At 32.6% G+C, this 144,179-nt stretch overlaps 7 protein-coding genes across 10 annotated transcripts in view; 3 read left to right on the forward strand and 4 right to left on the reverse strand.

The window, feature by feature from the left end:
* Window positions 1–1,082: 1,082 nt before the first annotated feature.
* On the forward strand, window positions 1,083–9,503 carry LOC134279117 (uncharacterized). Its single transcript, XM_062761468.1, has 12 exons — window positions 1,083–1,092; window positions 2,046–2,254; window positions 2,479–2,627; window positions 3,671–3,807; window positions 3,897–4,018; window positions 4,367–4,387; window positions 6,906–7,041; window positions 7,627–7,712; window positions 7,840–7,989; window positions 8,119–8,215; window positions 8,483–8,536; window positions 8,618–9,503. Exons 1-12 carry the CDS (start codon window positions 1,083–1,085, stop codon window positions 9,496–9,498), a joined length of 2,052 nt encoding a protein of 683 aa, XP_062617452.1. The 3' UTR covers window positions 9,499–9,503.
* Window positions 9,504–9,904: 401 nt separating this feature from the next.
* LOC134279139 (protein lin-9 homolog) lies at window positions 9,905–18,137 on the reverse strand. 4 transcript variants are annotated; one of them, XM_062761502.1, is made up of 16 exons: window positions 18,098–18,135; window positions 16,231–16,266; window positions 15,500–15,525; window positions 15,076–15,177; window positions 14,680–14,807; window positions 14,272–14,397; window positions 13,808–13,965; window positions 13,105–13,238; window positions 12,870–12,992; window positions 12,440–12,541; window positions 12,221–12,301; window positions 11,898–12,008; window positions 11,550–11,645; window positions 11,262–11,345; window positions 10,950–11,044; window positions 9,905–10,695 (listed from the first exon to the last, which is right to left on the reverse strand). In XM_062761502.1, exons 1-16 carry the CDS (start codon window positions 18,114–18,116, stop codon window positions 10,593–10,595), a joined length of 1,524 nt encoding a protein of 507 aa, XP_062617486.1. In that variant the 5' UTR covers window positions 18,117–18,135; the 3' UTR covers window positions 9,905–10,592. The 4 variants fall into 4 exon arrangements, with proteins under 4 accessions (XP_062617486.1, XP_062617485.1, XP_062617484.1 ...); XM_062761501.1 differs by having other exon boundaries at window positions 11,898–12,011; XM_062761500.1 differs by having other exon boundaries at window positions 9,907–10,695; window positions 11,898–12,023.
* A 2,546-nt stretch (window positions 18,138–20,683) lies between these two features.
* Window positions 20,684–24,068, forward strand: LOC134279124 (M-phase inducer phosphatase-like). Its single transcript, XM_062761475.1, has 9 exons — window positions 20,684–20,731; window positions 20,823–20,987; window positions 21,289–21,351; window positions 21,519–21,668; window positions 22,840–22,995; window positions 23,107–23,205; window positions 23,443–23,564; window positions 23,672–23,789; window positions 23,912–24,068. Exons 1-9 carry the CDS (start codon window positions 20,705–20,707, stop codon window positions 24,044–24,046), a joined length of 1,035 nt encoding a protein of 344 aa, XP_062617459.1. The 5' UTR covers window positions 20,684–20,704; the 3' UTR covers window positions 24,047–24,068.
* Window positions 24,069–42,815: 18,747 nt separating this feature from the next.
* LOC134279118 (atrial natriuretic peptide receptor 1-like) lies at window positions 42,816–61,133 on the reverse strand. The gene is made up of 24 exons (XM_062761469.1): window positions 60,886–61,133; window positions 57,052–57,161; window positions 52,685–52,816; window positions 52,264–52,494; window positions 51,869–52,080; window positions 51,593–51,706; window positions 51,257–51,389; window positions 50,989–51,125; window positions 50,562–50,673; window positions 49,594–49,675; window positions 49,171–49,267; window positions 48,723–49,010; window positions 48,511–48,615; window positions 48,344–48,403; window positions 47,164–47,332; window positions 46,433–46,591; window positions 45,888–46,086; window positions 45,651–45,791; window positions 45,440–45,563; window positions 44,832–44,900; window positions 44,392–44,554; window positions 43,661–43,771; window positions 43,466–43,557; window positions 42,816–43,229 (listed from the first exon to the last, which is right to left on the reverse strand). The coding sequence occupies exons 1-24, from the start codon at window positions 61,131–61,133 to the stop codon at window positions 42,924–42,926; spliced, it is 3,594 nt and encodes a 1,197-aa protein (XP_062617453.1). The 3' UTR covers window positions 42,816–42,923.
* A 3,360-nt stretch (window positions 61,134–64,493) lies between these two features.
* On the reverse strand, window positions 64,494–97,928 carry LOC134279125 (uncharacterized). The gene is made up of 9 exons (XM_062761476.1): window positions 97,781–97,928; window positions 93,483–93,604; window positions 89,811–89,935; window positions 88,133–88,500; window positions 87,037–87,090; window positions 82,428–82,566; window positions 82,184–82,299; window positions 81,449–81,542; window positions 64,494–65,151 (listed from the first exon to the last, which is right to left on the reverse strand). Exons 1-9 carry the CDS (start codon window positions 97,871–97,873, stop codon window positions 64,916–64,918), a joined length of 1,347 nt encoding a protein of 448 aa, XP_062617460.1. The 5' UTR covers window positions 97,874–97,928; the 3' UTR covers window positions 64,494–64,915.
* Window positions 97,929–127,132: 29,204 nt separating this feature from the next.
* On the reverse strand, window positions 127,133–140,279 carry LOC134279126 (uncharacterized). The gene is made up of 17 exons (XM_062761477.1): window positions 140,249–140,279; window positions 139,821–139,865; window positions 139,592–139,630; window positions 136,073–136,195; window positions 135,541–135,840; window positions 135,220–135,312; window positions 134,071–134,136; window positions 133,461–133,754; window positions 132,969–133,259; window positions 132,588–132,872; window positions 132,211–132,459; window positions 132,037–132,087; window positions 130,518–130,802; window positions 130,010–130,279; window positions 129,436–129,720; window positions 129,193–129,334; window positions 127,133–127,672 (listed from the first exon to the last, which is right to left on the reverse strand). The coding sequence occupies exons 1-17, from the start codon at window positions 140,265–140,267 to the stop codon at window positions 127,531–127,533; spliced, it is 2,979 nt and encodes a 992-aa protein (XP_062617461.1). The 5' UTR covers window positions 140,268–140,279; the 3' UTR covers window positions 127,133–127,530.
* A 2,445-nt stretch (window positions 140,280–142,724) lies between these two features.
* Window positions 142,725–144,179, forward strand: part of LOC134279119 (uncharacterized) — a 10,562-nt gene continuing 9,107 nt past the window's right edge. Inside the window, exons 1-3 of the mRNA XM_062761470.1 lie at window positions 142,725–143,008; window positions 143,100–143,132; window positions 143,478–143,522. Of these exons, the coding sequence (XP_062617454.1) occupies window positions 142,756–143,008; window positions 143,100–143,132; window positions 143,478–143,522 (331 nt within the window). The 5' untranslated portion in view covers window positions 142,725–142,755. The remainder of the gene's footprint in view (window positions 143,009–143,099; window positions 143,133–143,477; window positions 143,523–144,179) is intronic.

Raw genomic sequence — 144,179 nt, forward strand, 5'->3', positions numbered from 1 at the left:
TCTAATGCGATATAAGGAAAAATCAGTAGAGGTATAAAAAAAGTACATATATCATTGCAGGAGTTAGCAAGATTCCAGTTCCCCTCGGCCAAGGCCATTTCCCTCTGCTTCGCCTCGGGAAAGATAGTCTTGGCCTTGGGAAACTGGAATCTTGCTAACTCTATCAATGATATACTTTAACTGTATATCACTTACTATCATCTTAACGCGTTTAGCAAGAAAACTGTTTCTTTGATCTAACTAAATCCCTCAAACTGGAAAGGATTCCTAGAACCAGCAAAGTGACGGCTAGGTTCCATACACGTTTGACATTGATCAATGTACAGCGATCGTTTACCTGTCGATTTTGTATAATCCCGATGGAATCCCTTTATCAAGTTTTTCATGTTAATTAATATCTTTATCCGCTTGAGATAAGGAAAATTAAATAACATGGAAAAACTGATTATTGCAGCGGCTGGAGTTTTTGCTATTTGACATAAAATAGCAACGTGACCTGATGGAATTGTAATCATGATGGATTAGCATTCCTTTATGAACTTAATATCCATTGTTTTCCCTATAAATTTTGAATAATTTTTATCGGAGACAAGGAAAAACTCTTCATAGCGATTATTGTGGATTCAGATATTCAGTCAAAATATGCACGTTCGCATCACAGGGTTATTAAGAAGAGTACATTAAAATTTCTGTTAAGGAGAGCAACAAACAGAACAGAGTGTACTTTTTTTCTTTGAAAACGTTTTAAAATTATATACAGCAAATACAGGGGATGCAGTGTGAGAGAATACTTTCTATACTTATAGCAGTAACGAATTCGATAGGTAAGTATATAGTCATCTGCAATTTCGTTAAAGAACCTAGATAAATGACTGAAACTAAACCATGCTAATTATGTTCTGAGCAGATTTACATGTAAAAGTATAAGCAACCCCGTCTACCCAAGGATACTTTGTGGTAAGTTTGGTTGAATTTTGCTCAGTGGTTTTTGAAAAGAAGTCGAAAGCGTGAAAATTTTGTACAGACAGCTAAAGGGACAATTATAGACAGACAGACAGACAGCTAGACGGACGTCGGACAGAATGTGCACAGGTGAGCTTAAAACTTATAATCAATACGTTTATATAATTTACAAAGAAGATGAGTGAACAAGGCGGGCAGAATGCCTATAGCGTCGGATATTAAGAAATATTCAATAAGTGAATTGAGTATTTAAATTAACTTCTCATTATTAAAATTCATGACATTATGAGAAAAAAACATTTTCTGAGGGAAAAAAATTTCGTAAAAAATTCTTTTATAAAATGGATTAAAATCATAACATGATATTCGAACCCCTAGCAATAGAAACCCGACGTTTGACTATCATACTACTTTGAGACTAACGCGCTAAGTGTGCTTTTAAGGTATAGTGGGTCCTCGCTCCATGTTTTTGTAAACCAAAAAAAATAAAAATGTATATTTAATTGCAAACTTTTAGGATTACCTTTCAAAAAAAATGGAGCGAAGACCCACTCATATTGAAATTTTTTTGTAAAGTATGAGAAAATTTCAGATCGTTTTTGTTCTTTTTAGTGTGTGTGTATGCTTTTTCATAGGTAAATATTTGCAGTATTTGTGAGATTTTTGTAAATTGTAGAGATTTTACATTAAGTATACTTTAATATTAGATGAACTATCAAATAAAATTTGGATATAATTGAGATTAACTTTTCCACTTCTTATCTGTCGCGCTATAGGCACTTCATCCGCCGTATCCCCCATCTTCTTACTAGTATTATGCCCCCCCCCCTTTCGAAGAAGCTTTTCTGCTGCCGGTCAGTCTGTCGGTCCACCATCAGTTTCCGCTCATTTTCTTTGCAGAGGTTGTACATATTGAAATGAAATTTAGTATACAGATTTATCAAAGGGATATTTAGGTCAAGGTCTGTTTTGGATACGATCGAGCCATTTTGGAAGAGTTATGTCCCTTGGACTTTGAAAATTCAAATTATTCTAGGGAGGGGGGCATAATGGTTTTACAAACATCTCTTTTCATTTAATAGATTTTTGCATTCCGCAAATTCTCTCTAGTGCGGAGGACGATGAAACCATTCTCTTGGTAAAACAGGCAGAGGACGGGACATCAATGGAGTCCTTCCTCTCAGACGACCATTATAGTGCTCCACTTAATACCAAAAATATCATCGGCCTGTTAAAGACAAACTACAAAAGCATGTTACTAAAGAAAGCTTACCAGAATCCTCCCGACACTGTAAGACATAGATCGGGATAAGTGTTATAATTCATACAGAAATTTTGAAATAAAAAAGCAAAAAAAAAATAAATAAATAAATAAATAGATAAAAAATAAATAAATAAATAAATAAACATTAAAATTGATCAATCCAACGTGATCAAATTTCTCCTTGTGATAATTGTAGCCTCATATTTGTTTACAATTACCGATAAAATGTTGTCTTTGACCATCTCTTGTAGATTACTTTGAGGTTTTTGAATCTGTATGGCGATGTGCTCTTCTGGATAAAGTTTGAAAATCCAACTATGCTGCCCGGATTTCGTTTTAGAAGCAACAATTTTACTTCTTCGCACAAAATTTTACATTTAAGTTACAAAATGCTTCATAGGTAAGAAAATGCGTGTTATGTTCATTTTGTCTTAATAGTAGTATTAATTTAATACTAACTTAACTAACTTAATACTTAAATTTACCTTTAACTTAAATTTAACTTTAATACTTAACTTATCTAAATACTAGAATTAATTTAATACTAATATGTAACTTAATTAGTTTGTTTGTTGTTGTTGTTTTTTGTGTGTGTGTGTGTGTGTGTGTTTTTTTTTTTTTTTTGTGGTTTTTTTTTTTTTTTTTGGTCGATACAATGATCTTGTCAGCAAATACAACCTATCATTAAGTCAAATGCTGACTGACGTTTTTTATACTAATTGTTATTCCATTATTTACACACTCAATTGTCTATGGTTAGTCTGTCTGTCAAAAAGGAGCACATGGCGGGTTTGACTGGTCACTCCTCAGGCAGGGGAAGCTTACTCCTCCATGGCACCGTATCCCATCTCTGGAGTTTCAGTGGTCCGTGTTTGCTCTGCTCCTGATTTGTAGTTTAATGGTATTTTGAGCTTGAATTCCGCTTTCAGTGTCTGTATATATTTCATCGATAGTTGCCCCCCTCCCCCCCAAAAAATTACCCTTTGCAATGCAATGTTTACCATCTTGCTTTATCCCTTTGTTGCTCAATGCAGTAATTTTAGCATTCTCAGCATACCAAAGGGTGATAGTTTTGTCTTCATAAAAATGGGCTTTGAATGTTTAGAAAGAAAATAAGACATTGACATTTTTAAGAATTCTAGCAAATGAATGAAGCCAAATCGGCAGGTTGGAAATATTGTGGCTTTTGCTTGAAAAAGGAGAATTAAAAATAAACCCTAATGGTTGGCCATGCGAACTTGGCGATTACCACTTACCCTATCAGCCATTGGCAATAAGTATTTAGCGATAGAGAATTTTGGTGAAAATTAAAGAATTTATTAATATTCCGTTAGGGCAAACGCATGCAATATATTCTGGTATATAACAATTATACATCTACTCGTATATTTATATATTAAGTCAGGGAAATCACCGAAATGGTTGTACTTAAAAATTTTGTAGCTCTTTTTATTGGCAACAAGTCGAGGACAGGCGTGGTACCTGGTTTACAATTTTTGAGGGATATGACTTTCAAAAAAGGACTTTTCCTAAGTTTTTGTTCTCTCAAAGCAGAACTACGCCGTACAAATTGGTGACAGGTGTGTATGCAATTTTTCATTGAAGTAAGCTTAATTAGATACATGTCGCGTATAGTTATCACATCAAATATGTATTTGCTTTTTTTCAGATCCCTTCGTCTATTCAGAATGCTACAACATAACAAAGAGCTTGCCATCACATGAAAATGTCTCTTTGCGAAACTGTCACTTAAAATGTAAAACCAAAAACGACATACATATGGCAATTGGGGTAATTATTTTATCACAGTGATGAGAATATGGAACATGTAGTAAATTCTATTTTGAACCATAAACATCAGAGGAAATAAAACATTTATTTAAAAAAAATTGCTATACTGAATTACGCGAACTGTTTTATTTGAAAGGCGATAGATCAAGAGATATCTCTAAAACTGGAAAAAATTATGTCAGTCAAGAGCTCTACAGGGCTTTTGTTACTTGTTTTAAAAAAATTAAAGCATCTCAATCCTGAATTGTAAACTAAATCTGCTTGAATATCTCACTTTCCTAAGTCTTTGTCAAAACATTTTCAGAACATGTGAAAAAAATAGTAGTACCGGTACCATTGTGTTTACAGGTACCATCATTGAATGATCAGGTAGTACAATTGGATTCACATCTAGAACTTGTATCACATGTAGCACCACTTTATTTATGGTATATGAATTTAGAATACCGTCTTTGAATTTAGCACCATTGTATTCATGTGTAGCACATTTACTTGTAGCACAAGTGCATTTACAAATAGCACCAATGTGTTAATATGTGACACCATTGTATTTACTCACCAGTATATGTGGCACCATATCTTATTTACATGTAGCACCATTGTATTTACATATAGCACCATTGATTCACATGTAGCACCATTGTATTTACATGTAGCACAATCTTATTTACATGAAGAACCATTGTATTTACGTGAAACACCATTATATTTATATGTAGCACCATTGTATTTACATGTAGCACAATCTTATTCACAGGTAGCACAATAATATTCACATGAAGCCTCACTGTATTTACATGTAGCACCATTGTATTGACATGTAGCACTATTGTATTAACATGTAGCACCATTGTATTTATTTGTTACATCATTGTATTTACATATAGCACCATTGTATTTACATGTAGCACCATTGTATTTACTTGTGTCATCATTGTATTTAGATGTGTCATCATTGTATTTGCATATACATGTAGCACCATTGTATTTACATGTAGCACCATTGTATTTACTTGTGTCATCATTGTATTTAGATGTGTCATCATTGTATTTGCATATAGCACTATCTTATTTACATGTAGCACCATTGTATTTACATGTAGCACCATTGTATTTACATGTAGCACCATCTTATTTACATGTAGCACCATTGTATTTACATGTAGCATCATTGTAATAGGTTTTACCATTGGAACTTACATGTAGATACAGCACTGTTGAATTCTCATGTACCACCATTGTATTTCTATATGTAGCATCATTGTTATTTTTCAAGACTGTATTACCATCTTCATACTTCAAATGCACCTTTTTATTTGCATTTATTTCATTATTATAATACATGTGTCATCATTGTATTAATATTTAGCACCATTGTATTTACATGTAGCACAATTGTATTCACATGTAGCACCATTGTATTTAGATGTTGCACCATTGTATTTACATGTGCCACTATTGTATTAAGTTGTAGCACCATTGTATTTACATGTTACACCTTTGTATTTACATGTAGGACCATTGTATTTACTTGTTACATCTTGTATTTACATGTAGGACTATTGTATTTACGTATAGCACAATCTTATTTACATGAAGATTCATTGTAATTACATGAAGCACCATTATATTTACATGTAGCACCATTATATTTACATGTAGCACCATTGTATTTACATGTAGGATCATTGTATTTATATGTGCCATGTGTAATTGTATTTACATGTAGTACAATTGTATTTACATGTAGCACCATTGTATTTACATGTGTAATCATTGTATTTACATGTGTCATCATTGTATTTACATGTAGCACTATTGTATTTAATTGTTATAATCATTGTATTTACATGTAGCACTATTGTATTTACATGTAGCGCCATTGTATTTACATGTAACACTATTGTATTTACATGTAGCACAATTGTATTTACATGTAGCACTATTGTATTTAATTGTTATAATCATTGTATTTACATGTAGCACTATTGTATTTACATGTAGCGCCATTGTATTTACATGTAACACTATTGTATTTACATGTAGCACCATTGTATTTACATGTAGCACTATTGTATTTATATGTAGCACCATTGTATTTACATGTAGCAGCATGTATTTATATGTAGCACCATTGTATTCATATGTACCACTATTGTATTTACATGTAGCACCATTGTATTTACATGTGTCATTATTGTATGTACATGTACCACTATTGTATTTACATGTAGCACCCTTGTATTTACTAGTGTCATCTTTGTATTTAATTGTGTCATCATTGTATTTACATGTAGCACTATTTTATTTAATTGTTATAATCATTGTATTTACATGTAGCACCATTGTATTTACATGTAGCACTATTGTATTTACATGTAGCACCAGTGTATTTACATGTAGCACTATTGTATTTACATGTAGCACTATTGTATTTACATGTAGTACCATTGTATTTACATGTAGCACCATTGTATCTACATGTAGCACTATTGTATTTACATGTAGCACCATTGTATTTACATGTAATACCATTGTAATTACATGTAGCACCATTGTTTTTACATGTAGCACCATTGAATTTACTTTTTACATCATTGTATGTACATGTACCACTATTGTATTTACATGCGTCATCATTGTATTTACTTGTTACATCATTGTATGTACATGTACCACTATTGTATTTACATGTAGTACCATTGTTTTTACTTGTTACATCATTGTATTTACATGTTGCACAATAGTTTTTACTTGCAACCCCACTGTATTTAAATGTACTACCATTACTTGCAGTATCACTGTATTTAATTAAATGTAGCTATATAGCACCTGTGTTTTACATGTTATGCGAGTATCATATATATATCATTTTCTTCCTTTCAAGATTAACACTATGTGTCACTGTGGACAGTTCCACAGATACAGATTGGTGCCCCGTGACCTTTGCCCCCTGTGTCCCGACTTCCCAGACCTAAGATGTCCCACCAAACAACACATCTTTGCTGGCTATTTGTTACAAGGTACTTACCCAGTAGTATTTTTATGCGCCCAGATTGATAGATCCGAGGCATATTTTGTTTTTGTCCTGTCTGTTTATCTGTTTGTTTGTTTGTCTGCAAACTTTAACCTTCACCATAACTTTTGAACGTTGAAAGAAAGAGACTTGATATTTGGTATGCATACTCCACTAATTAAGCTCTTACAATGACACATAGGTCAATGACCTTGTGAATTTGACTGTGACCTATATGCTAAAAATAGCTTTTTCGTACCTACGCCATAACTTTTGAATCATAAGAGATAGAGACTTCATATTTGGTATGCATACTCCACTAATCAAGTTCTTTCAAATGACACCAAGGTCAATGACCTTGTGACCTTGACTTTGACCTATATGCTAAAATAGCTTTTTTCAAACTTTGTTGCCGCAGGGCGCATAGTGTTTCACAAATACATATTGTTATTTTATCAAGTACTGAAGTAGTTTATAAAGTATAAGATTGAAGGTCAGAATACATTGTCCAAAAATCATATTCTCTTTTGGGAAGTGGGCTGCAGCATTTATAAATTTCCACAGGTGATTCAAATTTCTTTTTTTTTTTCAGAAACAGACATAGCAGCTAGCATTGCTCATAATTATACTTACCATCATCACATGATTACAATCAATCAAACAACTACATTTTTAACGGTAACTTTTCGGTTAATGATAAAATAAAACAAAATGTGCATTGCTACTGGTTTGAAACCATTTCCTCATATATAATCCTTTAATACTAATAAGATGTTTCAAGATTCTGTATTTTTATTTTTTGAAGGGAGCAGACTTAAAACCTGAGCTCAAAATTCCCATCCAGCCAATTTACATAATCCCAAAAATCATCATGATGACTCGAAGATGCAGCATAGCCAAATTAAAACTGGATTATAGCCCTTATTCAAATTGTGCAGACTTCAAGGAAATAATGGTATATAGAATATAATGAAAGTAATCCAAAGCAAATACAACACAAAAAGCAGAATTTAATTTATTTTATGAGATTTTTTTTGTTCTTAAATCAAAATAAGAATGAAAGTTCCTGTTCTTGTGTTAATAGGAATTCAGTAGCAATGCCATCCCGATATACTGTTTACGATTATCCAATACTTGTGTCAGACCTTTTACAGTGAATATATCCATTCCTTTTGTAACAGGTATGCTGATGTGGTACTTTATAGTTTAACTTCCTAGTAAATTGATTAATCATATTTGCAATTGGCCAAGAATTGTAAAAGAACTTTTATCTGTTTTATAGAAAAATTATTTTTTAAAAAATATATAAATTACTTTATTACCAGTTCATTTATAAATAAATTATCATTGAAATAACTTCATATATCTTTGTATATGTATATCTTCAACAAGAGAAAAATGTTGCTTTAAAGTTGTTTTAAGTAATATTTTTTTAATATTGTTTACAGGAAAATACATCAGTGCCCAAAGAATGGTCATCACTGGAAGATGGAACACAGCAAGTATGACATGTACTCAGACAAAAGTTTTAATTTAACTTATTTTGTGATTTACATGAGTTGTAAGGCTATCAATTCTTGTAGGTACAACAGAAGGGGTAACATCGAGTGATATTTCCTCTGGTTTGACTACAAAGGACACAACCCAAATAAAGTATAGCATGAAAAAACTCTTCACTACCAGTGCTACTAAAGTAGTCAACAGACCAACGACAAATACACTTTTGCTGTCAACAGTGGATCATCTTTTGACAAAAATAGCCACAAGATCTTCAACAATAAAGGACTTCACTTTGAAAAATTCTTCTCTTGTATTAAACATTAAAACATCATCAAAAACTGTCACCCACAATGCACCACTTCCTGCTAAAACTGTTTCCCATGATGCCTCAGAAGCTGGAGCCAGAACTCTCACTACATCAAATACTTTCCAATCCATTTCAGGGAAAAATTCTAGATTTACAAGGTCCTTTCCAATGAAAGCATTCTCTTTGACAAATACTACTTCTTCAACTGCTATGATTCAAAACAACAGCAAAGAATTGAAAACAGGTATTAAAAATCTGTCAACACATGGGAAACAAAACAGGTCAAATCAGGCAGAAAACATGAAAATCGAGACAGTTTGTGCTGAAAGAATGAAACACATGCCTTTTAATTGCAAACAATGCATCCCATATGTTAACAAATCTACACACGTGACAGAAAACATAAACAATTTATTACAAAAAATCAAGAAAAAATTATTATTACCCAAGAAAAATTTAACTTCCTATCGGAGACGACTTGGGAGTGCTGAGGACAATCGGCAGAGTGCTGTCAATATGGGCTGTGTAGGAATGGCTGTTATTGTGAGCTGTGTAGTGTGGATTATATCAACAGATGTTGTAAATATAGTGACTTTTATTGTATGGATGATAAAGAGACTTTGTGCAACAGATGCTGTTTTAGTACGACTTGAGTAACTGACTAAAGATTGTTTTAAACAATTACTAGAACATGTATTCCATTAAACAAATCTTTAAGATAAACTTCCATGTCTGTATGATGTGTTTCCAGTTATAATGAAGACAAAGAAACAAACAATGGATGTCATAAGACATATATTCTACAAGGCACAACAAAAAAGTGATTTTCTAAAAATTGTGCACAAGAATTAAACTTTTTTTAACAAAGGGCCAGAGCATATGTGACCCTCGATGACCTTTGTAATTTAGGTCAGGAAATGTCCAGACATACAAATCTTTACTGTTAAAACTGATACTCTCAGGTTTCTCAACATGTACATATACTTTCAGAACAGAATAAAGAAGAATAAACTAATTTTTACCTTCAATATAGTAGACATGGTAAAAGTCTTGGTACAAAAAAAAATTGAGAAATTGTTATGACATAATTATTTTATTAGTTTTGTGCAAAATTTCTGCTACTGTAAAATCACTTTTTAAGACTTAATTTTTGCATAATTATGTGAGAAAGTCAGCTCAATAACATTTCATTACTGTGAATATTTTAATTAGCATAAGATATACATGTACACTGTATTTACAGCAATAACCAAAATTCTTGAAAATTTTGTTAGTAAATACCTAAAACCTACCCCAAAAAGAAAAAGTTTTCATGAAAATTTTAGTGATCTACAGTAATAAATGGTTATACTGATCTGCCCTATTCAGTAATTTTAATAAAATAAAATTCATAGATATTTAAACATGATATAGTTAGTTAGTTGATATATCTATTGTACTACAATGTACTATACTATTTCATTATTCATATTGCACAATAACAAACATTTCCTTTGAGATCTACAATATTTTTCAGAATTTGACCACATGAACAAGAAATTTACATAGATACCTAGAGTAATATTAAAACAATACATAAATTTTACCATTACTCCAGACCTCTAATTTTTTTTCTGATAATAATCTGAACAAGAAGTAAACATGTCATAATCAATAGCACAGTCATATCTGTGGGTATACATAAAACCTTGCTAGTGTCCCAAGGATGTTACACTGTCTAAGCAGGAATTTGTCCTTGACCTTTGTACCGGTCAAACTTTATAAGTGGAAGAAGAGAAAGCGTGAAGGTTCCCCATCTGACTTAATCCACTCTGTATGTGGTTTATATGAATCTCCACATTGTTCTGGAAAGCACTAAAAATAAAGGGAAATTTGTTAAGAACTGCAAATGATAGGTTGTTTTGTTGCCACATTGTAGCCCTTCATTTCAATTAGAATCCCCTTTTGGTTTTGGAGAAGATGTCATTGTGAAAAGTTTATAAGAACATGACATTGAACAACGGACAAATTTCAATTGGAAAAGCTTTTGAGTTCAGGTGCGCAAAAAGTGTTTTCTTTAACTCTGACAAATTTAAATGTACAACTCTAACAGACTGACAGATACTTACTTGATACTGTTTCCATCCAACTTATCCTTGATTTCTTTTAAGGTATCTTGCAAACACTTGAATTCAAAGGAGTTAAATTCTTGCTCAGAAAATGTCTGTAATGATAAAATATTTATACAGTAAATGAAAATATTCTTCTTCTATTCACTCTGCAAAAATAATCATCAAAACTAATAAAATATTTTTAACATAAATAAACACTAAATCTGTGTAAATTGACCAACAAATGTTTAACTTACATGTAGCTTGATCAGTAATAAGATATTAACTATAGATTTTATATGCCTCAGTAATTTAGAAATTTTGACCTACCCGGACTTGCAGCATTAGAGATGTCAAACTGGAAATCAGATCCATAACTCTCTGGTTTTTGGAAGTTCTCTTGTGGAACATTCCCTGCAAAATTATATGAAAAAGAGTGAGTGAAATTTGAAATAATTAATACCATATAAAAGACCTAAAGCTAAATTACTATGGTGTATCTTTTTCCTTTTTTTTTTTAATAAAATGGATGTAACAATGTTACTGATTTTTATTACATGTGTTTGAAAGTGCATATTCTTTTCTGTTATGCACTAGTTTTAAAACTTTAAGTCTTACACTTATTCTGTTGACAATCTCTGCGGCTTCTTCATCACAGCCGGTTTTGATTTGTGAAGGTTCATCTAGTGGTGTCAAACCCATATCTGGGGCTAGCTATAAAGTAAAAAATTAAAATGACTTCTCCATTCAAAAATACTTTTATAAATACCATTTAAATAACATCAGACTGATTAACATTGACAAGAAATCAAAACTTGAACCAGACACTGTCATCCTTTAATCCATGTCTACAGCCTCAAGTGTCCTCCAACACAATGAGAGGATGAGTAAAGCTGAATCATGTCTCTTACTTTCAAATAATTACTAATCTACTATTATTGTTTACATGGGGGACCTATATTTTACCTCCTTGCAGTAACTCTGGACCACGTTTAGACACTCCCCTAGCTGTTTGTTGAGCTGTTCCAGTTCCAGGACTGTGGTGGCATACTTTCTCTGAAAGTCTGGAGTAATGGGCTGCTGGAATGATTTCTGATGATAAAACACAGAGCTAAATGTACTCAATCTTGACACGCCCTACAGATATAGCTTCCAACTTAATTAAGAAAGAAATTACAATATGGATTCTGCTTCTGGGTATAAAACTTAAGTTGTAGGTGTTTGGATAGCTAAGAAGGGGAGATAATTTAATAATAACAACATATCAATGTAAAAATTTTAACACTCACAGCTTTTTCTGCTTGTGTGTTTAAATCCTTCAGCTGATTGATCCAATCTTTCTTCAGTGAAAGGATTTTGGACAGTCTTGTCTATAAAATAAAATTCATGAGGTTTTTAATTTCATTTTTAATAGAGATAAATGTTCAAAGTTTGAATCACATTCCATGACATATATGGATTATTGCAATTGAAAAACTATTAGAGTTTTATCTAGAGATGAATCTTACCACTTGCACTAGGAACTTGATTGGGAATCCCCCATAGGTGCCTCCCTCCAGACTGAGTAATTTACCAGTGAACGTAGAACCACTCAGTAGAGGGTCATTATCCTGTCAAAAAGAAAATCATGACATAATTAATTTATACATTTTTTTAATGCAAATTGACTTGGGTTCAGAAACTTGTGTGACATAATTATGTTAAATCTGCATCTGGTGAACTTTCAATATCTTAGAAGCTTGAACAACCTTAGTTTTAATTGATTCATACGTTTTATGTAATTATTAAAATCCTAAAATGACTGAATTATTATACTCTGATTATCAACTACAAGAGTTACAACCCTGTGGACTTTCAAAAACTTCACAAAAATCTTTATTCAAAAACTTATTTGAGGCAATGAATTAAATAATTAAAGTCGGGAATTTTATAATTTACCAGTTCTGGGTTTGGAGATCCGAGACTGGGTACAAACTTTGGTGGTGAGAACATGGCTGGCTGCCGCGGGCGGTGTTTCTGTTGGAAGGCTGACAGAGGGATGGTCTCCTGAGGCTCCACGCTCTGTTACAGAAATATAAAACTTTATAACAATCCTTTCATTCTATAAACATAATGTCTAACAAGGCCTCATACATTAAAATCTGTATTTGTATTTATTATGGGTATTTCTTACCAGAACTTCATAGTCCGGGATGGAGTGAGTACCAATTCCTGGTCTATCAAATGTAATTCTGTAAGTGTTTGTCACTGTGTCTAAGGCATCTACTACACCAGTAAACAAGCCGTCCTGTGGCTTTCTAAGACGTGCTGTCAAATAATGAAAATGTTTGTACTCTTTACAAATTTCTTACACGTTCACACTACTGTAAATCACTTTTTATTCGCAAGAGCTTTATTTTCGCGTAATTACACGAAAGTGTGCTACAAGAAAATTTGGACTTTCAAACACTTCACGCGTATAATAGCATTCCTTTAGATTATATAGAGCAATAACCACTCTCGTGAAAATTTATTTTTTTAATCAAGAGTCAATGACTATCTGTTAGCGAAAATAAGGTTTGCAAAAATTTATGTCTACAAAGTATATAAATTTTGGATTTAAACTTTACTGAAAATTTACACAGGATCTGCAAATTTTGCAACAAGGTATAAAAATTAAAAAAATATATGAAATAACTCTCTCCAAGAAAATTTAAAACTACTTTCAGACTAAAACTTCTCTCTTAAAATTTTTTACTTTGAGTTTTTAATCATTCAACATAAATAATCAAGCAAAAATTGGTCATACAGTGTACTTGCTTTTGACAAGTGCAAGGAGAAAACGATCATACTTGCTTCTCCATAAAAACCAGTTTACTATTGCATGGTATAGTTACCTGTGACTTTAGTACCAATAACAAGGTGCATTGGTATTTCGTCTGGGAGATCTTTGAAGGTCTGGAGTTCCGACATCTTCCTCTGTTGAAGGAGTCTAATTTTGTTGCGTCTTATCTCGAGAGCTGCCCGCTCCTCCTCAAAGAATGCTGGCGAACACCTGTACAGGAATATAAGAGAATGAGAGCTTCAGATTGAATTCCATGGGGAGTAAATTCTTTGATCAAGTTAAGGTCAAATTTGATGAGCTTTCCAAGAAAGACCTACATTGTGTTATAAATCCAAAAGTTGAATAAACAAATCTAATTTGCTTTACCTTTATCAATGTTTATGAGCTGTGAATATAGTAAACAACATTTGTCAGATTTTATTAATACTTTTTATAGTTGCAGAGGGCACAAAACACAACTTAAAGGTTTAGCGCAATTTGGAATTTAGTCAAGTAGTTTAGGAAATATTTTGATACCTGCGAGGCTTGCCCATTAGACGGCGGATTTTGCACCACTCCACTCTACGAAGTTTTTTCATCTTTAGTTGTGGAAAGGACTCTTTCATACAGATGCAAAAATCATTCTCTATCAGGAAGAGTGGTCTGCAAAAAGAGTGAACAAATGTACAAAAAAGAATTAAAAGACTTGCCTAATACATGTATAAATCCAAATGACATTTACTCTCTCAGGGTTTAAAGTTAGAATTTTCAGCTCCATATTCAAAGATCTAATTTCCATACTTTCATACTCACATGTACAAGAAAATCATGTTTCATTAACTTTTATTAATTGCTAAAACAAGTCAGTAAAAAATTTATAGCAATTGGGTCTATAATTTATGTTATGGTATTTAATACTTACATTATAACTTCTTTTATACTTACATGTCTAAGTTCGAGTAGAACCATTCGTAACACACCCACTTATGAGCCTTGGGTAACTTCAGCAGATTTCTCAGTCTCACCCCAATGCCTTGAGCCATCCTTTTATCCTGAACAGTCAACCCAATGCCCTGAATCAAATTAAAACTTTATAAAATTCAACTGCTTACTTGAAAATATTTGCACTGCCACTTGCAAGAAAGCATACCTGTTTCCATTAACTGTTTTTCTTCATGCCATCTAATTTTGACACCATTTTGTTTCTTGTAGGTTTGCACTTCATTAGTTGTTTTTATCTTACAGTTTACACTTTCTATTTTTCACAGAAACTTACAGTTTACGTATATGCTTTTTAAATTATTTTTTTATTGCCTCTTACAAGATTTCCCTGACACTTACAGGTTTACGTTCCCTCTTTTTCTGGCTCCGTGGTCTGATAGAGAATGATGTGTCCTCGTCTGCATTGTAAAACTTGGTGTTCTTCTTCCTGATGCGTGTAGGCTAAAAAGGGGGGGGGGGGGAAATATTTACTCTTTTACAACAGTAATTATTAACATGAAAATAAATTAATCATAAATCTAAAAGCAGTGTAAATTTAAGACTGACACATGAGAATATACATTTTTATTCATAGACATCTCACATACATACTAAGGATTTACAAAAATGTAAAACATGGACTATTGTCAAAGCCGTTCATCTCTAGACTTAGCTTGCATAATGCTGTAAATTAATAATAATATTTTCCTTGTTCATGTTGTTGGTCTGTAACTTTTAATTAAGTATCAATGTCTATTAGAATCAAATCTGAAAGTAAACTCACATTTCTCTGTCTTGATGGGGACTTACCTATATAAAAAAACAACATTTCATTGAGTTAATATCAACATGTTTTATTGTTTATAAACAAGGCAAACTGAAATAATCTTATCATGCTTATGGAAGTTATATATATGTAACAAATTCAATTACATCTGCATCACACAGATAATTAACGGTACTTCATATAGTATTAGTAATGTCGATCAAAAGCTCTACAGAGCTTACATATGTATGTTACTTGTTTTAAAATCTGACTTTAAACAAGATTTTCTGATTCTGAGTAATATTAATTAATGTGTGTAACAAAATAACTGAACAGAATCATAAACATCATGAGGAAGGTAATAATAATAAAACCGAAATAAAGTTTTGAAAAACATCTAATTCTTCATCAAAAATATTAAAGCATGGTCTTCAAATTCAAAATAACATCGATCAATTCTCAGACTTAACCAATATTTCCATGCAAATACTGTTAACTTTGAGAACAAAAGCTTTCAAAGCACCAAATAATTTTTCATGCAAACTCTGCAAATTCGGAGATATATAATAATGATAATCCCAAAAGTTTATGATTTATAGCTATTTACTTATATTATGTCAGCACCCGAGTAAAATATGAGGCATGCGGATGGATTGGAAGCTAAATAACTGTATGCAATGATTTTGCAATCCCTGCAAGTAGTGTCAATGTTTGAGGCACCAGTGTCTATGTGCAGCTAAAAAACTTACCCTCGCTGAAACTAATTAAAGCTTCAGCTGACGAGCCTAGCAAATAGGAAATAGTGATGGTCATATTATTAGGGTTTTTTCCCTAAAAACTTAATACATGTAATCCAACACTACAATAATTAAAAATATCTTTGATTGAATACTTTATCAATCATGTTAATCAAACACTTTAAGTAAAATACATTCAATCATAATGCATTACACAACCATAAAAACCATATGTAGTAACTAATCAAGTAGTTGAAATTATGTAAATTTTATTGAAAATGATACAAATAGTTTAATATGATATGTTATATCAATTACATAATATGATATATACATGCAAAATTAACTAAATATATTTCATCATGTTTACACATACTGATACAGTAAATGGGATAATATACAGACTTCTTTTTATATACATAACAAGCTCTAACAACATAGCTACAGAACTGTATCGTTATGGTTTTATATATTTGTCTTTGACCATAACGCTGCAGATCCGGTAATGCAAAAAAAAGGTGCAATTTACAGCGCAATATTTTTTGCACACTTTTGGGGAGAATTTCTCCACTTTCTAGTTTCTAGCATTGGTCAATCAACTACCTTTCACTCCCTAATTCTAGGCACATTCTGTTGCCAATATGTATATTTTATTCACCTTCCAACCATTTATAGTTGTCTCTACAGGCAATAAACTTGCTTTAAGTGAATTTTCAGCATTCTAACAAATAATTTTAATCAAGCGAGTTTATCACTTGTAGAGATGACTGACCGATGCCGGAAAGTGGAGAAATTCTCTCCAAAAGTGCACAAAAAATAATGCGCTGTAAATTGCAACTTTTTTTGCATTACAGGATCTGTAGCGCTATGGTCAAAGATGAATATATAAAACCATATTACGCCACAGATCTGCAGCTACTAATGACATAGATAGAACGTTCTATCGTTAAAATGATATTGTCCTACGGACCCGGTTTTACGATAGAATTCGTCCCGTGTATTCGTAATGTAGCAAAAGAAACATGGGCGATAACTCGTACTCACTTTAACTCAGTACATTTACTACGAACAATCTAGAGAGTTCCGAATGTAAACATGGCAGGTAAACTTGGAGCAAGAGAAAAACGTTGAGAAAATTAATTGAATTTTCGTCTTTAGATGGATTATTTTCTTGGATCTAAGGCATAAGCAATCTCAAAAAGGTTTGTTTTGATTAATTTGGTAGTCATTTCCAGTGCAAATCCTTTTATATTCTTCAAAATCGTTTCGGAGCGGATCCGCTCTGATTTGCTACATTGCAAGTATATGGGACGTATTGTAACTGTGGTGAGGGCTTGTACCAAGACACAGATCATTCTAACTAGTTTTACTACTAATGACAATGCCTGGGCACAGAGAAAATTCAAACTAACTCTGCACATTGCTCGAAATGAATTCCTTTTCGCAGTAACTTCTAGACCAAATGTTACCTGCTAGCACATTTAGATAAGTGCACAATGCCAATAATGTTGGATATTAAAATATTCAGTTGGATTTCATGAGCTGTATATAATATTAAACATGTTAAAATGTAAATGAGAATAAAAAAAAAATAAATTCAATGAATTTTTTTTAAATGCTGCATTGTTAATGGTGATCTGTCAAATATATTTTCAGTTTATATCACTATTTTCAAAGAGATGAGATAGGCGTCCCCGATACATCATCAAACTTTAATCATTGAAATTAAACACAATATACATGATATATCAAAATATATTAAAAACATCAAATTTCACTTAAATCCTTTTATATAAAACCTGATCTTTTGTATTTTTAAATCATAATATGCTCTTTCTGACGTAAATCAACTTTAAAAATCTAAAAATCAAATTCTCACTTTCTAAATCATCCGCCATCTTTTGGCCTCGAAACGTGTAATATACAAACCAGAGACAGGCGGAAATAAAGAATCCGTAAAAGTATAACGGTTATTTCATAAGATAATTGATTTATTTCCCTTGATCAGATTGAAAGAAAAAAAGCTCCAGAAAGTTAGCTCCTTTAATAATTACATAAAAAAAAAAAATAGTCCATGGTTGTGATAATGACATCAATCATACACACGAGACTTTACATTTTATCAACATGTAAACGCACCTATGATATTATCATATTGTAAATTTTGAATTACTAGGGGGAGGTAAATGCAAAATTTACAACATGATAACTGTTGTAAATTTTGCATTTACCTCCCCCTAGTAAATTTAAAATTTACAACATGATAATATTGTGATCAGAAAGGTTACCCATATACCATGTTAGCGAAAATAAACTTTGCAAATAAAAAAGGTAAAAATAATCTCTTTGCCCAGGCATTACGAGTCATGAATTAGCTGCAGACCCGTAGCATTACGGTTTTATATGTTTGTCTTTGACCATAACGCTACAGATCCCGTAATGCAAAAAAAAGGTGCAATTGAATACGGCGCAATATTTTTTGCGCACTTTTGGGGAGAATTTCTCGACTTTCTAGCATTGTTCAATCAACTACCTTTCACTCCTTAATTCTAGGCACATTCTGTAGCCAATATGTAAATTTTATCCACCTCCTAACCATTTAAAGTTGTCTCTACAGGCAATAAACTCGCTTGGCGTGAATTTTCAGCAATGCATCAAATAATTTTAATCAAGTAACTTTTATCACTTGTGGAGACGACTATAAAGGTTGGGAGATGGATAAAATATATAGATAAGTTAAATAATGTGCCTAGAATTAGGGAGTGAAAGGTAATTGATTGACCGATGCTAGAAAGTGGAGAAATTCTCCCCAAAAGTGCGCAAAAAATATTGCGCCGTAAATTGCACCTTTTTTGCATGATGGTCCAAGACAAAATAATATAATAAAACCATAACGCTACAGATCTGCAGCTAGTCATGGATTAATTTGCGACGATGAAGGGTTACGTGCAGGTCCAGGGTTCTTTATTGAGAATACACATAAATTATCAGCGTCTTTAATGTATATATATATTTTACAAGTGTTATAGGAAATAGAACGGATAAAATGCTGTTGTAGGAGTTTACGATTTTATAACAATGAGTGAGAACTCCCGTCAATGTTGGTATACTGTAAAGTATAAAATAATAAATCTTGCTTATAAACACCCCCCCCCCACCCCCACCCCCAAGTGAAGGAAACATAACTCTTTATAAAAAGTCTGGCATTCAAGGTGCATTAATTTGTTTATTCGAATGCCTACCCCTCCCCCTCCAGAAACAATTGTTCAATGTTCAATCTTTTTTTTCTTATTGATTTAAAGTGTCTTGTGACATGGTATGTATGTATTGAAAAGTCTACCTTATAATAATGGTTGCCAGTGACGCAATAATTCATTAATGTCGATCTGTATCTATGCGTATTATTATATATGTATACATAATAAATACTGTTTTAATAAACTAGACATTGACTACACGACACAACGAAAACACGTCTGTTCATGATCACGTAACGTTAATCCGATTTCCTAGAAATCTTTACACGTTTAATTAAGAAATCGACAGAGCTATAGCTGATTAACAATACAATTATTATGTTGCCATAAGCTAACGGATATTGCTCAAGATATCAAAAAACAACTTGAACATTATACAGGGATTCGTTTTTATTTACAAGTACTCGACGCAAAAGAATTTTATAGGTACATGTACTCTGTCATTGATGGTGACAATTTGAAAATTACGGGAACTAAATTGTTAATTGCGAAAGGAATTTCATTAATTGTGATCTTTTCGTTTGGTTGAAAAGTAAGTAAATTTTTATCCCGAGGAAAATTAATCTTTCATGAGAAATTCAATTTTAGATTAAAATGCTTGATAAATATACGTAAGTTGTCTGATAAGAATTTGAATGATTTAGTTTGATAAGAATTTGCACAGAAATCCCTGTTTACAACGAGTAAATCCAGTTTTTGTGCTTTTTTTAATTTCATGTTATATCAATTATAATTAATTTTCCGTAAATAGGTAAAGATCTGTTTTCATCCGATAAAACACCAATTTTCCCACTCTGCTAGTGTCAAAACAGGACTAATTACGAGGCACTAGGATAAAAATTTCTCGTCTAGTTACCATAGACAATAATGGCTAGAGCATTCTGTTAGAAAAAGGTAATTATTACCTCTGGAAACGCACCATTCTCAGGTGTAATACTACCAGACAGGTAGCTAATGAATTAACGTGCGAAAATTATCCTTGATTAGCGGGACTCAGCATGACCAAGGTGATGAGTACCTGACACGCCTTTGAGTATGTGTAGGGTTATATATAAGTCAAATCTGGAAATATAGAATTATTATCAATTCACTATTCATCTAATGCTTGTATTCCTACATATATGAGAATAATGTACTGTAAATATTTGTAAAAAAAAAAAAAAAGTTTCAAACAACTGAAATAATTATCAATTGCTTTATTTAGTAGAGGTGCACTGATTACGAGGAGCATGGAATTTTCACAGAAATTAACAAACGTGAGTATTTTTTTTTTATAATTATCAAATAAATCACAGCGTTAATTCAGATTATGATTTTTTTTCTGAATTATCAATTTTAATTTTACAGTTGCCTCCCTTTGGCCAGCTCCACTTCGATGACAGTGACGACGATATGGACGTTGATATCGCCGACATTCTGACCCCCTCCAGGGCCCCGGGTCATATATCGCTCTTATCCCCAATGATGGACGAGGACTCTGGTCTAGGAATGGACACGGACGATTCAGACCAAGTAAAAATCCTTAAATTAAACAATCATTTATTTATTTAACTTAAATTAGAATTTAAAATTAAAAAAAGTCGCATGTTAAATTTGGACTTTCTGAAACAGGAACATATCAATTTGTTGGTAGATTTAAATGCGAAAATTCTCTCTTTATTCTTCTTAATTTGTTATTTAATTCAATCGAACAAACGGTCATTCATGTTAAAATTTATATAAAAATGATAATAATTCATTTTTATAAAGCTAAAACGTTAATAAATAAAATAAAATTGTGATCGAAAAATGAAATTTTACTTTTAATTTGCAGATTGAACTTGAATCTTCCTTCAATGGTTTGAAAAACACGCCGAAGTTTTCATTACAGCGTGACGCATACGTAAGCCCATTTTCGTTAAATTATCAAAATACCTCATAGAAATTAAGAGCCAAATTTATCAGAAATGAAAAATAGCTTTTTAATTTATTTTAATATTTTTAATTATTTATGAAATACTCAAATGAATTTTAAATCAAGCCATTTTCTTCCTTTTATAACAGGACCAAAATTCCGGAAGTAGACTTATCCCCAGACGTACTCTCTTTGGACAAAGTTCCTATAACAGAGAAGATGGCTCTTATTGTAAAACAAGAAGAGAGAAACAAATTATACACAGAGGAACAATATTAAAGAAGTCTTTGTCTTTTGAGGTAGGTATTATAGTATATTCTTTATAAATTATTAAGGCATTAAGGATCTCCAGTCCTTGGTCAGGAGGGATAACTTTTATAATTAATTTTTTATTTAAAAATTCGCAACAAGAAGTTTGAAATTTTCTTACAACAATTTTCATTTTATGCATCTTAATGCAAGGTTCTTTGAAGTCTAAACGAAGAGAGGGACGTGTAAAAAGAAAAATTGACATATGCTCCCTAAAAAAATCGTTCTCTCAATAAAAAAAACCAACAAGAAGAAAAATGTAACTACCACTCATATACACATTATATTTAAAAAAGTGTTTTGGAATACTGATTTCTCCATACGACAGCTCTTGGACATTGGTTAAAGTTTTACAAAAGTATGTGAAAATCAAACATCAAGGTCATGAGGAAAAAACATTGATCTCCAAAGAGAGTTCTTGCCATATTAAGGAAACACAAGTGATCAAAGTATGAGAAACCCTTACACCAACAGTTCTGAGGTCATGGTCAATGTTTTTAAAAGTAGAAAAAATTACATGTCAAGGTCATGAGGTATTGCTACCCAAAAGAAAGGTTTTCTCACAAGAAATACATCTATGAAATATGAAAGTCCTATGGTCTACTCTTCTTGAAAATCATCGAATTTGTGTCCATTTTATTCAAAGAAATAGAATGGACAGTAATCCCGTGGCTTGTGATGGGGACATCAAACATTCCGAAAGCAATTTTAAGGTCTATATTTTTAAAAAGCAGGTGATAATCAAACTTAAAGGTCAAAGCAATGAGATAAAAAATAATGGTTCCAAGGAATGTTTTGGCTCAAGGAATACACAAATGATAAATGAGATGAAAGTCCTAGCACTAACCATTCAGAAGTTATAACCGAAATGAAATTATTTCAAAGTACGTGAAACTCAAGGTCATGTGGTTAAAATGTTGGTGTAAACAGAAGGAACTTGACATTAGATATACGTATGTATATGTACATGTGAAAACTGAAACCCCTAGAGCCAACCGTTGAACGGTTATTGCGAAGATTTGCGATTTTGCAAAAAAGCAGACAGACAGAATAAAATATATATTTCTAATACGAGAGCATAGTAGTCTGAAACTGAATCGCAAAATTCAGATGATATTGATATAGCATGTGTTTTAAATGAAAAATGAAATCCTTTGGCAGGACTCTCCTCTCGTCAGAGCTGAGGAAACGGAAGTGAAGACTGCAGTTGCGCGGCTGACGGACGAGGAAAACCTTATAGGAGACGGAAGTCAGGAATGTTCTCTTCCCACCATCAGGGGCAAGCACAGTGATCTGAAAACCATTACCGGAGATACGGTATATACTTATACTGAAACCAACAAAACATAACCACAGATAATTTCTGTCCAAAAATTAATATAAATAGTGTTAATTAAAATAATTGTATGTCTTAATTATGTTTTAAAGGTGGTTGCATTGCTGAGCGGGCGTTATAATGACGTCATTTCCAGTTTCCGACTCATTGACTGCAGATATCCATATGAATACGAAGGCGGTCATGTAATGGTATGATTTAACTGTCATGTATTTCTGAAGTTACTTATAGCATAAAGAAAAACTATTCAAATTAAATTCAGACAGAGACTAAAGAATAGAAACAGCTCAATTAATTGTAAATATATAACAATGCACATAACTACGTATGTATTTTTTTTCTGCCTATGGAACTATTTTCTAATAAAAAAATCCATATATTTAACGTTTGTGCCAGCGTTTAATCAATAATAAATTTACTTTTTTTAGTCAGCTGACAATATCTACAAACAGACAGACATTTCCAATATCCTGGAGAATGCTACTTTGGATGATAAACGTCATATTCTTATATTTTACTGTGAATTTTCATCAGAGCGCGGACCAAAAATGTAAGCGTTTTTACAAAATTTATTTAAAAAAACCCGATAAATATAAATATCAAAATTATGTTTAAATGTTTTGATTATCTAAGGATAAATTTATGACGTAATTATAGGTACCGGAAGCTGCGCAGTGCAGACCGTGAGGTAAATAAGGATTATTATCCCCGACTGTTCTATCCGGAAATTTATCTGTTACACGAGGGCTACAAATCATTTTTCCAATATCATAAGGTGAGGAGCATTTTTTAATCTATTTTTAATCATAAGTATGCATTCTTATTTTTAAAAAAACCCACCCACCTCCCTGTGTTCCTTTCAAAAGGTCTTAATGTTATATTATATTTTTCTTTTAGAACTTTTGCACACCACAAGACTATAAACCAATGCTTCATAAAGACCACTCGAACGATCTACGTCATTTCCGGACCAAATCTAAGTCTTGGTCCGGTAGTGAGAGAAGAAGTGGACCACACAGACTCTTCTTTTAGAGAGTTGCTGGATCAAAAACACGAAAAACATTGAAACAACTGTACTTTGTCGTTAAAATATTGTACAAAAGGCTGTAAAGTTAATTACTAAGTAATTGCAATCTTTGTGTTAGCTGTGATATTGATTATTTATTGTACTTTCATTTAAGTATATATATTTTTCTTTTACCCAAACAGGTTTTACATACTGTAAGTATCTCTTGAGTATTTTTCTGAAGTTAATACATTGTATGAAAGATCTATTCATTTGATTGTTACATTTATGGTTCTATTATAGTAAGTGTTGTATTGAGAGAATATAGCATCTCGAATGCAAGACTTCTCTGTAATTTATTGTTTTTGTTCTGCGTAAGAATTTATTATGTTGTTAATCCTTGTTTTCATTTCCAGGTTTATATTGTATTTTTCATTTTTTGTTGTTAATTAGATATTTATTATAATAAATCGTAACCTAAAGAATGGAAACTCTACTGTTACTTTTCACTTATCTTTTTGCAATCAATATAAAGGGTACTGAGCACTGGTTTTATAACAAGATCAGAAAATTCAGAAAGGTCAGAAAATTCTATAATTTATGATGTTAATTGTTCATGATTGCTGCAGCGAACATTCAAATTTTACGTTGGTATGACTAAATCAGAAGTACACGCACATGGTAAACTGCAAACCTGTTTATGTATTCATGATGTATGCATCATCCAAGTCGTTTATTAATTTCTATATATATACGTACTGCCAAACTTACGGATATTTCTCAACTCAAACAGGTAATTTTAGTGAGCTGGTTTTTGAATTCATGGTTGAAGAAAACTAGTATGCCTCTAAATAACGCAGTCTTACCTATCCCAAACATTTAGGCTTCGTCATCTCTTGAAGCTTGGATTATAAATGATCTAAATCAGTTTCAAGACCAGAGTTGAACGACCAAAAAAGTAAAATATATATGATTCAAAACAGAGAGCTTTTGATGTACTCTAAAGAAATAAATGAATGAGATTATCCACAATAGAAAGTGAAAATGTGATTTTATTATATGTAACTAAACTACTATTACATCTAAGTCATTGAAACACTTTTAGAAAATGCTCACAATTTTCTCAATGACTTCATATACGATACGATACGATACACACTGCGTACATGTAAATGTACAAAGTCGAATCTAAAGATAATACCGATGTTTGATGATATAGTATCTACCGTCTAAGTAAATAAGCGTACGGAATAGTAAATTATTCATTCATAAAATTTTACAGCTTTCATTCATCCCTTATCTTCAGTTTCACACACATCCATTTTAAGATGACCGATAAAGATCAGATATAGTACTATAGTGCCTTATAGTATACGAAGATAATTTCATTCATAACCACCATTATCAATATCCTTTACTCGGGGCCTTTCCGACGAGTGGAAAAATTGTGCTGAGTTTGCTGGAAATACCTGAAAGGTCACACTGTGTCATATTCCAGCATTTGACAGGGATATGATAAAGATCGAAATATGGGCTTTACCGTTTCGATCTTGTTTACTTGAATAAATAAATAAATAAATAGACAAATAAATAGACAAATAAATAAATAGACAAATAAATAAATAAATAAATAAGAAAGTCAATGTTTTCTGCGATATATTATATTTTTCATTTAGTATGACGAAGTTTTGAAAATTTGACGTCACAAATATTCGAATGTAACCCAGAATCAAATTTCAGAGCTATTGAATTTTTTTTACTTATAATATTAGACATCTCTTCTGGCTTTAGACATACTGCACGGATAAAACCAGGTGTGAGGTCACCTCTACCCAATAATGGATGATGTTTAATTTTCAAAGTAAAAATTAAGAGACAATTTAGCATTCAACATTGAACAAGCCTTTATCTGTGTGTTTATGGTAATGCAACTAACTCAGTTTCGAATAGAACATAATTGCAGGTTTACACTTCATGAATGAAAGTGTAATTTAAAAACATTTTTCATATAGGAGGCAGTTACGTTTTGAATATTTTCACATTGTGTTTTTGCTGGCAAAATGCCTCTCAGCCCGGAGTGCCGAGTACAGGACTTAAATTTGCAGCCTTCCATTGATGTTGCTTGATAAAAATGAATTTCAAGAGAAGTTTCCTCTTATTATTGAGTATTTGTTTTAAAATCATCTTACAAAGTTTGGGGTGAAAACTATAAAATTTGGTACCCACAGACCCTGTTTTCAATCTTCAAAAGTACAGATATATAGAGAATAATACATACCCTTTTCCATATCACATCCTGTATCAGCCCGAGACACCAATATCAGCCGCCCGAGGGCTGATTATGGAAAAGGGTATGTATTATTCTCTATATATTGATATAGTATTACAGGTGTAGATAGTATACGAAGATGATCATTCATAACCACCATTTATCAATATCCTTTACTCGGGGTCTTTCCGACGAATGGAAAGATTGAGCTGAGTTTGCTGGAAATACCTGAAAGGTCACCGTATTAGACATTCCGCATTTAACATGGATATGATAAAGATCAAAATATGGGCTTTACCGTTTCCATCTTGTTTTCTTGAATAAATAAATAAATAAACAATAAGAAGGTCAATGTTTTCTACAATATATTATTATCTTTTATTGTTAAGTATGACAAAGTTTTGAAAATCTGACATCACAAATATTAAAATGTAATCCAGAGTAAAAAAAAATCAGAGATATTGAATTTTTTTTACTTATAATAGGCATCTCCTCTGGCTTTAGACATATTGCACAGTTAAAATCAGGTGTGGGGTCAACTCTACCTGATAACGAATGTGTTAGGTTAAGCTGAACATTTGGAGATATTGCATCAGACATTAAGCCAGTCTTATGGTAATGCAATTATAGAGCTGTTAACATCATGGACTTGTTAACAAGTTAGAATGAGATTGCAGGTTTACACTACATGAACGAAAGTTTAAGTTTTAAAAACAATTTTCATATTGTAGGCAGTTAAAAAAAATACGATAAAATTCCTTTTCTCCTTGTATCTGTTCTTGCAAGATCTCTCTTTGCCTAGAACAGCCCCGAGTGCCGAGTATAGGACTATAATTGCAGCCATCCATTTGCAAGCAATGTCGTCTCCATATATGTGAACAATTCTCGAGGTATTGAACAAAAAAAAAAAAACCCCATTGCTTTTGTTGTTATACGAGTATGAATGTTAGCATTCCATTATTTAAACTCATCATATCACTAAATCAGCAAGAACAGCATTTCTTTTTATATCTGAATTCAAAGCATTGTTGCCGAAATTATTTATATCTTGAAGTACATGTGAAAACAGAGTGTATTAAACGAACTGAAAAAATGTAAAATATATGGAGATTATGAACAGTATACATTCAAGCTCAGAAGTTCATTAAACAATACAAAATATTGGAGCAGGGCAAACAAGGACCTCCGAAACATCAGAGGCAGAAGGATAAAACGTACGCTCAACTAGGACCTGAGGTCCCCCGCAAATAGTTCGTCATTTTGCGGAGTAATAAAACATTCTAGGAACTCTTCAGGCATTAAAGGCACAAAAGTAAATTCATCGATATCAATACGAAGACCTCAGGTCACCTTATATTAATTGAATTTTATATGATAGACAATGTTCTTTGTCTTACTCCAAAATAATAATATTTATAACTTTATAAAGATTAACTTTCGAATATATATATTAACAGAAACGTGAAAGTAATAAAGGGTGACCAGAGGTAACCTCATACTTAATATTGTACATCAGTAGGGGGACCAGAGATCACCTTACATTGTACATCAGTAGGGGGACCAGAAGACACCATATATTATGTATCAGCAGGGGAACCAGAGGCCACCTTATATTTTACATCATTAGGGAGACCAGTGGTCACCTTATATTGTACATCATCAGAGGGATCATAGGACATCTTACATTTTAAATTAATTAGGGGTCCAAAGGTAATCTTTTATTGCACACAATAAGGGGGACCTTATATCGTACATCATTTGGGGGACCAAAGGTCACCCTATATTGTACATCAGTAGGGGGACTACAGGTCACCTAATATTGTACTGTACATCAGTAGAGGGACCAGAGGACACCTTATATTGTACATCAGTAGGGAGACCAGAGGGCTCTTTATATATATTGTACATCAGTAGAGGGACCAGAGGACACCTTATATTGTGCATCAGGACGGGAACCAGAGGTCACCCGATATTTTACGTTAGTCCGGGCACTAGTGGTCACCTAATATTGTACCGTACATCAGTAGAGAAACCAGAGGTCACCTTATATTGTACATTAGTAGTAGGACCAGAGGTCACTTTATATTTAAACATCAGAAGTATGACCAGAGGTCACCTTATATTGTGCGGGGACTAGTGGTCACCTTATATTGTACTGTACATCTGTAGCGGGACCAGAGGACACCTTATATTTAACACCAGAAGGGGGACTAGAGGTCACCTTATATTGTACATCAGCAGGGGGACCAGAGGTCACCTTATATTGTACATCAGAAGGGGGACCAGAGGTCACCTTATATTGTGCATCAGTAAGGGGACCAGAGGCTACCTTATATGGTTCATCAGTAAGGGGGACCAGAGGTCACCTTATATCTTACATCAGAAGGGAGGCCAGAGGCCACCTTATATTGTACATCAGTAGTAGGACCAGAGGCCACCTTATATTGTATATCAGTAGGGGGACCAGGGGTCATCTTACATGTGTATATTTAAAATCAGAAGGGGGATCAGAGGTCATCTTATATTGTACATCAGTAGGGGGACCAGACACCACTTTATATTGTACATCAGTAGTAGGACCAGAGGCCACCTTATATTGTATATCAGCAGGGGGACCAGGGGTCATCTTACATGTGTATATTTAAAATCAGAAGGGGGATCAGAGGTCATCTTATATTGTACATTAGCAGGGGGACCAGAGGTCACCTTATATTGTACATAAGTAGGGAGACCAGAGGTCACCTTATAATTAACATCAGTAGGATGACCAGAGGTCACCTTATATTGTACATCAGCAGGGGGACCAGAGGTCACCTTATATTGTACATCAGAAGGGGGACCAGAGGTCACCTTATATTGTGCATCAGTAAGGGGACCAGAGGCTACCTTATATGGTTCATCAGTAAGGGGGACCAGAGGTCACCTTATGACTTACATCAGAAGGGAGACCAGAGGCCACCTTATATTGTACATCAGTAGTAGGACCAGAGGCCACCTTATATTGTATATCAGCAGGGGGACCGGGTTCATCTTACATATATATTTGTATGTGTATATTTAAAATCAGAAGGGGGATCAGAGGTCTTCTTATATTGTACATCAGTAGGGGGACCAGACACCACTTTATATTGTACATCAAAAGGGAGACCAGAGGTCACCTTATATTTAACACCAGAAGGAGGACTAGAGGTCACCTTATATTGTACATCAGTAAGGGGATCAGAGGTCACTTTATATTGTACATCAGTAGGGGGACCAGAGGTCACCTTACATTTTACATTAGAAGGGGACCAGAGGACACCTTATATTGTACACCAGTAGGGGAACCAGAGGTCACCTCTTATTGTACATCAGTAGGGGACCAGTAAGGGGAATCATACATGAAGCTTTTTTCTTTTCTTTTGGTTTTCAAATGTCTTAAAAACATGAGTAACAAATAAATTATTCATAAATTATTAAAACAATAAAATACAGAATTTGATATGTAAAAGATTATATAAACCATAAATTTTTGAAAAAATACTACTTTTCGAATTGAGAAATGTCTTTTTTCAGAGCGGGGGATTGTCCTCGCCTTGTACGCCTCCATTCTTTGCTATGTGTCGTATAGTCAATCATACACCATCAGTGATTATTTGTTGAAATTTGGCAAACAGTACATTATTTGTTTAATTTTTGTTTGCAAATACGGTATCCATTTTTGATGCCCATGATATATCTTTTTTATCATTGAAATTCACCCGCTCAATTGTCTATAAAACAGACATTGATTGCACTAAATTTTTACATATTTTAGTGAGTATTTCTTTGGGATTCTTAACAAGTTTTACAGCAGCTTTGATGAGCGGTTTAATTTCACTCTAGTTTACTGATTCTTAACAATTCATTTTTAATGCAGTGTCTCGAATACCCTTGTTTTCCAGCTTCTCACCATTAAACTATGTGATGAAAAGTAGTCATATCAATTGTTATAAATTCATTAAAGATGCAATGATGTGAAAAATTCAAGCTTAGTATTGTATGTCATACAGTTCAGGACATTATTAATTGAACAGCCCTCGTAATTTGTACATCAGTAGGGAAACAAGAGGTCACATTATATTGTACATCATTAAAGCTAATGATAACACTATTTTGAACGACAATAAAAAAAACCGGAAGACTATTTTACATCAATAAGAAGACCAGAGGTCATCTTATATTGTAAGTCAAAAGGGAGACCAGAAGACACCTAATATTTTACATAAATATTGAGACCAAAGGAGTTCTTATTTGGTTACCTGAATCAACTCATGTGATCAGTTTTCTTTTCTGGCGTCGTGCGCTGTGCATTGTGCGTTAACATTCGAACATTTTCAGCTTTTCTCTGTAATCCCTCAACCATTTACAACCAATTTTGGAATAAAGCATCTATGGGTGAAGGGGAGATTTTTTAATCCGTGGTCCCTGCCCTCCACCCCCTAAGGCAAGAAGGTTGGGGCGAAACTACTACAATTGATGAAATCTTTAAAAATCTTCTTTACTCATTGGCATCAAGCCGTCAAACTGTTGGCATAATTAACATAAGCATTGACTGATCTACCAAAATTGTGAAATTCATTGTCCCAGGGTCAGGGGCCCTGGGATTAGGACAGGGTTATAAAAATTTATATTAATTTATGAAATGCATTTATTCTTTGAAAATATTTCCCTCTGCCCCTAGATATTAAACAAACTAACTACATGCAAAGTTGTGATGAGGAAGGGTATTATCTCCAAAGTTTTGAAATTCGTGACCCAAAGGTCAAGGGGTTCCGGTGTTACGTTGGGGCTATATAAACTGTAAAGTTTAAATTCATTAAAGAGGCTGGGGGTGGCAGCCATTTTCAGACTATTTTGATCTCCTTTAAAAGAAGAACTCCATATAAATATATACAAAAATGATCAAATTTTAAAACTAAAATGTATGAATATTTCCTTTGCCAAATGATAGTTGACAGCTTATAATACCGTATCTAAAATAATAAGTTAAATCTGATGATTATTTTGTGGTTAATTTGTTGACCTCCAGCCCCCTTAATTCTTTAAAAATTCTCCTCTCTGCTCCTGGATATTAATTAAACTAACTACATATAGTTATGATAAGCAAGGGAGCGTCTTCCAGAATTATAAATTTCAAGGCCCCTGGCTCATGGGTACCATGTAATTTGTAGACAATACTGTAATTGAATTATTGCTGAAATTTGTTCTTTGGTATAAACTATTTTTTTATGAACAATGGTACTTTTTTTCAAAATTGTGAAATATATGACCTCAGGATGAGGGTTTTTGTGGTCAATGAGCACTACTAATTATTGCTAATTATTACCGATTATTTGAAATGAAAGTTTTAAAGTTTTACAAGATGTTCAGATAATCTATAAGATCCATATGCCTCTTGTCGTGTTCTTAAGTAAACCTCTAGCATCTCGTTAATATGCAATTTTATGTGTAACCTCTGGTCCGCCCTTGTTTTCTTTTAAGGTGTCTGTTGGTTAAGACGGGTCTAAAATCGTTGATGCTTTTTCTATCTGCATTCATATAATTTTTTTATGTCTGATTTCTTTAAAAATGTACAACAAAGGGGACCACTGGTCTCCCTATTTATGTACAATACAAGGTGACCTCTGGTCCCCCTTGTGATGTAAAATATAGAGTGACCTAAGGTCCTCATAATGATCTACAACATAAGGTGACCTCTGACCCCCTATTGATGTATAAGGTGACCTCCATTTCCCCTTATGATGTACAATATAATCTGACGTCTGCTCTTGTACAGTATAAGGTGACCTATGGTCCCCTTTCTGTTGTACAATATAAAGATGTCCATTAGTCTCCATAATGAAATAACATATAAGGTGACCTTTGGTCAACTTATTGATGTACAATATTAGTTTACCTCTGGTCCACCTAGTAACGAACGTTAAAACTGAACTGAAGGCTCTGTCCCCCTACTGATGTGTATTATAAGGTGTCCTCTAGTCCCCCTACTGATGTACAATATACGGTGACCTCTGGTCCTCCTACTGATGTATAATACAGGGTTACCTCTTGTCCCCCTATTGATGTAAAGTGTTAAATTATGTGTCCTCAGGTCCCCTACTGATGTTCAATATAAGGTTACCACAGGTCCCCTACTGATGTACAATATAAGATGACCTCTGGTCCCCCTACTGAAGTCTCCTACTGATGTTAAATATAAGGTGTCCTCTAGGTCCCCTACTGATGTCCCCCTACTGATGTACAATATAAGGTGACCCTAGTCCCCCTACCAATGTACGATATATGGTGTCCTCTGGTCCCCCTACTGATGTACAATATAAGGTTACCTCTGGTCCACCTATTGATATACAATATAAGGTGACCTCTAGTTCCCCTACTGATGTCCCCTACTGATGTACAATATAAGGTGCCCTCTGGTCCCCCTATTGATCTAAAGTGTAATATTAAGTGTCCTCTGGTCCCCTACTGATGTTCAATATAAGATGACCCCTGGTCTCCCTACTGGTGTACAATATATGGTGACCCCTGGTTCCACAACTGATGTACAATATAAGGTGTCCTTTGGTCCCCCTACTGATGTACAATATAAAGTGACCCCTGGTCCCCTTTCTGATGTATAATATAAGGTGACCCCTTGTTGGTCCCCCTACTGATGTCCCCTACTTTTGTACAATATAAAGTGACCTCTGGTCCCCCTACTGTTGTACAATATAAGGTGAACCCTGATCCCCCTACTGATGTACAATAAAAGGTGTCCTCTTGTCTCCCATATGATGTATAATATAAGGTAACCTCTGGTCTTCCTACTGATGTACAATATAAGGTGTCCTCTGGTCCCCCTACTCATGTACAATATAAGGTGCCCTCTGGTCCCCCTACTGATGTACAATATAAGATGTCCTCTGGTCCCCCTACTGATGTACAATATAAGGTGTCCTCTGGTCCCCCTACTGATGTACAATATAAGGTGCCCTCTGGTCCCACTACTGATGTACATTATAAGGTGTCCTCTAGTCCCCCTACTGATGTACAATATAAGGTGACCTCTGGTCCTCCTTCTGATGTACAATACAGGATGACCTCTGGTCCCCCTATTGATGTAAAGTGTAATAATAAGTGTCCTCAGGTCCCCTACTGATGTTCAATATAAGGTGACCACAGGTCCCCTACTGATGTACAATATAAGATGACCTCTGGTCCCCCTAAGGTGTCCTCTAAGTCCCCTACTGATGTCCCCCTACTGATGTACAATATAAGGTGATCCCTGGTTCCCCTACTGATTTACAATATAAGGTATCATATGGTCCCCCTACTGATATACAATATAAGGTTACCTCTGGTCCCCCTACTGATGTACAAAATAAGGTGGCCTCTGGTCCCCCTACTGATGTACAATATAAGGTGATCCCTGGTCCCCCTACTGATGTACAATATAAGGTGACCTATGGTCGCCCTAGAGATGTACGATAAAAAGTGACCTCTGGTCTTATTAACTTTTTATTACCTCTGGTATTCGCATAAAGATTATGGAAACAAGCCGAAGTCTTATATTGTCCATCAATAAGGATTTCATAGTTCACAAATTGTAGTATATGAATGAGACAAAGGTAATCTTATGTTGTACATTATTACGATGGTATTGAAAGTTGTAAGTAGGCAATAATTTAAAATCATGGTATGTGTAGAATTATTTTTCAAATCCTCTCAAAAAAAGAATTGCGACCCTAATTTTTTGAAAGTGAAAAAGTGCATGGAATTGGAATTTGGAGGATTAGTCAACTTGCTTGCCTTCAAATACAGTATATACCTGATAAGGAAGACAAAAGAGACATTAAATAATTTATTACCAAATAATTATTCCATTATGTTAAAGGATTGGTGAAAAGTCCGAACGAAATGAAAAGGGGGTGCTAGGGGGCAAAATCTTCAACCCCCTTGCTTGTTAGAGATCTGCGAATGCAGAGACTGGACGTACGTCGTTTACTCTGAGTCGCTTACTATTAGTAAGGAGATCAGAGGTTAGGCACTGTGTTATATAGATACTATAACCTTACATGGAATAATAAAATCATAGGGGAGACCACAGGTCACCCAACATAATCCATAAATGTTAAACTCTAATATATCATATATCTTATAATATTGCAGTTAATGTTGCTCAGCAACCCCCCTCCCCATCTTTGTTTTCTAATACCCATCGCAGATGGTTATTCCCTTGACAAAAATAAATTTTCTGGTTTTTTTTACACTGAAAAGGCTTCACAGCATTACGATTTATTCTATTTTTACTTTACGTATGCAACGCACTACATTTTGTAGCGGAGTAAATAGACCCGATAGACGTGAACTGCGCGGGGGACCTAAGGTCCTAGTTCAGCGTACGTTTTATCCTTCTGCACATCAGAGGTGGGATCAGGTGCCATGGAGGAGAATTGAAAAATAAAAATGAAATTCAACGATTATATTTTCTCGATTATTACCGGTATTTTTTTCTTCGTTAAATTTTCTTTCTGTATATTTTCATTTCATGATTTTTCTTTATTTCAGTAACATTATTTAAGTGTTTATGTAACAAAATATAAAAGTTTGTTACACTATAACTTTTTAATTCAAATTTGGGTATACTTGAGTTTCCTTGGTCTGTCAATCCGTCACTTCAAACTCCTCGTATATTTCAAGAAATAACCAATTTATCTTATTTGGAATATGATCGGCAGCCTGTTAATGATCAGTGAAGTTTGGGAATTTTCCTTTTCACCAAGGACGCCAATTTTGAGCGAAACGTTTTATACAAAAATTTTGTTCCAAAACTAATCGTATAAATTAAAGGATAGAACACTTAATGGCAAACACTAGCATTAATATATCTGTAAGACGACAACAGTCAGCTTTAGTTATACCCCCCGCTTGAAAAGTGGGAGGGTATATAGTAATCGGTATTTCCGTCCGTCCGTCTGTCCGTCCGTCTGTACGTCCGTCCGTCTGTTACGCTTTGGGGTACCCATCTCTTATCCGCAACTCCTCTTATACCACTGAGTGAAATTTAATGAAACTTTCACAGAATCTTTATTACATATTGCCATTGTGCACCTCCTATTTTACTTTTTGATCCGACACATATTTTGGGTTTCCCGGCCACAACAAAACATGGACTTTTCCATTATAATCATATGGGAGGCGGGGGGTATCATTTAGTGAACTCACTGCTCACAGTACCTCTAGTTTATTATACCGCCGCTTGAAAAGTGGGAGGGTATACTGTAATCGGTATGTCTGTCCGTCCGTCTGTCTGTTACGCTTTGTAGTACCCATCTCTTATCCTCAACTCCTCTTATACCACTGAGTGAAATTTACTGAAACTTCCACAGAATCATTATTACATATTGCCATTGTGCACCTCCTATTTTACTTTTTGATCCGACACATATTTTGGGTTTCCCGGCCACAACAAAACATGGACTTTGCCATTATAACCATATGGGAGGCGATGGGTATCATTTAGTGAGCTCATTGCTCACAGTACCTCTAGTTTTTTGTTGAAAAAAACAATGTTGAATCTATATTAACTGACATATTGCCGTGCAAGTACACTGTAAGTAAAAAGATTTTACCACTTTATTTTGCATATTTCTATAAAATATGCTTATCATACAAGTATATCTGTAGGTGCAACATTTTGATTTATTTAATCAGTAAATTGATAAGTCAACTCAGATGTGACCTATTTGGCCGCATTTCAGAGGGACAGGAAAGCGAGAGGGTTTCATTTATCAGGTACAATAAATTCCCAAACTCTATATTTACACATTTAAATAAAGAAAATTCGTCACCGGACACTTATTATACAATTACATAGTATTGACTTTTGAACTGGTCAATATGGTCATTTTGGCTATTTGAAAATTTGAACATCTAACCTGAAATGTTGATTCAAATAGTGTAGTATGTAGAGTTTTAACTTTTCACATCAAAGTAAATTTTAAACGTCGATGTTAATTTTTGCAACACATTAATTAACATTTTAGCTAATAAGAGTGAATAAAGACTTGTACATGTATATGACGTAAATAAAGGAAAAAGAACATAATACAGTTTTTTTTTGTTTATTTAAAAGAATAGTAAAAAAAAATGATACAAAATTCATGGCACAATCTTTTGAGATGCATTATAAATATGAACTATGACAATGGTAAAAATGAAATATATATACACATGTATGTAAATTATATTACATATATATGACATATAAACATCTATCTTGCAGTAGAAATTAAGCAAAATATATGAATGATCATTATGCTATATCAGCTGCCATTTTGAGGTAGTTCCATGCAACACGTAGGCTAGGTTAACTTTACAAATGAGAACAGAATTTTGAGTTTTTATAGGAATTCAGATCCAGCAAAAGCTGGTTAATCTTTACATTAATATTTTGAGAATAAGTCTGAATATTTTTCATGCGTAAAGGAAGGGTTGAGTGTAGGGTATTTCTAGAGCAACCACCATTTGATCCAAGCGCAGACAAACTGTTTTTGATATAGGAAGTGACGTCCATTAGAACTTGGATGTTGTCAGTTTCAGCATGGTTGATTTTCGTCAAGCTTTGTAGTGCTTGTATATCATGTAGAACGCCACATAAACGCCGTTCTGTTTCATTCCATTTATAACGAATCTGTAAATAATTGTAATATGTTCGTCAATGGGCTGTGCATATATACTTAAGGGGGAAAATTTATAATAATGCTGAATACTGCAAATAAATTATGCTTACCGACTGATTAAAAATTTGAGGACTCTCACTCGGTGGTACAGCAACGTGTCTATTCTGTATTGATGAAAAAATAGTTATATTTAAGAGCAATCCGTCTAATAAAAGAATGTATAGAAAAATAACATAACTATTATAATGTTGTAATTTTGCATTTACTTGGTAAATTAAAAAAAATGATAAGAAGATGCTTTAGAATTAAACTTATAAGAGAATTACTTGAGTAGTTTTACTTACAGCAGGAAGTAAATTCTTCCCTCGACTTAGAAAAGTGATTAGCGTGTCCACTGTGCTGCAGTCATTGAAGGTGTAGTTCACAGATTTCACAAAATCTTTAAGAGTTCCTATGATTCGGTTCGTTTCCTTTGCAATATTAAAGTTCAGATATTGTTGATAAGATGGCGGAAGTGACGACAGCGGCGGACACTGGTTGTCTCCTCCATTCCAGGTTGAGGTTATTTGTAAATATTTCAGCTGTAGCTGGACGGTCTGAAATTTTCTACTCACTTCTTCCGCTTCCGTATCCTGTCCGTTCAAAAATCCTCTTAATCGAACACTCCTCATTATAGTTTGCAAACTGTCATCCATAGAACAAGTGATTGACTTTAAAGATGAACGTATCTGCTCATACTGTAAAAGACAATACCACTTTATAAATATTTATTTTATTTAATATTCTTATTTTTATTTACATTGTACACATACTAATACATGTATTTGTAAAATGTTTGACTACTTACACTGTTAAATATCATATTTTGCTTTTCCTCATTGTTCATCAGCTGTTCCGTGCCAGAAAATAGTTGTGAATTAGTCTGCAATGAAAACATATAAATAATTTCTTTTTATTGCCATATGTACACAATGAATTCGTATATTTCTTTTATATAACATTTCTAACTTACATATTCTTGCAGCGCAACTACAGCAAAGGAAATTGCCCTCTCAGATAATGTCATTACATTTTTTAAATTTGTCAAATCGTTTAATGAAAGTTTTTGATGTTGTGTCTGAAAATTTCTCCTAGACGCCTTAGTAGTTATGATTTCCAAAAGGTTGGCTGTCGACCCGTACTGTTGCTTTGGCAGGCTTGTCGATGCCTGGCATGGCATTATTCGTGCATAGTTGATGAAAACGCAGAATAATAATAAAAAGTGCGTATTCATCTTTTTTTGTATTGTTGGCCTCTAAGTGTCTTTCTTCATTTCAGATTGATGTTGAGGAAGCCCCTTTTATAGGTAGTTATTAGGTACTCAGAAACGAAAGAAGGGATGTCCCAACCTCCGCTCCCGTTACATGAAGAAATATTCCTATGTTACATGTTTGATGACTCTATCAGACAGAGTCCATTGTAAACCTGGGAAATTTAATGCTTAGTTACTATATTTAATATTTAGACCATTGGATGGAGAAGAAGTCGACATTTAACTTAATGGAGAGTCACAAAACGCACCAAATTACATCCACCAGGATTGTTTATTTTGGAGATGAACGCTGGCCCGAGAAGAAGACATTGGTCAAATTTTAGCCATTGATAAGAAATTATATATTTTATATCTTGATAATATATATCTTGACCTGTATATTTATTTTATAAGCTTTTTTTTTTATTTTTATCAATGTTCAAATGTAGACATTAGTATGATATCAACTATTGATAGTATCAAACACCCGTGGAGTACACAGGAAATAATTCCAGATTTAGCCGACAATATATTTATCGTGACTGCAAGATAGTGTACATACATATAAAATATCCGATATAACAAGAAAAATTCATCTCGAATACATGTTCTTTTAATAAAAATTATATGAAATTACACCTGGCCCCAGGATCATGAAACAGACTTAGACTTGAGTTAAATTTTCAATCGCCTGTAAAATGTTCATTGTGTATTAATTAATCTCAAAATTCGCAAATAACAACACTTTGGTCATCAATCAATATTGAAAAGTATTTTTATTTTGATCTGCTTGACCTCCACAACATTGAAGGATAGTACCAAAAAATGACTTAAGCGTAAGATGTTTCATGATTCCGCAGCCTGAAATACCAAATTAACCTTTCTACACATGCAGGACTATATTAAAATTTTATTTGATTTTTGAAGATTTTGAATGCTCTTTCCATGTAACCTAAGACCATAAGTAAGTATGATGAAGTTTGAAACTTAAGACACACAGTGTTTATTAGAATATTTCTATTTCTTCCCAAAGGATATGGATTTACAATCCTAATTCGAATAAGGCTTAAAAAGCCATAAGGAATAAAATTAATATCCCTAAATATATTTCAAAAATGAAAAAAATCTTTTCGTCCTTAATTTCATTCTTTGTTTGTTTACTTAGAAAATTAAAACTTCTTTCTTGCTAATAACTGTTGCTGTCTACCCGTTTACAAATATCTAGAGTTTTCTTTTCTTGCCGCGACTTCTGTTCTTGGCTTCACCGAAACTGAAACTGGTTAATATTTAATTAAACACCCATTTTAACTTTCAACTTCTCAAAAGAAAAAAAAAATATTTATTTGAAACGATGTGATAAGAGTTTTATAATCGTAAAAGACGATGATTCAATTTACTTCTGAAAGTATGGACCAAACCTACTTGCGCATCAAAGTGGGGACGCTCATCACTTAACCCCAGTCAGATATTATCTGATAATATAGGCATACACATGTATAAATAATTCAAGTGCATGGGTGGTTTATGCAAAGGAATAAAGTTGTACACAAAATTAGATATATTTTAATGTTATGTTAGATTTATTTTAATGTTAAAATGTTTGAAATCGTTTTCAGATACGTGTATGTACGAGTATCGTCAATTGTATCTTTTGAGACCAACTCATGATTATTTTTACCATTTCTTTTCATTCTAAGTTATATATTAAGATTTCTTCTGTGTTCAAATATATATAACTTTGTCTCATTTTGTACCCTTTTAAAAAGATAAATCTGTACAAATTTATGCACACATTTTGAACATTAATTTCAATTGCAAAGTCTCGGAAAGTTTGCTTTGTGACTATCATATGGAAGGCATCATTTATTTTCTGACATATATTTTAGGTTAACTGTTTGAAGACAAATCAAACCATATTCAAATATTTCAAATCGTGTTATTTCTTTTTTCAAAAATTCTTTTGCACTTATTTTTGTTGTTGACATTAAAACAAAAATTTAAATATGATTTTTAAAATTGTTTGTTGAAATTTGAAAAAAAAGCCTTTTTACAACAAATTATGCTCCACTTTATTTAACTATGGCACAAGGTAAAAAAAAAATTTGATAAACAATAATTTGTTATAAAGAAAAAAGCTCAATTTCAGTATAAAGTAAGTTTTAAAGGAAGAGTATGCGTCTTTGTATATTTTTCTTTTTTCCAAAATGAGACTTTTAAAAACCCTTTTCAGTTAATAAAAAGAATACCTGGTAATTTATTTTGCCACTTAAATCGGGAGTCTTATTTATAATATAAAAATAAAAACAAAACAAAAAAGAGAAGAAAAATGTTTTTTTTTTCATATTTGTACATTTAACTGCCCATTCCATGCATTAAAATTAACCAATAAAGTATCCTTTCATATGATTAAACAGTAAAAACTTAAACTTTGTCATTTTCATTGTTCAGAATAAAGTCCAAAATTTTTAAAATACATCTAAAACATCGCCTATTAAAGAATATGTCAAATATTGAATAATCAAATGTTATATTATCTTTCAAGCCTTGATATATGTATCAATAAGCTCTTAACCCCCTCCATGGCAAAGATTTTAAGCATTTTTAGACAAATTGATATTAAGATTTCAATTTATTTTTGGGGTATTTCTTGTAATTTTTGTAAATACCAATATATTCTGAAAGCAGGTATTGTGTTGTTTCTGAAAATGATTATAAAAATTTCATTTCAGTTGCCATGGCAATGAAATACACAATAATCATGCTGGAATTTTCATTTATTAAACAATGATTTTCATTCTAGTTTTTTTGCATAGTTAAATATATAAAAAAAATATTGTATTGTTGTGGACATTGAAAATTATGAAATGTTGTACATTTCTTTTTTTACAAACCAATTTTAAGTATTTTGCGGGGATTGGGTAGGGTTGGGATGTAAACACGTACCAGAATTTAGCATTTTTACATATAATGTGTTACCCCCCCCCCCCCCCCCCCCCCACATTGATTTCGAGAATGGCAAATCGCTCAAATAGTGATCAAAGTTTTACTCAAACTAGCAAAAAACTGGTATAACCAATTAAAATATTTTTATATATTATTTTTCCGTATTTATTTTCTCTTTCCAACGGTGCAAGATTTATTCTGATATGTCTATTTTTAACAAAGTTATGAATGTTTTTTCACACTATACTTGTTTTTCAAGTCAGAGGCGTAGAAATGCGTATATGCCATGTAAGGGGTTAAATGAAAAAAAACCATCTTATAATAATATTAAAAAAAAATATCAACTGATTTTAGAAAGTAAAAAGAGTGATAATAAATATATATGATTATTAAAAGTTATAAATTCAACCATATGGTACATTATAGAAACGTATTTCACATCAATAGCAGCTTATTAGAGCTTCATTGATCAAAATGGACATTAATTATCGATACGCTTGGGAACAAATCCAATGAAAGGCAACTAATAAGTAGACACGTATAATAAAATCAGTATAGGGTTATTCAAAATCAAGTGATCTATAATTAAAACATTAAGTTAAACGTAATTACGTTTACTCAAAATTCCGTATAGTACTAGTAGCTGTAAATAAACTTGATTCGATATTAAATCTGCAACCAAATTAATCTCATCTCAAATTAAAACAAGCAACATATCACGGGCCTCAGAGAGTGATCAGGTTAGTCAGGGTATCTGGCCTTTACTTAGCATCTCAAGAAACAGTCTGGACTCCATATAAAGCTCTCACCAAAACGGTAAAGGATCGTACGTGTAGGCTGTGGTTCATGAGGAGGCTATGTTCTCAGAAGAAATAAATCCATATCATCTTTGTTTTTAATACTTGTGAAATATTTTACTTGAAGTCTTGAATATTGCAAACTCTCTCTTGAAATCATTAGAATTCTTTATCTTTTAAAATAAGGTTTTGATCCATTTCATAAAAGTTGTAAACTTAGTATAAAGATCACTATGAAGATAAATATCTTCATAGTGATCTTTATACTAAGTTTACAACTGGAAACAAATCCATGGACAAATCGGAAATCCTCAGGTAAATATGGAAGTGGACTATAGCAAAAATTTCATTGTTGTAGGACTGCCATCACATTCTTTCGCCCACAAAAAGGTCATTGAAAAAAAATGAAAATCTACTCGACTAAATAAATGTCTTTTTAACATATTAAAGGGTATGCTTATTTTTTCCTTTATAATTTTGCTTGTATCTTTATCAAATTGAGAAAAAAAAACTATTTCTAATAAGAATCTGATTCTGAAATCTTAGGAAACAAGTGTACGATGATTCAACTGACTTCTGAAAGTATTAAGTAGATTTGTCTAGGCCTCTAAGTCTGAACACTTACTATTTAACCCCTCAGTCAGGTATAATCAGATAAATATACATTTATCAGTAATTCAAGTGCAGAGGTGTTTTATGTCAAGAAAATTTTCACACAGATTAAATTCTGATATGATAACACTTGAGGGCGTTTAAATAAATTTCAGTGCATTTTTTTTTTACAGAAACAAACATAATTTACAAAAATCCACGTTGCACAAGAAACAATATTAACATCAATTGCATACAAATATTAATTAATACGGCAATCATTAAACATATGTGCATAATAAATTATTGAAGAGCACTTAATAAAAAAGATCACGTTGATGTGAAATCCTCGGGTTCACTATCAAACAGCTCTAAAAGCCCAGAGTCACTGCTGCTTATGTCTGCAGCATTAGGTAGAGAAGGCATGTTCAGAAATGATACGTATTTTATAGATGGTTCATCCTCTCCCACCTCGTCGTCGTTTTCCGACACCCTAGAATTGCCCGGATCATTCACGCTATCAGTCTGTATGTTTAAGGCATTAAAATCCGACAGAGATACACCCCCAGAAGAAGATTCTGGAATTTCTGCTGCGATACGACCTTCTAACCAGTACGTGGTCATAGAACCTTTGCCCTGGAAAAACGTATACATACAGATATAACACAATTCACTTATATCTAAATATAAATTTTGGAAATCTTGGACTGTACAGAGAAAGTCGCGATTGCAAAATATCCAGTTGTAAATATTAAAACTTTCCTGGATGGAGAAACATAAAATTTATCGGTTAATTAATCTTTTCTGCGTTTCATCTAAAACGATATAAAGAGACCTATATTTGGGCATGCTACTGTTTGCATATTTATTACCTTTACTTCTAGTTTTCCTCGCTCCACTATCTTGTAACAGTTTTCTCGCTTTAATAAATCTGCTGTCGTTGAACTTATATGGATTTTTAGAGCTAGCAAAGTAAATAATTAAAAAAAAATCAAACAAAAATCCCAATCATTTTTTGAATAATTTTAAATTTCATTCAATCACTATTAATTTTACAGAGTCCTCACCCAGGCCATTAGATTCCATCCTGGAGGCCGTGTTGACTGTATCCCCAAACAGACAATACCGAGGCATGGTTAACCCCACCACCCCAGCACAAACAGAACCGGAGTGGAGACCTAAATAAATAATACAGCAAGTATTGATGTTGTACATGTACTGTATATTCCATTAAATTCATATTTAAATGTATGCTTATTTAATTTAAAACGGACAATGACAAATCTCTATAGTTTAAGATACATAAATGTAATCAAAGTTGGTGAAGAGTGTTGGCACTTGAAAGTAAAAATTAATGTATGTAGTGCATAAACAGAAAAATAATTTAAAATAGGAAGAAACTTACAAGTTGAGAAACAAATTTCTTTAATGATATTCAATTAGACCATATATGACTTAAATAACACATATCAGAACTTTCCGGTTAAATAAAAAAAGACATGCTAAACTGACATTTACAGTTAAGACAGAGGAAAGAAAATTATTTATTTGAGACTTTTCCATAGCATACAAGTAAAATGTATCTAGAAGACATTTAAACTTTGAGAAAATATTAATTAAGATGAAGTTCACTTCGTCTTTTAAATAAAAGAAGATTAAATATTGGTATCCAGATTACTTTTCCTAGTATTTTCTGAGTAAATATCGTAAAATTAAAGTTTTGAGTTTATTATTACGTCATCTAGAACTAGACCTAACAATGCTCAATTACTAGATATTGACTATAAAAGGAAAATACCAATTCTAATCTGCAGTTGCTCGGTTGGTTTATGTGGTATTTGGAAATGTTTGACCCCATCTAATAGCTCTAACGCCACTTTGGCCATTTCGTTGGCGTGATTATTTTCGTTCCGTTCTGGGAGACCGCTTACTATCATGTATGCATCACCTATGGTTTCTACCTAAAGTTTGATATTAAAATGATGTTATAAAAATTTTTATTTCATAGAACACGGGTTTTCAAGAAAGGAGAAATATGTTTTTCTTTTCTACAAATGCAAAATTTTTTAATTTTTCTGTATTCCTTCGGGTTTATGATAAGTCTCACAAATTAAAGAGGAATGTCTTTTCTGTAGATGGCAAATATATGGACAATTTTCCGAAGTTTGATAATTCATAAAATGTTATCTTGTTTTTGTATGTATTATATCCACAGGAAGCGGAAATAGGAATATTTACCTTGTAAACGTCATAATGTTCGATGATATCGTCAAAAAGTGTGTATAGAGAATTCAGCAAATCAACAACCTAGAAGTACATAGAAAGACCTTTCTATTCGTTATCAATAATGAATCAATCAGTTCCTGGAATCATCATTTCTTATTTATATGTTATGAATAACTAAATAACAACAATGGTTAACTTTATTAAATTATTGATTTTATCAGCACATACAGCAATATGTGTCTTTATATTTTGTATTGAAGAGAACATTTACGAGGATGACATGTAGAGAAAATGCATGTGGCTGGCATACAATTTTCATAAAGACTGACTTTGCAAAATTAAAATCAATGAGACACTTTTAATTTACAAAATCTACAGTTTGAATTTTAGAATATAAGCCTTCTTGACTGATGAATGACCTATTCATTTTTCATTTTGTATATTCAATTATAATTATTTAATAACCAGCTACACGGCGATATGGATTCAACGGCGCTCTTTGTACAAGAACAGCTGTTTAATCTTTCTTTTAAAAATCTCTCAGCCTTCATAGTTTTTAATTCATAATAGTCTACTCTGATCTAAGTTGCATATTTTGTTCACATAGATATTTGTGATACCTGCATTGGCGTACTACCTCCAGCCAAATTCGTAAAGCCGACAATGTCGGAAAAATAAATCGTCACGGACTCAAAATTTTCGGCGGCCACAGGTTTACCTAGTTTTAATTCCTCAGCCACTTTTCTACAACAGATATATAAAATCAGATATGAATGTTCTTTTGAAGTTTCATCCGATATTGAGCATATGATAATACAGTGCAGGGAATACCTTGGAAGCATACGGAAAAGAAGTGCATCTGTCTTTCTCTTTTCCTCCTGAAGCTGTTCGGTTCTCTCTGCTACAATCTCCTCCAACTGATTTGAATATTTCTCCATCATCACAACCATGTTTTCAATCACATTAGAATTTCTACCAAGGAAATGAACAACATTTACAGTACATGTACTTAAAATGTACGTACATATAAAGAAAACTTCAAAACAATTTTTAAAGAAAAATTTTTACTTGTAGGGGTTGATTTTGTTTAGTGTTTTCAGAATTGTTTTCACTGTTGGTCTCATCATTGGGTCCTCTATCCAGCAGCTTTGTATTAGCTTCTTTATGGCGTAGCTTTGTTTCGCTGTTTGGATGCCGTCCAATTCTTGAGGGAAAGATGGTCTAAAACGCTTGGCTTCGTTGTCATTCATTACTTTATTAATGATTTCTGAAACACGCCGATGTACTTGTTTGTATTACAGTAAAACTCGTTTAGTACGAACACGGATATTGCGAATTCACGGATATAGCGAAGTTATTTTGGATCCCCAACTATATGAATTTGATGAATTCCTTATACGGATATATAACGAATTACGGATATAGCGAAGTGATTTCATAGGTCCCTGTGACTTCGTTATAACCGAGTTTTACTGTAATTATATTATTCTTTAGAGCAATGTAGAACTCAAGTCAACCTTAAAGTAATTTAACTCATTTTTAAATGAATGGTCTGCCCTGTATAATACGATGATTTTTTTAGATTTTAGATTTATACAACAATAGACTACAACCTTCAGCAGTAAGATGGCTCTCCATGGAGTAAGGTTTGTCTCTACAGATGAGCTCCTTGGCAATAATGGCGAAGGCGTACACGTCACCGGCAGCAGATCCAAATCGTTTCCCAGTAGGAATGATCTTTCTCAGGAGTTCTGGGGCTGTCCACAGTAAAGCTAAAGGTAAATAATTCAGAATTATAAAAGTTAAATTTAGGAAAAGAAATTTATTGTTCGTTATATTCGTATTTCGTTTAAACCGTGTGCGGTAGTTCCAAAAGAAATTTTTAAAATAAAATCTTATTGATGTAGTTGCCATAATTGATTAAAATGTCAAATAAATCCTACTTTTAAATAAATACCAATATTTTAAGTGAATGTTCAATTTATTGCATTAAAATGTCAAGAAGTACACGGCTGCGGTATGACAGGTCGACAGGGGATGCTTACTCCTCAATGGCACCTGATGTTTTTAGAGGTCCGTGTTTGGTCTTCTGTGTTTTAATTGCTTTTGAGTTTGATTACCGTTTATCATCTCAGTATTTCACGCAGTCTTTTTTTTTTTTTTTTTACATTCATGACAGACAAAATTTCATGGTTTAGATTCATTACTTTACTTCAGAACTGAAGTAAAAGTTATCCCGGATTTAGAGGCCTTAGAATCCAAAACTTTAAATTAAAGACTCAGCTATCAGTATTTCTTGATTCCTGACCAAGTATGTCGGTAAATAAATTGATGAAACAGTAACCTGCGTATTTCCCATCGTCCTCTTCTTTTTCTCTGTCGATGTCTTCCCCTTGCAGATGACGAGGAGCGTAGTCTGTAAGTTTACACGCCCAGCGGTTGTCAATCAAACAGTTGGAACTCTTCATATTACCATGGAAACGTAGGTCGCTCTTATGAAGGTATGACAAGCCCTTATAATAAAATAATATTTATTCTTACTGTTGGATGGAAATTATCAAACCTTCTAATAATAAATTTCTCGGCAGACCTGATGAAGACATCCAAAGACAAGATTTTAATTCCTAATAAAAAAATTTATATGTTTGAAAGATACTTTTGTTAAATTGTTAGTTACAGCCTTTATATTGAGCATTTACTAATAAATGTGTGAAAATACGTGTATAAACACATTTATAGATATTAAATATCGATTTTATTAAAATGAAGAAAATATCAACGACGACTGCTAAGTACTAATAGTGAGTGACGGTGGTAAATTTACATTGTTTAAACAAATAATATTTGCAATGAACAAACAATCTGTATATCAAAATAATGGCATTACAAATGCATCAGCGTTCGTAAATACTAGTTGGATTAGAGATAAAGAATGGTGCAATGTAAAAGACCTATTTTATTCGAAAGTCAAGGTTTTCAAGAGTACATTTCACAAAAAAACATGAATATACTCTCAGAAATAAAATACAGAATTATTTGAACAACAAGACGATGTTTTATTTCCCCATATATTTCAGAAATAATTATTTCTCTTATGCGAGTCTTCACAAAAGTATTGAAACAAAATGTAGGCATCAAATAAACAGTACCATATAAAGTATTATTCTTAGTTTTGAGTTGTGTATTCTCTCATTTTAAATAAAGTACAATATTCTTAGAATTTTTATGAACAGGTTTGTGTATTCTCTTTTTACCCATCATTAAATGAAAGCTTATACATTAAAAAATGATTATTTTACAATTAAAGTACCTTGCATATATCAACAGCAATGGATATTTTAAACATTGTATCCAATTTATATGTCGTAAAAAAACACATGCTTTTGACCTCTCAGTCTGTTCACTTTGTTTTCAGCGCCTAGAGAATTCCATACGGGAGATCATATCAATGACATAAGTAAAGAAACCTGGGTATAAATACCCTTCAATGACCTTAAAAAATGATTATTTTACAATTAAAGTACCTTGCATATATCAACAGCAATAGATATTTTAAACATTGTATCCAATTTAATGATCACATCCTACAAAATAAATCAGCAATTAGAACGATTTGTACATGCAATGTCCTGTGATAATCTACTAGGAATCCAAAGAATAAAATATTACTTAACAGGGTTGATAAAACTACCTGAACGCTTCCTTTGGAACAGTACTCCCAAACAGCGCAAGGAATCTCCGAGTCAGTACATATACCCAGCATAGCGGCAATGTTTGCATGTTTGAATTCAATGACCTGATAATTGATAATTTTATTATTTGAAATCCTTAGATTATATAGATTACAATAAGGACAATAACAAGAGGGAAAACGGCAATGGGAATGACAATACACGAACAGACCTCTTTCATTTCTTTGAGGAACTTCACCCCGTCTGTTTTGAACTTCTTTTTCCTGAGAGACTTCAGTGCCACGAGTCGCCCTCTGTATCTGGCCACGGTGATTTTGGAGTTCTGTATGACGTTGTTGTCCATGGATAACGTGTCGGCGTTCGTGGTTCCTCCCGTGTATTCCGTCCCTTTCTCTGAGCGGCTGGTGATGCTCATCCGACGGTGGTGTGGTATAGACGCGGTTCCTACGCTGTTTTTCCTTACTGCCAAATCACTACTACTGTCATTTCGGGACAAGTTCTTTGAAAAAAAGTTTGAAAAACTCATTTTGAAGTCATCTTGCAATGAACATTCGGTCAAATAATAATGAAGGCTGATTCGGATTTTTTCTTTAAGTATTGTGATAAAAAGTAAAGTAAAATAGAATATATTTAATTAGGTGCTTATCATGAACGCTTACCATGAAAGACCGAACCTGCTTCCCTACAAAGAAGTCTAGGTCTTTGAAATGAATTTTCCAGACCACATTTTGAAGGTCTTTCTGTCTCTTCCATATCCTACAGAGAACACATTGACATGTATAATCTCGTTATGAATTGCTACTGGTACCATGGGAAATCAATTACAAAATATTTTATCATTTACATAACAATATTGAATGATTGCACCTAAGGAGACGTTTGTATCATTTGTTGATTTCCTTTATCGCAATTTTAATTGATGCACGCAGGAATGGTACTTGATGGCAAAATCTTCTACCATAGATAAAATAGTACCGATCACTAACTTTAGAGACAATTGTAAATTGGACAAGTTTGCTTACCTCGTCAGGTGAAAAAGCACGAGTAACACAGAAAACATTCCGTTCAGGTATTGTATTTACCTGTAGGCCAACAACATCATCATTGCTAGAACCATGGCTGCTAATGACACACCAATGTATACGGCGAGATCAGAGGACGATCCTGGAATATGTAAATACCCGTATTATACTGCCTTTCAGCCTCCTTTACAAGCACTTGAATTTTAACGGGACACGGCGTTAGAATCGATATTTTTTTCCAATATTGATCTCATCACATTTTCTAGTTGTGGTGGCAGACAATTAGAAATTGTTAGTTTTTAAGAAGTTGACAATGGGTAAAAAACTTCGCACAGGTACACAACTTCGACCTTTCTCCTCTCTTTTGTTTTGATGCGTTTTTGCAAATAAAATTCCGTCTCTAACTGATAAACATGAAATGCACGGTGTTTCGATTTGGAATCTTCGATTTAAGTGATGAAAAATTTATATGAGTTGATATCGATTGCTAATCGTAATTTTAAAACATTTCTATTTGGATGTACTTTGAAGTTCAATTTTGCCACAGGAACTTAAGCATCAAAAACATTTTACCGAATACTCATTTCCAGCGAGTTACTATAAAGATAGGTCCTAGGTTGTAAGATATTTCTCTATAGTCAGTAGGGAAATTATTTTTAAAAAAATCAATGATTCCTATTATTTATGAAAGAAAAAAAATTTAAAAAGTATTTTTAATCAAAAATAAGGCAACATGTATGGTGCAATTAAAAGAATAAAAAGTAGTTTTTCTATACATGCTGTAACACTATATGCATACAACTTGTAACTTGTTTTAAAAAATTCTTCAACAATTTAAAAGACATTACTCTTGATATATTTTAAGAACTGTTATGATGAAAACTATGAATTAATCGGTTGACATTGAATATGTAATTTTTAATTTTGTTGATGGCCGGCAGATTCAAAATGTACATGTCAGGATAAAGATACAGATTACTCAAACACTGGACTGTGAAATCAAACACGGAGAATTTGATTGGTCCTACCTGGAGGTACTGGGCATTTCTCATTGAAGAAACCACAAGTGGGCGTGTCCAACGGGATACGGTCATTACTGGTCGTCCCGTCTCCCCACCGGAAATAGGTGATGTCGCTATCCTGCGTTTATTGCAGATAGAAAATTTATAGCAAGCGCTGCTTTCAAATGCATGGATTTTAATTCATTATTGGTTAAACAAAGAAAATTCAATTCAGATGCATTAATTATGACGGTAAATTTTGATCAATAGTAAAAACATTACGGAAAGTATTGTATTTTTTTCATATCCATCGCAAGATATTTATTTTAGGCATTAAATTTGACAATATAGTGTAGAATTCCTTGATCTTTGATGTAAATATAGGTTCTATACACACACTTCTTTTATTGAAGGTTAGATAGGAAGAAATCGATAGAAAACTTTGAAGATATACCGGAAGAATAGAGCCATTAACAATTGTCATTCTGTAGTAGGCCACAGTAGTAAAATTCCCAGACTCCGAGAGATCGTAGACAGTTATTGAACCATAACGATCGGAATTACTTGACATCACCACATCTCCCGAAAGACCTAAACAGATAAGCCTTTTGGTAAAGTTTATTAAAAATGACCAAGTACAGTTTATTAAACGCTATTTTAAAATTTTCACATTACAATACATTTAAAAGAGTACTTTTTATTGCATATTATATACACTGTACCTTTGAGATTAAAGTTTTCTAGCGACTGTCTAATAGTGGAGCCATTCACTGTAGCTGGGTCGCCTCCATTGTTCCGCAATGCTAGGGCGTAGAGGTACACGGCATCGTAGAGAAATGGTGAGTAAATATCAGGCTTAAAATAGAAAAAAAAGTTAGAAAGAACAATGAATCTTCAATAAATAATGTAAATTATATGTCAGTAAAATTAATTTTTATTTTGGCTTGCCATGTTAAACCAAAAATTTATTTACAATAAAATGCACGAGATCTGTGAAATGAAATTTCATTCGTGTTCTTAAGAAACGCAAAAAAAAAAGTCATTCGTAATTTGGCTACCTGTGCCCAATCAGGCAAAGAAGGAAATGTCGATTTCAAGGACAGGTAAGCTGCATAGGCTTCAGCTGACCAGGTAGACGTTGAGTTTCCTGCCAACGCGTCACCAAAAGACAACTGAAATAAGCAACAATCTCGTGGCAAAAGTTTCAATATGCCTAAAAGGTTACACGTAGAAAACCGAGCTGCAATCTTACGTAAAGAAGAAGCAACAATCTCGTGGCAAAAGTTTCAATATGCCTAAAAGGTTACACGTAGAAAACCGAGCTGCAATCTTACGTAAAGAAGATTTTCAAATCCCTGGCGGGCCGCGTTGTCATTCGCGTCTCCATATTCCCATAATGCAGTGCTTTCTACATCCGCTAATTCTTCATTTGACAGCAAAGTAGTCTTGATAAACAGAAACTGATAGTCTCCGCTAGCCATTCCTTGAGCATGAGCCCGGATCATGTAAGTACGGAGCTCGGACTCAGGAACAATTAGGATGATAACTGAAAAAGGTAGAAAAAAAATGCATTAAAATCACAATTGAGGGAACAAAATAATTATTGAGGTTTCAAACAAAATCAATTAAGGCTATTTTTTAGTTTTATTTTCAATGGTTAATTGAATAAATATTATTTAAATATATATATCTCTCTCTTTAGTTCTCTCTCTGATTATATCAGACGTACTTCTTCCCTCGTACTTGATGGCAGAGTATATCTCGTCTATTGTCGAATCAGTAGCATTAAGATTTACGCGTGCGTAGTGATGAGCGAGGGAAAATCCGAACGAGGACCAGTATGGATTCTCGATTTCCGAGATGAACGCATTTGCGTATGCCTCACATTCGGAATCCACAGAAGATATGACAATCACCCGAACCCAGAAGAATCCGGATAAAAAGATAGTGAGGATGTTTCCTGTTTTTTAAATATAAAACTTCAAAAAACATCAAACAAATAAATGAATTCTATCTTAAAGTCTATATAAGGTTGCACTTGTTTTGTTGTTGTTGAGGATTTACATGTATCTCGGTACCATTTACAAGGCCTCAAGACCATAAATTGAGTTTATGTACTTAGCTGAATGCTAAATGTTGTAGATTTTTACCTATTGCTGAGAGAGGGGCGATGGATCTGACCAGTGTCTGTAGTTTACTCTTGTCGTCAAGGGTTTCTTCATTGGACAACCAACCAAAGACAGGAATATCTCTATAGGCCGCCAACTCAATCGGGATCATGGCTAAGTGATAAATGCTAAAAATTAGAATCAAAAGAAAGTCTGATGCACAAATTCATCATTGATAGAATACTACTGTGGCCAACTTCAAAAGGACAGGTAACTAGTACTTAATTTCCTAATTCCATATGTTTTCAGAATTTAAGATTTTTTCTTCATTTTTGATGCTGCTTCTCGACAAACTCTGACTTCTACAAGTATATGAATACATTTTCATTTTGTTTATTTGGCACTGTTAGGATAAAAAAAAAAATTTTGATATGAATGCAATTATAGCAAAATTTTCTTTGACTTTTCATCAAACATTGGAGTATACTTTACGTCAATTTCCATCATTTGATTGCAAAAATCTCACAAAGATCCAATGTATTTGTCTATGAAATAGTATACACATATTAAAGAGGATAAAAAGAATCATAGTATGAGGCAGATTTCGGTATGATTGTATCTTCGCTCCATTTTTAATTTTATTTGAAAGTGTACCTTTATATTTTCCGTAATTTTTTTTTTTCGATTTTAATAGAAATATATAATACATTACACAATTTCATATCTTTTCGAAAACACAACCAAGACTTGCGTAGCATTGCGGGTTAGCGTGTTAGTAATATGAAATAAAATGATACTAAGAATTTTTAATGCTTAGCGCTTGAACTATGTTACATAAATCCAAGTCTATGGACATTCTGTAAGCCTTGTTCATCCATCTCTTTTTTTTCTCTTTGACTTTAAAAGTGAGACTACGGCGCCGCTGGAGGGCCAGGTAAAAAAATATTTTTATTTGTTCGGACAAATTAGAAAATCGTTCGGACGAATTAGTTATTTGTTCGGACGAATTAGATATTTGTTCGGACAAATAAGTTATTTGTTCGGACAAATTAGATATTCGTTCGGACAAATTAGTTATTTGTTCGGACGAATTAGATATTCGTTCGGACAAATTAGAAATTCGTTCGGACGAATTAGTTATTTGTTCGGACGAATTAGATATTCGTTCGGACGAATTAGTTATTTGTTCGGACGAATTAGATATTTGTTCGGACAAATAAGTTATTTGTTCGGACAAATTAGATATTCGTTCGGACAAATTAGTTATTTGTTCGGACGAATTAGATATTCGTTCGGACAAATTAGAAATTCGTTCGGACGAATTAGTTATTTGTTCGGACGAATTAGATATTCGTTCGGACGAATTAATTATTTGTTCGGACGAATTAGATATTTGTTCGGACAAATAAGTTATTTGTTCGGACAAATTAGATATTCGTTCGGACAAATTAGTTATTTGTTCGGACGAATTAGATATTCGTTCGGACAAATTAGAAATTCGTTCGGACGAATTAGTTATTTGTTCGGACAAATTAGGAATTCGTTCGGACGAATTGGTTATTTGTTCGGACAAATTAGAAATTCGTTCGGACGAATTAATAATTCTTTCGGACAAATAAGTTATTTGTTCGGACAAATTAGAAATTCGTTCGGACGAATTAGTTATTTGTTCGGACGAATTAGATATTCGTTCGGACGAATTAGTTATTTGTTCGGACGAATTAGATATTCGTTCGGACAAATTAGAAATTCGTTCGGACGAATTAGAAATTTGTTCGGACAAATAAGTTATTTGTTCGGTTAATTTCGGACAAATAAGTTATAGAAATTCGTTCGGACGAATTAGTTATTTGTTCGGACGAATTAGATATTCGTTCGGACAAATTAGAAATTCGTTCGGACGAATTGGTTATTTGTTCGGACAAATTAGAGAAATTGTGAACAACTATCAGGACACCGCGAATAATGTGCAGTTTGCACCAAGACGTTTCATTTTATTTTGATTCTTTGCAAAATAACTTTAATGAACAACATTATCAATAAATATTTTGAAGATAAGTCGTTTTAATGTTGATCTCTTTCTTATGATTTTTATGTACATATTCACTACCGTGCAGTTATTAATCATGACATGTGAATGATTTTTGAAATACATTTCTGATACATATGTCGCCGATTTGTAGCTGAAATATTGCCGATTCGGCGTAAAACATTCAATCAATGAATCTGGTACATATGCGGTGTATAAAATGATTAAAAGGTTCTCATTGAGTTTTTAATTAAATATTCCTGTTTGTGAATTTAGAAAACTTCACAAAAATGAACCTGTTCGTATTGATCCCAGGTTGTTCATACGACTCGCGAGCCGGTGAATTACGAGGTCAACCGATCAATCTGGTATATTCCCTAGTCCATTGATTTTCACAGCATAATTATAGCCCCCTCCCGTTATTGCAGAGGTACATGTAGTCGAACAAACTATTTAATTTCACTTTCAGCATTTCTTAATTTTGTTTATACGCTTTTACAGTTGAGTACCAGTTCGAAGGTTTGATAGGCCAATGACTCACATAGAAAGGGAAATTATGAAAGCAACCCCTTTTACGGGGAAAATAAATCATGAATGAATGTCAAAATATTTTCTAGTAACACCCCCCCCCCGTCCTCTATTTCAAAAACGATCGATTGTCTTAATCATTGAGAACCTTAACTTGCATTAAATTATGATGAGTTTTTAAATTTTACTGCACTTTCTAGGAACGTACATGTATTAATCTATTCTTTATCCTTTTCCCGGAAAGGGGCGTGTGTTTAATTTGGTCAATATTATACCTGCATGTTTTAATTCATGCTCTTTTCTGATATTTAAATATAAAATAAAATTTATATAGATACTTAATAATAGTTTTTAACGATCTTAGAAAGAATCCATTGGAGATGGACTTATGGGATTCCCTCTTTTTGTTCCTTTATCACAAAATACTTAAATGTGGGAACAGTGGTATAGAAGCAAATCTACAAATGTCCTAGCTAGTAAGCCCCACCTTAAAAAAAATTAAAACCCTCGAATAAGAGGCTCGATATTTTGAGTCCGAAGTTTATTCAATATAATACAATGCAGCCACGTAGCATCGTTTTTGAAAGTGGGGGGGGGCCTGAGAAAAAAATAGCTACCTGAAAAGTTGACAAGCAAAAAAAAAAAAAGGGGGGAGGGTGGCTTAGGAAAAGTTGCCCAAAGTTGACAGTCCTATTATCTTTTTCAATGCCAATTTTTTCCCGTACCAATTGCCTGCAGTAGGAGTAAAACCTTAAGGAGTGGATCTCATCTTTTCAAAGAAGCGGTAACTGACCACTGGCACCGCAGTGTTAGTCAGGGAAGGGAGTGAAAAGATGTTTGATAAGAAGTAACTGACCCTTTGAATTTACTAGTGGGCTCTCAGAAAATATACTTTCAGAATGGCAGACTTTAGGCCTATAATATATACCGGTATAGATCCATTATTTCCGAATATTTACATTCAACATACCCGACTTTGATATCACATGTCTAGTTGCTACGTGTGTATGTCATGGTCCAAAGAGTTATTTATGTATTAAAAAAGGATGAATCCTCCTGAATAGATAAAGTGTATATCTCTCTTTACAGGATAATTTGTGCAAACATCTAATTTGCCCGAACGAATATCTAATTTGTCCGAACGAATTTCTAATTTGTCCGAACAAATATCTAATTTGTCCGAACAAATAACTTATTTGTCCGAACAAATTTCTAATTCGTCCGAACGAATTTCTAATTTGTCCGAACAAATATCTAATTTGTCCGAACAAATAACTTATTTGTCCGAACAAATTTCTAATTCGTCCGAACGAATTTCTAATTTGTCCGAACGAATATCTAATTCGTCCGAACAATTAACTTATTCGTCTGAACGAATATCTAATTCGTCCGAACAAATAACTAATTCGTCCGAACGAATTTCTAATTTGTCCGAACAAATTTCTAATTTGTCCGAACGAATATCTAATTCGTCCGAACAAATAACTAATTTGTCCGAACGAATTTCTAATTTGTCCGAACGAATATCTAATTCGTCCGAACAAATAACTAATTCGTCCGAACGAATTTCTAATTTGTCCGAACAAATAATATTTTTTTACCTGGCCCTCCAGCGGCGCCGTATGAGACAACTTCATATTTAATGCAAAACCCATATATTGAAATGAGTTGTCTCCGCTTTCCTTTTAAAATAAACCACTACGATGTATTCCAGCATTGAACTTTGGCAATCGATATCTTTTAGATTTGATTTAGCTCTCCGAGTTTAGCTACCGCTAACTATTTAATATCTTTATTTCATCCTGTTCATCTCCATTTCTTCGAAAATGAGATTCAGACAGACATGACTTACCTTTCGTACATGGTGGACCAAATATGACGTCCACTCTGTTATGAAACAAAAAATCTGTAAATTTCCCAATGCTCAGTTTACTGTCACAGCCAGAATCTATCCATATGATACTAGAAGAAAAAAAAATTATATTTATTTTTTTTTTCTTATTTCTACATGTTAAAAAAAGATCATAGTTTAGAAGAAAAAAAAGTTTAACTTGGTATTTAATAAAGATAAAACTGAGAATTTCTGAAAATTAAGAGTCAATATACAAAATTAGTATGAGGTCTCCCCTGTGTCCTAATTTTAAGTTCAATGAAGAATAAAGACCCAGTGGATTTATTTTCCAGGAACCAGTTCTACTACAGTGATGAAATTTATGTCAAATATTATAAAGCTTGCAATAATCAATTTTTCCAGTGAGAGGTTTAGAAGAATTTAATTAAGATACAATTGTCTGATGCCGGTGTTACTGAAGATCATTTTAAAAATATAATTTTTGTTGATTGCCAAAATGTAACAGGTTCGCAGAGACATGATTTCTTGTATTCATTTATACCTACTAATGGGAACATGGACATAAATGTAATTGGAATAAAGAGAGGTAATAACGAAATCAACGAAAATTAAACCACCACGAAATCTAATGATTCGACAGTAATTACAATCTAAGCAATTAATGGCGTAATAACACTAGAGTTGTAGTTTAATTTTGCTTTTATACGTCATTTTGACCTATTTGATTTTGCACTTAAGATTAATTTATCTTTAAGATTTTTACGTTTTTAATGAATAAATGAAACATAGGAAAAAGAACAAAAATAGGTAAATATTGATATGTTCAATAAGTGATTAAAATAGAACCACTTACAAAAAATAGACTGAACCTTAGATCTTTTAAAATATTCAAATGTTAGTACTCCTGGTTAACTTCAAAGAAGTATATTAAAACAAAGAAATATGTAATAAGTCGCACTTCTAAAACCTTCTTATCGTGATCATGTTCTTCATCCTGTAGTCCTGCTGAACAAATTATTACTGAAGACGTAAATGTAGTTAAGATTGAGGGGCAATATAAAAACCATGCGTTATTGCTATCTTTCGTCACAATATTTGTTACTGTATTTTATAAACTTATTTATAACAGTATATATATATATATATATATATATATATATAAGAATTAGATTGATTACATGATCGGGCGAAGTTACCATGTACTTGTCCTGGCATACTCTCAAAACTAGACAGTGATTCCTTATATTTCCATTTCTGAAATAAAACAAAACAGGTAATAACATCGTCTTCGTTTGCAAGGCTCATTCTATAAATTGTATTTTAGATCAGAGAAAAAAATTAGAAATGGAAATATATATATATATATATATATATATATATATATATATATATATATATATATATATATATATATATATATATATATGGATTCAATTCTACAAGTGATCATCCAACTTATACTCATAGTTCCCTCTCTAACGTAGGAAATTCTCCAAAATCCATATGTCAGTTTTGAATTTTTAATATGCCAAACAACCGAAATGAATTTGAATTACCATAGGTAAATTGAATTCCGAAAATTCATCAAAATTCTCACAAAGGTACATAGCGGGTCAGTAAATGTTCAACCAAGCCTCTTTCTTTACTCCTCACTAAGATAGTAACAATAAAGAAGAGAAACATCGAGAGTACTGTGCAACAAGAGAAGTGATGTAATTAAAATTTAGATACTTGAAAATTCTAAGGAACTTTTGGAAAATTTCAAATCAGAAGATTTTACCAAAATCAAGAGCTTAAAAACTGAAGACTTTTCAATTTTATACACAACCATTCCACACGATAAATTAAAGTCCTGACTTTTTGATATCATTGACAGCTACTTTTTCAGAGTAGTTTTTCATTTTTTTTAAATGACACTTGTAAATTCGCTTCACTCCATTGGACATTTGCAAAATTATTTTGTTAAACAAAATTCTGATTGTACACACAAGTACTCTTAAGTTGATATAATAAAATGATTGAGTTTCTGATTGACAATATCTAATTGCGCCCCGTTATTAGCAGACCTATTTTTTGTATTCACATGAAACAGAATTTGTCCAAAATCTTATTCGTGAAAAGAACAAAACAGTTGCTGTGGACTTCAACTCGACATTTTGATATATCGATGACGTATTGTCAATTAACAATAATTATTTCCATTTTTATGTCGATACGATATATCCCGGTGAGGTTGAATTAAAAGATACCTTAGAGTCAGTCCCATCTGTTTCTTAATTGGATATTTTACTTGAAAAAGACGTTAATGGTAATCTATCAACCAAGCTCTATGATAAATGTGATGACTCTAGCTTTTCAATCGTCAACTTCCCTTACTTATGCAGCAATAAACCTTGTCATCTGCATACGGGGTTTATATATCTCAGTTGATTCGATTCGCAAGAGCACTCTCTACATATGTACAAGTTTTAAAACGAAGTAAATTATTGACAAACAAGTTAATGAAATAAGAATATCAGCAGTCTCGTTTAAAGTCATCATTTCGTAAGTTCTATGGAGGATACGATGACCTTGTCAGCAAATACAATTTATCAGAGTCAAATGCTGACTGATGTTTTTCATACTAATTTTAGGCCATTCACTATACACTGATTGACGACGGGTTTTCCATTATTTCCCGCTCATAAAAGGGAGCACACGGTGGATGTGAGGATATTTGTTACTTTATTACTTTAAAGTTTGACCTACTGTTGAAAAAACTTTTATTTGTACATGAAATCTGACCAATTGGCGTTAGGAATTTCATATTCTTTAATATTTCTTTTAACAAGATATTTTCTCAGGATATCAACATCATGACTTGGTGTTTGAAGAAATTTTGTAAATCATAAACCTTGGTTGCTGCTCGAGTTTTTAGAATTCACATGAATATTATTCGTGTACGTATAATACCTTTCTTCGGGTACCAGTATTTTGATCTCACCTTGACCTTGAAGTCTACATCGAGCATCCATACAGGGAGATCAGTGTTAAAAAAAATTAAATGTCCAAAACTTGCAGAAATAATTCAATCAAAGTATTTTTAAAAATGCGGTTGAAATTCATCAGAAGCAAATTGCATGTATCACTGAAGACATAACTGGAAGATTACACCAGTGGCAAAGTATTACATGTATTTGTGAATCATCTTCCATAACTAATTTTGACAACAAAAAAAATCTTTACAAAGACAGTAGTTCAAGTGGATGTACTTTTTTTTCCTGCACTGTTAAGAAAATTAAGAGAATTGATTTCTGTTGCAAAAATATATGCACACGATTTTTTTAAAGAAATAAGCGAGCTTCTCTACCTCCCACAATCTATTTTAACGTATGATGGAATCCATACTCTGCGGGGGTGTCTCTTTGAGGCGAAGAAGAATATAAAGTGCATGCTGTAAGAATTAAGTTTATTTGATTGTTAAATAAATGTTTCAGTGTGATGTAGGAACTAAACAAAAACACAGACACGCCTTAAAAGAGCGACGAGTCTAAGGGAACCACTATTCTTGTTACCACTGTAAAACACGAAGATAACGTTAAAAACAATTTTATCTCATTAAGAACTAAAAGAAGAATTGCATAGAGAACACATGTTTTGTGCTTTTTAATCGACATTAAACCACAGGTTATTTAGATTTAATTAATTTAAACTATGACAGGAGATTTAATGGGGTCATGTGTACCCTATGTTTGAGTCTTATTTCTGAAGCTAGAGGCAGAGAAAAACACACACAATACATTTTTAAAGTACTTTGATAAAAAATAATTCTATTTGAAAAGACATGGTACTCACTCAAAGAGCCCTCTGGGTAATATCCCGGCATTGTAAATATTTTCCACGGCGTATGCTAGAGCTCCTACGGAGGTAGAGGCGTTTACGAAGATGACCGAGGAGGGCGGGGTGTCCCTGGGGGCCATCCACACTGTCTGAACATGTCCAGAACGAGTCAAGGGAGTAAAGGTTAAAACTAAAACCAAACAGGTATTTATCAACATTGTTTGGTATTTCTTAAAATTCCTTAAGTTTCTTTCACCTTCCATCTTTTATCACGGTTTTTCCCCATCCCAGTTTCAATTCTTTACAATCATATAGTTTTATGTCGGTCAACTTTTTTATGAAACATGTACAATGAACAAAATCGATTAAAGAGAAAACTTAACACAGGATATTATAATGAACACATTGCAAAGAAGTACAGCAAATTTGGGGCTTTGAGTATGACTCTCACTTTCATTTTATTTGTAATTAGATCTAATGAATAAACCAAACATGACGTTAAGATTTGTTCATTCAGTGTTTGTTTTAGTGAATGATGATCCACAGAGTCAATAAATACCATGACAAAATGTATCGCGTTAATGGTGCAAGTAAGACAATTGTCAAACGTGATGTATCGTACCCTTAACCTAAACAAATATCCGAGGTCCCGGACAGGTTTTAAATCTATGTAAATGAATCGGTTTCCTGTTCTGTCTCTTTTTGCATTTCAAGTCACATGGAAAACAATTTTCAAGCTAATATTGAAACATCATTAATTGTTTCAGTTTCAATTTTCCAATTATTTGATAACATAAAATGTTAAAACAATCCGTCAGAAACTAATTTAATCTATTATTCTGTGTTCAATAATTCAGAAGTGAAGAAAGAATAAGATAGCCCACACGATCAGTGTGTACTATAGTCCCAGTTGACAAAACAGGTTAACATATTCGTTTGTAAAGCTCATTATCTTAATTGTACATGTATTTTACAGGAACTTGGATTTTATTCTACAAGTGGTTATTCAACATACACCCACACCGCCTTTAAGGAGAATATCCTTAAAATCATTCATCATTAGTTTTGAATATTTTTCATATTTTGAACAAAGTGAGTTCGAAGTAACGTACCTATACTGAACTTCATAAAAATCCTTACGAACAGTTATATACATCAGGTTCCATTTAACAGCGATGAAGGGGAGGCATTAGGAGTATTGTACTAATATATATATATATTTGAGAAGTGAAGTTAATCAGAGAGAGACTTCCAAGGATCTTTTGGGAAAAATGAAATATCATAAAATTTGAGCAAAATTAAAATCATCAAAACTTACAACTTCTTAACTCTATAAATAAACAATTTTCCAAAATATTTAGAAATCAGATTTTGTGATACCAATGACATTAAATTTATTTACGGTTACAGTGGTCATTTTGCAAGTTAAAAAACCATTCGGAGTGACTGTTGATATGAAAAAGATGCTTGAGTTTCTGAATGACAATATCTACGTGGATTTTGGAGACTAGGTCCTCCAACAATCCATCGTGATTCTTATGAGTAATTACAGCACTCATTAGCAGACCTATTCACGTATATTCAAAATCTTAAATAAAAAAGAAGAAAAGACTTGCTGTGACCTTCAGGTCAACATTTAGATAAATCGACAACGTATTATCAATTAATCATAGCTACTTCCACGATAGTTCTCAATTAGCTTAAAATAAAAAAAGATATCACAATATAAAAATAAAAGATATCACAAAGTCTGACACATCTGTTACATATTTGGATATTTTACCAGAAAAAAGACGTAAATGGTAACATAACAACAAAGCTTTATGAAAACGTGATGAATTAATCTTTCCAATAGTTAACTACACTTACTTAAATAGTAATTAATATACCCTTATCACCTACATATGCGATTTCATTCTCTCGGTTATTCAATTCGCAGCAGCGTTTCTACATACGAATCAAGATGGGAAGCTATTGACAAACAATTTGATGAAACAAGAATTTAAACGGTTTTGTTTAAAGTCATCATTTTGCAAGTTTTATGGTCGATACAATGACCTTGTCAGCGAATACAATCTATGATTAACTCAAATGCTGACTGACAATTTTCATACTAAGTGTTAAGTCATTAATTACAAACTGAACAATCACAAGAGGGCCACAGCGGGTATGACTTGTCGGCAGGGGATGCTTACTCCTCCATGATGCCTGATCCCACCTTGGATGTTTAATAGAGATGTGTTTGACCCACCCTTGATTCGTACTGTTTAGCTTGAATACTGTTCGTTATCTCATAGATTTCATTAAATGTAATTTTTTTCTTTGTGGTATACTTTGTCTGACGATGTAATCCTCTCTTCTTTTATGTTTAAGACTGTATTGATCATTTACTAAACTCAGTCACTTCTTATACACCGATTTTCTTTCTTCATATTTCACTTACATTGATTCCGATTTGTTAAGATTCAATACAATAACAATCAAAACTGTTTTTAACCAAAAGAAAATCTTCACTTTTCTAATATTTACATTTCATAAAAGGCACATGCACAAGCATGGATATGCCGAGATAGAGTTGAATTGTAAAACAGGTATTATAATTGCTAGTAAGTAATTTTTATTTTCTTCATTTTCTCCACCTTCCAGCAGCGATAATTATGATATTATATTATCTTGGAATAACCGAGGTTCACAATGGCTTTCTTAATGTGAATATTTTTAATATTACACTAAACTGCATGCGATATATTTTTGAAATACAAGTTTTATGCAATTATTTGTAACATGAAACTCTGAGCCGATAAATTATGCGCATTGAACATAGTTTAGACTGTGTTACACGATGTTTATAAACACTTTGAGGGCACAGATTTCAACATCGAGAGGGTAAGTTCTATTATTATTTCACGACTTAGATTTAACTAATTAAGATCATAATGAAAGTATTTTCTTGAAAATTTAACCCAGTCCAATAAATTCTTTCACTCATATACAACACAGTTCTAAAACATGGAAGTAATTTTAATAGGAAACACGAAACACAATTTTTTCAGACTCTTTGATAATGACTGCCAGCAGTCGTAAGTTTGATATATAGGAAATGAAAAATAATCAATAAATAATAAATTCCAATGCTTAATAATCCGTGAACTTCAGTTATTAATTCATTTGCATCTATCCAAACAACCTATCATAATTGTTTTTTTTTTAAAATCACACTTTCAATCTTCCTATGACACAAATGTTCTAATGAAATGTTTTATTGTAAATGTGAGTTTTACATAGAAATGAATTTTGTTTTCAATGGCTATTTTCATGTTTTTTGTTTTGAAAACTATATTGAGATTCATTTTTAATTTTTCCAATTTATACCTTACAAACTGTTCATTCCGATGAGTGCTTGTAGAAAAATATTAATATCGCTTCTAATTACAGCATTGAAATCTCGTGATGCAGCCTAAAGTTCCATTAAAGGAATGAAACCCTATAGTTGCAAAATGAACATTATATCTATGGTTTAAAACTACATTTCTTAAGAATTGTAAGAATACAACAGACGATTAGTGATGAAAAGAAAATAATGCAACAAAAACTTCCATCAAAGACTTTCAAGTTGTACAAAATTTACTTTCACTGTAAAAATATCACAAATAATTTGGTGAGGTACGCATACTAAACATCACAAATAAATCAAGTCTCAGATACAAAAGGTTTGCATATAAACGAATTAACTGGAGTCTTAATAACACAGACATGAAAAATTTCCTTAGGGATATTGCAAAGCGACTCAGGGAAAGTGAAATAAATTTCCCTAACATAATTTAAACTCGCTCGTTATGTTCAACAAACACGGGTCTCATTCCACATCAGAACACCCTTGTGTCCATCGACCAATAATTGGTGAGATTTGGCTGTTCAACTCAATCCCCATGGCTAAATTATGGATTGTAACAGCAAAAGAACTTTCCGTAGCAATTTAACACGTAATGCCCCTCTCTCCTCTGGAATGACCACTGTTGACCTAACAAAAACCTACTCGTACACACTACACTTCATTTTCTACGTCTATTGATTTATCACTTTGTTTTTCCTCTATACTTCCGTTCAATTCGTTGTGCTTGATTGAATTTCCGTTCCAAAACTTGAAGCCCTGTAAATCCAGTGAGGGAATGGAAGGCCTCGGGGAGCGATCACGTGACTGGATATCACGTGACTGGTCACTCAAAAGTGGAGACATTGAGGTTTCTAACCTGACTTTGCCCTTTCGTTTGCCAAGTGTTGCTGAAAAAGTTATTGGAAACAATTATATTTTCATTCATATAAATGCATTTACATCGAACGTTCATCTTCTAAATACTTCTTGTTAGCTCAATCATTAGTGTGACAACTGTATGCAAATCCGCCATAAAAGAAGAGAAATGATGTAAATACAGGGCATAACTCAATCTGTTCAAAATAAACAACTGAACCTATTTAGCTCAAACTAGTAGTATTATTTTAAAAACTTTTAGACCCATATAGATCCACAGTAAAAAAAATTGTTTGACACAACCTTTTCCTAGCCAAGGGCTACGCAGAGAATAGTGCAGTAGTATATTTTAAACGTAAATTGTCAACTGAAAAGAGATTAGAGAATACTTATTGTAAACCAGTAATGCACAGTAATGCTATTTTACTCAAGGGCAATCAGAAGTTGGACGGTTATTCGCTATTCGCTATTCGCCATTCGAATGGCGAACCGCAGGCTGTCTGCCGTTCGCTATTCAAATTACCGTAAATGTCCTAATAATTTTTTTTTCAAAAAACCTTAATAACACATTATAATCCGTGTTTAAGAAGAAAAGCAAAGACATCACTTAAAGAAGAAGAGTGAGGACCCCAAACCAATGCAGCTAGCCTGACCAAAATGATGAATATTTAGCTAGCCCGGTCAAAATTGGAAAAAAAGTATGTACATAAGAGTAAATTACCCGGGGGCAGACTAACATCCTGGATCCCATATTTAGACTCATATCTTTTTACAAGGGAGGAATATGGGAGAGACCTTTCAAACCTCAAAACAAATTTATATTACAAGACCGGACACCTATTTAGCTAGCCCGATCAAAATTGGAAAAAACCCGTATAATGCTACAATAAGTAGAGGACATTGCCCGGGGGGCTGGATAACATCCTGGATCCCATATTTAGACCTTCATATTTTTACAGGGGAGGGGTATGGGAGGGACCCTTCCACTGTCAAAAGGAATTTATGTTACAAGACCGGGAACCTATTTGGCTAGCCTATTCAAAATTGGAAAAAAACGTATAATGCTATAATTATAAGAGTACATTGCCCGGGGGGGGGGGATAACATTGTGGATCCCATATTTAGATCTTCATATTTTTACAGGGGAAGGGTATGGGAGGGACCCTTTCACTTTCAAAAGAAATTTATGTTACAAGACCGGGAACCTATTTAGCTAGCCAGGTCAAAATTGGGAAAAAAACGTAAAATGCTTTAATAAGTAGAGGACATTGCCCGGGGGGCTGGATAACATCGTGGATCCCATATTTAGATCTTCATATATTTACAGGGGAGGGATATGGGAGGGACCCTTCCACTGTTAAAAGGAATTTATGTTACAAGACCGGGAACCCATTTAGCTAGCCCGGATGAAATTGGAAAAAAAAGCCTTATAATTCTATTATATGTATTTCTGAATAAGAGTACATTGCCCCGGGGGCTAGCTAACATCCAAGATCCCATATTTAGACCTTCATATTTTTACAGGGGAGGGGTATGGGAGGGACCCTTCCACTGTTAAAAGGAATTTATGTTACAAGACCGGGAACCCATTTAGTGATGGTACCATATTTACGTTCGAGAGATGTCCCTCCAGTTTTCAGCCCTACTTCATATAATACTTTACAAATAAATATCGGGTTCGATATTCAAATATTTCTACTACATGTTTACTTTCTATAAATAGCAGGCAAACCCCTTCTCATCCTTCTTTTCTTTTGGAAAAAACCCCTGGATTTTATACGAAACTATGTTGAGCTTTCACATGTGGTACTTGTTAATAAACAATTGCATCACATCTGTATTTATGGGGGTTATAATTTTTTCGTGTCCGCCTAGATGTCTAGCTGTCCCTCTGTTTATTTGTCCGCAAAAACTTTAACCTTGCCCATGGCTTTTGATTTAGTGGAGCTATGTCTTTCTCATTTCACATGTGTATTTATTGTGACAAGACCTTTCTTTGGATACCACCAAATTTGACCTTTTGACCTGCTAGTTTGACCCACTTTTACACAAAATTTCCAAACTTTTTCTTTGTCCAAATCTTTTTGAACAGTAGATACCAGGACATTTATACTTCACACATGTAATGTTTGTTGAAAGACCTTTCATTGGATACCAACAACCTTGACCCTTTGACCTTGACCTTGTAGATTTCCGTACTTGTGAAAAACTTTAACCTTGGTCATAACTTTTGAATGGTAAGGGATAGGGCTTTCATACGTCATATATGTAATCCTTGTGAGAAGACCCTTCATTGGTTACCAAGAACTTTGACCCTATGACCTTGACCTTTGAGATTGACCTACTTTTAAAAAAAAAGCAAACCTTGACCATAACTATTTAAGAGTTAGGGCTAGTGCTTTCATACTTTACACATTTGATTCTTATGACAAGACCTTTCATTTGATAATAAGAACTTTGAGCTTGACCTTGGAGTTTGATCTACTTTTTAAAAAAATTGAACGTTGGCCATAACTTCTGAATGGTTAGGGCTAGGGCTTTCGTGCTCAATATAAGTATTCTATGTGGCAAGACCTTTCATTTGATACGAGTTACATTGACTTTTTGACCTTGACCTCGGAGATTTTTGTACTTATTAAAAAAAACTTTAACATTTGGTTACTTTTATATTTCACTATTGTTTTCCAGTGAGAATACCCTACTTTTTGGTATTATTTAATTAAATTTGCATTTAAGAAAAGCTTAATCTTTGCTATGTTGCCATACGGGGGCATCAGTGTTTCACAAAAACATCTTGTTTTGAACTTGAACTTGTAGATTTCTGTCCTTGTGAAAAAACTTTTACCTTGGCCATAATTTTTTGAACGGTAAGGGACAGGGCTTTCATACTTCACATATATAGTCCTTGTGAGTAGTTCCTTTATTTGATACCAAGAACTTTGACCCTTTAACCTTGAAATTTGACCTACCTTTAAAAAGCAAACCTTGACCAAAACTTTAAAAGGATAAGGACTAGTGCATTTATACTTTACATATTTCATCCTTGTGACAAGACCTTTCTTTCTTTGGGTTCCACCAAATCTGAACCTTTGACCTTGGCCTTGGACCTACATTTCAAAATTGACAACCTTGACCCTAACCTTTGCAGTGGTAGGGCTAGGGCTTCCATACTTCACATATGTATTTTTTTGTGGCAAGTCCTTTCATTCGGTATCAATAACCATGAACTTTTGACCTTGACCTTGGAGATTCCAGTACTTATGGAAAAACTTCAATCCTGGCCATAACTTTTAAAACTTGTAGACCTACTTTTTAAACTCGGTAACCTTGTCCATAACTTTTGAAGGGTTAGAGCTAAGGCTTCCATGCTTCGCATATGTATTCTTCTTTGCAAGACCTTATAATGGATACTAATTGCCTTGACCTTGGAGATTTCCGTACTTATGGAAAACAAGAGGCCCATGGGCCACATCGCTCACCTGAGAAGCTTTGACCATTCTGTTCTTTACCAGATTTCCCCCGTGTTATACATAATGCATCCCCACCCTACCCCACTGATCATAATTTAGACATTTTGAAATCTACACTACCTAATGATCCTTCCATGGGCACATATGTTTCAGCTTTTTTGGCCCAGTGGTTCCTGAGAAGAAGATTTTCAAAGATTTTTCCTATATATTTCTATGTAAAACTTTGATTCCCTATAATGGCCCCGCCCTTCCCCCGGGGGTCATGATTCCTACAATTTAGAATTTACACTACCCCAGAATGCTTCCACATAAGCTTCACTTTTTCTGGCCCAGTGGTTCTTGAGAAGAAGATTTTCAAAGATTTTTCCTATATATATTCTAAGTAAAACTTTGATTCCCCATTGTGGCCCCGCCCTTCCCCTGGGGGTCATGATTTGAACAATTTAGAATCTACACTACCCCAGGATGCTTCCACATAAGTTTCAGCTTTACTGGCCCAGTGGTTCTTGAGAAGAAGATTTTTTAATGACCCAACCCTTTTTTTGTCTTTTCTTGATTATCTCCCCTTGCGAGGGGATATGTCCCTTCATTTTAACAATTTAAATTCCCCTTCACCCAAGAATGCTTTGTACCAAGTTTGGTCAAAATTGGCCCAGTGGTTCTTGAGAAGAAGTCGAAAATGTGAAAAGTTTACAGACGGACAGACAGACAGACGGACAGACGGACAGACAGACGGACGGACGACGGACAAAATGTGATCAGAAAAGCTCACTTGAGCCTTCGGCTCAGGTGAGCTAAAAACTTTTAACCTTGGCCTACTTTCATATTTCACAGTTGTATTTCAAATGAGAATACCCTACTTTGTATACAAATATATTAAATTTGCATGTAAGAAATGTTTGACCTTTGCTATGTTGCCATTTGGGGGCATCAGTGTTGCACAAACACATCCTTTTTTAAATTTGTTTCTCAACGAAAATGAAGACAAATTCTTCATTTTATAGTAGCAATATCTAAAATATAAGTTCATTTTTTTCAGTTGTAAAAATTTCATTATCAACTTTTGTTTGATATTATACAGATATAGATCCACAGATACAGTTGTGTATATCGACTTAAAAGAAAGGGGCAATACTCTTTTTGTGAAGTCGATATATCTATGGATTGATTGACTGAAAGGACTATGTTTGTCTTTTTTTAACTGAAATAAATAAAACAAAATGACTTGTATAAGCCATACGTTTCCTCTTTCTTCTATTTATCTTAAAAAGAAGTTTTGAGGTGCATATAGGAATTATCTAGGAGATATCTGTTCGTTTCGATTGCTGTCTGGTTGCCTGTGCATGATCCATGTCTTTCTTATGGTGAAACTTTATAATCTACTTTTTCCTACAAAAATTGCTAAAGATCCTATAAAAGTTGCCCATGACCTAAGGATGTGGCATGACCTTAACCAAAGGTCATTAGGACACGTTCAAGGTTACTCCTACAAGTAAGAGCCTCGGTTAACGTCCCTACTCTCCTTATATACCGTTACACGGCGCAAGTCAAAAGTATCTCGCCGTAAACCTCTAGCATGCTGAAGTAGTTCAAGGTCACTAAGAGAAAAATTTCATAATTTGTGTCCGGCCCATATCTTTCTTATGTATAAACTTTTTGAGTTGAACTTCCCATTTACGATTACTTATGAATTGAGGTTGTTATTTTCTTCCCCATGAAAAAATTTGAATTTACCACTGTCATGACCTTGACTCATACATGTAGTAATTTGTGCAAGTTCAAGATCACTAAAAGAAAAGTGCATGATTTATTTCTGGTCAATATCTTTCGTATGGATAAATTTGGTGGGTTTTTCTTTGATTCAAAGATTGCTTATGACCCTAGAGTTTGACTTGACCATTATTCAAGGTTATGTGTAAGTTCAAGGTCACTGGCAGAAGAAAAATGAATTCATATTCGATCAATATCTTTCAGAGTTGAGTTTCTATTTTATTTGGGCAAGTTCAAGGTCTTGTCCATATTTTCACTCGAAACAATTTAATTCCTTTATCAATCATAAATATCCATACGTAGCGCATGTTCAAATGTCAAAGTAAGGCATCAACTGTAAAAGTCAGTGTTTCTTGGAATTAAAAGCCTTTAACTCAATGTTTAAACAAATTGTGAACACCAATACTAGTTTTAGTAACTTGGCACTTTCTCTGAAAAAAACTATCGGAGGTATTGTCCCTTTTGAACAATTCTAGTTTAACACAATTTAAAGAAAACTAGAGGTACTGAGTGCAACGAGCTCACTGCCCCAGCCTCCCATATGATTATAATGACAAAGTCACTGTTTTGCTCTTGGAGCCCCGACAAGTGTCAGATAAAAAGTAAAATTTCAGGTGCACAATAAAATTATGTAATGCAGAATCTGTGAAAGTATCATTAAATATTATTCAGTGGTATAGGAGGAGATAATTGCGGATAGGAAAAGAGATGGGTACCTTCAATATTATGGAAAAAATGGCAGTGTCATTGTTTTGCTCTGGAAAACTCAAAATATATGTCCGATCACAAAAAGTAAAATAAAAGGTCACAATTACAGTATATATAAAAGATTCTGTGAAAGCCTCATTAAATTTCATTCAGTGGTAAAAGAGGAGTTGCGGATAAGAGATAGGTACCCCATAGCGTAACAGACGGACGGACAACCCGATTACTATATACCCTCCAGCTTTTCATGCGGGGTATATAATAATAAGCTGTTTACTTTAATTGAGTTTCATGTTTTACTTCACTGAGCTGAATTCTCGAGTGAGCCTGCTATTTACAGGTGTCATAACAGTATTTCACTAGAGTTTACGTCACATCATGGCTAACGCAAAATAATTCCTGAATCTCCCCTTCCGATTCTAGCATTTTGATACGAGATTAGAGCTGATTTTTTAATGGGATGAAAATCAACATGTAAACTTCCTATATTGACCAGATTTATTATAGGATTAAACGTTCTTTTTGAAAAATTTATCGATGTGTAAACTCTTGACATTTTACTCACAAACTAAATAAAAGTGCGAAGCACTTTTATGTTAAGTTTGTGAGTAAAATGTCAAGAGTTTACACATCGATAAATTTTTCAAAAAGAACGTTTAATTCTTATAATTCCAATATCGAATTTTTAAAAATATTTAAATTATTTCTCTTTGAGGCCTCCATACAATCCTTTATTTCTGGACGGCGTAGGAATACATTTTACCGTAAAGGAACGTAATCGAGATGAATTTCGATAGAGTTCAACTTAAATTGTCAAAACAATCGATAAATAAACTTATAACAACTAATCGAATGTTGTTTAAATCAACAAATATCGTAATTACGAGTTTACTTCAGAATAGTTCGTCTTTGACCATGGCCATGTTGACATAAACAACAACTCTCATAGCGAAAGTTGCAGACCGACGACGCCTTCAATTTGCACTTGTTTATTCAAATATTGAGGAACAATATAGAAAGTAAATATGAATTTGATGCTAATAGGGCAAGAGTTTGAGGTACGTTTCTTTTCCCTGTCAAAACGATACAGACTGAGCTTATTTTCTACGTATGAACGTTGAGACAGCGATTTTTAAAATTCACACTCGTGATCGGACAGTGACATAAACATTTTCACGGCGTCCATCAGTTAGGCAGTGTAGTATGTTGCCAGTTTTGTTTAAGCCCTAATTAAATTTAAAGTTTCTTGTATTCATTATTTAGCCAGAACAGACCCAGAAATAACTGCTTTCATTGTTTATGTTTATACGATAACCTAGTAGTGTCATCAAGAAAGTAGTTCTGATTGAAAGAATTTATCGATGTGTAAAAATTTTCTGGAACGTGTTCTCGTCCAATCAAAACACAGGAAATCAATACATAAAATGAAGATTGGAATTATTAAAATATAGGGCATGTTGATTTTTTTGTATACTTTATTTGAGAGCGGAGTGATTAGGCTTTAGACTTGATTTTCAGGCACCTGCTCGACTTCGACCGAAACAAACTTTCGTGATTTGCTGGATGGCTATGTACGGAAGCCCATTTATTACCTATAAAAATATTTCTGAAATTTGATATAACGAATTGTCGAATTTGTTATAAGGAATTTAATTCATTATAACAATTTCTTTGAATTTGTTATAACGATTTTAATCTGTTATAACAAATTAGTTGATTTCATTATAACGAATTCTTCAATTTGTTATAACGAATTAAATTCGTTAAAACGAATTCAAAAATTTGTTCTAACAAATTATATTCGTTTAGACAAATTCTTAAGTTTGTTATAACAAATTAAATTCGTTTAATCAAATTCAATAATCAGGGTCTATAGAAAAATATATATGAATTCGATATAATGATTTATCGAAATCGTTTTAACGAATTTAATTCGTTATAACAAACTATGGAATTCGTTTAAACGAATTCAATGCGTTATAAAAAGTTTTAGAATCTGTTATAACGAGTTGAATTCGTTTTATCAAATTTTTGACTTCGTTGTAACAAAATCAACAAATTTGTTTTAACAGATTAAATTCATTATAACAAATTCAAAGAAATTGTTATAACGAATAACTAATTCGACAATTCGTTATATCGGATTCAAAAATATTTTTGATAGGTCCTTAATGGGCTTCCGTAGCTATGTACTTTTTTGGTAATAAAATCTTTTTAAAGAATTGTTTTACAAGATCCGAAAAGGAAACTTCTCAAAAGTTTGTTTTAAATTAATTACATCTTCTCAAACTTGCGTAATTTTGGTAAGAATATATAGCAGAATTTAATACTGTTGTGCAACCTAAAGGAAGCCCACAAGTGGTAGATATATTCTACGTTTTGAGCCCGATGTTTATTCGTATAGTATAGTAGGGCTGAAAACTTGAGGGCTCTATCTTGGAAACTAGAGATGGTTCCATCAACAATATTTCACAGAAGTCGTAACTGAACCCTAGTACCCCACCCTCAAAATGTGAAACAGTACCAGGGGACTTCAATTTCCCCAACCCTAATGTTTATTCGTATAGTATTATATATAGTAGAGCTAAAAACATCACCATATTTTAACTGAAGTGGTAACTGATCCCTAGTACACATCTCAAAACTTCAAACAGTACTAGAGGACTACGATGTCTCCAAAAAGTTTCAGACCCAATAAACTTCTGTTAAAATTTTGAATTGCGAACTTCGTTCTAGAATACAGTAAACTTCCAAATTGCGAACTGCAAAGTGCAAACTGCGTTCTAAAATCTCATTGACGTATTTTTTCCAATTTTATCCGGGCAAGCTAATTCATAAAAAGGTTCCCGGTGTTGTAACATCAATTCTCTTTGATAGTCGAAAGGTCCCTCCCATATCACTCCCCTGTAAAAATATGAAGGTCTAAATATGGATCCAAGATGTTACCAGACCCCCGGGCAATGTACTCTTATTCAGAAATACATACAATAGAATTATACGGTTTTTTTCCAATTTTTTCCGGGCTAGCTAAATGGGTTCCAGGTCTTGTAACATAAATTCCCTTTAACAGTAGGAGGGTCCCTCCAATACCCCTCCCCTGTAAAAATATGAAGGTCTAAATATGGGATCTTGGATGTTAGCCAGACCCCCGGGCAATGTACTCTTATTCAGAAATACATATAATAGAATTATACGGTTTTTTTTTCAATTTTCTCTGGGCTAGCTAAATGGGTTCCAGGTCTTGTAACATAAATTTCCTTTGATAGTAGGAGGGTTCTTCCAATACCCCTCTACTGTAAAAATATGAAGGTCTAAATATGGGATCTTCGATGCTAGCCAGCCCCCCGGGCAATGTACTCTTATTCAGAAATACATATAATAGAATTATAGGTTTTTTTTCCAATTTTCTCCGGGCTAGCTAAATGGGGTCAAGGTCTTGTAACATAAATTCCCTTTAACAGTAGGAGGGTCCCTCCAATACCCCTCCCCTGTAAAAATATGAATGTCTAAATATGGGATCTTCGATGTTAGCCAGCCCCCCGGGCAATGTACTCTTATTCAGAAATACATATAATAGAATTATAGAGGTTTTTTTTCAAATTTTCTCCGGGCTAGCTAAATGGGTTCCAGGTCTTGTAACATAAATTCCCTTTGACAGTAGGAGGGTCCCTCCAATACCCCTCCCCTGTAAAAATATGAAGGTCTAAATTTGGGATCTTCGATGTTAGCCAGACCCCCGGGCAATGGACTCTTATTCAGAAATACATATAATAGAATTATACGGTTTTTTTTTCAATTTTCTCTGGGCTAGCTAAATGGGTTCCAGGTCTTGTAACATAAATTCCCTTTGAAAGTAAGAGGGTCCCTCCAATACCCCTCCACTGTAAAAATATGAAGGTCTAAATATTGGATCTTCGATGTTAGCCAGCCCCCCGGGCAATGTACTCTTATTCAGAAATACATATAATAGAATTATAGGTTTTTTTTTCCAATTTTCTCCGGGCTAGCTAAATAGGTTCCAGGTCTTGTAACATAAATTCCTTTTAACAGTGGAAGGGTCCCTCCCATACCCCTCCCCTGTTAAAATATGAAGGTCTAAATATGGGATCTTGGATGTTAGCTAGCCCCCGGGGCAATGTACTCTTATTCAGAAATACATATAATAGAATTATAAGGCTTTTTTTCCAATTTCATCCGGGCTAGCTAAATGGGTTCCCGGTCTTGTAACATAAATTCCTTTTAACAGTGGAAGGGTCCCTCCCATACCCCTCCCCTGTAAAAATATGAAGGTCTAAATATGGGATCTTGGATGTTAGCTAGCCCCCGGGGCAATGTACTCTTATTCAGAAATACATATAATAGAATTATAAGGCTTTTTTCCAATTTCATCCGGGCTAGCTAAATGGGTTCCCGGTCTTGTAACATAAATTCCTTTTAACAGTGGAAGGGTCCCTCCCATACCCCTCCCCTGTAAATATATGAAGATCTAAATATGGGATCCACGATGTTATCCAGCCCCCCGGGCAATGTCCTCTACTTATTAAAGCAATTTACGTTTTTTTTCCCAATTTTGACCGGGCTTGCTAAATAGGTTCCCGGTCTTGTAACATAAATTTCTTTTGAAAGTGAAAGGGTCCCTCCCATACCCTTCCCCTGTAAAAATATGAAGATCTAAATATGGGATCCACGATGTTATCCAGCCCCCCCCCTACCCCCCCCCCCCGGGCAATGTACTCTTATAATTATAGCATTATACGTTTTTTTTTCCAATTTTGAATAGGCTAGCCAAATAGGTTCCCGGTCTTGTAAAATAATTTCCTTTTGACAGTGGAAGGGTCCCTCCCATACCCCTCCCCTGTAAAAATATGAAGATCTAAATATGGGATCCAGGATTTTATCCAGCCCCCCGGGCAATGTACTCTTATAATTATAGTATTTTACGTTTTTTCCAATTTTGATCGGGCTAGCTAAATAGGTGTCCGGTCTTGTAATATAAATTTGTTTTGAGGTTTGAAAGGTCTCTCCCATATTCCTCCCTTGTAAAAATATATGAGTCTAAATATGGGATCCAGGATGTTAGTCTGCCCCCGGGTAATTTACTCTTATGTACATACTTTTTTTTCCAATTTTGACCGGGCTAGCTAAATATTCATCATTTTGGTCAGGCTAGCTGCATTGGTTTGGGGTCCTCACTCTTCTTCTTTAAGTGATGTCTTTGCTTTTCTTCTTAAACACGGATTATAATGTGTTATTAAGGTTTTTTGAAAAAAAAATTATTAGGACATTTACGGTAATTTGAATAGCGAACGGCAGACAGCCTGCGGTTCGCCATTCCAATGGCGAATAGCGAATAGCGAATAACCGTCCAACTTCTGATTGCCTTACTCAAGCTAAACTTCAAGCTAAGGACTATTTCGAAAATAGTTCAGTGAAAAAGTATATCACATGATGTATATGCTTGAACATCTATTATTTAAGGGGGTCAGTTTGCAGAATATGATGCCAAAGAATTTTGTTTTCTTTAGAAGTTTTTTCTAGTCTCTTATGTGTATTTTTGTCTAACGTCGTTTACTTAAATAAATGACATTATTTCGCTTTCAGTACTGCTGTTATTTTTTTCTGTTTGACTTTTCTATCGTCAACTTCCCTTACTTAAGCAACAATTTACCTTATCACCTGCATACGGAGTTCATATATATCAATTGATTCGATACGCAGGAGCTTGATCTACATATGAACAATTTCTAAAACGAGGTCACTTATTGACAAACCCAAGTTGATGAAACAAAAATTTCAGCAGTCTCGTTTAAAGTCATCATTTAAGTTCTATGGAGGATACAAAGACCTTGTCAGCAAATACAATTTATCATTGAGTCTAATGCTGACTGATGTTTATCATACTATTTGTTAGTCCATTAATTATACACTGAATTGACAACGGATTTTTTCGTTATTTCCCGATCATGACAAGGAGCATAAGGCGTGTGTGACCGGAGCGGTCGGCAGGGGATGCTTACTCCTCCATGGCACCTGATCCCACCTCTGATGTTTTGCTCTGCTCGTATTTTGTATTGTTTATTGGACTTTTGATCTTGAATACTGTTCGTTATCTCCATATGTTTAATTTTTTAATCCATCAAAAAACAAGCTCAGTTGACTTGACTTCGGACTTGTAACAATAACAAAGGAGCTTAGATATTATTATACAGATATCTTCTTACATTTATAATATGCTAATTTGACGATTGATAGCCCTGATAATTAAAAAAAATTAATTCTGTCTATCTAAAAAATCGTTAGTTCATTACTTTACCCCAATTTTCTTCTGATTTTTCCGGTTAAGTAATCATTATAAATAGCAAACGGCGGGTGTTAATGGTCGACAGGTGCTTATTCCTAACTGGCACCCGATACTACTTCTGTTTTCAGAGGTGTGTGTTGGCTTTGCTTGTATTTTGTATTGTTCAATTTTTTTTGAGAATGATCTTTGTTCTTTATCTTCAATTCATTTAAATGAATTAAAATAAAATAATTAAAAGTAACTCTGCATGATGTACGTTGATTTGATATACTGTAAAATCACATATTTTTGTGGGGTCAAATTTTCGTGGTTTGAGGAAAAACTCTTGGTTCGTGGGTATTTTATTTCGTGGATATAGAATTGCTGGGTAGTTATGTATGTCACATTTTACATTTCGTGGTGGACATGGATTTGTGGGTTTCTTCGTACCTCGAAAACAACAAAAATGAACCCCCCACGAAAATTTGTGATTTTACAGTATACCCTGAATTCGAGATAAAATATACCACAGAGTCTAACACGTCAATTTTATTATGTTCCCCAAACGAAGTTGGGGAACATATTGTTTTTACTCTGTTTCTTATTATTATTATTATTTATGCCTCCTATGAGAAATATCAGCCTGAAAGTGCAGTGAAAAACAACCAAACACAGATATGCAGTTTTGTCGAATATGTCATTTTATTCAATGACATATAGTAAAATGTATAACAAATCATTAAGGGGGATCATCTAATATTAAACAATACAGGTTACATGTACACAGGTGAAAGGTACAAGTGTGATCCCCCTGAGACTGACTAGAAATTTACATGTAGTGAACATATCAGAGTACATGTAAATATGCATAAAATATAACATAAATGAGTAAATCCTTGGAGGCGTCCAAACAATTGCGCCAAGACTGACTAGAAATTTACATGCAGTGAACATATCAGAGTACATGTAAATATGCATAAAATATAACATAAATGAGTAAATCCTTGGAGGCGTCCAAACAATTGCGCCGAGACTGACTAGAAATTTACATGCAGTGCACATATCAGAGTACATGTAAATATGCATAAAATATAACATAAATGAGTAAATCTTTGGGGGGCGTTCAAACAATTGCGCCAATCAAGAAACATATGACAAGTTAATTAGAAAAATACAAATCTGGACAAAAATGCAAAATAATATAAAACCAAAAACCCCAAAAAGGGGTGGGTGGTGGGTTTTTTTCTTCAATGCACTGCCAGGCTAACAAAAATGGCGCAACAAAATCAAGGATTTTGATTGGATAACTCTGTCAAGCAAAATAAGGTGCGATTTCGCAATGAAAGGTTCTATGATAATTGCGCTGCGATAAGGGCGCATATCCTGCAGACTGCGCAGGAATATGCAGAATTATCCTTAGGTGTAAAATATAATATATTTCTCATAGCGGCATAAATTGAATTATCTGTGATAATATTGTTTATTATTTTTCTTCTTCTTCTTCTTCCTGGGTACTTTTTTGTCCGGGAATGATCTCGTAAACTATACATCCGACTAAGGTGAAATGTTTTTAGGGTCAGTAGACATGTTATGTAGATTTGCGGAACGAAGGTCATTTTGCGCGCACGTGCTTGCAAGAGCGTGCACGTGCAACATGTGAAATGACCGATTTAATTGATATAGGCGTAACTTTTTAAATTTTTGATGAAATGTTTTGAAACTTATAATATGAGGATATATTAGAAGCATAGACAATATGACATAGTCAAAATATCAAGATCTCACGCGCATGCACGTGCGCTTTGCTCTGATTGGCTGAAACTAAAGTCTCAATATCTTTCTTATTTTTTGATGAAATCTTTTGAAATTTTGAAAATTGCCATGCATTAGGATATCCTACAACAAGATATATAGCAATTATCATGAAAACACGTGCATGCACGTGCGCTGCAATCTGATTGGCTTAAACTTTAAATAGCTATAACTCCCTTGATTTTCAACCAAACAGGATGGGATTTGGAACATATATAGATATACTAGACTACTACAAGAAAATATGGTCACCATGCACATGCATACACGTGCATGTACGTGCGCTGCAATCTGATTGGCTGAAACTTTAAACAGCTATAACTCCCTTGGTTTTCAACCAAAGGGGGTGAGATTTAGAACATAGATAGATGTAACGGACATCTACAAGACGATATGGTCACCATGCTCATGTATGCACGTGCGTGCACGTGAAATGAGCAAAATCAAAAACACACTTGAATGAGCGTATCTTTTTAATACTTTTGGATTAAATGCTTTAATATTTAGTATATAAAAATATATAGATTGTGTAGACAAGATGATATGGTCATTATGCACATGCATTCACATGCGCACGCAAAATTTGAATGAACTTTGTACACTTCTGGGTAAACGTTATTAAAGTCTCAAATGCATCGAGTTTGTCTTATTTAATGAAGCTTACAGGGAATATGGCACCAAAAGGGAGTTGGGGAGTGTTTGGGGAACATCTGTAACGGTCCCCGTTACAATTAGCACTAGTATTTAGATATATCAGTAGTAAAAGACGTAAAAGTTAATCTAATAACAAAACTTAATGATAAATGTGGTTAATATAATATTTTCATCATCAACTTCCCTCATTTATGTAGCATTATGTAGCATAATTATCATCTATATACGGCGTTCACGCCTCCCAGAGATTCGATTTGCACGAAAATAGTCAACGTTCGAATATTTTCTGAAACAAGGCAAGCTACTGATAAAAACTTTGATGAAAAAGGACATCAACACAACAGTCTTGTTTATAGTCGTCATCATTTCAGATGATGACTATCATTAAGATTTGTGCCCTGTCGGAACCCACGAAAATTTCAGAGATAAGATCAAGTGCCGAGGAAATGCACCCACCTCCTGTTGACCAGTCACACCTGTATTAATGGAGTAAATGTAACATTTCGTAGTCAAATTTATTATTACACACAAATACCTTACAATTGATTTGAAATAAGTTAGCCAAAAATATATGGCAAAGATATTGCTTACAAGGACGTTATGAAATTTACGAGATGCTGACCTTTCACAATGTTGTTAAAATCCTTCTAACACTAACGTATCAGTGATTAGCATCCCTCGCAATGGAATTGATTGTACTCAGTTCAAGCTCTTGAGAATCGAATATATTTGGAATGGGAGACATTAACACTATCAACATGAAAGCAAAATGTTACTACATAAAAAGGAAGGCTGATCATGGAAAGATGAAGTCATCCGTTAGTCATACAGATGTAATTGTCAGCTGGCCTTCACTTTCCATGGTCAATAAAAAATCCAAATATGAAACAGGTGTGACAAAGTAATTGGTCTTGTCTAAGGAAAAATGTTTAAAATACATGTATTTATAACATGTATATATTTAATATTACATTGACATATAATTATATCTTCACTAAATATTTTGTACCTATTTGACATATCATACTGGAGGTTTGAAAACATTACAACACACTTACCATTCTTTATTAAGAGAAATGATGTACCCTATTTGTGTCCCCTAGCTACCCTCAGTCATCCCACAAGACAGTGATACCGGTATGATTTTACTTATCTTCACTATGTAAGGAAGCTTTAATGTACAGATCACATATTTGGTTCATGTGAGTGCTTCTATTGAAGGGTTTGAAGACTGCACTCTATATTGACAATTTCTTATCGTCTGTGGAAAGTGAAGGTTTTTACTTTGGAAGTAATGTATTCTTAATATTAAAAGGGGTTGATTTGCACCAAATTGTTGGGTTGGTAAATTCATAGAAGTGATATGTGTTCTTTTTTCCTACATGTACAGAAAAAGATGTATGTTCAATGATCATCCAGGTGGCCTGGAGAGGTCAAAAGGTCAAAAGGAAAGAAATAATAAAATTTAGCTCAAATATTTCACAAGACCCTTTTTAAAACACTTCCATTGATAGGGTTCAAGTCGTATGTCACCACTTTAGGTTTTACTCGAGGAAAAGATATGAAATGTCTGAGAGAATCGATATTTTTTCTCCTCTGTTATTGTTCCTTAATTAAGGCTATAATTAACCTACTTACATTGATATTTCTGCTCTGCCTTTACACATTGATCAATTTTCCATTCATCCAGCCCTTCCGACAAACACAATCTCCGAAGTGCATTGCATTGATACTGTAATTACAAAAGACAATAGATGACATCAAGAATTCTCCACAGAAATCAAGGAAGTTTCTCTATCTTAAATGTTAAAAGAGGCCCAAAAGGTATTATCATAATGATATTCAAGAAGTGGTTCAAAGAAAACGTTGGATTAAGGGGCAAATGGTAGTTGTTTTCTGCATTTGAATTCAAATAACAAACAAAAAAGTATTTTATTCTAGGAATTCTAAGAAAAGAGTTATTACAGCTTGTTATCTCATTCAATGTGAAATATATATTTTACAAGATTCCTTTCTTATTGTTTTTTCTGTAAAACAGATGAGTTTATTGTTAGTTTAGTGTATTTAAAAAAATTGTTCTAGTCTAGTCTTAGGTTTCCATTAATATCTACTGTATGTGAAATATTTTTCTCGTCAGAGATGCACAAAACTTAGGCTGCATATAGTATATGGTTGTGTATCAACACATAGGGTGTGACCGTTCGAAAGGGACGCTCAGTCCCCCTAAACACCTGATCCCTCCTCTAAGTGACATTTCCGGGATGTGTTGAGCTCCGTTTACTTCGTTATTTCTGTTCTCGTAGTTTTTCTTCAATTCGATCCTGTTCGTTATCTTCAACTTTTCATATGTGATATTTTGATACAAAAGCAAACCTGAAATATCTGCGCTTTGACTTCCATGTCCCTTAAGTTCGTCTGTATTTTCTTTTTCCTTTTATAGACAAGTTTTAACCGAAAGTGTTCGTGGTCTTTTACTGCCACCACTAAACCTATTGTAGAATGAAAAAAAAATTAGCAGTGTAATAAGCAGCAATTCTATTTTTTATTTGCTGTAATCTATTCCATTGTAATCAAATCAGGCATCGAAGACATCTGAGGATGTAAACAGAATACATACTATCTACGACCCGTATTACTCTCCAAGGCAACAGAAATGCCAGGATGAAAACAAAATCTCTTGTGTTGTAGTCCGGTAACGCCACCAATAGAATTATGTCAGCCACAAAGGACGTGATGACTATGAACGCATCAAAGACCTGAAATGTCAACACACACAAGTATCACTTCACCATCTCATCTTCAAAGAAGTCACTCCACACTTCTGGCATTTGACATACGACAAACCAGACGACATGGGAAGTCAGAAAGAGTCTGACAACAATAATGACGTAAATGAAACTTAGTGGGATTTATTTCCAAATAAAGTTAAAAGAAGCATTTAGATTTTATGCATAATTGTCAAGTTGTGGGTACTTATGAGGTATTTCATTTACAACAGCCCTTTGGTCTCAGCGTTTTCATATTTTCGGAACATTTTATTTTCGTTGTTTAACATTAATTAATTTTTTGTCCCAAAATTTAATTGTTATCTTTTTTCAATATTATTCCAGTTTGTCATCAATGAGACAGATTTTAGAATATTGCTTCAAAAGAAAATCAGATGAAAGGAAAAAAAAAGAGCCATAACTTGTAAAAGTTCATTTCAAAATTATGTAAGTAACGTTTAAGTACCATAATTGATATATTGAGTAAACAAGAGGCCCATGGGCCACATCGCTCACTTGAGCACTGTAGCTAAGAAAAAGTAGAAATTGGTTGATTATTAAAAAGTTTAAATCCGAAAGTAATCCCATGACCAATCATGGATTTGCTATTCTTTAAAGAATTTTCCTATATATTTCTATGCAAAACCTTGTCGGCCATTGTGGTCCCGCCCTACCCCGGGGGTCATGATTTGAACAATTTGAATCTACACTACCTGAGGATGCTTCCATATAAATATGATGAATTATGGCTTTGCTATTCTTGAGAAGATTTTAAAAGAACTTTCCCATATATTTCTATGTAAAACTAGTGACGGCCATTTTGGACCCATCTTACCCCCAGGGGTCATGATTTGAACAAATTTGAATCTATACTACCTGAGGATGCTTCCATAAATATGATGAAATATGACTTTGCTATTCTTAAGAAGAAGATTTTATAAGAATTTTCCTATATATTTCTATGTAAAACTTTGGTTGGCTATTTTGGCCCCGCCCTACCCCCGGGGGTCACTATTTGAACAAACATGAATCTGCACTACCTGAGGATGCTTCCATATAAATATGATGAATTATGGCTTTGCTATTCTTGAAAAGATTTTAAAAGAATTTTCCCATATATTTCTATGTAAAACTATTGACGGCCATTTTGGACCCACCTTACCCCCAGGGGTCATGATTTGAACAAATTTGAATCTACGCTACCTGAGGATGCTTCCATATAAATATGATGAAATATTACTTTGCTATTCTTAAGAAGAAGATTTTATAAGAATTTTCCTATAAATTTCTATGTAAAACTTTGGTTGGCCATTTTGGCCCCGCCCTACCCCTGGGGGTCATGACTTTAACAAACTTGAATCTACACTACTTGAGGATGCTTCCATATAAAATGATGAATTATGACTTTGCTAATCTTGAGAAGAAGATTTTAAAAGAATTTTCTCATATATTTCTATGTAAAACTAGTGACGGCCATTTTGGACCCATCTTACCCCCAGGGGTCATGATTTGAACAAACTTGAATCTACACTACCTGAGGATGCTTCCATATAAATATGATGAAATATGACTTTGCTATTCTTAAGAAGAAGATTTTTAAAGAATTTTCCCATATATTTGTATGTAAAACTTTGGTTGGCCATTTTGGCCCCGCCCTACCCCCGGGGGTCACTATTTGAACAAACTTGAATCTACACTACCTGAGATTGCTTCCATATAAATATGATGAATTATGGAATTGTCTTTCTTTAGAAGAAGATTTATAAAGAATTTTCCCATATATTTCTATGTAAAACTTTGGTCGGCCATTTCGGCCCCGCCCTACCCCCGGGGGTCATGATTTGAACAAATTTGAATCTACAATACCTGAGGGTGCTTCCATATAAATATGATGAAACATGACTTTGCTATTCTTAAGAAGAAGATTTTTAAAGAATTTTCCTATATATTTCTATGTAAAACTTCGGTCGGCCATTTTGGCCCCGCCCTACCCCCGGGGGTCACTATTTGAACAAACTTGAATCTACACTACCTGAGGGTGCTTCCATATAAACATGATGAATTATGGAATTGTCTTTCTTTAGAAGAAGATTTATAAAGAATTTTCCCATATATTTCTATGTAAAACTTTGGTCGGCCATTTTGGCCCCGCCCTACCCCCGGGTCATGATTTGAACAAACTTGAATCTACACTACCTGAGGATGCTTCCATATAAATATGATGAATTATGGCATTGTCATTCTTGAGAAGAGGATTTTGAAAGAATTTTCCCATATATTTCTATGTAAAACTTCGGTCGGCCATTTTGGCCCCGCCCTACCCCTGGGGGTCATGATTTGAACAAACTTGAATCTACACTACCTGAGGATGTTGCCCCATAAGTTTCATCTTTCCTGGCACAGTGGTTCTTCAGAAGAAGATTTTTAAAACATGCCACCAAATTTTCATTAATTCCCAATTATCTCCCCTTGAATGAGGGCGTGGTCCTTCATTTGAACAAACTTAAATCCCCTTCACCCAAGGATGTTTTGTGGCAAGTTTTATTGAAATTGGCCCAGCGGTTCTTGAGAAGAAGTCGAAAATGTGAAAAGTTTACAGACAGACAGACAGACGGACAGACAGACGGACGCCGGACAAAATGTGATCAGAAAAGCTCACTTGAGCCTTCGGCTCAGGTGAGCTAAAAAAGTAGGCAAAACTGATGGAAAAGAGAAAAATGACTTGTAAGAAAGCAAGTAAATAAGTCATAAATTATTTACCTCATAAGAATGCTTATATATTATATCAATTTAAGTCCTTGTTACTTCATCTTGAGAAGCATATTCTCTAAAACAAGTTTTACAATAGGTAGTAGTTGGACAACATACAAAAATGAGTTTGTAATCTTTCAGTTGAGTTACAGGTCTAATATTAATTATTATGTATATAATAATTGATTTAAAAAGAGAATTGTCCATTGATCCCCAAGGGAAAAATAAGCATTACTGAAAGGTCAATTGGTACGGAAATACAGAAAGAATAATAGAATTTTACTGTTAAACCAAAAATGTACATACACAATTAAAAAAAAAAAGATATTTTCCCTAACATATGCATTCTTAAGAACAAAATAAACTCCGAAAACTTTCCTCTGGTTGATAAATGACCCTTCTCTAATTCTTTAGATAAAATTAATCTAGAGGAGTTTACCCTCAACTTGCAACTATAAATAATCTATATCTTGCTGTCAGTACAAATGTCTTAAACTACATTTGCTTCCTACTCTTAACTTGACGAATGAAGAAAATATTGTGGATGTAATAACAATACTGGTAAAGATTTGCTTTGCATGTTTAGCCTGCATCTATCATACTTTGGCATTCTATGGCATGCGTTTTATATTCATTGTAAATATGTATTTTACAGTTTCCACCCCATTTGAAAGGCATTTAAGGTTGTGTTGTTGAAACTTTCAACGTTTACCATTAATTAATATCTGCATTAAAAAGCTTATGATATACAAATTACGTAAAATTACATAATTTGCAATTGTAAAATGTCATGGAATAATAAGTTTTCGTAGTGACCCAGTTTTAGTGGAATTTATGAGTATACCTCTCATCCAAATTAAAATCTTCCACGAATTGATAAATTTTGGTTATAAATTCATATTCCCTTTCATAGATATACTGTATTAGAAAACACGAATTTAAGTCCCCACGAACCTGTAAAATAAGACAATCCATAAAAATTGCCCCATGAATTGAAATGATATCCCAGTACGTGTATATTACAATAATGCATAATGTACATGTCTGAAAATCAAGAATCATTTATGTACAATGAAAAAAAAGACGGGGCTTATTAGTTCCTGACATAAGAATTGAATTATTTACAGTTCCAAACCAAAATGGATGCAACCAATCTAATAACACTTTATCTTCTTTCAAATAATTTTCTTTATTCTGATTGCTATTCCAGACTTGTCTGTCTTTCTTCTTTGAATCCTCAAGGACGACTTGAATGAAGAAAGGTGAATCTTAGTTTACCATCCAAGATTTTTTTTTACAAGATTCGCATTTCATAACGAAAATTTAAACATTTTTTTCACAAGCCGCAGTCCTCTCGGCTGACAAAGGAAACTTATGCACTAAATTAGAGGAAACGTGAAAGATCAATGAAAATCGCAAGCTTGAGCTTGTAGGCCTAATATACTTACAACATAAAAGCCCACCACAAGTCCTCCATTAAAATTCTTATTTTTTTATCAGTGTTACTTGATTAGTATGTCTGAACGCCAAGCTTTACAAAGACCTTCATACGTCGCTGTCATTTTTAGTACTGACAACGTCTGATTAGATTGAAGGCAGCAGGCAAACTCTTATAGGTAATCATCGTAAAATAAATTGCAAAACAAATAAATTTCGTGAAATGGAGACTGTAGTTTGTAAAAATTGTTTAAGAAATCTTTTTACATATACCTCAAGTTTTCTGTGGAAAAATGGTCTCCCTGCACAAATGGCCTTTAACAAAGTCTGCAAAATAAAAACAAACAAGTAATAACAAATAAAAGTACTAACAGTAATAGTTGGGTATTTTAGTCAAATGTTTCTGTTATCACAGATGAATAAACAACAGTTCAAAGAAGCAAATCATGGCTATTAGTCACATTTATTGTTTGTAAAGGACACGCTAAAACGAGGTCGCTGCTGAAGCAGGAAACCATCACGGCTCAGATAAGGGGAAAATCTTAAACCGGAAAACAATGTGTTATTGTTTATTACTGGCACAATGAAACCAGTTCAAAAAATAACTCCACAGAACCTGGTCAATAAGTTATTTGGGGCTCAATTGCTGTTATTTAAAAATAGGTAAATATTGATCAGTTGAGGAAGATGAAGATGGAATTTTAAACGAGTCCCTTTTATAAATTAATTGTCCAATACGATAATTATTTCTCAAAATTTTCTCATATTTTTCACATTCTTCGAAAATAACTTAACCAATTTTATAAGGAATAATTAAAGAGTAACTACAAGTCTGTAGTGTAACATATCTTGGCTATATAATTATGTAAAAGCAGTATGCTATACGTTCACTTCTTTATTTTTTTTTTTCAATATATAAACTTCTCAAATACAATATTAAAATTCTGCGACTATAATTCCTAAAGTTAGTTTTCACCTGAGCAAAATCAATTAATTTTATCTTTTTATTATTTACAATCTTGTAATAATCCGCGATCTATATAATTAACAATCAGGTAAAAAAAAATATCTTTTAGTAATATTAAACGATTAGAAAATGTTAAGGGAACAATGCTTGTGTTCAAATAATTTATATATTTTTTCATATATGAAATAAATCTAATAAATGATATCACCAATTCAAAAAGGTGATATCACCTATTCGAATAAGTGCAACTGAAATGTGTAGAAACGTACTTTTAAAACATTTCTACTATTCTAAATGTACATATCAGTAAGTATTTAACTATACGTTTCAAATACTAAAAGTGAATATTGTAACTTTCTTGATTCAGATTTCAAACGAAAATCCTTTGAAAATAGATCGTACCTCCAATAATATTATTCCTAACAGTGAAATGCTTGCGAGGTGAAGTGCATGTGCAATGCTTTCTTCGATACTATATTCCCTTTCAGGAATGTCAATATGGCTTGAGTTTGTTGTGCTTTTATTATTTAGCCCTACACTTCTTCGGTTTCTTGACGACACTAAATCCAGAATTGTTGCCTCATCAACTAGCTGATAGTGGTCTTTCATCTCACTCTGTGATGGCAAATTCCATTTTATTTCCGCTGTTGATATCATATCAAATACTTGGTCATATTCTTTATCACCCAAAGCTTCCGGAATCCGTTGCTTGATTTTCAGGAGAAACATCATAGCACTGTTCGTAAATTCTTCGTTGTCTTCTAATGTAACTGTTTTATAGAATGGAAATCCATTAATTTTTTAACACATCTTTTCAATACAGGTACTGAGTACATTATGTACGTTCAAAAGTACTTGGAAGAATTTGCAGGCAAACGTATACTCTATCAAATTATATAAATTATTATTCAGTAATGAAACAATGCACATTAAAGCTATTTTTTCAGATTGTAGAGTGAATCAGAAGAATAACTGATACACGGAAATGTGAACAATGATCATGCTCAAAATTCAGTAAAACAGTACAAATTTAAAAGCTGGGCAAACACAGACCCATGGAATCACAAAATGGGAAGAGGGGGTGCCACTAAGGAATGCGCATTTACATAAAAGAAATAAATTAATGAATTGATATAAAAAGATTAAAGATTGTGTCTTCATGAAGAACATGAACCATCGGTGACTCATCAGATTTTATAAAATTATTGCAATTCAACATAATAGTGAGTCACTGCAAGAATGATTATAATCAAGGTGAATTGTAAATCGATATAGTAACTCCTTTTTATTTTACATGAAAGACTTGTCACCACGATCGCTTCTATAGATTCTCCATCTGATGTATCGGCTTCAAAAAAGTATCTTCCCAGACCTTATGAATTTTGCATGAAATCATAGACAATATTATATGCAGATTTAAGAAAAAATTCCAATGAATTACACAGCAGGCGTACCCTGATCTGTAATTAATCAGTTTTTCTAAGATTATGTACTAAATCAAAGAAGAAACGAGTGCAGCAGTTCAGTTTTAATACGATATCTTCTGCACTCCCCTGAAAAGGTGCGCTATGGTGTTTGATATTGCAAGCCAAAGATCCGTAATATTATAGATCCCGGCCAAAGACGAAAATGCCTGAACATGTAAGATAAGCATGCGGCGAAATAACTTTGATCTATGGAAGATTAACTCCGCTAAAGTATAATTAAAGCTGTCAACGATTTCATCAATAAAGAAAAGTTTTGGGAAATCAACCAGTATTTCATATTAATATCATTACTCGACTTTTAGAAGATATGCTATGGATCTAGTGCATTAAATACGCATAGGATAATGATAGAGAAAAACAAGTGCTTTACTGCATATATAATTACAAAGACATTTTAAAGGATAGACAGAAAAATTTTAAAATGTAATTTTTATATCAAAAAGATAAAACAATGAAAACTGAAAAATTCACACAGCAAAAACATTACAAAAGTTTCAGAAAAAAAAAAATAAATAAAGTAACACAGAACGCAAAATCCCTATTAAATACAAAAAATCCTCTTTAAGAAAAAAAAGATTATTGAGAACCCTTACCTTTCACTTTATAGAGATCAAGAGTTAGTTCCCCTAACACCATAGCACAGTCCACGATACAGAGAATAACCACCGTTAATAAAACAGCTTTACTTTTAAAGAAGGAATATCCCCTCCGTCTCCACCTACAAACAATATAAACAAAACATGTAATATACTATCAACAAATCAATATAAACAAAACAAAGTTGTGTTAAGAAAATATATATTTATCAAACAATTTAAACAAAACAAAGTAAGCCAAAAAATAAAAAATAAAAAAAATATTTAAACGAAACGAACAACACACTATTTTCAAAACAATATAAACAAAATGAAATTAGGAAAGAATATAAACGAAATGGAAAAAAAACCCACAACAAATGAGTTTGAAAAATTTTGAGAAAGCGATATGAACAAAACAACACATGCGAAGCAATATGAACAAAACAATAATAACACTCCGTTAAAAGCAATCAATATAAACAAAATAATATATATAAATCAATAGCTCGACGAAATATTTCAGCAAAATTATTTGAACAATATTGTGTAATACTGTAATAAAATGTATTAATATATGCAAACTGCAGATAAAATGTTACATGAACAGCGACAATTGGTCGCACCCTGATCAGAAAGGGACGAAGAACAATCAAATCAACTCTGTCAAGATACAGTTATACATATATGTAACCACAAGTAAGACTTTGCCTCCGAGATTACAACTTTTTGGAAAAATACATTAATCGAATGGAACATGATGACCGATTGTCTTATGGATCTCTTATATAAGTTTTTCACCCAATATATACATTAGCAGTTTTGAAAAGAAAAAGAAAAATGTAAATTAATATAAATTCTGTTCAATAGATCTAGTGTTTAAGAAAGAAGGTTTTTATGTTTGCCTAATGGTTGGAATAGAACATTTTGAAAACGCATTAAAAATCTACAGACACCACCAGTCATATCTAAGAGTTGGATACTTCTTACGAAGTGATAGGTTGCTGGAAAACATAGCTATTAAATGAATTCATTTTCTTGACCCCCAATCGGCTTTCCTTGTGAAAATCAAAATCCCAGATCTCATTGCACATTTACACAAATCATATTCCAGAGGGTGGAATAATAAGACAAGAATTTTGGAGATCATGTTTCGTAAGAAAAGGTGTTTCGACCACCAGTTTGCCCACGGGATAAAAAAAAAATTGAAAGCCTCTCGTATATCCAGAGGACATCATCATAATATTCAAATATCATTTAACATTAAAAGCGTTATTTTCCACCACAAAAAAAAAAAGGAGAATGACAATTTTGAAAATCTTAATGCAGACCTACAGGATAATAAAAATGAATCAAAAGATGAATACTGCGTAACATGTGAGGGGAAATAGATTTTGTTACGAAAATGGCTTATAACACCCCCAATTAGCTTCAAAGGTAAAAAAAATAAGGTTCTGATACACTATTGCACATCACTAAAACACCATCAATCATATCAAAAAGATAACGTGGCTACTGCTAAAATATAAGTTTGAAGGAAAAGATTGTGTATATTTTCAATCCCATATTGACACCCAAACGTGAAAACAAAATTCAAAATCCTATTGACAATCTTTTAAACAGTTTAAGGTAAAGTATATGTCGATAAAAGATCTTTTTATACCCATTTTAAATCCAAGTGTTTCAATTTATAAAAAAAAGAAATGATTGCACATCTAAAGAACACAATCATCCGCATTCAACTTCGATGAAATGACTTAAAGAAAATGCTTAACATGTTCATTGAGTTTTTGGAAGAAAAGTTTCCTGGAAAACACCGTCGTTTTTAGAACCTCAGTTGGCCTTAGGATTAACATTTTGAAAATCTTATTGCATATCTCTAGAACACCAACTATCAAATTCCAAAAAAAAGTATGTGAGCACTTAAAATTATCATAGAATTTTGAGAAGATAATTTGTCAGAAGGCTGGACGGTCAGACAGTCCACGATAACAAAAATATACCCAATCTTTCTTGGGAAGGCGAGGGAAAAATTGAAAATTGCATGCATCTTTTTCTCTGTCATCTATTATTATGAAACCGTCAATTTAATCAAAGATAAAGCATTTAGTAATTATATCATCGCAAAGATTGCAATATCAAGGTGAAGTAGAATCTAAATACTGAAGGGTATTTTCTCTTCCAAGAATAGAGAAATTACAATGGGTTAGTTACTTTTTATTTTTCCATCTGACTTATATTGTAAAAGTTTAAGATACAAAATAGAGAATATACGTAGATTTCTCTATCTTGTCCTGATATATTTATGTGTTCAGTGGATAATCCATTATCTCTTACATTCGTACGTATCTTGTGTCGAAGTTTTCAAAATTATGAAATAGTTCATTTAACAGTTGCACACACAATTTCCCAGCATTTCCTCTTTTAAACTACCCCCAATAGGTCAAGAATTTTATCTAATATTTTTTTTACCATAACACACGACAAATCGTTTCATTATTGAAAAGAAATTCAAATGTAAATCATAAAAAATCATATACTTTCATTTTGTTCATTATCTATCTATTTCAGTTTACATACTTTTTTAATTGGCAAAGATATGTTTTTTTAAATAATAAAAATCTTACTCAAGTATGACACTGAATACATGAAAAAAATATTCACACTTTACTTTCTTAATCAGGACATGGCCTTCTATGTTGCACATTTCCATAATTTCAAATCTTTTGGAAAAAGGCACAGAAAAATTAATATCAGGATACATGTATTTGTTTTGAGGTATAATCAAATTTAGGGAAAATATTTGGAACCTTCAAATTAATTGCGATGACTCTTCAATTTGTTAAGATGAACATGCCTGATCCCTATTTCTGGATAAGGAAAAAAATCTTTAAATATTAGTTTATAAACATAATCTTTTTAAAACCCTTCCTTTGGTGTAATTTCGCTTTCATTGTTTTCAGGTCAAGAAAAATGAATGAAAGGTTTCAAGGGAACATAAATGGAATTAAATACCAATATGTTCTGTAGCCTGATATGTATTTTATGAGCATGTCCCATTCATTGGAAGGAGATCTAGTGGATTACACGATTGCATCATTTGTTTAGTGGGCACTGAGATGCAGCACTATTAAAGTAATTGTACGCACTGGAGTAAGTGACAAATCAATATACATTTGCCATTAGTACAACACAAATGGCTTCAGTGGAGCGTTGGCGAATGGAGCGAATTCGAAATCTGCAGAAAATGTGCTGTAATCCGCGAGCATGATATTAAATTAACAGACAACTTCAGTCATTTGCTGTGTTAAATTGTTTACATTTTGGAGGATGTCACGACTGAGCCTAGAAATCAATAGGATCATATAAAATAATTCTTTTCCTCTCTGTTGGTATCTTAGATTTAGACCATAAAAGTAGCCTCAATATACAATGAAAGGAAATACAGCCTCCTTTGCCATGAAAAAATAACGTGAAGTTGTCGTGATTATTTTTTCTAACAAAAGCAGTAATTTATCACTGTCCAACTTTCTTTGGAAACTTTTTCACGCTCTCGGCTGATTAAGGCATCGATTACATTCGCCGCGGTACAACTTGCAAACCTCGTCCATGTATTGATGGACGGGGAGGAACTAGTCTAAATCTTACCTCACGAAGTCCTCTTTAGGGAGGAACTAGTCAAAATCTTACCTCACGAAGTCCTCTTTAGGGAGGTACTTTTCCTCCTGCAATATTTCCTCTTCTAGCTCGTTTTCTATTTTTTCTACGTATCCGTGAGTCTTTGCAAGCACCAGTGTTTCAGCAACTAGAGTCTAAAGGTAGAATGTGTTACTTTAAAAAAAAAAAATCATATCCTGCATGACTTTCCCTCTTCGAAACAATTTCAATTGATACAAAAATAAACATTTTACATATCTGCAAATGTAAATGATAGTCTTCTTGATGAAATGTTGAACATTTTCAAACTAAAAAAAAAAAAATTTAATTTGATTGTTTTCTTTTCCTGTTTGACAGATATATGTATATTTTTATATTTAGCCTCTATATAGATCCTCTTATTGACTTTAAATAACATAAATTAAGACATGTTTTTTGCTTTCAATCTTTTTATAGTGTCATCGAATTTATTGGAATGCACTGCAATATTCTGCGTAAAGTGTCAGCTTAAAAATTTTCAACGCATATTAAATTTATTTGATTGATCAACACCAGTGAAATTTCAAAACGATTTCATTTTTCATATCTATCCTTGGAGTTAAACAATCCTGGATGATAAAATATACAAGATGTGTTACCAAGCAAAATTGTCATTAAGTGTTTAATAACAATACAAATACAAATACAGATATTTATTGGCACAAACACAATTACAATAATTGGCAAAGGCACATCATCAATTGTTCATTATATATAAATAGTAATCTGGTATAGAATTAAGGCTATACATAATCATAGATAAATTGTACATCATTTGTAAAATAAATATGTTATGCAGTCATTTCTAGATGTAATACATTTTTTAATAAATGAGTTTGTTATTTTCAGTACTTGTGGACAATGGCTATTAAAGCAAAGTTGAACAGTATTAGACATATTGAATATTTTATCATGGAAAAAAAATAACCAATTTTAAAGTCCTTTTTGCAAATTAAATAATTCAAGATTTTCATGATGAGATACAATGTATGTGAAAGACCCTTAAAGTTCATATTACAACAGAATTAGAACAGGTGACAAATCTGTCGGTCAAGATTTTTTAAAGATTAGCAGAATTACACTTCCCTTATATAAAATCTAATATGCTGACTGCCGAGGTGAGAAAAAGTGACAATTCTAATTTTTTATGATGAAGATGGGGACTCTTCATTTCCCTGCGTCAATCCATAGTGCTAAAGCAAAAAAAAAAATTCCATCGACCATCTATCGAACAGAAGTCTGAACTGATAATGCAGCATAATCTTATAATCCCTCTGTACGACAAAGAACAAATATTATTACCGTTTGCCTTATCAAATAAAACATCGCCCTCGTTACTAGGGCTAGAGGTCCGGGCCTAATCTCCCTGGACCAGGAAATGCTCGTAACAAGATACTGGGTGCTGTCACGTAGATTAACAGTTAAAATAAAACAGAAAACAGATCTGTTAAAAAAACAACAATTATTCTATTGGCTTCTTAAGGTTGATATTAGCAGAGAGAGAACATGTTTAACTGGTGTTTGTTTTATTGAATATATGTAATTATTTGTACAATTGCACTTGATGAACTTAGATATCAAGAGTTTCTTGGTTTAGGCTATCTCAAAGGTTTGTGATTGCATTTACCTAATTACTTGAATATAAGTATTGGTGCATTCTTCTTCATGTATTGCATGCTTTGAAAACAAGAAATTATATATTTATTTTTTTGTTCTGGTCATCTTTGAAGTGAAGGGTCAGTAGGTCCACACGTACTCAAAGGACCTCTGAAAAAATTATTCACTCTTACGGACTGACTTCAACGACATCTTCCGACTTCAACGACATCTTCCGAGAGAAATCACAAACTATAATTGTTTTCCTGAAATCTTTCGTTGACAAGCAGTTTATAACACATTTCCTCAAGTTAGTTTACTTTCTATACAACTTATGAAATCTTTAACTTAATCGGTGCTTCTCAATAAAATTTGGAGATAGCGAACAGTAATCAATTTCGAAAGTCCTATTCAACATTACAAATAGGAAACAGAGCAAACAATGACCCCTAAAAACACCAGAACTGAGATCAGGCACAAAGACGAAGTAAACATCCCACCTCTCGACCGCACATATCCAAATATGTGTTTCATCATAATTGGGCAAACGGATAATTCCGTGTGTAAAGAAAATGGCCTAAAAAATTCGTTCGAAATACATCAGTCAGCATTCTATTACGTGATAGATTGTACTAGCTAACAAGGTCGTTTTAGCGACCATAGAATTTGCCAAATGTGGTATTCAAACAAGACTGATGACATCATTGTTTCATCAAATTGTTTGTCAATAGATTGCCTCATATTAGAATTTATTTGTCCGTAGAGTGTAGGCTCTTGTGAATCGAATCAACTAAGAGTCAAAAACGCTTTATGCAGGAGAAAATATATATATATATATATATATATATATATATATATATATATATATATATATATATATATATATATATATATATATATATATATATATACTGTTGTTTCATCAATATTCGTTGAGCACCAATTTTTGTGGATTTCGTTGTTGAGCAGATCCACGAAATTCAATGTTCACTGAATTAAGAAATTTGTTATTCATTTGTATAGGCAGTGCTTTTGTCCATGAAATAACGTATCCTCGAAAACGTCCGTTTTCAGAATCCACGACAATTGATGCCAACGAAAATTTATGAAACTACAGTATAGTATTCCATAAGAAAGAGAAGATGACGATAGGTAAATTCGCCGCTTTTATTATCAAATTTTCTTGTTAAGTGATGAATGTGATGACTGTTCTACATGTATCGTCCATTTCTCTATTTTACAATTAACGTCCTTTTCTTGTAAAATATACAAATATGAAATACAGTACAAAACAGATATGCCAGGCTCTGTAGTATCTTTAAAGTATTTTTTCCCGATTAACTTAGCTATTTATCGAGTCGAAATATGAATGGAATTGACAATACGTTGTCGATATATCTTAATGTGGAGTTGAATACCACAGCAAGTGTTTTCTTTTTTTGCATAAATATGCTTAATATGAATACTCTGAAAGTTTTAAGACTTGATCTCCAAAAACTACATAGATATTATCAACTGGATAGGCAAGCATCTTTATTATTTCAATTTGGAGAACGAATGTGTTCAATCCAAATAATTTTTTAACAAATATTTTGTCAAATGACAAATGACAAGATTAGTTGATTTAAAATTTCCAATTGTATGGAAAAAGGGACTGTCTATGATGTCAAAATGCCTGAACATATGAATCAATCATGGGGATTGGTTGTATAAAGTGTTGAAAAGTTGTATGTTTTGATGTTGTTGATTTGGATAAAGAACTTCCTCGTACATTCTAATATTGATATCTGATTAACATCACTTCTCGAATATACTTTTGTACAATACTGGACTTAAAAAAAAAACTTTACGACAAGACTTCAAGACTTTGTTAGGATGACACTTCTACTTTTCACTAGTTATTTATATGTTATTTTCTAAATAAAGACAATTATCTCACTAATTCAGCAAATGTACTTAAAACATTATAGATAGATTTTAGATATGAGTCTAATTTATTCTGCGTTACAATGTAGTATCCTGGAACACATAAGAAATGGAGGCAGCAAAATGCTCATTTCCCATTTCAATACAATATTTCAGGCTGGTTGCTTCTCTATTTATAGAGAATTTATATCGCTGAGACAGAACGGCGAATGTTAAAGCTTATAGTATAGAACATCTCCTTTTGAATGACTACATGGTTCAATCTTCAGAATTGCTTTAATCTGCATTCTTATTCTTTCATATGGAATTACAATGAAGAATATATGTCTCATTACATGGAATATTGTTCTTTTATCTGCATTATTTGTTAGATTCAAAGAAATTAGAAAGCCAGCTTTTTACGTGTATCTACTGGGATAATTATCAGCAAATATTTCTGTGGGAAAGTTGAAAAAATTTAACTTTCTTAGAATCATGTTTAATATTTGTACTCATTTACCCTTTAATTATTATAGTATAGTACCAGAGAGCACGGATACCGTTAGTATTGTTTCCAAAAAAATTTATACTCTCATATGCATAAATGTTCTTCCGAGGCAAAAGGTAGCAATAAGTTTTAGTTTTTTTCTAAACCATGCACAGTCTGTTTTTGTGGCGATGGTAATAAAACGTTCTTTGATACCAGAGAGAGAGAGAGAGAGAGAGAGAGAGAGAGAGAGAGAGAGAGAGAGAGAGAGAGAGAGAGAGAGAGAGAGAGAGAGAGGTCTTACCCTTATGGCACTATCCTTCCGTCTGTACCGTGATATTGTGTTCATGCCATCACTGGAGGACGGGCCGCCATGTAGACCCAGGCTAGGAAACATGAAGAGCTACTTCAGACATGTAAGCTTTCCAAACAGCACTTTACACATTAGCTCACCTGTAAATGTATTTATTTTATAGTTTATAATTTTAATATTGAAAGGCAGTTTGTGAAAATTTATTGATAATGTAGATCAAAATAAATTGGATTGATTGATTGTATATTGTTTAACGTCCCTCTCGAGAATTTTTCACTCATATGGAGACGCAACAGAGCTGCAAATTTTGTCCTATACTCGGGTCTCAGGGCCATTGAGCAGGGAGGATTTTTTTTCCGTGCCAGCACCTGCTGTGACACGGTACCTCGGTATATACGGTCTCATCCGAAGGACCGGTCTCCACATCCCACAGTGGGATTTGAACATGAATTGGAGAACGTATAATAGAATACAAACAAATGCCATGTTTATTAACACTAATAGTTTGAATCCCACTGTGGGACGTGGAGACCGGTCCATCGAAAAAGACCGAATAAACCTAGGTGCCGTGCGTGTCGCAGAAGATGCTAGCACTAAAAAATCATCACTGCTCAATGGCCCTAAGTGCAGAGTATAAGACAAAATTTGTAGCTCTCCATCAGCAACTGGTGGTTTCTCATTATGAGTGAAAAATTCTCTAGAAGGACGTTAAACAACATACAATCAATCATATCAACACAATGCATGGTTCTAGTACAATAATTGAGACATTAGTAACAATAAAAGCTATATAATTATAAATATATTAATCTCATCACATAATGCTCTCTAAGAATATTCACATGGCTTACTGATTTTGGACACCTGATAAGTGTAATGATTGACTGCTGTGGAAAGATGTAACTTTATATGAGGAACTGGAAGGTTGTGTGACGTACTATTGCCTCTGACGTCATTTAATGACTGCTGCAGGTAAATTGTTTCCGATAATTACCTTCATTTTATGTAATCAAATAACATGCCATGATGTATGCTTATTCCGTTTGTCCTACATGCTATTTTAAGAAAAATGCATTTATTTCTGAAAGTGACTGCTACTCCCTTTTCGATTACAGTGGTATTAATTCACTCTTTAGTTTCAGGTTTGAAATTCTTTATAGGTCATGGCGTTTTGGTACAAAAGAAATCACTAAAGACAAAAATAAGCATATAACGTAAACTTCCTCATTGGATTAAGTTTCAATAGAGGGAGAAGAACCATAAACGGTTTTGCATGCGTTGAATCTATAAAACAATATAGCTTTTGGCTTTTATTTTAGCAAGGCTTAGAAAATGTTTTGAAACTATACTAAATTTGTCCTTCAAAGAAACATTAAAAGTGTGTTTTATTTGTTCATCAATGTTGAAAGGCAGAACAAAACCTCCACTGCTTTGTATATATTATTTTTAGACAGAGAAGCTAGATTAACCTTTAAAATTATTTATCGATTATTGATAATTGTCAATTATGTAACTAACCTTACAAAGAAAATTAAACATATACCTTTTTATCAAATCGAAAGATTAATGTGCAGAAGTTGACAGATATCATGATAATTAGATTATTAATTGATATGCAGGCTTTTGAAATCGTTGGCTACTCCTGTGAATAGTAAATTGTCCTATTTTGATTGGCCATCTAGAGAATTGCTTTGTTAAAACATTCTGATTCTATAATAATGTTCAATGAAATATATGGAGAAAACGAACACTATACAATATCAAAAGTCCAATAAACAATACAAAATAGGAGCAGAGCAAACACGGACCTCCGAAACATCAGAGGTGGGATCAGGTACTATGGATGAGTGAGCATTCCCTGCCGATCGGTCACACCCGCCGTGTGCTCCTTGTCATAATCGAGAAATAAAAGAAAATCCGTCATCATTTCAGTGTGTAAATAATGGACTAACAATTAGTATGAAAAACGTTTGTCAGAATTTGACTCAATAATAAATTGTATTTGCTGACATTATTGCTGGTTATTATATCGACCAAAGAACTTAGAAAAGGATGACTTTAAACGAGACTGCTGATGTTCTTGTTTTGTCAACGTGTTTGTCAATAAGATACCTCGTTTTAGTAAATACTTAGAGCATGCTCTTGCATATCGAATCAACTGAAACAAATAAACTCCGTGTGCAGGTGATAAAGGTACTGTATAGGGGGAAAATAACTCGCGGTGTTTGTATTCGCTATATTCAAGGTGTTCATAAATCCGTGAATTTAAGAAAAGATGAATAAATTTCAATACTTTCCATGTTTTATTTGGAAATTTGAGAATAAACAACGATAGGTTTATATACATGTACGTGCAGTACATGGTCATTGCAGTACATGTAATTACGAGTAGTACTTGTCATTCATCACGCTTTACTTTAATTCTAATTAGCAGATAATAACCTGTATTTGTTAAAAAGCTGTTTTAATAGCCAACGCTACATGTTTCGTCAATCAAAACCGTTGGGCCGTGGTTTTGATTACCCGTGCGTAGCTAATGTTACCAAATGTATTAGTTACTTGTACCTGCATTAACACGCATATTAATTTTTATCGACGTTTTGAAAACATTCAAATAACTATCGAACTTACTGAAGATTTTGGAAGGATATTATTTCGATGACCTACATTAACACATTTATTACCGCCCAGTGTTTTTTCGCCGCGTTAACGTTGTATTGCAGATCTAGGGGTGTACAAGCACTCATCGTAATTTGCATAGAGGAAAGTCAATAGACGTTTAAAGTCAAGGACGTTTTATAAATGCACTTGTTTTAATTAATCGTCAATTATTTATTAAATCTAACAAGTTTATATTAACCTACCCTGTTGATGTCGTTTACATGTAGATAAACGGGATATAGACAAGTAAGGTAACTTTTATTTTATATCAATTCCGCGAATTAAAGAAACCGCGATCGTGTCAGATGAAAGAAAAACGTGAAAATTACAACCCGTGAAATTAATCCCCTATACAGTATATTGCTGCAAAAGTTGACGATTGAAAATTTAAAGCCATCAAGTTTATCATTAGGGCTTGGTTGTTAGACTACCATTCATCTCTCTGAAGTTGAAACGGAAAAAATACTAATGTTTTGTTTGATAGAATTTTTCTAATCTTTTAAGGCCAAGTCTTTCGACAAGTCTTTCAACAATCTGGTGAAAATTCGACTTTGATAATATATTGAACCTATCGTATTTAGTATTTTTCACACCAACTTTTAGATCTTTATTTAAGAATTATAATTCGCAATGTTCCATCTCTCTGAACAATTCGTGAGGTTCACAATTAGTTTGACCTGTTAACAGAAGATACTCACTCCTCCCTTGCCACCTGATCCCACCTCTCGAATTTCCCTTCTTTCGTACTATTAGCACTTTTCACATATTTGTATTGTTTGTAGATATTTACAAAAAAATTATCTCTGTTTGTTGTCTTCACCTTTTTCATAGGCACTTATTTGACTCCTTTATAGACTCCTGTATTTTTATTTTTATATGATGCAAAATTTATTCAAATTTCTTCAAGAGAAAAATAATTCTTGCTGTGGCCTTCATATTGATATTTAGATTAACATAGTTAACGTAGTTATGAACAACAATTACTTATACCAGCTAATCAATATATCTAGTGAACTCAAAATCAAAGACACAACTGAGTCTGACACTGTTTCATATTTTGATGTTTTATTTAGCTAAAGCAAGGACATTATAGCTTCAGTTTTTCATCATCACTTTCCTTATTTTGTAGTAACATTTTACTATCACCTACATATGGAGTTTACATCTTCTTACATATTCAACAAATAATAGTAATTTTTGAACCAATATAGGCTACCGACTGATAAATTGATATTACAGAGATTTTAAGCGCGAGTGTAGTCAGCCTTTCATAACTTTTGTTGTCGTTGTAATGACCTTGTTCGAATTTGCTATTACTATACCTATCTCGTTGGTGGTTCACATTAAACATTAAACCGATACTCCGTATCACAGTAGGTGCTGACACTAGAAAGATCCTTTACGGTTCAAAAACCCTTATTGCCGATTACGTTTAAATTTGCAGCCCAGTGACGTCATTTCTCACATCATTGTTTTTTAATACTTTATCTCATTACAGAGTATTCCATCTTTCTGATCAATACTATTATTTCTATGCATAAAATCGTGATAAAACATGTGTAGTCCTTTGTAAGTTTATAAACAAATCATTCAATAATATATATCTAGCCTGAATGTAAAAAGTTTTTAATAAAAAAAATTACTTGACAGAGGGATTCATAATAACGCTTTTGCTCACATTGTAATTAGTACGAAACGCAAGAGAGTACGTCTTGAATGGCATCCAGACGATATTTGGGGAATTGGTTCACAGAACCAATAAATGCCATACATGAAATATTTGGAGATAACGAAGAGTATTCAAGCTCTACAGTCCAATCAAACAAATCAGGAGAAAAGCAAACACTGACTTCTAAGATATCAGAGGTGGGTCGTGTGCTATGGAAGAGTGAGTATCCCCGGCCGATCGGTCACATCCGCCGTGTGCTCCTTGTCATGATCGGGAAATAACAAACATAATATCCGATGTGTAAAGAAAGGTCTAAAATTATAATAAGTATGAAAAACGTCAGTCACCATTTAACTTCATGATAGATTATATTTGTTGACAAAGTCATTGTATCGACCATAGAATTTACGATTTGATGACTTTAATCGAGAAATGTAAATATTCTTGTTTCATCAACTTGTTTGTAAATACTTCACCTCGTTTTAGAAATTGTTCGAAGGTAGAACATGCTTTTGCTTACCGAAGAGAGATATAAACCCTATAAGCAGATGATATATGTGCTGGATAGGGAAGGTAAGTTGGCGATTGAAACGTAGTCATAAAAATTATCAAAAAGCTTTGTAGTTAGATTACCATTAACGTCTTTTTCTTTTAAAATATCCAAATATGAAACAGATGTGTCAGACTAATTTATTTCAAGCTCACTGGGATATATCGTGTCGACATATAAATTGAAATATCTATTGTGTATTGTAAATAATATGTTTCTTGAATGCATGAATATTTTGAAAGGAATTTCCATTTTACAATTAATTCGGTTTAAATAACGAGTACTCAGTACGATATACTTATGAGATTTTGAATGTTTTTGTTTTAAAGATTAAAGGTTTTAAACTGTAAAATCAAAAGTAAAATACAATATATATAAATTTTATTTCGTCTTTAATTTTATATATACACTCTGCCTTCTTCTTTAGGAGAATCGTGAGTAATATAAAATTAACATGTGGCATTTTAAGAGGAAGTTCACGAGTATAAGCAATGATATTTGAATAAAGCTTTCGGCAGAGTGAATAATTCACACAATGAGCACTTCTGGAAAACATCACTCGTCACACGACATACAAAAGCCATGTATTTCACATTCTTCATTGACTATTCAATGTTAATCTGACGCCGCGAGTAGCGATGGGGTTGTAAAACAGGAAATATTCTTTTATGTGAAAGGCGATATTGACAATAAAATACCATTTTCCCTACCCTTTATTTTTCATTTATGCATGTTCTATGAAAGGATTTTACTATAACCAGAGAGAGGGCTGTATTTATAATCTTAGAGTACTTCCTTAGGTCTGTATATAGTGGATGAGTACCATCGCTTTTTGTGTAGCTATGTAGTTGTCCATTGAAAATGCTCGTTAAAAATGTTCGTTTTTACATATACATTTCAAACGTTTATATTATAATTTACATGAACATTGAAAACGTTTGTAATACTTTTCTATGCAATGGTATGTCAAAACCTAATATCATACCTAAAAAGCAAATTTTTTGCTAATCTTGCATCATTTAAGCCTTTATTTCTTCACAGCACAAGACCATACATGTAGATCTGTAGAAACACTAAAATATTTACCTCAAGGAATTCCATGTTTCTTAAGTGGTTATGGTTAATTTGCATATACGAATAACCATTTTATAAAGCTTTCAAGACATTATGATTGGTTTAGATTTTCTTAATATTTGATTTATTTTATTTGCAATAATGTTAACCTATCTAGGCATCTATTTTTTGTTTGTATTATCTGACTTCAGATTCATTAGACACTTTAAATTCAAAAACAAAATATATTTAAATTTTTCACTGCCATGTATTGAAAAATCACAGTTTTTGTGGTACTGCAAACCCAAATCTAAGTAAAATTCTCATTTCTCCATCTCCATTCGTAGTTGATGAAGGAAACATTATTTTGGCTATGCTTAAGGAGATTAAGAGAAAGTAAAAATAACGTAGATTTTCATTCCTTTGCAATTTTTGCGTCATACCCTTTAATCAGAATATCAGTGTTTTGTTGTTTTCAATCTGAAAAATACGTGAAATGAAAGCACGTTTTATTGGTGCTTAATTTGATGTTTATTCGATAGCAGTTACATTGTACATGCCTTCCTTTGATGATCATATATGCAGACAATTTCAAGAAAATTCAAGTCGGCTTTATAATGCTTACACTGCAAGAATAAATAATAACGCAAATTTCCCCCCTAATTTTTGTTAAAGCTTACTATTTCTTGTTTTCATTATAAGTAAAATATTTTCAGCAGGTCTATAATCTTCTCTAAATAAAAAACAATTCCTCAAAAAATATACATAAAAGTATTTCAAGGATCATTCTTACCTGTATATTGTAATATTCCTCAATAATAAAAGAAAAATTCCACTGATTAGGTCACTTTTTTACTTCAGAATCACGACAGATCATGCACACATCATAATCCCAGCTGCAAGTTTTTACACAGATTCTGTTTTGACTTCGGGATCGATGTGCAGGAGCACGTGTTTTCTCCTGGCTCTGTCCATACAGAAGTGGAATTGTCCCTCGTAGTTCCGTAAATTTTCTGTTGTAAATAGAGTTATCAAAACTGATATATCATTGATCATCATCAAGTGATGTATCTTTGATATGTATAGAGGTGTATCACTATTTTTTCTTTATCGGTTTGTCCGTGGTTTGAAATTCTAACGCTATAAAATAACTTCTAACCATTTTATTGCAATTTTACTCAGTCATAAATGTTTGGTTATTTTCCACAATGCTCATTCTATACCCCACAATTTCTAACAGTGGGTAGGAAATGTAGTTTTTTGTTTATTTATGTACCAGCAGTTTGAATATAATCAGATTGCTGTGATAACAAACATCTGTAATTTGTATAACAGAAATCCCACGACCATTGTTAATGTCATAAAGGAACCTGTGTTCGTAACATGATGAATTGCTAGAAAACTGTTTTAGCAATATCAGTAGAAAAAAGGAACGTCTAATTATGATATTTCAAGTTCAGGTAGGCGTCAGGAGGTCGTTAAAATTCGAAGTGTGAGATAAGCAGAAAGCAATTATACATACTAGCAAAATATATGAAACACACATATACTCTATACTTAACATATCGGCTGATAATTCAACCGTTAATCAAAATCAAATTATATGAAGTAATTGAATGAAAAAGAATAATTGATTTTAATGCGCATTGATTTTTTTTATGAATATAAATATAAGTATGGATGTATGTAGTAAGATTAACAAATGAAGATAATTTTTTTTGAAGTGTGTGGAATGAAAAGGGTAAAAGAGAACAGAAAGTATCCGTTCATAATTATGGTGCAGAAAATTAAATTAACTCGAAATAAAACAATTCTCTGAACAAATCTACATCATTACTGTGAAGAACCTTTGCTTTGTGTTCTAAAATGGACATAAACAAAGTATGTTTTGATATTATTTTAAGCTTCTTTAAAAATGTTCTGTACATGTACTTTATACAGCAGCTTTTTGGTGATATTGGTTAGTCCTTTTTTGCTATATTGTAAACGTGATGGTTTCCAGGAACTTGGGTTTTTCGAAGTTGATGCATGATTCATGCTTATTTTCAGGTATCGATTTAAGGGCGTTTCCAATTTGTCATTAGGAATTGATTAAAAGTATAATGAAAGGAAAAATGGCTTTAAAAGCAAATTGGTACGATAACCAGGGTCAAATTTTTATTTCTAATCATGCTAAATGGAGTTGATAAATTGTTAAGTACAATGTTAGCGAGTTGATAATTGGTTTCGTAAAATATTATCTTTCGTCTCTAAAAATTACTTAATTCAATTCTGGACTTACACTGTATGTGTAATCTTTTCGAGGCAAATGCATGTATACCGTTTAAAAGTTTTAAAGAATCATTAAGAAATCATCCATCTTGTTAATTTTTATTTAAAAAAAATGAAAGGACACAAAGCTTAGTATTCTTTAGCTAATAATTAGGAGACATCATTTCAACTACATGCTGTATAAAAAAAAAAACATGCTTAATTCCTTTCATTAAAGGTGAACTGAAATGTTTGGGGTAGAAACATTGCATGGATTTGGAGGGTGAAAATATAATTCGGATAAAAACGTGTCTATATCTTTAATAGCCAGAGTTGAGGTTATTCTGTTGTAGAATTTACCACCTTACATGGTAGAATCGGAATCAATACAAATACAGTTTGGTGACCCGGAGAGCTGAACTCTATATGGACGTTAAACGTAGGACTGTACAACTTAAGAAATGATTAAGATTCTTATTTGTATAACGTCTTTTCAGAATTTTTCACAAATATTTGAGACGCCACATATTCCCGATGGATGGCTGCAAATTTAAAATGTACGCTGCACTGTCTGCCTTTGAGTAGTGAAGGATCTTTTATATGCTAACCCCTACTTCGATTCCAGACCTCAAGATTGAGGTCTAGGATCAAAATAAAACAAAATGCAAGAAAAATAAAAACGCATATATACAACACGCTTGGTTTTCATGTTGTTGATTTGGAAAATTTCTTTTTCGCGGATATTGGTATTCACACTAAAATTTGAGTATCTTGTGTAGCTACAAGGAATGCCTGAAGGTGAAATTACAATTAATATGGGAAGACGTTCAGAGAAGCATGAAATGAGTTATAATTGGCAATTAGCAAGCGAAAAATGCAAAGCGTTAGAAAACACTCTAAAGAACTGAGGAGTTAGCCCTGTGAACCGTTAAAAATCAATCACTGAAGTAATATATCCTTGTTTGAAATAGTCAAATTACCCTTCAGAATTAAAAGATATATAGCAGGATTAATAAAAACCAATGCCATAAAATTTTGTATCGAATGTTAATGATGGATATAATTATAACCGCATTCCTAGGGATTGGGTATATAATCTTTTGCTATTATGGCCCTTCCATCTGCCTGTCTGTCATTCCTCTATTTTCACTTCTTAATTTAAACAGTAGCAAACTTACGATTGGTGGTTCCTTGAAGGTGGTCAATTTTTAGTTTTTGAAATTTACCTTCTTACCTTAGAGGAAAAAAAATCCCTTGAAAACATAGTTACATAAACTTCTATTGCATTTTTTTTTTTGCAGAATGCAATTCATATTTTGGAATGCGATTAGGAGTTCTCAATTTGCAAATAAGGTTTTGAATTTCAAATTTTTCATTTCGGGGATAAGGGTACAAAAAGTGTCGTTTTCTTCAGCATTGTCGTAACTACATGAATACATGCAACTCTTTTATTTCTTCGCAATAACGTTTTTAGTTGTGATATACGAGATCTTGGAATTTCGAGTTATTGCTTTGGGACCTACGGGGCTAAAAATTATGCTTTTTAAGTTTAATTCCCCGAACTCCTCTTACATTTTTTGTAGCAATTATAACAAAGAACTCTTTAAGATTCGTAATTAGGACTGTCCTGTTATGTCTTGCAATAAGGATTCAAATTAAAAAAAAAGATTTTTTCTTTAAAAAATCCCAGTACCTACTTTTAAAACATTTGTCCAACCATATTTTGATAGAAGTATGGGTGTGTCCCTCAGATGTGCATTTAAGTTTTGGAATTTCAATTTTTCTTCCATTGAGTGAATGAGAACAGATACCGAATACTTTTGGAATTAATATCGCTTCTTTCCTTGTTACCTCAAATATGAAGGTTGGTACACTTAGAGTCAAACACCAAAATCCAGGCATTTCTTTTATTATAATAGCTTCTGGATTTTTAAGTATTTGATTTTCACTACTTCTCGAATATACATCTGTACTGTTGTACATTTCTTCTAACGTTTTCCTTCACTTCTGTTCATATTGTAAAGAAGAGTTGGTAAAAAGTTGGTAGAACATTTGATGGAACCCTCTCTGTATCTTTGTAAGGATAATGAAGTCTAGGTATCAATTTAAGGAAAGGCTATTCAAAGTCATTTTAATATCAAGAATGGATAATCAATAAAGACATATTATTTTGAAGAAATTCATTTCCTTTTTAGAGAAGATTCTTTCTGTAAATGTTGGATAAAAACTTGTAGAATAAAATCCCAGTTCCTCTAAAATACATTGAAATATTGAGCATAACAAGCAGACACAATGCTGTTACCCGCTTTTTTAGCTGGAACCAGTGCATACCGATCGTATAATCTGTCTTATTCTTTTGTTCCACTTCTTTTGTTCGACACATTTGTTTCATATTAGGATATTTTACTTGAAAAAGACGTTAACGCTAATCTCACAACCAAGCTCTGATAAACGTGATGACTGTAATTTTTCTATCGTCAACTTCCCTAGCTTACTTATGCAGATACATACCTTCATCACTTGCATACGGAGTTTATATATCTCGGTTGACTCTATAAGCAAGAGCATGCTTTATGTATGAACCTTCTCTAAAACGAGGTAAATTATTGAATTAATGAGTTAATAAGTTGATGAAACAAGAATTTTAGCAGTCTCGTTTAAGTCATCATTTCGTAAGTTCTATAGTCGATACAATGACCTTGTCAGCAAATACAACTTATCACTGAGTCAAATGCTGATTGACGTTTTTCATACTAATTGTTGGTCCATTATTTATGCACGGAATTGACGACGGATTTTTCCATTATTTCCCGATCATGACAAGGTGTGTGACGGGTCAGCAAGCGATGCTCACTCCTCCATGGAAATCCATGGCACCTGATCCTACCTCTGATGTTTTGGAGATCCGTGTTTGCTCTGCTCCTGTTTTGTATTGTTTTATGGACTTTAAGATCAACATCAAAAACTGTACAAGAGTTAATATTTTTTTTTAAAATTTCTTCTTAAGCATTGTCCTATCAATAAACTGATAACTTGAAAATTTTAATGGTTCGAAATAATTATAGAATTCAATACAGAGAAATGAAATAAGAAATAAGACTCATTTTACTTACTCTTTTTTAACAATGGAGCATTCCTTAAGAGATAAAAAAAAACAAACAACAGTAACGTTTCCTACAAATATTTTTGTATGTAGATTATTAAATCAATGTTATGGGAATATATAATCTGTATATCATTTATCCAGTGTCCCAAAAGGGACTTACATGAACGTCCATTGATTTATCAATTGGCTCTCCTTTACCTTCTAATTTATTATGAATGGTGGGTCACTGTAGCAAGCGAAGCGTATTAATGGTGGCGCGTTAAATGCATGTACAATGGAGAGGCACTTTTAATACTCATACTGACCATTGGAAAGATACATGAAGTCCCCCTAAAGAAAAGTGGTTGGCCATGTTGTCATATTCTGGAAGGCGGCACATAATGTGTCTTTTGACCTTTTCTAAGGGGTTCATTTAAGTATTAAATTCTGCCTTGCTTTTTATTACAAGGCACAACTTTCAGCATGTTCATAGGGGGTTTCCACATTTTGTACATTCTTTGTGTACGTTTTATTTTCGGTGGAGGTTGAGCAGCTGCTAGAAATTGTGCAGGGTCCGACAGCCCTTCCCTTAAAATAAACACTCAACATTCAGTACTCTTAAAATTTTGAAAAATATAACATAATCAGAAATTTACATTTATTACACTTCATAAAAAAAATTAGAGAGGTTACGAAACCTTGATATACCTAGGAAAAGTACAACTGTGCAAGTTTTCAACCATATTATACAAAAGGTAACCTACTTTAAACATCCACTAAACGATTCCTGCTTCAATTATTGATATCTATTAGACTTGTTGATTTTTGCATTAGAAAGCAGAATATATTCCTATTGCAATAAACTCAACTTTCTTTGAATATGTAAATACTCGTTAAAAATCGTAAGATTGTAAAACATTTCGATCAGACTTAAATCTTCATGTTCGTTAGTACGACAAATCATTTGAGAATTAATGTGCAATGCAAGGGAATCAATATTATCCAGAAGAGACTGCACAATCATGTAATGGAATAAAAATAAAAATGAAAGTTGGAAATAACATATTTTCTGATTGGTCATCAACAATTTTACTTTGTTAAAAATCCCGTCACTCTGATTTTACACAGAAGTACACAGAAATTGATATTAAAAGGACACTGGAGTCTCTTATTGACAGTATTTATGTAGTCTTAGGAGACCATGTCTTCCTACAGGCTGTTGCAATTCCGGCAGACACTAGCTCCTGTAATAGCTGACCTAACGTTATATTCCCATAGAGCAAGGTTTATTCAAATTTTAATGATATGAAAAAAAAAATGCTCCTGTTCGCAATTCGACATTTAGATAGATCTATGATGTATGTTTGATAAAAAATTGTTACTTTGATTCAAATGTCGATTCGATATATCCAAGTGAACTTGTTATAAAAGACACCACAGAGTTTGTCACATCTTTTTTTCTTATCTGGATGTTTTATTGACAATAGACGATAAGGGGTCAATTACAACTAAATGGTATGACAAAAGAAAAGCCTGTCAGTTTTTTATCCTGAACTTTTCTTATATACTTGGTATGTCCAAATATCCCGCTATCACTTGCATATGGTGTTTACACCTTCCAATTTATTAGTTACTCAAAAACATTCTCCGATTACGAACAGGATTTTAAACAATGTAGGGTACTGATAAATAAGTTGATGTTACACGGATTACGACAACCTCGTCTGAAGTCGGCATGTCGTAAATTCTATGGTCGTCATAATGACCTTGTTAGCAAATACAACCTATTATTGGGTTGTTAGGCTGATTTGTTTGACATCAATTGCAAGTCAGTTGGTTGTATGTTGATTTGACTACAGAGTTTCCGACTACCTGTTCAGTAATAAGAAACCTCTTTATGACAGCTCATAGAAACAAGATTTCATGAAACATTGTTAATGCTTCGATCAAAAGAGTGAACAAAAAGTAGTCATTTGATTTGTTTAAAAAATGAAAACTAGGGTTGTATGGTATTATTATTTCCCCTTAGATCTTGTTTGTATAGAAAGAGCAACTGCTATAACCATGCTTTGATAAACACTTTAAAGGTCAAGTAAAGTACATGTACATGGCTGCTTATGAAAACAAATTCTGATTAAACAAAAACAAAGTGTGAAAACAATGCAAAAATTAAACGAAAGAGGGGATCATAATTTATTTATGTACATAACAATAAATATTGAATTTGGGTTGAATGGGTAAATAATATTTTGTTTTCTTTGGGGATAATTAAGCATATCTCATTTGGCAGCTTAAATGCCTGATATTTTTATGTATTTCTAGTTGGTATAGTCAAATTCTCGTAAAAAAAACCATTTTACTACATAAATCGGAAAAATACAATAGTGTAAAAATGTTTCTGAAGCAGTTCCAGTAAAAAAAAATGCCGTTTATATTCTATAAAAGTGTCTTGTTACTAGGACCATTCTCAAGGGGATTGCTGCTAAGTTTAAGTAAGGACACAACAACGAATTCTCTTGGAATTTTTCTGATAGAAAGCGTGTATGTCCAATTGCCAAAAAGATTCGTTGATAACCTGTTGTTAGATTTTCCCCTAGGAGCTATGACAAGCCCTACCGCTAAGAATAATGATGAAGAAAATTTTCAGCTCTTAGAATAGAATCCTAGAATTCCGAATATCGAATTCCGTCTATTTCGGTTCTAGATGTTATTTACGACTAACTTTTTCATTATATTTAGGCTTACAGTGTGACGAAAAAATTGTCAGTCAAATGCTGATCATTATCCTAAGGACGTTATATATAACATCATTTCCGGAGAAATTCATATTCAAAGTATGCATTTCCTCTTTATTGAACGCTTAACACATGGTAAATCTGACTGGCATTGTCATTTCCTGTTCCGGTCAATGTGGTCATATGATTAGGAGTAAGCACATGTATGGGATGGGTTAGATAATGAGAAGACACCTTCTCAGGCGATGGAAAATTCCAATTCAATACTCCTAACATATAATTTTAATCGATTTGTATTTGATAAAATGTATACATATGATATTCATAGATCTATTTCATTAATAGTTCACTTTACTTGCTTTATCATTACCTTTTCTTTAACAAATCCTTGAAAAGGCTGCCAAAAATGGAACCTTTTAGATGTATGTACATGGAAATATTCGTGACAAGAGAAAGTTATCTTCCAAAATAGGAACAAAATAGTTATCAGTAGAACTGTGTTCGCAAACAGCTTGATGTATCACCTACAATAATCCAGACAGAGGAAAAAAAGAAAACTTGATTTTATTCACATTATCATCCAACCTTTGTAAAAACTCCTGCGTGGAAGATTTCTGAAGCAGATGGTTTAATATAGCAGTCATAATTAGAGTCTAAACCTCTACAGCTCGGGCTCAGTGGTTGGTCTCACGATAAACGTCGGAAAAAAACATCAAAGTCTTAAACTTCAATAAATATTGTAAACTCATTTACCTGCACTTACCAATCAGGTTTCGATTTATTAGATTTTTATTTCTCTTATTTTTGACGGATGTGAAAGAATGATCAACAAGCAATTATTTTTTTGCTTTGACCCAATATCTACGATCATTAAATTATCTTTTCTATACAATGGTAATGCATTGTTGATCCAAAGAAAGATTTATTTTGAATTTTAAAAATATCTTTGAAGAAAATAAAAATTCTGTTTATACATCAGTAATAACCAACAATTTTTTATTAAAAGAATCAATTAAATTATTGGTATATATAGTTTGTTATCTGTCTAGAATTTATACCTGTTTAAAAATATACTATAGTATATCGGAATATATTGTGTTATACATGCAAATTGAAAGTTACCGTCTTATTCCCTTAGAAGACTTAGTCACTGTAATTAACACCATAAGTGTGCCACTGAGAGGCTCTATCCCAGACGGTCTCTCTAAAGACTTAGAAATTCCGACTCCTTTTCAGAGACTAACATATCACATGGAAATTGCTAAAATTTCTTTTAGACTCTCAGATCCAGATGCATGTTCCAAAAATAGAAAAAAATAATGCCACGTTTTACTTTACTCATCCATTTATATAGAGATGGGAATTATTTCCGAGTCCTTTTTTGAATTTGTCTTCTATCACTTTTTGCTAAATGATGTACATGTACATGTACAAATGATTGCCATTGGACAAGAGCTAGTGGTGAAAGTAGCAAAGGAAATGCGACGTTTTGTTGAGTACTTATTTTTTTATTCACAATTACATATGTATTTTATTTAATATAAAGTTTGTGTCATTGTCAAATTTTAAAAATCCCTAACAGTTTAAGTTTCTGAGATGCATGATGCTCCAAAGAATGCCCGAGATATGACTCAATTCGAACTATTCCTCAGAGAGTGTGTAAGACTGTGATCTGCTAAAAAGAAAGAAAATTGCCCATCATACAATATTGTGATTAGCCTAGACAGTCTAATGCCTAACTTACTTGTTGAATTTATTCTCCAAAGATGCTTATCTTAAAATTAGCTGTTGGGAAAAAACCAAAATGCCTTTTAATATTTCTGCAAAGTTCCCCGAGTGCATAAAACAGAAAACATAGATGAATAATTATTGACTCTATGTAATACGGTTGGATATGTTAAAAATAAACAAATACATATGAATGATTTCTTCTTAAGTTTTTATGAAAATTTCTTTCTAAATGATTAATATTTTATTCATTTTCCAGTAAAATATTACTGACAGAAGGAACTGTGTTCGATTTAACCATTTCATTGTTATTCTTCAACCCTATCTTTAGTCATATACAACTGTTTCATATTTGGATATTTTACCTGAACTGGCCATCTTACAACCAAGCCTTATGATAAACGTGATGACTTTAACTTTTCAATCGTCAACTTCCCTCACTTAATTATTATCACCTGGATACGGGGTTTATATCTCTTGAGTTGAAACGATACGCAATAGCATGCTTTCTGTACAATTTCTATAAACAAGTTGATGAAGCAAAAATATCAGTAGTCTCGCTTAAATTAATCATTTTGTAAGTTCTATGCTATACAATGACCTTGTCAGCGAATTCTATCTTTCATTAATCCAAATGCTGGAGAGTCATGATTTTTCGAGCTCTGAATATAAGATATTTTCAGTTTAAAATTAACAAACTTTGGGGGATTTACCGAATGATTTCAACTGCGTGTTATGAGGCCTAAAACATCTGGAAGTGGATCCAGCGGTTCTAATGGAAATAAATCTAAGAAAGGGAAGAAAAGAAAAGAGGGCCCAGATTTGAGCAGTGAAGCGCAACAAAGAAAAGTAAGTGTTATGAGTACTTCTCAAGACAATGTAGACACACAAAGAATCTCGCAACCGTTATTCTCAACTCCAATAAACAATCAACAGAGTATGCAGAACAATCAAAATAATACATACCAAATACCACAAATGTCTCAATTGCCTGTAATGAATTACAGTTTCTCACCTGTAGCGCCTGTTCACCCTGTACAACAGGTACAACAATATCAGGGTGGATTACAGCCAATTGATTATGGTAATAAAATAGACAATTTGGCCAAAACATTGGACAAAGTTTGCCAAAAATTGGATAAACTTGATCAAATTGAATCTAGAATCAGCAAATTTGAAGCAACAATGAATACTGTCACAACTGACGTGCTTGAATTGAAAACAAAAATGTCAGACATTGAAAAAAACATTATATTCACTAGTGAAAAGTTAGATGAGAATGAAGAAACATCAAAAGAGATAGTAGCAGAAATGAAGAGATCCAAAAAAATACATGAGAATTTAGAAAAAGAGAGTGAGGCACTTAGAGAACAAATGACAATTATGACAAAAAAATGTTAGATCTAAAAGACCAGCAAAATGAATTACAAGCAAGGTCTATGCGTGACAACCTTATATTTGTGGGAATTCATGAACCAAAAGATGAAACATCAGAACAATGTGAGCAGGCACTAAAAGCGTTCATGTCTGAAAAACTCGGAATAACGGATGAAATTCCATTTCATCGAGTACATCGTATGGGCCGGAAGCAAGAGGCAAAATCTCGGGCAGTTGTGGCAAAATTTGTAAACTTTAAGGATCGTGAAAAGGTCCGAAAAACTGCAATCACGGTGATCACCGATCTTCGGGAACGAGGCGATCAAGGCAACGCAGATTTCAGTGTATTCGAGCAATTTCCCAAGGAAATAAACACCCATTCTCAATATAAGGGCTCAAATAATGTCGCCTCATTTTCATTTAAAAGAAATACCACTGATGTAATTTTTAAATCAACATTATAAATAGTCATATAATAATGAATAAGAATTCATATAATTATCGATCTGAAAGGGTATTTAAGGAGTTCCAAATTCAAATATAGTAGCCTATTTGAAATGTACGTTACTGTCGCCGAGGGAAACATTATGCTGAATCCCCTCTGTGTAATATATAGTTTTGATTCTCAAGTAAAAATTTTCTGATAAGTCAAACCTTGTATCATATATATTTCTTTTCATAACAATAAATACATTTTCTTTGTGATAATAAATAATTTTTATCGTGCAATGTCCCTGTCGCTTAATTCTTATTTCAACCACATTACAAGCAAACACAAAGATTATACACCTGATAGTTTTGTTCTCCTTTATTTATTGATGGGCTAAATTTGAAATTTCAAAGGATTAATTACTCCTACTTAGATAATGTAACATGAAATTGAACAATTTGAGAAACTTTTATAAATATGTTTACGGAATGAAAGACATTTTCAATCGTAGAGATAAGAAAGAAATGTACGTTACCTATATTCTTCCATTAAGAATATATATTAAGTAGAAAATATGAGACGACTCTGAATAAGCAACCCCTTGTATCCTGTAAACTGGCAAAGACGTTTTGCTTAACACAATTAAAAATTATTTTTTACATGAAAAGTGATCATTTGAAATGTACGTTACTGAAATGTACGTTACCATGAAATTCGAATTCAGTGAATCTCGCACGAATTTTCATGTATTCTCATACTTTCACACACTCGAATGTGTACACAAAGGAAAGTTTCAAAGGTTGGAGGTCGGCTAAATCCCAAAATTAATGAAAAGAAACGTTTCTGCTGAGGAAAAAAAATATATTAAGGTCAATTATATGTAATATAATTTTGATACCTGGTATATATTTCTGAATACGAAACCTGTATGATGCATTTCTTATGATATGCAAGTTCAAATAGCATCAATATATTGCGTGTCTAACGTACGCTTGTGAAAGAGAATTGATTATTATATTTGAAATGTACGTTACGTATGGTAACGTACATTTTGCGTATTTCTAACTGACATTTTTTTTTATTTAGTCAATGAATTACGTTTACACGAGCGAAACAAAATTATCGTTACAATCCATTTGACAACTGACCACATAAATCCATCTAAATGCACCCCATCCTCGTAAATGTGGTAGACTGTTACCACATGCTAGAAAACTTATTTCTAAGTGTCTTAAATTCAACTTTGGCAACCTTTTTGCAGTTTGTTTACTTTTAATATGCGACTTTTCGTCAATATTAATCTAATTGTTGTTGATAATATAAAACAAGGTATGCATAGGCTTATAATTGGTGAAAAAAAAACAAAAACAAAACAAAACAAAAAAAAAAGAAAAGGAAACAAAACAAATAAACCCAGAACACAAGACGGTCACCATGGTCACGTACATTTCAAATACTGAAAGGCACACATAACTCAGTTTTGTTTGAATCATTGCATTTTGGGTTATATTTTTCCAGATCTGCTGAAAAGCACGTATGTTTGTGTTTTGACAAACGATGTTGCAACATACTAAATGAAATTGTTAACAAGACTGTCGATGGATATATTCAGAATAGATTTATGCTAAGTTTCAATGGCCAAACACGAGCATTTGTTAAATCATAGCAAAATACGTCTGACTCTTATTTTTTTTTTGTCTGTACCCTTGCACACAGGTAGAAGTAACTAGGCTACGACCGGTGTCAATTTCAGCGAAACAGCACAAAAGAATGGTAATGAACTGAGGTGGAGGAGACTCCCCAATAATATGTGAAATGAACGTTACCGAAGTGACGTGACATTCATATAGTTGATAACAAATAACCTCGTTTGTTTCAATATGATTTCTTATATTACTGCGTTAAAACGCTTCATTGAAATGATTTTTATGTCAATAATTGCTTTTTTCAATATTTTCTTATTACTAATTTACATGTTATTACAAGCTTGAAATGTACGTTACCTACTCATATTCTGATGCAATCGTGTCTTTATAGTGGTGATTGTGACATATAACACAATGTGATTACATAGAGAATCTTTGTTGGAATAAACTGAAACAAAACGATGAATTTTTAGAGGAATTTTAAGCTGTTTATTAAACAGAAATATATCTTGAAATGTACGTTATATTTACGTAGTTTTCTAAATCGGCATGGATATATGTTAAAAAAGACAGTAACTACAAAATAGAATTGTACTACATGTACATGTTAAGTTCCAGTATCTATAGAAAATGACAAGATTCCAAACTGATCGCTCTAAACAAAACAGAGAGAAGAATTTAAAGCATATATTTAAAAAAATGTTTTTAAACATCTGGATCAAAAAGTAACCTTTGTTTTTTGAAAGGAAAAATCAAACGCACGTTCGTATGCCGGGAAAATATGTTGCTGACAGAGTTGGTAGGATGTGCTGGTGTTAAGATGAGATATTCCAGTTGTGATTTTAATGACTACATTTTTTTTGACATATCTTTTTGGACATTGAAGAAAGAGTAACGTACATTTCAAGCTACATTTCTGAATAAAATCACCCTCTACTTTACCGTCTTGTCATTATTCTATGTATTAAAATTTGATGAAAAAAAATCTGGAAACAAAATCTTCACATACTTTCTTTCAAAGGTAATTGATAGAAAAATTTTTATCTTGAACTTCATTTTTTAAAAAATCAGAGAGGCATTTGTGCCCTTATATTGAGAATGGGTGAAACGATAACCGGAAAATATTATACCCGCATTACAAAGAAGCTAAACGACAGGGCATCAAAGCGCAACTGGTTATGGATAAACTCTATATCAACGGCGAGCGATTCGTGGCGACAGATTTCGGTCAGGAAAACCCATATAACGCACCAGCGGCACCACACAACGTAGATCCGCGCCTAACTCCAATGGCCCGTGAATTTCGACCATTCAACAGACGCGGCTCAGTAAGTCAAAGGTAGGATAACCTAGGAGGAAATCTACCACGTGACAATTTAGTGGACAGTGATCCAACCGACTCTCTCGATTCATCCACTGGAACTGATTGCAAACTTAAAATCTTAGGATTAAATGTTTGTGGTTTAAGTAGACGCATAAATTATCCAGAATTTTCAACATTTATCTCTTCCTTTGATATATTGTGTTTTACAGAGACAAAAACTGATGATACTACACCGATTGATCACAATTATTTTTTGTTTGATGCTAAAAATAGGCACGGATTTTCAAACAGACGTTCTGGTGGTATTGTAATTGGATACAAAAAATCTATCAAAGATTATGTAACTATCGTTCACACAGATTGTAAATTTGTTCACTGGTTAAGATTAAAATCTTCTTTAATTAATTCAGATAAAGACTTGATTTTAGGTATTGTTTATATACCACCAGAAAGTTCTATATATAGTACAAGGGAAGCTTTTGAAGAAATTGAACTTGAATTTTTGAATTTACAGAGTGAATTTAGCCATATATGCCTAATTGGAGATTTTAATGCAAGAACTTCTGATAGAGATGATTTTATTGAACCAGATGACATATCAAATCAAGAATTTGAGTTAGATGATCCCAGTTTAGACTGTCTCTCAAATGTATTTGAATTACAAAAGATAAATGTACCAAGGAAACGAAAATCATTAGATAAAACAAAGAATAATTTTGGAAACAATTTATTAAATTTTTGTAAAAATAACAATATGTATTTATTGAATGGAAGATTAGAAGAGGGTAAATTTACTACAACAAAATCAAGTGTGGTCGATTATTGTATATGTAGTGTTGAATTTTTGAAACATGTGCAAAATTTTTCTGTACTAGAATTCAATAGGTTATATTCTGATATCCATATGCCACTACTTTGTGAAATAAGTGTGAACTCATATATCTCAAATGATAACTACCAAACTAAAGAAGAAAGTAAGAAAAATAAAAATAATTTTTCGTGTCAGAAGATAAAACCATGGGATAATGAAAAAACAGAAGAATTTTGTCAAAATATTGATTTAAATGTTCTAAGATAATTAAAATATGACTTTAGCAATATTGATATCAATGATCTAAATAAAAACCAGGTTAATGAAATCTTTTCAGACACTGCAGGTCTACTGCTTGACTCGGCACGCACAACTTTTGGAATATTTAATGCTCGCCAAACTCACAATAAACTACCACAGAAAAGAAAAGAATGGTTTGATAAAGAATGCAAAATAGCACAAAAAAAAAAATATAGGAAATCAAAACGAATGTTTAGGAAATATCGTTCAAGCATCTTAAAAGAAGAAGTACGTATCAATGAACGTAAATATAAAAATACTATGGATAAAAGTATGAAAAAACATAGAAATTTAATTATGAAAAAAATTAGAAAACTGAGAAGTAACGATCCAAAAAGTTATTGGAAAATAATTAATAAAAGGCCGAACAACAAAAAATATGATATTAATATTGATGAATTTTACAATTACTTTAAAAACGTCAATAATGGCGATGTAAATAATGACGAACCACTATCAAATGAGATTAGAAATACATATACTAATGAAGAACTAGACTCAGTGATAACTGAAGATGAGATAAAACACGCAATTGAAAATATTAAAAATAACAAAAGTTCTGGAAGTGATGAAATTTATAATGAATACATAAAATCCTCTGCTAGTATTATGTTACCGGTATATGTTATGTTATTTAATATTGTTTTTAACTCAGCAATTTTACCTGAAGCTTGGATTGTTGGGGATATATTGCCTATTTATAAAAATAAGGGGAACGACAATGACCCTGAAAACTATAGACCTATAACTTTATTAAGTTGCATGGGTAAATTATTCACATCCATCTTAGCTAAACGATTAAATAATTATGCTGAGCAATATGATATACTAAATGAAAATCAAGGGGGTTTCAGATCAAATTATTCTACAATAGATAACATTTTTACTTTACAATCGCTAATCGAATTATCCTTTTTATTGAAAAAGAAACTATATTGTGCATTTATAGATTTTAAGGCTGCTTTTGACAATGTATGGAGAATAGGACTATGGCAAAAACTCATTCAAAATAATATTACCGGAAAATGTTTTGAAGTTATAGTGAAAATGTACTCTGAAAGTAAATCCAGAATAACTGTTAATGATATGGTTACTGAATATTTTCCATGCAAAATAGGGGTACGACAAGGGGAAAACTTATCGCCCTTTTTATTTGCTTTATTCCTGAATGATGTAGAATCTTTTTTAATTGCACATAACAATATTGGTGTCTCAACAATATCAAATGAGATTGAAAAAGAACTTGGTGTCTTGTTAAAAATGCTGATTATTTTGTATGCAGATGATACAGTTTTACTATCGGAATCACCCGAAGATTTACAGAATCAGTTGCACAGTTTTTTATTGTATTGTGAAAAATGGAAGCTAGAAGTTAATATAGAAAAAACAAAAATAATGATTTTTTCAAAGGGACGTATACCGCATAAAGTTTTTTATTACAATAACAAAGAAATTGAAATTGTTAAACATTTCAAATATCTAGGAATTATATTCTCAACAACAGGCTCATTTATTAAGACAAAACAATATGCTACTGAAAGAGCAACGAAAGCTATGTATGGTATTTTGAAAAAGGGTAACCAATTACATCTCTCTCTTTATGACCAATTGTATTTGTTCGACAAGATTGTTATTCCAATTTTATTGTATGGTTGTGAAGTGTGGGGTTATGGTAATGTTGAAATGATAGAAAGAGTACATTTGAAATTTTGTAAAATGCTTTTTCATTTAAAACCAAGTACTCCAAATTTTATGATCTATGGTGACTTAGGTAGAGTACCTTTAAGTACATGTATACATATCAAAACAAGAATTATTGCATATTGGTTAAAAATTTTATATGGAAAACAATCAAAATATTGTTTTTTAATGTATAAATTACTTCGTGCAAAATTTGATAATGGACATGAATCTGAATGGTTAAAGAATTTGAAATCAATTTTAGACAATTGTGGATATAGTAATATTTGGAACCAGAATCAATTATTTAATAGAAATTGGCTTATTAAAAGTTTGAAACAAAAATTACTAGATCAGTTTCAACAAAATTGGAATTCAACCTGTAAAGATTCTTCAAAAGGTGTGACATATAATCTATTTACAAATTTACACTTTGGATGTCAATTTTATGTAGATAGCAGGTTAAATAATTATAAGAAACAAATTTTAGCTAGATTTAGAACAGCAAACCATAAATTACCCATTGAAACAGGAAGATGGGAAGGTATTGAAAGAATTAATAGAATATGTCTTTTATGTAAAAATGATCTTGGTGATGAATTCCACTATATTTTATGTTGTGAAAAATTAAAAGATGAAAGAAAATTGTACATTCCGAAATATTATTTTACAAGACCAAATATTATCAAATTTAATGAATTGTTTTCTTCAAAAAATGTTGGACTATTGAGTAAACTCTGTTCCTTTATTAAAATTTTAAACGAGAGAGTCAAACCTCCAGGTTAACATCAATGTAAACATATATGGAAATACTTGATTATAAGCACACTTTGTATATATGTTATATGTTATGCTCACGCATGTATGTATATATGTTATGATAATATGTATTGATCTCTGTGTTGTTAAATAACAACCAAAGAGATGTTAATAAACTGGTAAACTGGTAAACTGGTAAACCGACGTTTTCATACTGATTATTAGGCCATTATTCACACACTGATTTCTGATGTTTAATGATCATGTCAAGAAGCTTACAGCTGGTGTGACCGGTTTTCGGTTCAAAGGATGATAATGAAAACTTTAAAAAAATAACTACTCATCTACGAGGCATGACCATATATTTAAAAATAATAATTGGTTACTGCTTAAATTTGATAGATAAATTACAGGAAGGAGAAATATTAGAGACAGACAGACAGACAAGTAAAACAACAGCATTCGTAAAATTTCCTAAGAAAGTGCAAAAAAGAAAGAAGGTATATTTTACAAAGTTTAATTTAATTCATTTATTTCTTTAAGCTTGGAAAAACTCATCTGCTTAAAGCATGTATATTATCTCTCGAGGTTGGAATTATAGCTCTGCTTTTCTAATTATATAAATCATTGATCACCCAGAAATGAGGGGAAAACTTGTAAAATCGATCAGCTCTTTCTGGTTACCTTCAAAACATAGCGATTTGTTTTGTTTTGCGGAAGCAATCTAGATAACAAGTGAAGTATGGTTTTTAAAAAATTGATGAACCCTTTTTCCACAATATTTCCCATGAAGTTATTCACTATTTACAGCATTTATTTTCTTGACTTTAAAGGAAAGGATTATTTATATTAAATTCATAAAATAAATAGACACACATCCCTATATCAAGAATCATATATAGAGATTGTCATCTACCACAACCAATGAAGAATGATAGTAAAACCACCAAAGTAAGCCATAAAAAACAGCAATTTGAACGTGTTGATCGGCTGGAATTTAACAAGCGCTAGAAGATAACATTCCAAAATCGATGATGGGTGGTAATTAATTTAAACATCTCTTGCTCTCGCCTGGCGAAAATTCCCTCTCTTTTTTCGAAACAATCTGCTTAATGCAAAAAACACCTTACCTTGAAATAAAATTGTAACACAGAAAAAAATTCTGGCAATAAAACAGCGGTTGTTTACAAACATTCTTTGAATACGACGAAATACAGTGTTTCATTTGAACATTTGAACCTGAGTTATGATTTTCCTTGTCAGCAAAAGTGAGTTAAAGATTGTTTTGCAAGGAAATGTAAGGGTTTTTTGGGAATATGGTCCTTATATCTTTATAGTTTTACATTTTAGCTTCCCGCCATTATCAGAAAACAGAAGCTATTTAATTTGTCCGTAGAAAAAGTATGGCATAGTAATGCTATACTGTGTAATATATTTTTTAAGTATCATATATACAATCCGTTCCACAGGACTGTCAAACTCCTCATGCATATAATATCCATTTACAACTTCATGGATATCTATTTCATCACAGTATTTACATTTATTATTAAACTTCAAATTTGTAACAAAAAGTAACAAAATCAAATAATTGAATTGTATCATGTCATAAATGACAAGAAGCATGCATATAGACTGAAAGAATGCCTTTGATTTTTGACACGATGCAGTGCAAAAAAAGATATTTAACGCCTGAATAGCTGTATATACACGTATTTTAATTCCTGCCACTTGACTCTAATTAATTTTAGAAATAATTAACATTAATAATTTATGAATATAGATCAAATTAAAACAAGCAAATTCAAAGAATTGTGGTCCCCCGCTTTCGGTGTCTTTGTGGGTGAGATGTTATTTTTTTTATGATATATTGTGTCTAATATGAACACCCTATCAATGTCATTATTTAGAAATTATCATTGAAGTTGATTTTTTTTTTAAATAAGGTCAATCGTGAAGGTTAAGGTCAAGGATAAGGAATCATAGCATGCTTGGAATTATCTTGTCACAGGTAATGCACATGTCATATATGAAAGCCCTACAATATAAGGTACATGTGTTTGTGAAACACTGATGACCCCGAATGGCAACAACGAAAATTAAAATTTTATTAAACGCAAATTAAATATATTATTACCCAAAGTAGGGTTTTTTTTCACAAGAAATACGATTGTTATAACAAATCCCCAGCACCACCTGTTCAAAAGTTATAGTCAGGATAAATGTTTGAAAGGTAGGTTATATATATGACGTGAAAGGGTCTGAATTGTTGGTTTCTTAAGAAAGGTTTTGTCACAAGAAATACATATGTGAAGGATGAAAACCCTAATTGAACCTTTAAAACGTTATGGCCAAAGTTAAAGTTTTTAAAAAGTAGGTCAACTTTTCTCCAAGGTCAAGATCAAAGGGTGAAAGTTGTTTATATCCAATGAAAGGTCTTCTCACAAGGATTACATATGTGAAATGAGAGCCCTAGCCCTGACAGTTCAAAAGTTATGACCAAGGTTTATGAAAATAAAAACTCTCCAAGATCAAAGTCAAAAGGGTCAAAGTTGTTGGTATCCAATAAAAGGTCTTGCCACAAAGAATACATCTGTGAAATATGAAAGTCCTAGTATCTACCATTAAAATGTTGTGACCAAGGTTAAAGTTTTTAAAAAGTAGTGAAAACTCCAAGGTAAAAAATTATATAAGTCCTTGGTATCCAATGAAAGGTCTTGTCACAAGGATTACATATGTATGTACAAAAGCCCTAGCCCTCACTGTTCAAAAGTATTGGTCAAGGTTAAAGTTTTTTTCATAAGAACATAAATGGGCAAGGTCAGGGTCAAGAGGTCAAAGTTGTTGGTATCCAATGAAAGGTCTTGACGAAAAATAAAAATTTGAAATATAAAAGTCCTAGTATTACCGTTATAAAGTTGTGACAAAGGTTCAAGTTTTTAAAAAGTAGTTAAACTCCAAGGTCAAAGGGTAAAAGTCCGTTTGTATCCAATGAAAGGTTTGTCACGAACACAATGTGAAGTAAAAAAGCCTTAGCCCTGACCGTTCAAAAGTCATGGTCAAGGTTAAAGTTTTTCATAAGTATGTAACTCTCCAAGGTAAAAAAGGTCAAAGTTGTTGGTATCCAATGAAAGGTCTTTTCACAAAGAATACATACGTGAAATATGAAAGTCCTAGTATACCATTCAAAAGTTATGGCCAAAGTAAAAGTTTAGAATTTTTGTGTAAAAGTGGGTCAAACTCCAAGGTCAAGGTCAAAAGGTTAAATTTAGTGGTGCCCAAAGAAAGGTCTTGTCACAAGGAATAACCATCTGAAATGTGAAAGTCATAGCTCCACTAAATCAAAAGTTATGAGCAAAGTTAAAGATTTTGTGACGGACAGATTGACAACTGACGGACAGACGAATGAGATTTACTTGTCCCCTCGCTTTCGCGAAAGTGGAGAACAAATCTTTAGAGCGCTAAGAGTGCTTATTCAATGGCCCTTTGTTTGAAAGTTTATTTGTCACAAAAATAAGTTTAAAAATGCTTTTCAGAAAGGTAAAAGTTTAGAGAATATGTTTAGCCAAAAATTTCAAATAATAGGCAAATTGTTAAGATAACAGTAAATATCTTGACGAAAAAACACTAAACAATAAAACAATACGAATGAAGGCATGATAAAAATTAAGTACCATATCTATATATGTATTTGTAAGTCCTTCAGCACTCTATACATACATGCATATAGAAGTCCATCAATTGATTTTTTGAGCTGTTATGTAAGAGGTGCTATGTAATGGTCTGTGTCTGCGATGTCTCTATCTATCCATCTCAACATGACAGCCACTACATTCCCCGTCTTATTATGATAAATGTACCTGATGACGACTGCTTTGTCTGTGTATAGAGATATGAAGCCTAATGTTCTCTCGGTGAAATATATACTACTTTTTACTTGATTATTATTCGCGCACTTTAAATTCAAGATGAGATTAAGAAAATGTTTATTTGTTTATTCATGTATTTATTTTTATTAAAATGTTATAATGTTTATTAAACACTATAATAAAGTCATCTGTACTTTTTTTAACAACCAATGTACTTCATGGGGATGCATTGTAATCAACTTGAATTTTCGATTAACTTGATCAGATATTTTTAGAAGCTTACACTTTTACATACGCACAAGTTTAATTATAATCGATATTTATTAATATTTTTGCTAAAATAAAATTTTATTATACATGTATATTGAATAAACTTCATTGAAATTTGTGTGGGCTTTACAGAGTTTTCTTTTCACAGGACGCTCATGCATGTCATACTAGAAATTGTATATATTGTGTTTTTTTTTTATTTGGTACACAAGGCAAATACAAGTTAAAGTTTTAGAAATGTTTTTTTAAAATCCAGTTTAAGGTCTCTTTCCTTGAGGAGGAGTAATTAGGAACTTTTTCCTGCAGGTATTTCTGCATATGAAAAGGCTTCATATCTTCACACTCTATTTATATCGACAACTAATTACTTATTTGTAACCTGTCGAATTGGAGTTCCAGATAAATAATAAACAACTTGATGTCTTTCAAAAAAAAAACCAATGAAAAGAGCTGCCAAACTACAAAATACTCCCACATTTTTGAGAGGGAAATTGAGAACAGCAATGCATCCACTTTAAAGATTTAGACATTCTTTGTCGTAATTATACGTTATAGGAGCTAATTGTTTTATACACAGTTTGACCTGATGAAGGTACAAGTTACTATCAATTTAATGAATTCATTGCATTCCTTGGTAAGACTTTAAAATCAATAAAAAAAGTAGGCGGTAATTACACGCAATCTATGAAGTGAGGTTTCTATGACGTCACGCTAAACAGCTGATATTATCGCCTAGTATAATGTGTAACTGTACCGCAAATGCTGTAATTTTTTCTAATTCATTTTTCTAGAGTCAATAGTTTTGATCAATATTATCAAGTTTACGCTATAAGAAAAAGTACATTTAAATATGAGAGGAAGGCAAACATCGGTGATTAAAGATTTGTTGCATCAATTTGGTAAAAAGCAAATTGTTAAGTTTGAAATTTCCAAACACTAACAATTGTATAGTGATAAAAAAAGTTGTTCAAGGACGAAAATTGCAAGGTTTAACAAAGGCTTTCTGCTCATGAAGTCAAACACCAAGATACGTCTCAACAAGTTTATACTAAAGTAAATTGAAGTTTTTAATAAAAGAATTCAAGTAAATTGAGTATTTTTAATATGAATTTTGATTTTCTATATTTCACGTGAAATGTGGTTTTTTGATTAAGAGAAAAATTAATTATAAATCCCAATATTCAATTAACGAAGAGTTGGCCTTTAGTGCAGAGTTAATGAATCTTAGTTTACAACCTTTAGGACAAAACAACAAAGTACTCTCTCCAATGCTGCTTACAAACATCTGAAGTCGCTGATGTAGGAGTATTTCTTTGTTATATCAATCAGTTACGTATATTAACATCTATCCATTTATATCAGGATATACAAAAATACATGAAAGGCAACTAATAAGCTAACTTGTTTTCATATCAATATATGTATTCTCTTTCAGGTAACAGTCTCTGTCGATGTTGTGATATAGGACATATGTTTAATTATAACAATTAGCCAGCATAAAAAGAACTGCTTTCCACCCACAAAGGTGTTGGAAATAATTCAGTTCATTCAACGTCTTCTTCGACGTCTGGCTTTGGTGTGTCCAGCATCACCTTGTCTATAGGGTATTTGATGTTGGTCACTGTGTATGCTTTCAGATCCTCATTACTCAGATCAATGAGATCTAGCATCTCATCCACAGATTTACTGAAGAAAAAACGAAAATTGAAATATTATTATATATTATTTGGTAAAGTGTAAAGAAAAAAAATCACGTCATAAAATAAAGGAACGGGTGGTGAATATTGCTTGATCCAAGGTTAAGGTTATCTAAAAAAAGACCAAATGTGAAAAAAATATTGTCTCCGATAAAATGATGTTTCATATTTTCAATTTTCTGTAAGTTTTCTTCCTTGAATCTTTTATTAAATTCCTGCATTTTGTTAAGACATTACTTTCTCCACTATGGAAAGCTGTTCATCTAGTTTCATCTAAGTCATATAGTCACCGCATTTAAAAAGTAAGAATTTGTGAAACTGTTCTATTATTTTACATAATCCTTAAATGCTGATGAAAAAATATATTGGCTTGTTCCTTAACATACATATTTAAATCTTTTTCTCTTGTTTGGTTGAACATAGCTGTTTGTTTGTATAAAATAAAATTTCCAAATTCAAAAGAATAGTTAACAGCCTTTTTAATTTTGACTATGAAGAAATTGATATATTTGTTTTCATGTTTTCTGAAAAACCTCTTTTTGAAGGAAATATAACATACAAATTCCATGCATCGGACACATTTGTTCGGACAAAGACAATAAACTCTCTTTCAACTTTGTGTATTTATTTGTTTCTGTCATAAAGACGAAGATTTAAATTTTTTAATGATACCGATTGTGTTTATCATGTTGTGATAAAAATACCCCGCAAATGGCCTTGAAGTTACGTCATATTTTACATCATCAAAGGGGAATAACGAAATTTAATTTTGCAAAGAGTTATCGTTCTTTTAAATTCAACTTACATGGAATGTGTGAAATTTTTACATAAATTATATTAAATTTCACTTCAATGTTTGTTTAATTCTTAAATGGCTGATGAAAAAATTTGCATCGGACTGCAAAGGTACCATTTTCATACAGAACCCAGCTGACAGCTGTTTTTTTTGCGGAAAAAGAAAATAAAAACTCTATATTTTCAGTAAAAATACAAGTTATCGATATATGACGTCTGAAATTTTATTCAATTTATTCCTACAAACCAGAGTATGATAAACCATGAGAAAAAGGCGCGAATTACGGCATTATAAGCATTCTAAAGCAGAGTGAGGCTGTTTACATTTGTATATATCGTCGATTAAATTAAAGTTGAGGGTTATTAAAAAGAAAATATAATATCAAGGACATTTTTAATTTTGACCATGAATGGTGAAATTGATATATTTGTTATCATGTTTTCAGTAAACGGAATTTAATTGTGTCCTAAATTGTTATTTTAATCACAAACTAAATGTAGCCTGCATTTTGATAATTACATTTCCAGGCTTCTTCAAGGGTAGATGCATGTTTTAGGATGTAAAAGAAAATGGCAAAAATATTACGAAAGAAAATGGCAAAAGTATTGCGGTTAATATCAAAACAGACATGCATTTAAAAGGAAGACAGACGCAATTCGATTAGGAAAGATCACTGCACATTAACTGAACTAAGATTTACGGTTTTGTCACACCTGTAAAATTCCTCTTGAAATGTTAAGAACAAATCTGCACAATATACACCAGTTTGCAGTAATGCATCAGTTCTCAATTCACGGGTAGCAAAGGAAATAATGAAATTGTCACCCCTTGGTTCCAATAGAGTTCGCAGATTGTCTAACAATAAAAAGAAACCTTGTTTTAAAATAAGGAAAAACTTTCTGAGCTTGAAATACTGTTCAGTTGAAAACTTTTGAGAAAATGTTAGAAATAATTACCGCTTTTGGTTTTTGTTTTGATCACTATTGGAGCGTATTTCCGTTTCCCATCAATAAGTGTAAAACACTTGATAGCATACGACGTCGATGACCATAGATTACTAAATATGCAATGAAATTGTAAGGCGGTGTCTTTTATGATCATCCCCTTTTCTCTATTTCCATCTTCCCTTTCTAGGAAAATTAGGTACTGTAGCAACTCTGTAGAATTTTCGGGTAGAACAGCACTTTCCCAGGTCACTGTTATCTCTGATGACGTCACCTGGTGCTGTAAATTATTCGGCCCTTCAAAATTAAATCGTAATGATGATAGCTTAATATAAATTCTTAATATTATCTTTTAGCAAAACATTTAATGGAAACAATTGAAATACTAGTAGTTATGGCTGTTCAACAATTAAATATATATGTACAATGAAACTTTAAAATATTATCAGTAGTTATGGCTGTTAAAAATACATGTACAATGAAACTTTAAAATATTAAAAATTGGAAAATATTTTACTTTAATTTACGGTTGGATATTTTATATAAATACAGTCAATTCTCTCTTTCAATTTTTTTCCCGGTTTACCAAATTTTGGTGTCCTGAACGTTTTAACAGACGGGTCTCCTTTTTCTTTGTTTTTGACGGAGACCTCGTACTCAACATCCGGAAGAAGGTCCGTAAGATGTATAGAACATTCGGACGTCGTCAACCGTATAGTCTTCTTCATTATAGTGGGGTCACATTTATATTCTACAACGTATGTGTTCTCCGTTTCTCCGGATTTAAAGTTTTGCGACCAAGTTAAGATCACCTCGAATGAGGACACAAATGTGATTTCAAGATTTTCTGGATTGCCTATTAAAAGAAATGAAACATATTTAGATAACGAACAGTATTCAAAATCAAAAGTCCATAAAACAATACAAAATAGGAGCAGAGCAAACACGGACCTCCAAAACATCAGAGGTGGGATCAGGTGCCATGAATGGATAATTAATAATTGTTTAATTTATGGATTATATTTATTTCTTCAAAATTGCCTATGGCATGAAAAACAACTCTATTCCAATAAATTTCAGTTAGAGTTGCTCACCTTTGGGAAGAGTCTTCACTTTAATCTGTTGTGTGTACATCTTCCTCTGATGGTAGATCGATACAAAGTAAGTCGTGTCGCTCTCCAGGTTTACTATTTCATGAGTTTGGCGACATTCAGGCCCAAGCTTGAGGGGGACTGGCTTAAACTTTTTCTTCTTCGGATCTGAGGGTGAACAATGTGCCGTGTAGGTGGAAACCATTTCTCTGTCCTGTATATCCACCCACCATATAAGCTCACACGAGTTGCTGGTTTTTGAAGAGACAAATAGCCTCAGTGCTTTATCTATAAAAGGCAAACATCCCAAGGGTCTTAGCCATCACACAAGTATACATGTAACAGAACACAAAATAAATTCCAAACTGTCCTTGTAATTGTTATATTTGTCCTCAATAAAAGTGAGGACATCAATTAATGATCATCTTAAATACAATGCTCAAACATCCATTTGTATTATTTAAGGACAGATGATACAAACAAAAAAGATGCCTGGATTGGTATATATTTCTTTGTTTCATTGTAAATGATGCAAATAATAAATCTAGAATATAAAGAAAGTGTTAACCTTCTATGTTGTTCTAAATTCTTCCTCTGTGAAACCATCCTTATTAATTTTTACAAATATTTTTCACTTCAAATCCCTTTTTTTTGAAAATTTGAATAAAAAATTAAAAATAACGCGGTGAAACTTCATTTTAATCGTTAAAACATGACTCAAAGTGTTATTTTCAATTTTTTTTTTACAAAAGTTTGTTTGTATCATCTGTCCTTAATATCAAGAATAACAGAAAATATTTTATAAATATATGTTGTGTTTCTCTATAAAATGATATAAAGTTGTATATTAAATTAGAACCCCTGGCCCAGGGACCATGAATTTCTCAATTTTGAAGAAGCATATTTGCTTGTGTATATACAGTTAAAAATTCTTTTCCAAGAATTGTCCTTCTTGGAAACTAAAATGGATTTATCTCTTCGTTGCAACCTGTCGAAAATAGTCGCAATTTATTATAATGCGATTCCTGTGTATTTATAAATCTTGATTGTTTAAGATTTTATTTCATCAAAGTGTCGAATTTGATTTGTTGAAAATTATACACATTAACTTTTAGGTATTACCTATAGTTACGATTTTTGACCGTTTTTTTTTTAATAAACTTAAATACTGAGTATATTGTAAAATGCTTATTTGACGTCAGTTTGTAACACAACAATCAAATATCAAAATGGTCAATCCCTTGCGTAAATTTAATGTGATACAACTTCCCCTTTCTTAAAGCACTAAAATAAAAATTATTTGTAGTTATTTAAAATTAGTAGTAAAAGTAGAAAGATGTTTATTTGATGTTTTATGTTTATATTTTGAAACTCTGTGGGGAGTCCGTTTGTTTAATGCAGGAAAACACTAAATGTTAAAACAAAAACTCAAACTAAGTGATAAATGTATTTATCTTCAAAATATCAAAAAATGTCTGTTAATTTTACATAAATTAGTTTGTTTGATTATTTGGTCACTCACCGGTTTCAATTCGAGCAATAAGCGACTCATGGACTTTTTCACTGGAGGAAACTGTGAAAAAAAGATAGGTATTTTATTGAAAAAATAATTTTAATAACTTACATTTACATACTCATAAAAGAAGCTTTTTTCATTAATCGAATTAAAGCACAAAAGATCATCTCAGGTACTAACCCTCCTTGGCTATTGGTGACACTTTTACGTAATGATAAAAAAGTTCCGGTATATAGTTTACCGGTAAACTCCGTAGGTCTTTTATAACTTCAAAAGACCTTGTACGGTTATTTCTGAAAGACAAGCATTCTGAACAATGAACGATGAACTTTTCAATAAGTTCTTGTTTATCTATTGGAAATTGCCAATCCACCCAAAACACCGAATGTGATTCTGCTATTGCCGTCACTTGAGTAGGTCTCAAAACATCTAAAAGAAAACGAGACTCTGTAAATAAAACAACTTTTTCAAAAAATAACTTTGGAATTGTACTTAAAAGGTAATAAATATGAAAGCAATCGTAGAGATACTTTAATATGCTAGACTTTTATGTTTACCTTCAAATTGTGGAACATGGCAACTAAGAGGGAAAAAGGTCTTGTCATATGCTTTAACAGCCACTTTAACCAGCTGCTCTGAATTGGACTGCAGACCATTTAGAATACACGAATTTTTCTTTGTTTCCATTTCTGAACGTTTGGTAAGATTAGTCTGATCTACCCAGGAAATTACGTAAGACAAATGACTAGTTTTCTTGATTCCAGGGGGATGCCAGAACATCAGTATCTCTTTTTCTGAGAGTCTCTGTGCACACAAATTTCGAACTTCTAAACTATCCGTATCTGTCAAAGAAAATTAAACAGAAAATGTTTATCTTCTTCATCATAGATTCTTTTATGTGTTTGTTTCCTTTAAAAAATTAATAGCAATACATGTACCTTTTATTCTTGCCTTGGTTTTAATTTTTGCATATACTGAACTTCCGTATGGCTTCCCTTCCTTTCTAAGAATCGGCGTTACATGGAATCTATAATGCGTGTTTGGTTCTAGATTTTCAAATTCTATACGAGTGTTTGGTTGGTATACTTCCATTACTTTATTTGAGCCTTTGAAACATTCTATGTGAAACTGGATATCACTCTCCTGGTAGCGCGGCGGTGTCCACTCAAGAACAACTTCCCTGGAGGAGTTTTCCATTATTCGTACGTCGGCACTTTTCATCGATGGCACTATATTGAAAATCTTTATGTTTTAATTATGAATAAATACTAAGTTAAAGGCATGTTTCAAAATTCAAAGTTATTTTTGAATTTCCCATCTTTTTAATTTTATTGTATAATAGAAAAGGGTAAAATTCAAATGAAAAGATTGTTTTCTATGCATCATTCCATATTTCTTAGCACAGAAAACTTGGTAGTAAACAGTGATACCTTTTGAGGAGGGGATATTTATGATGTCCACAAGAATAATTTTTGGCTTTTTGCCAAACTTCTCCCTGGTTTGCTTGTAAATTTCATGAAAGGTAACCATTTCACCATCACATCCATAAAATCCATTGTAATCACCAAAACCTATGAGGACACACACGAACATTTCGAATCCGTCAAACATTTTACTTCTATCCAATGCTTTAAACCAGTCTCGCACCTTCTCTCTTGTTTGATTTTCCAATTTGACAACAGTTTTGAAACGCAAGACTTTGTCAAAGAAGTCAAAAATTTCTCCTAAATGAAATAAATGAACACGTACTGATGAATCAAATCGTAAACAAAGTAGACCTGGATTTAGATATTTAACAGATATAAAACACAAATATATAGCTTTCATGTAAATATCAAAATAAAATCCAAACATAAATATTGTTTGATTGAATTAACAAACGTGCTTATGGCTGAGTGCAACACTTATACACTCTTAATTCTATAGGAAAGTGAAAGTTGATAAATATTAGAGTATAATTGATAAACAAATAAAAAGGACATTTTCATTTAATCCGAAAAAAAACTGATGATCGATTTATTTAACATAAACAGCACTTACGTGATCTGATATTTAGCTCAGTATGCATCCCACCTTTACGGTCATTAACGATAATTGCACAAAGTTCTGAGAATATAATGAATACAAGTCAAATAGGTAAGGTTTTTAATGTACAGTCAATTTGAATATCGCCAAAAAAAAAAATTTTAGGTAAATGATTTGCCAAGAACGTTTTTAAAGTATATAATATTCTCTTTATAATGTAGCCATCCGCCACCCTGTTTTCACAACAAACGTCCATTTTTAATGTATAAATCGATATACCGCCACAGGTGCATGTGGTAGTGAAGCTTTTTGACGCTATCCCTGTTGTAAAGCATGCAAAAATATAAGGTTATGCAATTAAATAATTAAAAAGAATCAAATAAACAATGATTTTAACATGAACTGTTATGATAATTTTGTTTTCTGTTTAATAAAAATCATTTAGTGACGGCTTTGCCACGAAGGCGGTCGTTGTTTAAGAACAAGATAACGATATTATTTTGATGATCTCTGCTTTAAACAATGCAAAATTTGCTTAAAAAAATAATTATACGGTATAAATTGTGAACGTTTTATTAACAATGATGGCTTAAACAATGAATTTTCCAAGAATTCATTTTTATGCAATATATCACACGTGAACCCAGCATTTTTTTTTCAGTATTCGTGCAGATTTAATCATCCACATGTGCTTGTCTTTATTTCATAACTGCACATTTTGTTTTAGCGAAATTGTACATAAAAAATTACTTGAAAAAAAAACTTAGAAATATGTTTTAATATGTACATGTACATGTTACAAAATAGAAACACTAAATTGTGTTCTAAGAACGGTCAACTGGACTTTTTCCTAAACGTGGGAAATTCAATTCATCGCCAAATTCGTTATAACGCCATGATTTCTAAATTACAAAAGGTGGCGGTTTATCGAGAATTAACTGTATCTTGAATACAAAAAATATAGGTAAATGTTCTAATTTAAAATGAATATACGAAATGTTTCATTTTTTTAATGATACTAGGAAATTATAAATATAAGAAAATGGGTAAAGTTTTTTAGTGATCATGAATGCAAAAATATACGTTACATTTCTCAATAATTAAAGATTCAAGTTATAATTGATCATTTGTTTTTTGTGTAATTATATAAACTTTAACTCTTACTTCTTTGAGCGTACTCGACAGGAGTGTCGCTTGGTGAATCAACAGCTGAGTGTAATTCTTCTTTGTCGTTCTCTGGTGTAGGTGGCAATGGTTCTTATAAAAAAGAAAGGATCTTTTTAAAAAGGAATTATGCAGTCTACGAATACTTCATAAAATTTATTTGATTTAATATACATATAGTGGAATAAAATTGGCACCAAACATTTTCGCTTTGTTTTAATTTGTAATTCGTACATTGCATTGGTGAAATTTGCCATTGACTGCATGTATCTGAGTTAATGTTAAGTTTAAGTTAAAGCCATTTAATTAAGAAACAAATACCAGTTGTCACATTTGTTTGCTCTGATGGAGATATAATTCTCTCCCACAAGGCGGCAACCTTGACTTCATACTCTGTTTCCGGAGCCAGGTTTTTGATGATGTAGATGAGTTTCGTACTTTCACCTCTCCGCCAACCTTTCTGTTCACCTTTCTTTCTCCACTGAACAATGAATTGAATGTCACTAAATTCCTCTTTGGGAAATATTTCCCATGTTACTTTTACTTCTTTGACTCCCGGGGTCACATTTAGTGTCCGAACGCGAGGAACCTTTGTCTTGTTTCTACGAATTGGTTTCTTATCTATAATAATAAATACAGAAGGCATCGCACTAGGATTATATAACATGTGTTTTCTTTATTCAAGAAGAACCCCCTTCTCCAACATTTTCCACTATGAATTCTTGCAGTCTAATGCTATTCCATTAACAGACAAAATATTCTCTCTGATATATATTTTTGGAAAAAAATTACAAAACATAGCCATATTGTATTCATATTTTTAAAAAGCTTATCTGGAAGAGCAGTAACTCACGAATGACTTCCTTTTTCTCCTTTGGCTGTTTTGGAGGTTGAAAGCGGCTTGGCCGCGGAGTTTGTTTTTCAGATGACTCCTTTTCTTCTTTGCTGATTGGCTCATCTTCCACCAATTCCTCGTCTTTAAGTACAATGTAAATGTGTAATTTAATTACAAAATAAAGTACTAAGGAATGTATATAATACATGTATTTATCACAGAGGAGAGGGATTAAAAATAAAAAAAAAATCTTGATTAGGTCCAATCCAGCAAATGTTTTTATGTTTGTCCTTGCATGAAATTGAAATAACAGATATAAATTCAACTGATTTAATATAGTTAAAACAAGAAAAGCGATTACAAAGAGTGACTTTTTTATTAAATTCATAAAAATCTAACAAACTTATACAACTTTAGAAAAACCTGCGTAAAAGTAGTTATCAAATTAAGCCCTGCCGAACAATCCTCATGATTCCATATGATTTTTCTAATATTAAGATATACAAGAATGCATCATTATTTTGGCAAATGTTAATTGATTAAATGTATTGAGATTGAAGCATTCAGTGTGTGAAAACATTAAGAAGATTAATAAAAATTCAAAAAAATCTTCATTTGAACTGAAGTATCAGTTTTCTTCAAATTTCTTATTGTTGAGAATCGAGTGGAATTTTTCTGCCAAACCTGTCAGTTGTAACATTTTACTGATGAATTCCTCTTCTCTTAGCCAGCATAATAACTTTTAGTAGATAAATGCGTTACTTGTTAGTAACAAAACAAAAATAAATAAATAAATAAATAAATAAAACTTAAAGCTTGAGAAAGATTTTCTTCTCCCATATTTAGTCTAGCAAGTGTAAATGGTGTATGTATCACATTAAATAATGCTAGTATATTAAAGTATATTTGGAGGGGGTTAATATCTATCAAAGAACAATTCATTGTGGTAAAAAGCAAAATCAATTGTAACACTGCCTCTGTTATATTTTGATTTCAAACTCTCAGCATTGTCTTCAAGAATCAATAATTTAAGTCTTTTTAAAATAATGGCCTTAGATAGAGTTCAATACATAAAATATGTCAATCATATTCAGCTTTCTAAAAATAATCTTCATGTTTTAAAATATATGGGGATAACGAACAGTTTTCAAGCCCAAAGTCCATCAAACTATACAAAATATGAGCAGAGCAAACATGGACCTTCAAAAGTTCAAAATTTCCTAAACAAGATGGAATCTCATGTATAAACAAAAGTATCTTATTACAATCTATCATTTCCTTAATTATTCTGTCTCTTTGAATCGATCTAATAAAAGAGATATCGGATATTATCCTTTCTATATTTTAAAGGGTAACTTGGTTCACGCATAAGTAAAAATCTAAGTTATTTTTAGATAAATGTGTAATACATGACTAGTTTAAGTTCTAATATGATTTTATTCCAATACGCCTTCCATAAATCAGTTGACAAATATTATTGTAATTAATAATGATTTACCTTTGTGTTAAATCAAGTACAAATGTACTGTACGTTGGATATCAAATTTATTCACTGTAATTAAACTGCGATGAGTTAGAGGCATATAAAGCTGTTTGTCATGGTCTTTCAGTGCGGACCTCCTTTGATGGGTTTAAAGGGACAAATACACACAAAACTACTGGGTGCTGAGACACGCCACAATTGTACACTGTGAAGATTGTATCTACACTCATTTCTTCTGATTCTTTTGAAGTGACTAGGTACCTTATTCCAGAGTTCATGTTTGTTGTCATAAAACATTTTTTGACATTTTTAGAACTTTATTTTAAACCGCAAATGATATAATTATTTTGATTGTTATATTAAAAGAATAGAAGTGTAAAACAACAAAAAAGATTAAATCGAAAAAAGGTGAAAAATATTTAGTATATACATGTATTTCTTGTTTCTAAAATATTCGAACTAAAGATAAAATCATGCAAATTTATTTCAAGCATTATGTTTCGGGCATTTTTGTTATCATGACAACATACCGATTTTAGCTTCATCTGTCTCCATTCAAAGGACTACAGAAAATTTTTTAATTAAAAAAAAGACCTTAACCGATTCCATTCGAAGAAAATATAACTGAATTCTTGTAGTAAGAAGTAGTAAGAATCATAAACAACTTAGAGATATTAATAAAAAAAAATTGGAAATCGAACTCACCAAGTGGTAAAGAGGGCTATGTGTTCAGTTCTTGATGAATTTTTCAACAATAAATAACGGTTCAAACTTTAAAATGTTTTTATACTTAAGCATTCGGGTATCAATTAAAACTTAGATATTGGTGGTTAAAATTCAAAACAAATTACAAATTATTATATCAGATTCCCGATACATGACACCAGTCATTGTTTTCTGTTCCAGTTTTAAACAAACATCAACAAAACTAGCTGACATGTCATATCGAACTGCTCTTTGTCTCTAAGTAGATTTTGAGGGGTCAAACAGGGTAATTAGGAACTGAATGAAAAGGTTCGAGCTAAAGGGATAGAAAGAAAAGGGAGAAGGAAGGAATTTAAGATGGAATTCGGAAAGAAAGGGAGGAGAATAAAGGATGTGAGAGGTGGATGGGGAGAATAGGGGTAGGATTAGGGAAAACACCCCTTTTGTAAAGTTCAATTAAATGTCCTTTATTGTGAACCCGTATAAACCGAGGTCCCGTGTCGCATTAAGTGGCTCCCTGCTCAATGGCCGTGAGTGCCGAGTATAGGACAAAATTTGCTGCTCTCCACCGACAAGTGGTGGCGTCTCCACATTAGTGAAAAATTCTCGAGAGGGACGTTAAACAATATACAATCAGTCAATCTATATTGTCAACTGTCGACATTAATGCATGCTTTTCTACGTGTAAGATGTATTTGTGTTTAATCTTAACACAGGATTACATGTCATTCCTTCTGGACCAGAAATAATTAACACACATATACACACAATGCAAACAGAAGTATAAAAAAAGCAATATTAACAATCGTTTTTGGACAATCAGCTTAAAAGTAAGGCAGAAAATAAGTTAATATATCAAAAGTTCATAGTAACAATGTAAATCAAAATTAAAAGTGGCTAAATTTTTAGAAGAATTTCCACAAATGTTTCAATCTCAAATGTCAAGGATGTACAAAGAAAGTGAAAATCAATATTAAGAATCTTTAGAATATTACATCATAAAATCATTAAATTAAAATGGTTTTCTTATATTTCCCAAAACACCGATGTGAAGGAAAACTTTTTGTTTTAAATGAAATGAAACAATATTGATGTAAAGAAAAACAATTTTTTTTAATGAGATAAAATAACTTGTTACAAGGGCTTTAGACTTTCAATCCCTCAGTAAGATTTATATATGTAAAGCTACATGTACTCAGTAAATCAAATAAACCAGAAAACTTCACCACCACTGCAGGAAAAAAGATCTCTTTAAGATTCCATAGGCTTATTTGAGAAGGAAAGGGCAATTAAATTAAATAACATTATTCAAAAACATAATTTGTTCTAAACCATTCGAGTAACTATACCTGAATCTCTGAGGATCTTTGACATTTCTTCATCTCTCCCTGTTAAAGACAAAATTAAAGGTTTATGTTATATTTTAGTATGAGTATAGAGTCAAAAATGACCACCATAAATCATAGATAAATCATAAATATTAATTTTTGTCCTCATCTTAAAGCTCATTGTTTTCAATTAGGTGATGCTCATGTAAAAAATGAATTTTTGAAATTTGACTTATTTTTAGTATTTTACCTCTATATGTGTCAGGCAAACTTCCAGCGTGACCTTCAAAGGAGTCTAAATGAGAGATGAAGTTAAATGAGTAAAAATATATAAACATTGCGCAAAAGTAATAAATCTGATCTATTCGTTGTTTTTGATGATTATACAGTTAAAAATTGTGATTAGATTATTTAAAAATATTATTGTGAATGCTCATGCAAATTTGGTTGAAAATCTCACCTGCTTGTTAGTGTGCTCAATATTGGATTATATTGGGTATATAAAAACTCTTGTTGTGTGTTCCAAAAATATGTAAAAAGTGTCGGAATAAGTATAATCAAAAACTGTATTTCAAACAAATTATTGACGTACTTTTTCAAGATTTATTGAAGGTTTCATTAAACCTCTAGTGCTTGTGATTTTAAAAGTGTACATTCAATATATAGAATATATTGTACCTTCTGGAAAAAGTTTCATCCTTCTAAATTTTCGAGCTGAAGAAAAAAGAGTGATTCATAAGTTCAATAATTCTCTAATTCTCTAAATAGGAAAGAACATCGAATTCGATATTAACCCTGAATTTAACAGCATAATAAACCCATGGGTGTTAACACTGCATATTATTCCTTTAGTTAAATAACATATTTATCTAAAATAAGAAGATAACGAACAGCTATCAATCACCCATGTAGTTAACAAAATGATTCGTGAAAATAGTAAAAGACACCATCCTTAGAAACACCAGAGGTTTGATCGGTAGGGAAGCCGGTAAGTGCCAGTTAGAAAATATTTTTTCTAGCGGCCGCCAGATAATTATATTTGGAGGCCGCCCGATAAATAGGTCTTGCAGCCACAAGAAGGTTATCTGACGGGCGCTATGTAATAATTTTTTTCTACCTTGTCCCAACCGGCTTCCGTAGATCAGTACCTAAGAGGAGTAACCATCCCTTTCAGACCGACTATATAAGTTAATTAATATACAAGATAAACATAAACATCCAACATGAAATATGTACGACAGATATTGTCTTTAATTGGATTCCGCTGGAATATATATCGAGACAACATGTGAATTAAAATTATCGAGCTGCCTTTTCATGTCGAAGTTTTTGAATAAATTTTGCTTCATTAGATATAATATATGGTTTTCTTAAAAAGGGCACGATAAATTCCATCAGAAATTCACTAGATTGCTGTAGATAACCAGTCCTAAGATATAAACTTTCTGAGTTCCATTTTGTAGTTCCTGCTGTCAAAAAATATTCACAAAAGTTTTTCCCAAACAAACTGGCTTTTTTTTAAATCCACAATTTACACCACGTCTTGAATGTGTGGTTTTACAATACAAGTGAAGTTTTTTCATCCAAACACTACTCTTTTTCATGTAATATGAGAAATACAGACATCATTCTAAGTGTACGAGTATTTATTCCAAACATTATTGTGTTTATTTCTTTACATTTTGCACTGAAATCCTCCTGTTCATAACATAACATGCCCATTCTTTCATTATAATAAATTCACTTTATTTTAATCTATCAAAGAATTTTGTAACTATTTATAATTGGGTTTCTATGCACTAACCTTTTAGGCAAACAAACTTATTTAGTGTTACAACTCTTTTTCTTTTAATTCTTAATAACTTGTATATTAATTCGATTGTTTCATTCTTAAACTACCTATGATCCAGTGGTTTGAGAGGATTATACAAAGTTACATATTCTAAGATAGCATATGACAGATAAACATAAACCATTACTGTTTTTTCTTCCTTCGACTTAATCCTTTAAGAACCAGTTTAATATCTCTAAATCAAAGCATAACATTTTCATTTATTTATATTTTCTATATGAAAATTTCGGGACATATATTGTCTAAAGGTCTATAATATATATATGTAATATTGTGTGAACGAACCCATGGTGTCTTCCTATTTTTCCTTTGATCCTATGAACATTTTCTTTTATCCTGAAAATATGAAAATATTACACGTTCCTTCTTTCTGATTCTCATCCAAATGACCCAGACTAACATAAAATGAAGTGTTGCATAATCGATATAAATTAAAATAACTGAAAATTATAATAAAAAACAATCAAAATCAAGATAACCTGTACAAGATAATTACCTTGATTAGAATTTTTGTCTTGTTTTCCTATTTTTATCCCATGTTCAACAGAAATTCATTTTGTCAGAAATATAACGTCCCGCCCTAATTGCAAAATTTATCTGCTCATAACTATTGTGTATTTCAACGGATAACACATTCGGTATTCTTCTTTTAAAAGCCTTAGTGTTATCGTTCAAATGATTGAATAAAAGAGATATAATTGATAACTGCAGCTTTTGTTTCTTCTTGCGTTAAATAGGACATCTTACAAATCAAGTATTTAAATTCCGCTCATTGTGAAATTGTTAAACAATCACACGGTTTATTTCGATGGGTTAACAGGGGTCTTAATGGACGTCAAAAGTTTGCATCCTTCATCATGTCGGCTCTTATAGATGAAGAAAATGATTACCCGGAGGATGATGATGTGCTTGAAGCTTCACCACCGGTAAGTTGAAAAATTGACGTTAATTAAAGTAATCGAAATTCTTAATCCAGTTTTATTAAGAATTTGCGTAGTCAGAGTATGATATTGATGTTATCTGTATTACAGCCATTACAAACCCTGCAGGAAGAACCCAGCGACCTTTTAGACCCAGGTAAATTCTATGACAAAAATTTTCCATTATTTTGTACACAACATATACTTAATAATACTTAATAACTTAATTAAATCATCATAATTTTCAATTGTTATTGATTTATTTATATGGTTTAAATGATAAAAAAAATAATCTTTTGAAAATAAATCTTTAATATTTACCTTTGAAACACTTTAAAAATCAAGAATTTCAGCAACACATGTAAAATGTAATCATAGGTGAGGTTCTTGTACCTACTAATCTGAGAGCCGACATGAAGGCAACGGAAATATTATTGACATGGGGGCCACCACAAGGAGTGAGGGGGCTCATGTCGTATGAGGTGGAGTGGAAGAAAAAAACAGACTCGGAGTGGACGAAGGCAGTGACCAAGGATCATAGGTATCTTCTGAAGGACCTTCCAGAAGATACAGACTTTGATATTAAAGTTTCTGCATATGAGAGGGCCCGCAAACCGCCACCACCTACGCCACCGGAAGAGGAAAAAGAACCGGAAGAAGAAAAAAGTGATGATTTTTTCATTGTAAATAATGGTGCTTCTTTTATGAACATTTGTTTTTATCTTTTTGTATTTTTTTTTCAATTGTGTCTTTTCAGATCCCTTTGAACACATGACGCTATTTCCAGAGAGTAAGTAGCTTACTTGGAAATATTTGATGTAGAGGGTGTTTGATTAGTTAAAGTTCGAATTTGTTAAAGATCTTTTTTAATATTTTCCGGTACTTAAAATTGTAAATGTAAGTCAGACAACATGTTCTTAAATATAGTATAAAATTTCCTATGAAATTGTCATTGAAGTATTAAAGTAAACTTTAACAAATTTACTTACAAAAATTTAAGGTAACGTACATGGTATCAGAACAGACGATGGTGTTTTCTAAACCTACTGAAAGTCACTTTGGTTACAAATATCAATATTTTCAAAACACTTAATATTCTCAAGACAATTTTATTAAAACTCATTCTATTCCTTAGACTCAACTGTAAGTCAAGCTGGAAGTGAGACAGAGTCATATACACGTAAGATTTGCTCCTACGTACCCTAACAAAATAAGTACTATAAAGTTTATCTCAGATAAGTGCATATAAAAACATGAAGTATTCATGTAATAAATTTTATTGTGGCGATAATTTGGCACGGCTGTTTATCCAAAGACACAAATTATGAAAAGCTGTTGGTGTCTCTGGCAACACAACAAAACAAAGATTACATAAATTAATATCAAATATTCAAACTCAGGTTCAGAGTTCAAAGGTCAAAGTTCACAAACACCATCTCAGAAAGTGGTAAAAGCCTTGACCCTGGGAGGTGCAGAGGTCAAGCACTTATTTATGTATATCTAAATCCAAAGTTTACTTTTCAACTTTCATGAGTTACCTGACTGCATATAAGGATAGTTACTTAGTGCCGCTCGTTTACGCACATCTCAGACGGAAAGAAACGGACAGCCGTACCAGATTCTATAAATCAACATTATTGTTTTAACATTGTGATTAAAGGAAAGTTATTGGCTCCTGCTAAAATGGTGCATGATTTGCTCTTGGAATGAATCAATTCCATATAAATAGGTGTTCCTAACATCGCTTTCACATTAAATTAAGTCCAGAATGGTGTGAGCCCGTAGAGGTACTTGTGGTTCGATCCCCTTAGCTGTTGCCCAAGACCCTATAGCTTCA

The sequence above is a fragment of the Saccostrea cucullata genome, unplaced genomic scaffold (genome assembly GCF_032062105.1).
Source record: "Saccostrea cucullata isolate Sc308-1 unplaced genomic scaffold, CSIRO_AGI_Scuc_v1 ctg126, whole genome shotgun sequence".
Classification (NCBI taxonomy): Eukaryota; Metazoa; Mollusca; class Bivalvia; order Ostreida; family Ostreidae; genus Saccostrea; species Saccostrea cuccullata.

What these genes read in the sequence shown, in the direction of transcription:
- LOC134279118 (XM_062761469.1), bottom strand. Translation starts at nt 61,133, where the DNA reads ATGGAAGGTGAAAGAAACTTAAGGAATTTTAAGAAATACCAAACAATG. An exon ending in GGACGATGGGAAATACGCAG is followed by an intron (nt 46,592 to 47,163) that starts GTTACTGTTTCA and finishes ATTTACCTTTAG; the next exon opens with CTTTACTGTGGACAGCCCCA. An exon ending in GATGGAATCTAATGGCCTGG is followed by an intron (nt 43,558 to 43,660) that starts GTGAGGACTCTG and finishes TTACTTTGCTAG; the next exon opens with CTCTAAAAATCCATATAAGT.
- LOC134279124 (XM_062761475.1), top strand. Translation starts at nt 20,705, where the DNA reads ATGGAATTTTCACAGAAATTAACAAAC. An exon ending in ACACGGACGATTCAGACCAA is followed by an intron (nt 20,988 to 21,288) that starts GTAAAAATCCTT and finishes TTTAATTTGCAG; the next exon opens with ATTGAACTTGAATCTTCCTT. An exon ending in TCAGAGCGCGGACCAAAAAT is followed by an intron (nt 23,565 to 23,671) that starts GTAAGCGTTTTT and finishes ACGTAATTATAG; the next exon opens with GTACCGGAAGCTGCGCAGTG.
- LOC134279117 (XM_062761468.1), top strand. An exon ending in AGTTACAAAATGCTTCATAG is followed by an intron (nt 2,628 to 3,670) that starts GTAAGAAAATGC and finishes AAAATTTTGTAG; the next exon opens with CTCTTTTTATTGGCAACAAG. An exon ending in TACCATCATTGAATGATCAG is followed by an intron (nt 4,388 to 6,905) that starts GTAGTACAATTG and finishes CTTCCTTTCAAG; the next exon opens with ATTAACACTATGTGTCACTG.
- LOC134279126 (XM_062761477.1), bottom strand. An exon ending in GGAGAAAAAGGAAGTCATTC is followed by an intron (nt 135,841 to 136,072) that starts GTGAGTTACTGC and finishes TTATTATTATAG; the next exon opens with ATAAGAAACCAATTCGTAGA. An exon ending in CAAAACAAAAACCAAAAGCG is followed by an intron (nt 129,335 to 129,435) that starts GTAATTATTTCT and finishes TTTTATTGTTAG; the next exon opens with ACAATCTGCGAACTCTATTG.
- LOC134279125 (XM_062761476.1), bottom strand. Translation starts at nt 97,873, where the DNA reads ATGTTTCCTAGCCTGGGTCTACATGGCGGCCCGTCCTCCAGTGATGGC. An exon ending in CCTAAAGAGGACTTCGTGAG is followed by an intron (nt 89,936 to 93,482) that starts GTAAGATTTTGA and finishes TATTGTTTGTAG; the next exon opens with GTGGAGACGGAGGGGATATT. An exon ending in TAGGAATAATATTATTGGAG is followed by an intron (nt 87,091 to 88,132) that starts GTACGATCTATT and finishes TTTATTTTGCAG; the next exon opens with ACTTTGTTAAAGGCCATTTG.
- LOC134279139 (XM_062761500.1), bottom strand. An exon ending in TTTAATTAGTTTCAGCGAGG is followed by an intron (nt 15,526 to 16,230) that starts GTAAGTTTTTTA and finishes TTTTTTATATAG; the next exon opens with GTAAGTCCCCATCAAGACAG. An exon ending in AGATTGTCAACAGAATAAGT is followed by an intron (nt 11,346 to 11,549) that starts GTAAGACTTAAA and finishes ATAATTTTGCAG; the next exon opens with GGAATGTTCCACAAGAGAAC.